The sequence below is a fragment of the Gracilinanus agilis genome, chromosome 5, assembly GCF_016433145.1.
Source record: "Gracilinanus agilis isolate LMUSP501 chromosome 5, AgileGrace, whole genome shotgun sequence".
Taxonomy (NCBI): Eukaryota; Metazoa; Chordata; class Mammalia; order Didelphimorphia; family Didelphidae; genus Gracilinanus; species Gracilinanus agilis.
This window is the reverse complement of record NC_058134.1, coordinates 63,233,325-63,354,813: the sequence shown is the minus strand read 5'-3', so window position 1 is coordinate 63,354,813 and position 121,489 is coordinate 63,233,325. Positions and strand designations below refer to the sequence as shown.

The window sequence follows — 121,489 nt, the reverse complement described above, 5'->3', positions numbered from 1 at the left end:
AAACTGTGGTATATGCTGGTGATGGAATATTATTGCACTGAAAGGAATAATAAACTGGAGGAATTCCATGTGAACTGGAAAGACCGCCAGGAATTGATGCAGAGCGAAAGGAGCAGAGCCAGAAGAACATTGTACACAGAGACTGATACACTGTGGTAAAATAGAACGTAATGGACTTCTGTACTAGCAGCAATGCAGTGACCCAGGACAAATCTGAGGGACTTATGGAAAAGAACACTACCCACATTCAGAGGAAGATCTACAGGAGAGGAAACACAGAAGAAAAGCAACTGCTTGAACACATGGGTTGAGGCAGACATGATTGGGGATGTAGACTTGAAACTATCACACCAATGCAACTATCAACAATTTGGAAATAAGTCTTGATCAATGACACATGTTAAAACTATTGGGGGGGGGAGGTTAGGGGGAGGGGAAAGTAAGAACATGAATCATGTAACCATGATAACTTTTCTAAAAAATAAAAATTATTTAAAATTTTAAAAAAAAGACCAAATAATAAAAAGTGATGGGAGAGAGCTAAAAGAAAAAAGTCAGGAGGAGTTTGAGCTGCCATCAAGCCAAAAAAGAGTGTGAACCCCTGTTGACACAGGGATCACAGCTGGAAGGGCTATGGAAGGGCTGAGGAGCAGCTTAGCTGCTGGGAAGGCAGGAATGCTTCCTCTGATTGGGTTTTGTTATGTTTCGGAATTAAAACCCAAGGATCCAGTGTCAGTCCTGCTGCGTTCAGGGGAATGCCTGCCCCAAAGCACTTCAGCCTTGGCAATGATGCTAAAACCAATGGACAGAGTCCCCTCCTCTAAGTCTGTTAAGCTGAAACTTTTTTTTTCTTTCTTCAACCTTACTGAGACAGGGCTGAGGATTTATAGATGTTTTTATTCTCTTTGATCTGTAAACAGATGAACAGGAAATGACTGGAGAATTGTGACATTTTAGGTGAATGAGTCAACCATGAGTGCGTCCACTGAGGTTAACCAGTCCAATGATCTGAATCAGCAACATTTTCCACTTCGACCAAATCACACAACATGTGCACCCAGTGAGGCTGGGGAGCAGGGATGGGGAGGGGAGAGAATGCCACAGGGGAAACCATGGATGTGTTTGTGTAACCAGTTCAATCTTCCCTTCAAAGCAAGCTCTGGGTGAACCCTGAGCTCCCAGGTTTCCCCCATTATGGATGGGATTCCAGACTTGTGGGGGAGGAGGTCTTCATGTGTTTATTCATATTCATATTATATTCATATTATATTATATATAACATTTATATTTATATATTTGATTGATTATTAGGTGGGGGTAGGGGGACAGGGTAGTATGGAAGGGGAGATGAGAATGATTCTATATACGTTTATATAGGTATATACAGGTCCTTCCCCAAGATATAAACTCCATAAGGGAAAGGTCTTTGTGTCTTCATGTTCTAGTACAATGACTACCACGTAGTAAGTGTTAAATGAATAATTGGTCAGGCCACTCAAGAGAATGCTGACCTAGAAAGAGAAACTAAGCATTTATTAACTGTTTCTATGTACCAAGAACTGTGCTAAGCCCTTTACAGAGATTTCATTGCCTCTCACCACAATCCTGTGAAATAAATGCTATTATGAATCCTATTTTTAAGGTTTGGGAAACTGAGGCAGGTAGAAGTTAAATAATTTGTTCAAGGTCACACAGCTGGGAAGTAAATAAAATTGTGTGTTAACTCAGGTCTTTCTAACTCCTGGTCCAGAGCTTTATCCACTGCACCACCTAAGTGCCTGAGAAGAAATGAGTTCTAGTTCTATACCTGTCATTAACTTGATAGAAGCTAGTTAGAACAGGTCCCTTTCCCTAGAACAGGGTTTCTTAACCTGAGTTCCTAGCCCTTTGGAGAGCCGCATATAGATTAGAGGACAGGAATGGGGGAGGAGAAGCATGAACTTGAACAAGAAAAAAATACATCTTTTATTCAATATAACTGGTTTCTTTTTAACCCTATATATTGTATATTGTGCATTTTAAAACTTTATTCTGAAAAGAGGTCCATAGACTTCATCAGACTGTCAAAGTGGTCTATGACTCAAAGGAAAGAAAAAGGAAAAAGAAGGAAGAAAGGAAGAAAAGGGAGGAAGGAAGGAAGGAAAGAAAAATGGAAGGAAGGAAAGAAGGGAAGAAGGAAGGAAGGGAAGGAAGGAAGGAGGGAGGGAGGAAGAGAAGGGAGGGAAGGAGGAAAGGAGGGAGGGAGGAAGGAAGGGAAGGAGGGAGGGAAGGAGGGAGGGAGAGGAAGGAAGGATTTATTAAGCATCTCTTATACACCATGCATTGTAATAAGTGCTTTACAAATATCTCTTTTGACACAGGACTTACTTTTAAATTGCTAAATCCAACTATTACACTTATATAGTATTAGAGGTCATAATACGTACCAAGAGGAGATAAAAGAGAAAGAAATGCCAAACACAAACCCCCAGTGGAAGGACAAAGGGAAACACAGGTGAACAAAAGCATTAGGCAGGACCGGGCAGGAAAATAGAGACAGCCATGATTCTAAAGGTTAATGGAATTTCTGTGAAGGGGGGATTTCAATGGAATGGCTTTGTTATGGCTTCAGAAAGCAGTGCCATGTTGTTGCTGTTTGTACTAGGCCTCCCTTCTTTATCCTAACCCAGTCTTCTCCTCTCAGCCCAAATGGAAGTGGTTCTGGGGAAAATTGAAATTGTTTCAGTGAGAGAGTGGATGGACTAAGAGAGTCAGTAGCCAACCTCTTCTGTTTTCTCAGGTTGACAGTGGACAATATAATGTTACCCCAAACCAGGTAAGAAGCCAAGTGTGAGGCAGCAATAAATGTAGGGAAATAGAGAGTCTCCTGACCCAATAGGGTGTCAGTAAAAGTTTTCTTCTTCTCCTCCATGGTTCTAGCATATGTTGAGTTTGCCTTGGGGAGCTAGAAAAAATGAAGCAGAATTATTGCTATAGTTATTTATTTATAGTCTGGGCCCACAATTTCACTGGTATTAAGAACTTAGAATATGGAAGTCCCCTATAATAATAATGAAAACTTGTTTTCTATGCTTTAGTGTTGAACTTGGTGTAGGAAGAAGACTTGAGTTTCCCAGCCTCAGACATGTACTGACTCTGTGACCCTAGGCAAGTCACTTAACTTGTTTGCCTTAGTTTCTTCATCTCTAAAATTGGGATAATAATAACACCTAACTGCCAGGTTGTGAAGATTAAAGGAAAGATCTGTAAAGTATTAAGCTCAGTGCCTGCACATAATTGGACCTCAATAAATGCTTATTTCCTTCTATTTTTCCTACTTCATAGGGGTTTAATAAGGATCAAATTAAATAATATTTGTACTGTTAAAGTGTATTTAGATGGCAGTTATTATTATTGTCATAGTGTACTGCCTGAGGTCACTAAAAGATCTGACCAAGGTATATAAAAGACAGAATTCAAGCCCAGGGTTCCTGATTCCAAAGTCATTCCTTTACCCACTAGGCTTTGCTGCCTCTTATTGTGAGAGAATGATAATAAACTTAAATTCCATGGAGAAATGAATTAAATCCTATTCCTTGTGTCCTCCACCATATTTTATATAGTGGCCACTGAAACTCTACATGAATGAATCAATGAATAATTAAATGAGCTTCAAAAAAATCCCAACTCTGTAGCTTAGCATTTTACTGTATTAGGCAATAGAATTTTAGCACTACAAATAAAGATAACAGAACGCTGGGAACCCATAAGTAACTTGGCAGCTCATCCACAGTGTTATTGGTTGGTACCATTCCAACAGGAAAGAGTAGGGCTGCTCTGGTGATCACATCTGTTTTCAGGGAAAATCTATCTCACTTTGGGGATGCTAGAGTAAGTGGCCCTGTCTAGGAGGATGTAAAGAAGCAACCAAAACAGTCAGGATGAGACAGCCTAGAGCTACTTACACAGCTAGATAAAAGAGACAGAGAGAGAAAGACAGAGAGACAGTGAAAGAGAGAAGGAGAGAGAGAGAGAGAGAGAGAGAGAGAGAGAGAGAGAGAAGAAAAGAGGAAAACAGAAGAAAAGGGGAGAGAGAGATTCAGAGAGGTCCATTGATAGTACTTTTAAAAAATACAAGCAAAATCCTGGCTAATAGACATCTTACTATTTAACAAAATAAAATAATATATTCATATCAATTATTACATATTAATATTGGCAATATTAATTTATTTCAAGTTGTTAATAATGCATATATTAATAAATAATAAGCTCAAGGCCATCTTACTATTTAATAAAACTATTTGAGTAACAGAACTTTGTAGTATCAATTACAGCAATACCTAACACTTATATAGCACTTTATGGTTTACATAAAATGCTTTCAAACGTTATCTCATACATTAGTAGCCAATATCTCCAAACCGATATTGAAAAATTAAACATAAGGTCTGGCAAAGAACTCTGTGGAAATCAAAGTCATTTTACATGTATTAGTTGGAAAAGTTAGACCAGGAGACTTGCTTTGGCATCCAATTGAGTGAAGGGAGCTCAAGATCCCGAGTTCATGACTTCTTTGTGTGTCATAGACCCATAGGACAGTCAGTCTGGTGAAGCCCATCCACCTTTTCTCAGATCCATGTTTTTAAATGAATGTACAAACTCCAGGTTTAAATTTATGTATAAATTACTTGGTGTAGTTTATACTGAAAAACAATGTTATTTTGATGAAATACAAGTTATATTGAAATACAATGAAGCCATGAGTTGTATTAAAATACAATCATCAAAATTTTTTTAAACTGAGTCATCAAGCCCAGGTTAAGAACCCTTGCTCTACAATTTGAAACTGAGCCCAAAAGTTATTCGGCTGAATATATAAATTGACCTGGTGGTACTACTCCTAGGTCTATATTTCCAAACTAATTTAAAAAAAAAAAAGAGGCAAGGGGTGTATATATGAAAAGCCAATTTACCAAGAACCAATTTGTTAAGTACCAGATGCTATACTCAGCCTGGGATAAAAAGAAAGGTGAAAATAGTTTCTGTGTTCCAGGAATTTACATTTGAATGGGATAAACTGCACATAAACGAAAATGTTCAAACAAAATAGAGAAGGTCCCATATCCTGGGGGATACATTCTAAGTCCTACCATGGATGGCTGAAACCAAGGATATAATCGAACACTTGCTGACCTCATAAACAAACATCCCTTCCACATCTTGGGGGTTAGGGGTGTGGCTGGTGCCCTTGCAATCTGGCAAAATCCGTGTCAAATTTTTGACCCTCCCTTCATACCAGAGAAGTAGTCTGAATTCTTTCTTTTTTTTTTTCCTTATGGGACATTTACGGTAAAAGAAATTGCATCTATTTATAGCATTAAAAGATAAAATGTGTTGATATTATACAATATTATCCATCTATTTTATGCAGTTCAGAGTTTCTAAACTTTTTCTGTGTCATTTGCTGGTCTTTACATGTCATCTGCAACTTTGGCAAAATTCTCCAAAAATTCCCATTTGTTTTCCTAGGCTAACCCATGATTAAGATATTAAAACCATGATGAGGACATGGATTCGTGCTCTCTTCCCCCACTTTTGCCCCTCAGCTAGGAGCTCCATGGCCTCCTAACCTTCCCCCCACCAAAAAAAAAATACGACCCCAAAAAGTGAAAGTGAAAGAAAGTTGCTACTATTGCTGAAGAGGTCCTGCAGTGCTTTGCAATCTGATTTCTTGCCACAGAAGAGAAATCCTGAATAAGGAGCCCTTGTTGCATGCATAAAACCATCTTAGAGGGAAAGTGCTAGCATGAAGGGATGGGAAAGGCTCCTTGTAGAAAGCAAGTTTTAGCTGAAACTTGAAGGAAGCCAGGAGGCAAAGATGAGGAGGGAGAGGGTTCTAGGCATGGAAGACAGCTAGGGAAAGCAGCAACAAAATTGGGGGGTTGTGTCCTATGAAAAGAACAGCAAGAAGACCAATGCTACTAGATCACTGGAGTTTGGGAGGTGGGGTAGAGGAGTAAGGTGTAAAAAGGCTAGAAAGGTAAAGGGCTTCAAAAACCAAAAGATTTTATGCTTGATAAAGAGCCATTGAAGTTTGTTGAGTGGGAAAGAATTAGGGGCAAGGCTGACTCCAGTATCTTGTTGGTTTGGGTTTGATATTGGGATGAAATGAAGACACTCATAAGTCATTAAACAGTTAATTAAAAACATTTTTTTACTTAGCCAGGGTATGAAATAAGGATACTTACCTTCTAGAGAATTGGTCTTTCTCATTTTTCCATTTCAAACTACTCACTCAAGACCACGTGGTTACTCTTTTTAAAAAAATTTTTAATTACATTTAGAAATAATTTTTGTCAATTGTTATCTGACATTTTGAGATTCAGATTCTCTCCCTCCCTGTCCTCCCTCCTTCCCAAGGCAATAAATAGTCCAATATAGGTTATAACAGTGCTGTCATGCAGTACATATTTCCATATTCCCCATGCCATGAAAGAATACACATACTGCACATACAATAAAGAAATCATGAAGAAAATAAAGTGGAAGGTGGCATGCTTTGATCTGCACTCAAACTCTTAATAGTTCCTTCTTAGGCTGAGGATAGCATTTTTCATTATGAGTCCCTTGGGGTTATCTTGGAACCTTGCTTTGTTGATAATAGTTTAGTTCTTCCCAGATGATCATCATACAACACTTCTGTTACTGTACACAGTGTTGTCTTGGTTCTACTTGCTTCACTTTGCATCAGTTCATATAAGTCTTTCCAGGTTTGTCTGAACTCATCCTGTTCATCATTTCTTATGGTACAATAGTATTCCTCTTTTACAACCATATACCTCTGTATGGCAATTCTTTTCTAGTTCAGACATCTACTAAGTTGGAGGGGCTCAATGCAGTTATGGGTGGGATATTTACGCTCAGGTGTTGAAGAAGCCAAGCACAGCCAGAGACTACCAGGAAGCTTCATCTAGGGAGAGATATTCCTTGTGTGTGTGCAATAGGGTGCTGTCATCCTCTCCTTCAACCAGAAATCTTTTACCTAGAGAGGAGATTTGCCTGAAAGCCTAATAATCCATATTCTGGAGTGAGCAAAGGTCTTCTCAGCTTCAGCATTTTGTTTTCTGTTTTCCAGAAATCTAGTAAAAAGACTGCTGGACTTGAAGACAAGAGATACCTAGGTTAAAATCCCACCTCTCAGAGGGAGGAGGGGAGGAAAGAACATGAATCATGTAACCATGGGAAAATATTCTAAATTAATTAAATTTTTAAAAATTAAAAATTTTTTAAATCCCACCTCTTTTTTCTCTGGCTGATACCTACCTCCCCGCCCTCCCCCAGCCTAGAACATTCTTCTTCCTCAACTCCATCAACTCACTTCCCTGGCTTCCTATAATATAGTCTCGGTGAAAATCTCATCTTTTACAAATAACTTTTACAAAAATGCCTCTTAATTTCAGTTATTATTTAGTTATAATTTAGTTATTATTTAGAAATGCCTTCTTTCTGTCAAATATTCCCCATTTGTCCTGTATGTAGCTTGTCTTGTATATATATTTGTTTGTGTGTTCTCTCTCCCATTAGGCTGTAAACTTCTTGAGGACAAAGATTGTCTTTTGCCTCTTTTTGTATCAGTAGCACTTAGAACAGTCGCTGGCACATAGTAAACACTTAAAATGTTTATTAATTTATTGTATATTTTTTAAAATCACAACTCTGAAATCTACTATTTGGATGGTAATAGAGAAGTCACTAAACCCTTCTGACCGTCAGTTTCCTAATCTATAGAATTTAGATGATAATATATTGTGGTACTGAGGCTACTGACTCATCTAGTTGTCCTGAGTCTTTAAATGAGAAAAGGCATGTTTGGAATTATTGCAAATCTTAAATTGCCATTGAAATGTTAGTCATTTTTATTATTATATATAATAATGAGAGAATATCTATACATTAGCAGAGCATTGCTAATGCATTTTCTTTTCTTTTTTTTTAAACCCCATCTTCCATCATTCTAAATAGCATGTATTAGTTCGAAGGCAGAAGAGTGGTAAGGGCTAGGCAATGGGAGTTAAATGACTTGCTCAGAGTCACACAGATAGGAAATGTCTGAGGCCAGATTTGAACCCAGGATCTCCCATCTCTAGGCCAAGCTCTCAATCCATTGAGCTACCTAGCTGCCCTCCACCCCATGCATTTTCAACTCAAGTATCCCGAGACAGTAGCCTGTGTTCACATTTTTCTTTCCTCTACTATCATACGCATCCAATCTATCAAAAAGGTCATCTATAATAAATGCCTCCACTTTCTCTCTCCCTTTCTTAGCTCCTTACAATCTGACTTTAGACCTTATTCCACTGAAACTGCTCTCTCCAAAGTTACTAATGATCTCCAAGTTGCTGTGTCCAATGGCCTTTTCTCTATCCTCATTCTCCTTGACCTCTCTTCAGCCTTTGAAGCCATTGATCACTCCTCCTTGATTCTCTTTTCTCTCTAGGTTTTCAAGACTCCACTCTCTCCTTGTTTTCTTTCTTTCTATCTATCTGACCCCTCCTTCTCAATCACCTTTGCTGGACTTTCCTCCAGGTCATATCCTCTAACAGTAATTGTCCTTCAGAATTCTGTCCTGGATCCTCTTCTCCTTCTATACAGGCATATTTCAGAGATATTGTAAGTTCAGTTCCAGACCACCATAATAAAACAAATATTTATAGGAGGAAGGAACTAGAATTTAGAGGAATCAGGGAAGACTTCCAATAAAAGTGCAATGAAATGAAGTACGATTAAATGAGGTAGACCTCTACTGCCTTTCCTGTCCCAAACTATTGATTTCCAATCTCAAATCCCCAACTGCCTTTTAGATATCTCAAACTGGATGTCCAATTAGTCAATTAACAAACACTTTTAAGTGCTTACAGCATGCCAGGCATTGTACTAAGAGCAGAGGATTCAAAGCAAGCTCACCTTCTAATGGATAGACAACATAAATAACTAGTTACATACAAATATAAATATGACAAATGGAAAGTAATCTAAGAAGAGAGGAGCAAAGAAGGCTGGGTATAGAGAAAGTCAAATATGAAACTATGGTGCCAGTGAAGTCAGGAGGCAAAGATGAGAAAGGAGAATGTTCCAAGCATAGAGAGAACATGCAGTAAAAAGACATGTATTCCAGAAATAGAGCGTCATACCCAAGAAACAGCAAGAAAACTAGCTTACCAAGTACATGGTGAGGAATAAAGTATAAGAATTCAAGAAAGATAAGAAAAGGCCAGATTAGTAGGTTTTAAAAGCCAAACAGAGGATTTTATATTTGATCCTGGTGGTAGCAGGCAGACACTGGGATTTATCATGAATGTGAGTGACATGGTTGGACATGAACTTTAGGAAATTCCTTTTGACCTGACCTGAGTAGGATGGATTAAATAGGAAGAGATCAGCCTGTTGCAATAGTCCTAGTGAGAGGTGATGAAGACCTGCACTAGAGTAGCAGATGTGCAGGTGGAGAAAGGGAACACACATAAATAATGCTGGAAAAGGAAGAAATTATAAGATTGCAAAATGAAATTCTACATCAGCCTGAAATATTGAATTCTCCAGATGAAACTATGGCAACCAAATATCTCCTCTCTTTTTAAAAGAGCAAAACCTACCACTGGAAAACACTACTATCCATCATGAAGGAACTGACTAACTGGTAAATAGACTTCTAATTAAATCTTAAACCATCTCTGATCATGTATATATTCCTTAACAATTAAAAAACTAACACTTCAAATACACATATTGCCAATTAGGTGGCCAAATCTATTTTGAAATTGCAGTCTTTCTTTTGACTGATAAGTTACATCACCAGTTACACATGGTTATGATTCTCATGTCATTTAATTCAGCAAAGAGACTGGCCACAAATAAATAATTTCCAAATAAGATTTGGTGACCTTTATAGGCAGTATAATCTATAGCCCTTAAGCCCCAATTTTTGCCTAAATTTGTCTTAATCAGTGTTGACCATTTGAAAGTAACACAGAAAAATCCTTCTTTCTTTCAAGGTTAGACTCTGAACTTGACATCTGAGATTGGAAATCGCCCTCACCTAGGAATTTAAGGTCAGAGCAATCAGGCAAAACATCAAACCCGCTTTATTTTTTTTTTCTTTTTAAATTTAATTCCATTCCTTCTTGTCCTGTTTATTTTTTTTAAAGGGAAGACATAGATGAGATTGTGGAGTGGAGTGCACTCAACTGACATAAGAAGCCCCCCCCAACTATGAGTGATAAGTTATTTAACCCTTAACTTGACTTAAATGAGTTAATTTTTATAGCCCCAAGTAACACAAAACAAATCCATGATAGTGTGACTTATTCCTGTGATTCATGTAGTTCCATATTGATGAAGTTGTACCTAGCACAAACAGCTACAGATCTTTTCTCCAAAACTGATTTCCTCTTTGCCTCCCTAAACTTTAAAAAACTTTATTAATGTCTTCTTTTACTTAATATCCATTTCCTAGCATGCTTCCCATTAATCCTTCCTTATAATAAGGTTAAGCAAAACCAACTAACAAAACAGCCAATTCTAATAATGTGTGCTTCATTCCATACCCACAGTCCCCAGCTTTTTCCTCATTTATTCTTTAGGACCAAGATTAGTTATCCCAAGTAATTTGAGTTTGACTTCCTTTTAGTATAGCTTCCTTACATTACAGTAATCAGCATATGTATTATTCTCCTCCTGCTGCTTATTTCAATCCCCATCTGTTTCTACAATGCTTGCCATGTGTCTGAATTTCCAATATTCCTCATTTCTAATGGCGCAATAAAATTCCATTATATTTATACACTGCACTTTAGTCTGTTCAACCAATCCAACCATGGGCTACTCTGTTTCCAGTGGTTTACTATCACAAAAAGAGCTACTAGGAACACCTTGGTGTAAACCTAACTCACTATGACCCTATCATGTATGGATAACAACTTCCCTTCATTACCTCCAATACAATATGAACCAGAAAGGGATGGCTCATGTAAGATCAGAAATTTGATTAAGATAATGATTCTTAAAAATATATTGCGCCGTCTACTAATGACTCTTCCTTGAAGCCAAGTCAACAGATGAAAGAGGAAGCTGGACGGGGAATGGATAGAGTACCTGATCCAGGACTCATCTTCCTGAGTTCAAATCTGGCTTCAGACACTAACTATGTGAACCTGAGCAAGTCACTAAATGCTATTTGCCTCAGTTTCCTGATCAATAGTTGGAAGAAGGAAATGACAAACCATTCTCTAGGAAGAGTCAGACAACTGAAAAATGACTCAATGACTCAATAACAACAAAATGAAACATTACAGTAGCAAATCCCGAGATAAGATGTAGGTTGTTGTTTGTTTGTTTGGGAGGGGGATTGGAGGGGGGGGGTGCTATCCAAAATAACAAAAAGTGAGGAAAAAGTCTTAAGTTGCCTTTGCAGAAAAAGTCAAAAGGGCCCTTTTTAAGTAAACAATGACTAATAACAAAAATGAGATTTAGTAAGTTGTTTAAATTTTTTAAATCTTACTCTGATATAGCTGTCACTTTCTGAAACATTTATTATGAGTGACTAAATATTCAGGAATAGGGAAGGATAGGGATAGTTCCTAGATCTGAGATTTCACTAGCATAGGAAATTCCCAAGTGAAGAAACTCACCAAAGGTCACCATTTCTACAACTTAAAAAGTCTTAGAGTTGCCTAGAGTACCAAGGCAATCAGAAGTAGCTGAATGTAGTAAATAGAGCATTAGTCTTAGAATCAGAAAGACCCGAGTTCAAAACCTGCCTTAGATACTGACCAGCTATGTGACCTTCCCCATTTGTAAAATTGGGGAGGTTGAGTAGACTCATTGAGTTCTAAGGTTATTTCTAGCTCTAACTTATGATCTTGTGGCCAGGTTTCTCTTGGAAACCAGTTCTCTCTCCATGATAATGAATTCTATTCACTTTGAATTAGCCTCTTATAGCTAAGTATTTAATGAGAAAAAGAATTGACCTAGGTTCTAATTCTACTTCAGATATTTCCTATCTGTCTGACTCTGGGTAGGTCATTTAACTTCCCTACATATGTTTCCTCATAAAATGAAAAAGTTGGACTTAAAGAACTGTAAGCCCCTTCTAAGTAAATCTATGATCCACGATATCTGTTAACAGATGGCAATTATCACAGATAGTAAGATGAGAAGAAAGAAAAGAGTTGAGGGAAGGGGATGAAAAAGAGACAAAGAGGAGGTGGGAGAAGAAACTAGGAAGATCTGGGCTTAAATTGAAAGATCCAAGAGCTGAAATGTCAGAGGCTTCATGAAAAAGACATTGAGGTTCCTCCTGCTTGCTTTCAACTGATGGTCAAGCTGAGGTATGGAAAAGTAGGGGAATAAAAGCAGCAAAAAATGAGGATAATTTCCAAAATCAGGATCAGGAAAGAAACTTGTGTTTTATCACCTTGAGACATCTCCCATTTAATCTGCCATTGCAATGTTCCTATTAGAATGTTAGGTTCCTTAAAAATGGGATGCATATAAGAACATGAATCATGTAACCATGATAACTTTTCTAAAAAATAAAAATTATTTTTAAAAAATGGGATGCATATTGTCTTATTGTGTTTGTATCTTTAATAACTGGTATATAATGATTAAAAATATTTTCTTTATCTGTCTTTCTATTTATCTATCTATCTATCTACTCTATCTGCTAGATAGTCACAATCTGGTTACACATTTCCTCTAATAATGTCTGTTTATGGGGGCAACCAAGTTGCTCAGTGGATTGAGAGCCAGGCCTAGAGACAGGAGTTCCTAGGTTCAAATCTGACCTCAGACACTTCCCAGCTGTGTGACCCTGGGCAAGTCATTTAATCCTATATTCTAGCTCTTACCACTCTTATACCTTGGAACCAATACATAGTACTGATTCTAAGATAAGGTAAGGATTTAAAAATAATGTCTGTTTGTTTGATACCTTATGCTTTATAGTCTTTTCCTCACAACCTCTCTGTAAAGGAGGAGTACAAGCATTATTAGCCATTTTACAAGTGAAAAAATTGGGCTTAGGGAGGTAACTCTTGGAGCATAGAGAAAGAAAGAAATGCAAGATTATTCTGTCAAGGTAGATGCAACAAGATTAAGCATCTTAAGGATAATGGAAGAACTGAGCATGATTCCTAGATTTTGAACCTGGGATGCTAAAGGATGGTGGTGCCCTCAAAAGAAATAGGGGATTTAGGAAGAGGAGGTTTAATGTTTTGGACATTTTGTATTTGAGATGACTATGTGACAATTTTTACCAAAATGATAGTTGGTGGTAGTAGTGAAAAGAGGAGATGATGGGTCACAAAAGACAGATTTCACACACACACACACACACACACACACACACACACACACTTAAAACCCTTACCTTCTTAGAATCGATACCATGTCAATTCCAAGACAGAAGAATTTTAAGAGCTAGGCAATTAAGTGACTTGCCCAGGATCACACAGCTTGGAAGTATCTAAGACCAGATTTGAACCTAGGATCTCCTGTCTCCATGCGTGGCTCTATCCACTTAGTCACCCAGCTGCCCCCTTATTCTTATCTTTAAAAAGTTCGTATTGGTATGTTCTGTCTTGACCACATCCATCATTTTCAATCCAACAATCATTTAATAAGTAGCTATTATGTGCAAGGCAGGCACTATGTACGCAGTCCCTACCCTCAAGGAGTTTAAATTCTACTGGAGGATACAGCATGGAAAACAGTAAACATGCACATGATCATTTGGGGGAGAAAAAGGATCCTTCCAGGGAGGGGGAAACTGGAAGGGCTTCCCATAGGAGGCAGCAGAATTCTAGCAGGCAGTGATGAGAAAGTGGTATATTCCAAGTATGGAGCATGCATCGCAAAGTTCTTTTGGCACATATTCTATTCCTAAACTGACTTCTTAAAATAAGTCCATTTTTACCCGAGTTAATTTTAGAATTTCACCAATATTTGTGAATCTCAGGTGAACAAGGAGATGGAGAAGGGGGTGGGGGTCCTAAGGGAAATTCAAGCCACTAGAGATAGGAATTGGATCTGTGATTTCCCTGGTTTGGGAACTTCCAGGTGGGGGAAATACCCTCCACAATAAATGTTGCCACCTTTGGCACACTTTAGAATCTTAGAGAGCTAATTGATTTGCCAGTAGTCACTCAAGCAAGAGGGCATCAGAGGCAGGACTTGAATCAAGGCCATCCCAAGTTCAAGGCCAGCTCTCTATCCACAATACTGTGCTGCAGTCTCTCGGAAGTGAAGATATATCAGAACATATTTACTTCCTATTATTTACTACCACCTAGAAATATTGTCTTGCTTCTGGACAAATTGAGTGGATTTTCTTCTTTAATTTTATTTGTTAGGTTTTTAAAATGTAAAATAAAATTCATTTCACTAAGTAGTTCATATCAAGTAGGGAGCTTCCATGCATATATTTTCCAAATCACAGATTCTCAACATAACAACACCCCTCCAGACACTAGGGAATAATTCATTACTTTCAGAAACACTTCTGCATAAAATTAATTTCTTGTTATTGGATGAAAGAATGGCGTGTGATATGAAAAATTTTGTAAACACAAAAGTGAGAGGGAATATATAACGGGAAATGAGCTAATTAACCTGCCTGTCTCCACAGTCTATAAAGTGGGTTGTCTTTTTCTTTTCTAATTTTCCTTCTCAGAGGGAAGCCCGGTATAAGAGACAGAGCTGGCCTCGGAGGAAGGAAAACCTAATTTTGGGTTCCACCTCTGACATCTCTAGTTGTGTCACCTAGGGCAAGTTAGGAAACCTCTGCCATCAGTCTGGCAAATCACTGCTGCCTAGACTATTGCAAGAGCCCTTTGGTGGTCTCCCTAACCACATATATCTCTCTAATCAAGTCCATTCTTTGTTCAGCAGCTGATGAGATAAAAAAAAAGGTCTAATTCTGTCACCTCCCTATTCAATAGACTCCAGTAGCTCCCTATTACCTCCAGGATCAACTATAAAATCCTCTGTTTGCCATTCAAAGCCCTCCATCACCTATCCTCCCATACACATCTTTTTCCAATCTTACACTCTTCTCCCTTCCAAGTTCTTTACAAACCAGTGACACTGGTCTCCTTATGGTTTCTCACACAAAACCCTCCTGAAATTATACTCCCTTCTATTCCATTACTAGAATGCTCTCCCTCCTTCCTCATCTTTGCCTCTGGACTTCCCGGACTTCCTTCAAGTCCCAACTAAAATCCCACCAAATATAAGAAACTCTTCCTCATACCCCCTTAATACTGATGCTTTCCCTTTGCTGATTACCTCTAATTTAGTCTTTAAATATCTTGTCTGGAGATAGTCTGCACGTCATTTCCATTTTACTGTTAGCTCCTTGAGATTGAGATCTATTTTTTTTTGCCTTTTATATCCCCGAGCCAGACTTAGCAGAGTTCCTGGCACATAACTGGAGCTTAATAAATTATTATGGACTGACTATTTCCACAGGTAACTAAGACAATATGTTACAGAGGTGGTGATCTGCATCGGTACAAGGAATTTCCTCACCTGGGAATTCCTCTACCAACAAAATTATTGGTCTGGACCAAAACAAATTTCCTTCTTTCTTCTAAGAATTTAAATATACTGGTTACATCATTACTAAGCCAATATCCAACAGAAAATGATTTGTCAAAAAGAGATCTCAAAGCAGGAGACTTGAACTAGGACACCTGGTCAGGAGTCTTAGTTCTGACACTTACTTTGGGAAGATAGACTAGCCACTGAACTTTTCCCAGACTTCAAGAGTCTTTCCATGAAAACAGACACACTATTAGAATTACCCATCTCCCACAACGTGGTGAAGGAAGCCCTTTGTAAAATGTCGGTCACTATATTTTTGCTGTTCAATCATTTCAGTTTTATCTGACTTTTCATGATCCCATTTGGGGTTTTCTTGGCAAAGAGAATAAAGTGCTTGCCATTTACTTCTCCAGTTCATTTTACAGATGAAGAAACTGAGGCAAACAAGATTAAGTGACTTGTCCAGGATTACATAGCTAGTAAGTGGCTGACGTCAAATCTGAACTCGGGTCTTCTTGATTCTAGGCTTGGCACTCTATCCACTGTACCACCACCTCGCTGCCTTCAATCACTCTGTAAATGGGAGTTATTCCAACAAATCATTGCCTTTATTTTTAAAAGATCAGACAGTTCTGAGCCAAACTGATGAAACATTCAGGCAAGACCTGTTTTTTTATTTTTAAACCCTTGTACTTCGGTGTATTGTCTCATAGGTGGAAGATTGGTAAGGGTGGGCAATGGGGGTCAAGTGACTTGCCCAGGGTCACACAAGGACCTGGTTTTATTTTACCGTCTCCATTACTTTAGAGCTTTCCTGTCAATGGCCCAAAGATGAAGGACAAGAGGTGCCCCAACGCTGGCCCAGCCAGCCGATTCTCCTCTAAGCAATGGGCCAGAGAATGGGAGGTTGCTCATGGGGAATGCCAAAGCAAGTTCAAGGAAGAGATGAACAATTTAAATGATATACTTGCTGTGTGGGGAAAGGAAGTGGGGATAACCACAAGTAAAGCAAACAAAAGAGACAGCTCAGAAGACACCCTGAGGCCCAGTTTCAAAAGACGCTGGAAAGGAAATTGCTGCTGCTGCTGAGAAGCCAGAAGGGCTGGTGACAAGGACAGAAAGACCAGGCTGAAAGCAAAGAAAATCACAGAATCCAAGTATCAGAAATGGAAATGGGTTCAGACCTGGTGGAGGACGCCAATCTATCTATCTTTGGGCTTCTGTGAAGGGCCAGCAAGTCACGTAGCCATCTATGAAGCCACAGTCCTTAGTGTCCCCTCTGAATACAAAATGAGACATCCATGTACATGTATACTGCCCACAGAACCACATCAATACACGAAGAAATACACCATCTTATCTAGCATCTCGTATAAACTGAAAAACTTTCAGCTCAACAAAGTTCCTCAGTGTCAGGGTCGTATCAAAGGACAGTGCACTGGTGTGGGGGCAAAGAGAGGGGAGGGAGAAAAGAAAGAAGGGGAGGGAATGACCGTTATAATCTTGTAGATGTATTAAATTATTTTACCAAGATTCTTTCCTGTAAAATCATTTCTTTCAAACTCTAAACACTCTCATAGATATATTAGCTGCCCACCCTGTAATGGGGAAAATAACCCAGGCTATAAGGCTACCACCTTCCTACGGGCAAATGAATCAATCAATAAATGCCTCTACTATTCCTTTTTTTTTTTTTATCAATATTGTGTATTGGTTCTAAGGCAGAAGAGTGGTAAGGGTGGGCAATGGAGGTTAAGTGACTTGCCCAGGATCACACAGCTAGAAAGTGTCTGAGGTCAGATTTGAACCCAAGACCTCCCATCTCTAGCCTGGCTCTCAATCCACTGAGCTACCCAACTGCCCCCAACTTCTACTGTTCTTTAATACTGCTGGACATGAATTTTCTTTCCTAATTATCGGTCAGCTGACTTTTTACCAGGAAATCCCAGCTTTAAAGTTTTTGTGAAACTTGTTTAGAGAACCCACATGTAAAGTATTATCTCTCCTTGATCATTCCTCTAAGAAAATTTTCCTCAACTGAGTGGCACAGAATGCATTGATTGGTGTTAGGGTATTTCTCCTTCATCAATAATCTATATCACTTTTTCTTTTTATCTCTTTAGGGATGTATAGAAAGGAGAAAGAAAAGAGATGGCTGAGGACACTAAACTAACTTTGGGCTTCTGTGGAAGGGACAACAAATCCCCCAGTCATCTAGGCAGCCACAGCTGATAGAGAAGATGATCATTAGTGTCCTCTCCGAATACAAAATATAACATCAATAAAGGGATTAAATTCATAGACTAAAAGGTGGTTGTAGAAAGATATTACTAATATTATTTTATTACTAACTCCTATCAACAAATAATGATAATAATAATAACATGGCTTCCTTTCTTGTCAGCTTGGGGCTTTTCTCATAGATAATTCTCGTGTCATAATATCGCATCTCTTCGGTTTCTTTGTAAATAAAACATACCTGGTGTGACATTTTGTCTCTGTAGGGAAAAAAATAATCATTGCACACTCGGCCCTCTCCATTGTCACCTTCCTTCTACCTTCCAACATAATTCTAGTATTTTGGGGGTTTTTTATTTTTATTTTTGGTTCTGTTTTCTTTTCCCTACATCCTTGGAAACCTAAATTTCTATAGCTTTGAAAAAGAAAAACTACCCACTGAAATTCTTAACAAATTTCAGTTGTCACAATCAGCAGATATATTTAAAATTAGTCATTTCCTGTCTCTTCCTTCTGCTGCCAGTCACAACTGCCTGTTTGCCATGCCTCTCACTCTGCTATGCTGCCAGTACAAGACTCCAGGTGAAAGCTGATCCAACAAATTAAGTCTATGCCCTACATCATGTAGGGCATTGTCCTGGTCACTGGAAGAGTTCTAAAGTTTAGGAATGATATGGACTTTGTCCTTGAGTCTCTCAGTCAGATCATATCCAGGGTCTTTGTACTCCTCTTCGGATACCATGTTTTAAGAGAGGCATTGATAAATTGGGATTCATCTTAAAGGTGACCAGGATGGTGGGGAACTCAAGAGGCACTGAGACTAACTTAAAGAAGCTAAAATCTCTTCTTCCACAGGAAGTCTTTCCCAATCCCCCTTATTCCTAGTGCCTTCCCTCTGAGATTATCCCCAATTTATCCTGTTATGTTTTGTTTATATGGGCAGTTTTGTATGTTGTCTCCTTCGTTAGACCCCGAGCTCCTTGAGAACAAGAATTTTCTTTTTTTGGTCTTCCTCTGTAACCCCTGTGCTTAGCACGTTGACTGGCAGGGATTAGGCATTTACTATTTATTGACTGAGAAGACTTGGAAAAAACCTTCAAGGTTCTCCACCATTATTTGAAAGGCTACTGTATGTAAGGGGAATTTAATTTTATCCTAATTAGTTACAGAGAATGAGAAGCAATGGATTGAAGGTACCAGGAGGTAGATTTCAGATGTGTGTGGGGAGGGTATACATACGTGCATATGTTCATATTGTTCAGTCATTCAGTCATATCCAACTCTGCATGACCCTGTGGACCATAGCATGCCAATACAGTCCATGGAGATACTGAAGTAGCTTGCCAGATACTTCACCAATGGGTTAAGATAAAACTTGAGATTAAGTGACTTGCCCAGGGTCACACGGCTAGTAAGTAGCCGAGGCCAATTTGTTTCTGAATGCATAAAATAAAATTTGTAGGATTACAAGCCAATCATTTTGAAATATAGCTATAAAACACTGAAATCAGATCACAAATACCTCAGGCACAGATATCGCAAATCATTGATATGATAATGGTTGTGGACTTTCCTAACTCCAGATTCAGCACTCGACCTACTGAGCTAGCTAGCTGCCCCAATATATGGGCATACCCACATATATATAAATGCAAATGCAAATATATGTACATATATATAAATACAAATAACTATATATGTACATGTACATATATATTCATGTATGTTTGCATACCTTCTTGCAACCAGTGTTATCAAAGAATGAAATGCACTGCCTTGGGGAATAATGAGTTCTCCTTTCCTCAAGCTATTCAAGAAGAGTCTAGAAGACTATTTCTTAGGACTTCTGTAGAAGGGACTTGCACATTAGGGAAAATGTTGGTCCAGATGGTCTCTGAGGCCATTTCCATGATGAGATTCTAGAGTTCTAAAATGTGTGTCTCCTTACCTACAGGGCTCAACAACCATGGCAGATTGAGAAGAAACAACAGAAAGCAAGGCAGCTAGGTGGCTCAGTGGAGAGAGCTCCAGGGTTGGAGGTATGAGGTCCTAGGTTCAAATCTGGCCTCGGACACTGTGTTTATCCTGGGAAAGTCATTTAACTCCCATTGACCTAGCCCTTACCTCTCTTCTGCCTTGGGTTCAATACTTTTTATTGACTCTAAGAGAGAAGGCAAAGGTTAAAAAAGAAGAAGATGTTGAAAGCTTCTGATCGTTGACACAATTTCCAATCTTGAATTCTCCTTCTCTACCCTTTCTTTCCCAGGAGTAGGGCAGGTACCTTAACACATCATAGGTGTCTAATAAACATTAGGGGAATGACTAGAGAGAAAAGAGGGAGTCAAATATGGCAGAGGAGATTACAGAAACCAGGAAATGTACGTTGTACTTGAAGATGTGTATACCATATCACTAAGGCAGCTCTACCTTTATGAAGCCAGCAACGAAATCCACTTTCAAGTGTGATTCTCAGATATGTCACCACTGATCATCATACCACCCCGGGGCTTTGAGAATAGATTTCTGACTGTCTATGAACAATATTAATGATTTGCGATATCTGTGATTGAGGCGTTTGTGATCTGATTTCAGTGTTTTTACAGCTATATTTCAAAGTGATTAGTTTCCTTTGTAATCCTCTGGATTTTATTTATGCATCCAAAAACATTATTCTGAGGAGTCCATCCATAAGTCTTCACCAGACTATTTCCAAAGGAATACAAAACATTTAAGAACCTGATCTTAAATCAAGATTAAAAACCTTGATTTTACATATAAGGAAATGGAAGCCTCAAGGGGTTGCTTAGTATATAGAGCTCTGGGACCTGGAGTCAGGAACCCTTGAGCTTAAATCCAGCCCCAGAAGCTAACTAGTAATATGACCCTGGGCAAGTCACTTAATTCTTGTTTCCTTCAATTTCTTCAACTACAAAATGAGGGAATTAATAGCATAATGTGAGAATCAAATTAGATAATATTTGTGTCAAGGGCCAGTTACAAAGCAGACACTATATAAATGCTTATTCACTTCTCTTCCCAAGTGTAGAAGATCATTTTACTTTACTCCTAGGAACTATAGTAATATGAAGGAGAAAAACAAAACACAAAAAGAGAGAAAATATTTTCTTATCCCTATGTTCTTTCGATATATATTTTCCCATAAATGTTTGCTTTTAATTCATTTGTTCCTTAGAATGTGCATTTTTCTCCTTTTTTTAACTTGATAAAAAAAATGATATTATCCCCACACATAGAAACAAACAAACAAACAAACAAAAAACCAAAAACCTTCTACCTCTACTTCTACCTCCAGGATTTTTAACCTCTCTCCACGTCACCTGGGAGAGTTTTGGGGGCAATCACTATATCTCTGCCCATAGTTTCTGAATCTGATACAATCACCAACCCAACAGCATGGCAGTTTTATTTTCATCTCAATATCAGTGGAAGCTTTGAGGCTTTCTTATGCCTATTTTATTTTGCACGAATCACGCACATATAAACAGACTTGAATTGTGTATCACATAGTAATTCCATTTTTAGCAGAATTCTATGACGCTAGAAAAACAAGAAAAAAATTAATCCTAGAGACTATAAATTTTAAATGAATTAACTGAGAATGTACTTGGTACAGTCATTTAACAAGCACTTTTAACATTTATCATCCATAAACGTTCTCCTGTAAGCATCAGTTATAGCAGTATGATCCTGCTTATACAAGAGGCTGATAGCTGTCCACTCTCTGCAAAAGTGTCTCTGAATATCCAGGGGAATAATACCTGAAAAAGAAAATTTCCTATTAGATTCTTATGAATACGTCTAATATGCTAGGTAAACAAAGATTCATCCAGGTGTATTTATCTGAAATGATTCCTTGAGTCAAACCTCAAATATACCCTGGAGAATTTTGCTTAATTATTCTTTGGTAACGTTTATGCATAACTTAAGAGAACATCAAAAAATAAAACACTATCTCAGGATAATGGCTGACTTGTGCCATATAAATGGCAAAATATTTTTTAAAAAATAAATCTCACAGCAAAGAGTAGATATTTATTTTCGAAGCAAGAGATTTTTGATCCAATGACAACATTTTATTATAGCATCTTATTTTTCCTATAACAAATGACAGATGTGACTTTATTTATTTTATCTAATGACTTTTTTTCATGAGACAGACAGCCCAATGTACAATTGATCACCAACTTGGCCATTCTCTTTGGCCCTAGAAATGATTCCCAAGCCATGTTTTAGTTAATCAGAGAGTAGCTCACCCTGAAAACCCAAATATTTCTGGGAATACACTTTACTTCTAAGAAGCTGCTTTTAAATAGCTCGAGTCACTTAAAATTTATCATTAATGAAAAATGGGCATTTGCAAAGGTCTTGAAATAAAAGGACAAGAATTAAAACACTAGTTTACAAAAAGTTCATCTCATAAACCCTAGAAAATATCCCATTTCTACAAGTTCTTAAACCTCTAGGGCCCTATGAATTTGTGCTTTTACAGGACAATTCTTACCATCAATACTTAGGTTTTTTTTAAGTTAATATATCAAGGAGCAACCTGATGTTTTATTTGTGATAAAAACGGATCCCTCTGACATAGGGGGAAAAATATACACAGAAAACAAAGGCAAATAAAATTTGGCAGGTTAACTAGAAGATAGATCTATGGTAGGAACGTTTTGTTTTGTTTTGTTTTGAACAAGCTTTTATTAAGTATCAGCTATGTGCCAGGCATTGTGCTAAGTTTAGCCTTACAGATATTATCCCATTTGTTCCTCACAACAACCTTTTGAAGTAGGTGCTATTATTATCCCTGTATTTCAGATAAGGAAAGTGAGTCAGATAAAAATCAAATGGCTTGCCCAGGATCACAGAGTTACTAAGGCAAGATTCTTTCTGATTCCAAGTCCTGAGCTCTATAAATTTCCACACCTCTCTGCATCCTAGAGTAAAGAAACTGAGGAACACAGAGTTTAAGTGATTTGATTGGGATCACGAAGCTAGTAAATGTCAGATGTTGGATTTGAACTCAGGTTTTCAAGCCTCCAAGCCTCTGCTCTGTCTACTGCTCCATCTCATTGTCTTATTCAAGATATGAGAGACTCAGAGGAACATAGTAAAGTGAGAAGTTGCAAAAAAAAGAGAGATTGGGGGCAGCTGGGTAGCTCAGTGGATTGAGAGCCAGGCCTAGAGACAGGAGGTCCTAGGTTCAAATCCGGATTCAGACACTTCCCAGCTGTGTGACCCTGGGCAAGTCACTTGACCTCCATTGCCCACTCTTCCACCAAGGAGCCAATACACAGAAGTTAAAGGTTTTAAAAAAAAGAGATTAACTCTCTTCAATATACTCTCAAAATAGCAACAATGCAAGAAAGGCAAATCTTATCAAATTATTTTGGTTAGACAAAACCTAAGGATCATGGATATATTTGGCTCTCTTTTATCTGCTTCTAGCCTCAGATGTATAACCCAATTTAAAAAAAGTCACATCATTTAAATTTGCCTACTATTTTCAGGTTTTTTTAATAATTTTTCAAGATAAGGTTAACAAAAACATCACTACATTTTCTCAACAGAATGCTTAAAGTCATCTATTGTAAAAAAGGTCTCCTTTGGGGGATGTATTCTTAAAACCTTTTCCTAGAAAAAAAGTTTCCTATAGCACTAGGCTCCTTTGAAGTATGTACTCTAAGAAATTTACAACTATCTGACTTCTCTCTCTTTATATGGGGCAAAGCATTTAAAATATACTCTCAGCTCCTAGACCCCATCTATCTATCAGGAATAAAAACAATAGAAAAATTCCAATAGTTTTTTTTTTAATGGGGAGGGGATGACATGGTCGGGGGGAGCAGGGAGGCCTCTTTAAAATAAAAGCTTTCCAATATGTAATCACAATCTATTGGTCAGGTTGGTAGCTTTGTCCCCGGACTGTCTGCCAATCACCTGCTCACGTGCCCCAGTGAGTCTCAAAAAATCCTAGTGAGAAGAGTGTGACTGGTACCCTTTCTTTCCACTTCTCAGGGTAGATTATAATGTCAACATTACTTCAGACCCCAAATCATTACCTCAAGAACTTTGAGAAAATCAAAATTAGCCCACCAGGAAAAAAAATGAGAGACGCATGCTTTAAAATTTTTTTAAAATCCAAATTTTTAAAAAGTTGTCTTTTCATAAAGTTTTTTAAAAGATAGATATTTTATATGAACAAATATGTATTAAAATTTTGAGGAATTTTGTCCCCAAAATAAAGCTAATGGGAAGACTATAAATGTTGAAGAGGTATCATTTGACTGTTCCACCACCATGATAGAGCCTTTAAATTTAATATTCTGATTGGTAGTTCCATTTCCATTGTTTTTATTTTAAAGCAATGATTTTGTCTCTGGATTGATATACCTTTCACCAAAACAGATTCAGAATTGACCTCTCACCACCTTAAGAAGTTGATCTTCATAAATTCCATCATTCCCTAAATGACCAGCCTCAGGGTAGTATGTTTCTCTGAATTTATCTAGGCTAGGTCTATTTAATGACAGATAAATTATCCTTTAGTCCAAATCTTTCTGGTTTGATAGCATCTGTCAAACTTCATACTCCACAGAAATAGACTTTGAGAAACTGAGATTACCTCCACATTATAACAAGTCATCTCAGCAGAACCTTAGTAAAGAATATTCCCACAGATATCAAATATTAATTATATTAACTAAAAGAAAAAAAGGGAAGGTATACAGGCAAAAAAAATTAAGCATTTTCTCCCTACCACCTGTTATCATTCTCTGTACTCCCAATCCAGATATATCCTTTCAAAATGTCAGGAAAATCAGAATGAATGAATGAAGAATTTGTGCAAAGGACTGTGCTAAATCCTAAAGATATAATATATAGAAAAGACCATGCTCTCAAGGAATTCATATTCTAATGAAAGAGACAACACACATGGAAAGTTTCAGTTTCAAGTCAGATGGAAAGGTCCCATGATTCCTAGAGTACAGCAGCTAAACAGATATCAATGTTTCTTATTTAAATGTTACCTCCACTAACATAATCATTACATTTTCTGATACGAAAACACTTGACACTGTAGACTAGAAGCAATACTATTCCAAAGCCACAAAGATTCTTGGATTCAGGGTTCTAGGCTCTCTCCATCAGAGTATAATGAGATGATGGTCAAGGTAGTGGTGTTGGCTTGATCTACCTGGCCTTCACTGCCTCCTATCTCTCCCTCAGGGTGCTTTGCTGGTTCAGCTGAACAGTTGTACCTGCCCTGTGAATGGCAGTTGGTGAAGATGGCTGTCATCTTCACTGGAGCTCCTTTCCCAGATGATGGCTATGAGGACTGAGTTAGAAGGAGGAAGAGTGATCTAGGGATACTGCCTCACTTTTAGCCTATCTGTCTGTTTGTGATTGTTCAATAGCAATTGTTACTGGTGAGACCCTTCTCCATAATGATTCCTCTGCTCAGTAATGGCTTCAGGTATGGGCTAGAAGTGGGTCTGGTGATTTAGGAGACATTGCTATTCCTAAGACTCTTGGATTCAGGATCCTGAGCTATTTCCACCAGAGTCTAAAGGGTGACAGTGGTCAAGGTGGTAGTGGTTCAACTTGCCTGGAGCTCCATCCTTTCATGCCAGGAGCAGAGCCAAACATTAACACAAAGTTCCAAATCAAGAAATAGGGTGGGAAAATTGGCAAACAATAAAAAAGAGAACATGATCATAAAAATATTCAAGGTGACAGAGAAGATCAAGACACAAACTCAGAAGACAGTGAAGTCAAAATATCTATAACAAAAGCCTCCAAGAAAAATGTAAATTAGCTGTAAGTCCAGTAAGAATTCCTGGAAGAGTTAAAAAATTATTTTCAAAATCAAATAAGAGTGGTAGAGGAAAAATAAGATAAAGAAATGAAAGACAAAGGAAAGAACTTGTGAAAAGACAACAACTTAGTAAAAGATGCATATAATAATACTGAAGGAAACAATACTCTATCAATGTTGGACAAATGAAAAAAGTACAGAATTTATTGATGAAAATAACTCCTTCAAAATCAGAATTGGCCAAATAGAAAATGTGGTACAAAAGCTCATTGAAGAAAATAATTTCTTAAAAATTAAAATTAAGCAAGTGGAAGCTAATGATACCATACAACATTAATAGAAAACTTGAGTTTCAACTACAAGACTCAAGAGAAGTATAAAAAGGTCAACAGGGAAGAGAATAAGGAATTCAACAAGGGTAGCTTGTATACCTTTCTATATGTTAAGATGATACTCGTATCTTCTAAAAACTTTCATAGACTAGAAAAAATAATAACAAGATTCATCTAGAAGAACAAAAGGTCAATAATATCAAGGGAACTAATAAAAAAAATCATGAAGGATGGTGGCCTAGCAGTACTAGATCTTAAACTGTACTATAAAGAGGATTGTCAAAACAATCTGATAGTGGCTAAGAAATAGAAGGGTGGTACAGTGGAATAGATTAGGGATAAATGACCTCAGCAATCTAGTGGCTGATAAACCCAAAGATCCTAGCTTTGGAGATAAGTACCCACTATTTGACAAAAACTTATGGGAAAACTGGAAAACAGGATAGCAAAAATTAGGTTTAGATCAATATCTCACACTCTATACCAAGATAAGGACAAAATGTATACATGATTTAAACATAAATTTAATAAACATAAAGTGATATTAGAAATAAATTAGGGGAACATAGAAAAGTTTAGCTGTCAGATCTATGGAGAATGGAAGAATTTGTGATCAAACAAGTGATAGAGAGCATTATAAGATGTAAAGTGAATAAGTTTGATTATATTAAATTTAAAAGCTTTTGTACAAACAAAATAAATGCACCCAAGATTAGAAGGGAAGCAACAAACTGGGGCAAGTAAAGATAGAAAGACTACACCAATCACATCATGAAAGAATGCCCCAAAGGAAAAGTCCCAGGCATGCCATAACTAGAATCTAAAGCTTCCACGTCAAAGAAAAAATATCGCAATCAGAAAAAAAAATCATTCAAACAAGGAAATACCATCAGGATGTCTCAAAAAACCTGGCAGCATCTTTTACAATTGTGAATAGATCTTGGGATATAATATTCCAAAAAATAAAGCCCAACAACTGAGAATAACTTACCCTACAATGTTCAGTATAATCTTTCAAGAAGAAAAAAAATGGACCTTTAAGCCTTCCTGACCAGAAAACGACTATAAAGTGAGTAGAGACTTTGAAATGTAAACATTAGGCAAAAGAAATTTAGAATGATAAATTTAGTTGAGCAATTTGAAGTGACTAAACAATGAGGAAATGCTAACATTCTAATATTAGAAGAAAAAATAAATAAATGTCTCTTCCAATCCATGTCTTCAAAAGGCATTGGAGGAATCATATAGGATTTGGTTCTTTTCTGATGGTTTTAAGAGAGGGGGGGAAATGAATGATAAAAGGAATGAACAAGAGCAGAAAGCATGAAGAAGGGAGTAGAACTTACTATTTCTCACAATTAAGGGATATAGGAAGCATATACAAGCTTGGAGGAAGGGGCAGAAAAGCAGGCATTAAATGAGCTTCATTCTCATCTGAAGCGTATAAAGATTAGAAAAGATGACAAAAATGGAAATTTACAATTTTGAAGAGTTTGAGCTATGAATTTGTTTAGCCATTCTGGAAAGCAATTTGAAATATCCAAAAAGTCATTAAATTGTGCATAGCCTTTGATATAACAATAGCATAACTATGCTTATACACCAATGAAATTAAAGAAAAAGGAAAGGTACCCATATGCACAAAAATATTTTAGAAATTTTTTTTTATTGTAGCAAAGAATTGGAGGCTGACTGTCCAATTGGGGAATGATTAAATGAAGTTTGGTACATGAACACAATACAAAACTTTTGCATTATGCTAGGATGATTTTCAAAATCTTAAGAAATGATGAAAGGAATAATTTCAGAGAATCATCAAAAGGTTTGCATGAATAGATGCACAGTAAAGTGAGTAGAAAAAGAACAACTTAATAGTCAGCATTTATACAACACTTTTAGGTTTACAAAGTACTTTATAAATGTTCTCTCGTTTTATCCTTGTAACAACTCTGAAAGGTAGGTGCTATTAACTATCTTCATTCTATAGATGAGGAAACTGAGGCAGGCAGAGGTTAAGTGACTTGCCCAATGTCTCACAGCTAGTAAAAATCTGACTGACCTTGAACTCAGGTCTTCCTGATTCTAGATCTTACAATCTATTCACCTAATTGCTTGGATAACAGCATTGGAAAGAAAAACAACTTTGAAAGACTTAAGAAATCTGATCAAAGAACAACCAGAGAGGATTGATGATAAAGGATTCTCTCTGCCACCTGATTGAGAAGCAATGGCCTCAAGATTCTGAATAAAACATACATTTTCTGAATATGACCACAGAATAGATTTGGTTTCCTTGACCATACATATTTGATACAAGAGTTTTCGTTTGTTTTATTTTTTAATGGGGGAAAATTGGTGCGGGGTGGGGTTGCATAGTAATGCCAAAAGAAAAAAAAGAAGGCTGTTGAAATTTCTTGTTTTAAACACACAAAAGAAAACAGAAGTTAAAAAGGAAGCAAAGACAACCATGACAGTTTTTTAATGTAACATGTTGAATTTTTTTTGTTTTTTCAAAAAAACAAGCTGTATGGAATAATCATGGTTTCATATGCAAATCTACTTTTTTATGTTCTAATTTGCATATGCTGGTTTTGGTGAAGTGTTCATTCATTCAAAAAAAAGAATGTAATAAAAACAAAAAGAAAACATTAGGGAATGAGCCCTAATAAGGGCCTTTGTTAGGGCTTTTTCATCAGTTTTTAGTCTTTTTGGACAAATGTGTGGAATGGAAAGAATTTTAGTTCGTCTCGGTTGGGGAAGTGCCTTTATCAACAACATGTCATGTAGAATATATGAAAATTCAGATCCGATTCCCAAGTTTGTTAGTTTAACAAATATAAACATTTAAATGTTTTAGTCTTTCATAATTATTTCTATTGCTAAATAATTTTTAAGCATCACATGATTGCACAATGCAAGAATGTTGAGCTTTTCTGATTTGGTTCATTAATTTTGGTTAATAATATAATTTTGTATATTGATAAATGGCATTTTATCAGTGTCAGTGTTTGGTTTCAGATATCTAAGAGTTAGATGATCATCAATTAGTTAACTGATAACAAATAAATAAATCGCCAAACGCTCTCCTTGCTCAGAGCATAGGAGACATTGATGATGAAAACAATGATCTACTGACAAAAAATCAATTCTACTATGCCAGTCAACTGTCATTTTTTAACTAAGGATGAGTTAAAAATATTTCTCCCTATATTAGTAGTATAAAACAAACTTTGCAGTTTACGTATTTCCCCCAAGATTATACTTATATAGGTAGCTAGGTGGCACAGTAGAATGCTGGTCAGGAAGACTCAACTTCAAATTATGCCTCAAACACTTCAGCTGAATGACCGTGGGCAAGTCACTTAACCTTTGCTTGCCTCAGTTTTCTCACCAGTAAAATGGGGAATAACAATACCTCTACTTCCCAGGGTTATTATGAGGATCAAATGAGAAAATAATTGCAAACCACTTAGCTTTTTGGCCTGGCATATGGTAGGAACTATATTAACATCAATTAATAAGTAGTAGTAATAGTAAGAAGAGGAGTAACAGCAGTGGAAGTAGTGGCTACTATAGTAGTAGCTTTAGTAGCAGTGGTAGTAATAGTGGCAGCAGCAGCAGCAGTAGTAGTAAATTGCACTGAAGGACAAATGGGATTTGGGGTCAAGTTGTTTTTGGTAGCAGCACTTCAGAGGGCTTCAGAAACACGCACAATTCTAGTTAGCTAAAATGATAACAATTTCTTGATTCTCCTCTGACAGATGTTTTCTATTTTACAACTTTTTCTTTTGACTTAAGTTCATTGATCTCAGTTTTACAGGCTTATACTCAGAAGATCGCCCAACGCTCATCACTTCTTCCTAAAGAATAAGATCCTTGCGGATCAATCTCTGTCCCCTGTGCAAAGAGTAGTGTCTTGGGAGCCAGAGAATGTTGGTTCTTAGACTGGTTCTATTATTTTACTATTTGTATGTCTTGGTGTGAATCACTAGATCTTTATCTGATTCCCTTATTAGAAAAAAAAGAGGAAACTGCATTAGATAGGCTTTAAGGTCCTCTCAGGTTCTCAATCTATGATCCTATGACAGTCTTAAAAAATGTTTGTGTTACTGAGAAGCAGTTTTTACCAGACCTGTGATTCCATTGGTTTAGAAAAGTGCTGATGAGGGAAATGTTCCTGCCAAAGCAGGTTCAAGCCTGTTCTTGAACTCTGAAAGAATTCAGGGCACTCCTTTATACACTTTCCAGCACTCTACTCAAAAGAAGCCTCAAAAACTCATAATCTGCTCTTCATTCACCATCATCGCATCATATCACATTAACAGATTGTGATGGCACAACAAATATATTAAGTCTTGGAGTAACTTGAACCCAGACCCTCCTGAATCTGAGGTCAGCTCCTATTTCATTATATTATTCTGGCTCTCCTCTTCCTCAAACATATGTCAGTTACTATTATTAGTCCCACTTTTGACACATATAAACTTGTGTGACTGGATACATCATTTAATTTCTTAATGCCCCGAGTACTCTAAGATTCTAAATTGTAGAACTGTTGCCAACATACAGTCGTAGAACAGAGTTTCTTCACCAAAGAGTTCTCTACACCAATGAAGTCACAGGTCTGGACTGAAAAGTCCTAGCAAATGTTTATTCCACGTGAATTTTGATGAAAGAAAATGTAGGAGGTAAATCTTGGAATTAAGAGGGCCTGTTTTCAAGTTAATCCATCAATAAATAAGCTCTCTTTAAATGTTTACTGCTCCAGAGAGCTCAGTTTTCCAGTGGCCCAGCAAATCCCTAAGAGAAATTACCAGTGTTTATTGATGAAGGGAGTTTCATAGAAAAAGTTCCTAGACAAATCAAATGGCCAGTTTAGAGTCAAAAAAAAAAAAAAGGTTTTTAGCACAGGATGCTTTTCGTGACCATAAATCCACAAATCTCTAGATTTTTGTTCTTATTTCATATTCATTGATTCTCCAGTTTCAGGACAGGAAAAAAAAAATCACTACTAACATTTGGCTTAATTCTCATCCATCAACTTCTTTTTCCTTATTTTTCTGTTGCCAATAAGTATTTTAAATTTTATTGCTCATTTACTCCTTTGGTCTGAGTTCAGAGCATTTCTTCACACACTTTGCAAGCCTCCAACTCAACAGAACCCTCCAAAATTCACATTTTGCTTTTGTGGAATGATGGGAAAAATGTAGAAATAAGAATATAAGAAATATAAGAATAAGATTCATATATCACATATATATTATAGATGTTTATAGATACATATTTTATATATGTGTTTATACAAAATATAAGAAATATAAAAATAAGAAAGTAACTTACAAATATTGAAGGTAATATAATTTTGGGTGCTATGAAAATCAATGTGATTCTAAGGTAACTGAAGATAATTATCACTAACAATAAATGGGAAGTGAGAATAATATTACATTACATTTGCATTCATCTGGAAACAACTTCCTGCTACAGCGCTCAAGGGGTCTTACATATAGTCAGCAGCATTATTTAATTTCTCAGTACCTAAATAGGTCTGCACTTTCCTACACTCAGACATCTCTTTTCTCTTTGCAAAGTCAATATGAACATTACACAGAAAAGAGATGTGCGGAGCAAAGAGGAAAATGAATTTTAAATACCCCAGACCTTTTGCAACCAGACAATCACAATTTAAGGCATTTTAAATTGACCCTACTATGTGTCCTTTATTCATTTAATTTTCATGATACGTTCAGGGTACTGTTTGTGGAACACATGCTAAACGAGCAAAGGTCTGTTTGAATAGACACGTGATCTCGTTGCCATATGAATGATTTTTAAAGAAAACATTTTTGACAAACAAAAGAAGGGGTAAGAAGAGGAAGGAGATTCATACATAGATCATACACAACGTATCAAATCCCCTAGTTGGAAGCAGTGAATAGAAAATATAAGTCTGAAAAGAACATAACTATGTTGCAATTGTAAATCACTAGAATTCCATCTTTCCCACCTCACTATTTCCTCTGGATAACAATTGTTAATATTGTTGATGTATTCTTGAAGAAGAGAACCAGGTTCTGCCTTTATCTCTTGAACCTTTTTAAGACCACCACTTGTAACAAAAAGTCTCCGTGCTTTGCTATCATGGGGCAGCACCTAAAAAAGGGAGGATAAAAATCAAATGCCAGCTCTTCTTTTTCAAAAACCTTAAGCACTAATAAATTATTACTATTCCCCGTGTTCACAATGAGGTAAAAGAAACTTAAAACCAATATTCCCGAGGCATAATGAGGCTAATCTTGCTGATAAGATTTTTTTTCTTTTTCAAAATATTATTTTATTTCATTAATTATTTTCCAATTCCAGCTTTTAACTTTTTTAACGTTAATTTTTTTCAACTTTGAGTTCCAAATTCTCTCCCTCCCTCCTGCCTCTATATCACCCCTTGGGAAGACAAGTAATATATTGATCATACATGTGTAGTCAGACAAAACATATTTCCATATTTGGCTGAGATTTAAAGAAGTTGCTCCTTTAAAAAAAAAAAAGAAAGGAAAGGAGCATTGCCTTTTTCAGGCCAATAATATATCACTAAGGTTACCCCCATCCCCATCAAAACAAATGTGATTTAACTCCAGTTATACAGGAAGAAACAAATGCAATATTTTTAAGTGTCTATTTGTAAGTTTTGTAAATTCTATTCTTGAATATATGCTTTTTGCTGAATGGAAATCTATCCCTAGGATAAAGAAGATGTCTGTTCCTATGAGGGAGAGGGCAATGCATGGCTATTGCAAGGCTATCCCTGCCCTTTCTCCCCCGGGGTCTCTTTAACAGAATGCTGCATCAGTGACTCATCGTTCAAAATCTTCCTTCCACAACCCTACCAAGCAAAAAACCACCAAGTCATTTTTGACTCAGCTTTGCCTTTACTCTGTACATCTCTATGCTATCGATACATTTGGCTGCTTTTTTATTCACGCCGCTTTAAGTCTCTACAACTAGTTGGATGGACAGCAGTGGTCTGTCTAAACAGCACCAATGATTAGGAACCTGCTTTCATTTCTACTGGGAAGCAGCTTCCTTACTCATATCCATTATTATCCTACTCTTCCTCTTATGTCACTCTCCCTAAAATGATATGGCTTGAACTTCCCAGTTAAAATATCAGTTTTGTATTCAATATGTCAATTCCTATGGAGTGGGGAGGTTTGAGAAGTCACAAGTATAAGAACAATGAGCACAGTGGAAGCCAACAAAGCCAAGGCTGCCATAGACTAAATGAGGAAATGAGAATGGCCAGAATATTGGGGACAATTGGGTCAGTATACTGTAACTATTGTATTGTTATCGGCTACTATGTTGAACTATTGGAAGGGCCATCATGTGCAACTGATAAATTAATAAGCAATTAAGCTCATTCTGGTTGATCTCAAGGGGCAAAAATGAGAACAAAGGATAGGAGTCAACAGAAATGCAAATTACAACTGGGTATGAGGGAAATTTTCCTAATCCTGAACTAGGTATCAAATTGACTCCTTTGTGAGGGTACTAAGTTCCCAAGTACTGAAGATCCTTCAAAAGGCAGGATGGGCGACTCTTCTGCATCTTTGTGACTCTTGGTTTTCTCTTCCTACCTATATCATTATTCTTTTCAAGATCTTTTTTGATGAAGTATTAAGCAAATCTCTTCTCCCAACTGTAAAATATACACTAAGACTCTATTGGGGGCCTTCTCTGTCTTTGCAGGCTCTCTATCTCTCTCTTTCTTGTTTCTGACTCTGTCTCTGTTTGTCTTCCTCCCTTCACCAGGTGGTTAAAAATAATCATGTCTATAAACTTAACTCTCATCTCTCTATCTAATCTACTATCTAAACTCCTAATCCATCTCTAAACTTAGTTTCTATTTTGAAATCCAGTATGTCTAGGACACTGACAGACCAAATCCTTACTGGGCTCCTTATTTCAAATTATATCAAATATATATTTTTATATCAAAATCAAAAAAATCCTTTAGACCTCTTTAATATGTCTTTTAAAAATTATCTTGCTCTCAAAATCCATCTCTCTTTTGAACTATTTTCTTTCGGTAAGTACCCCCCATCCTTCTTAGGGTACAGGTTCAAAACCTTAGAGTCATTCTCAACTCCTCATCCTCCTTCACCTAAAATATATAATCAGTCACCAAGTCTTGTCAATTCTCTATTCTTACAACTTCTCTCACAACCATCCCTTTTCCCCTACTCATATACCCATAACCCTCATCACCTGGACTATTCCTTTATATCCTTTAAGCCACAATACACTTTATGTCATGAAATAGATGAATGCTAGGTCTGGAGTCAGGACAATTTGTCATTCAAATTCAGCCTCAGACACTTACTAGCTGTGTGACCCTGGGCAAGTCACTTAATTAACCCTGTCTGCCTCAGTTTCCTCATCTGCAAAATGAGCTGGAGAAAGAAACAGTAAATCACTCCAGTATCTTTGCCAAGAAAATCCCAAATGGGGTCACAAAGAATCAGACATGACCAAAACAACTGAAAAACAACCACAAAAGAACCCCAGCATATAGAAAGTGCTTAATAATTTCTTGTTCCCTTCCTAGTTGTAGAAATTATTTCTAAAAGTATTTTTTTCTAATAGCTTCCTAATTTGGTCTTTTTTTGTTTCTTTCTAATCTATCCTCCCCACAGATGCTAAATTGCATTGCATTTTGTGTGTGTGTGATATAAAGCTACTTACTTTGTATATACACTCATATATATACGACTTGTCTCCCCTTATCCCCCCCCCAAAGACATGTAAATGCATTGAGGGAAGGAATTGTTTTCATTTGGGGCTCTCTATCCATAGCATCTAATACAGTACTTGGAACACAGATTTGGAAGTAAGTTTTATTCTATATGTATGTGTGCTCTATTTCCTGGGAGACGAACAAAAATGTTACAATAGCTCTGGTGAAAAGTAGAGTGATGGATAAAGATAAATTTGATGACTAGACATCAGTTTCACCTTTCTTTTCTACTCTTATGTCCCCTATTACACATATTTGACAGGTTAATGTTTTAAAAAATCCCTCAGTTTGTAAAAGTAAATATTAATGCAATTGAGGAAACAAGTCAACACACTGAATCCTTTTCCACTTCCAAGTGAAAGAAGAGACTTTAGTTACCTTACTGAACTGTCCGACAACGTGCTTCAAAATGTTCGGAGGAGCATCATACAAGAATGGTTCAAGGGCTGGCAGATAGGTGCATTTTTGGAGAATATTTTTAATAGCTTTTTTACTCTGTTGAGGGAGAAAAAAAAAACAGAGAGCGTAAGCAATCAATGAAATCTTGACAAGAATGCATGTCTTGGGGGCAGTTAGGTTGCCTCATTGGATTGAGAGTCAGGCCTAGAGATGAGAGGTCCTGAGTTCAAATCTAACCTCAGTCACTTCCGAGCTTGTGTAACCCTGCACAAGTTTACTTAACTCCCATTGCCTAGCTCTTACAACTCTTCTGCCTTAGAACCAATTTACAATATTGATTCTAAGATGGAAGGTAAGGATTTTAAAAAAAAAGAAGAAAAATGCATGTTTTTTTTTACTGGAATTTGAAAGTGAGATCAATTTCCTGATCTAATATGGAGTTGTGTTTCATTTTTTTAAAAAATAGATGTCAGAAAGAAGTATGAGTTATGTTAGTTTAATTTAACATGGAATTATCTGACCGATTTATTTCTCGTTAAATTGTAAACTTTATAACACAGTGAGCTCCTCCTAAGCTATTTACAAGAAAGAAGCCTATGAATTTTAAATGGCTTGCCCAAATTATCACTCCCCCTCAAATATTTCTAAATTAATAAAGATTTTTATGTTAAAAATAAAATAGGAAGTAATCAACCCTACCCCTGACAACTAAGGAAAATAAGAAAATATTAACTTTGAATTATGCAGAACTAGAATATTTTATGATTTTAAATTTTCACTTTTACATACTAGGCAAAGTTCCACTGTTTAGAACACATTGCAAATATGCAGACACATTTACATTACGAATCAAATACAAGAACCTGCCCAATTTAATTAGGCAATTCAACAAACATTCATTGAAAATACAAAAACCATGATAGATAGTGAGGAACAGTGTACACATGGCAAAGGAAAGAAAGAATTAGGAATCAGAAGATTGATTCCAATCTTCATTCTGCTATTGACTGACTGTGCAGCTCTAGGCAAGTGGTAATTTTCCACTGCTATACAATAAATGGGTTGGACTAGGTCAGTGATGGTGAACCTTTTAGATACTCAGTACTGTGCCCTGCCCACCCCAGAGACTGAGTGCCCCCTTGGCACCACCACCCCTTCCTTATCCCAGCAAGGAGAGGGAGGAAGTGCTCCCATTGGGCTGCTGAGCAGAGAGGCAGATGAAATGAAAAAAAAAATGTCCTCAGGCATAGTGGAGAGGGGGAAGAGAGCAGCAGCTTGCCCTGAATCCTTCTGGCTTTCTAGTAACAAACTTTGGTGCGTGATGGTGGGTGTGCCCTCTCTGACACATGTGACATAGGTTCACCACCACACACATCTCTAACATCCATTCCAACACTGTAGCCATGCTCTAAAATATCAAGGTGAAGCTCTCCCATCTGCCTATAGAAGCTTATATTCTACTGGGAAGAGATTCAGAATGTACATAAACTGTTGAAAGATATAAAACAGGCAATGACTGGGGGAAAGGAAAAAGAAGAAAAGATGAAAACAAAGAGCTCTAGGAAAACTTGAAGAGGAAGAGAACACTTGAAACGAGATGAGATCAGGGAAAATTGCATGAGAAATTCTGGTAGAGCTCATACTGAATTTCAAAGAAAGTGGGGGATTTCAACTGGTGGAGAGGAGACAGAAGCATATTCCAGGCATTAGTAATAATAATGATACTAGCAACTAGCATTTTTATGGAATTTACTGCATGCTAATACTGTGCTAAGGGGCTTTACAACTATTATCTAATTTGACCTTCACAACAACTCTTCAAGACAGATGCTATTATTATTCCCATTTTACAGGTGAGCAAATTGAGGCAGACAGCCAGTAAGTGACTTGTCCAGAGTTATAGAGCTAGTAAAAGTCTGAGACTAGTTGTGAACTCAGGTCTTCCTAACTCCAAACCTTGTACTCTATCTATTTTACCACCTAGCCAACTCTAAATGATGTCCCACCTGAGTCCTTAAAGATAATTGAGATTAGGATATGCAGACTAGGTAGCTGGACTGTGCCCAGACATGTAGAAAATCTTCACTTGGCACATAGACCTACAAAACAACTGAGGTACAAATAGGTTTTCTCACAGGAGCTAAAAAGCTGTTATATAGAGGCAGCAATAGCCATCTCTTATCTCACTCTGGGATGCTTTTCACTCATGTGTCTAGAAGTATGTCAGACACTTACTAGTAGTGTGAACCCTGGACACATCACTCCATCCTGTTTGCCTTATCCGTAAATGAGCTGGAGAAGGAAATGGCAAACCACTCTAGTATCTTTGCCAGAAAAACCCCAGATGGGGTCATCACAAAGAGTCAGACACACCTGAAAAACAACTGAACAACAAAAATGTCTAGAAACAGCCAATGTGTGATTATACATGGTAACTTTGTCAAAACTGCCCTTTGGCCCACAACCATAGCTATGGTTTTCAAGAATTAACATTGTATTTAGTTCGGTCTTCTGATACCATTTATATGCTTGTCCTCTTTTCGCTGAATAATGCCATCTGGTGATTGGCTTGCCACTGTTTTGTCTCCAAACTCCGGGTCTCCTTTTTATTGTTTGGTTAGGTGCTTCAGTGTATCCTTAATGTATTCTGACCCATCTGTTTATAGTCAGTCACTCGGTTTCAGCTCATAACACAAGCAGATCCTTGGCTACTTTTTCTCCAGTTGTACTCTCTGTACATCCTAGCTAATAATGATAGCTAATATTCATTTAAGGTTTGCAAACTTTATGGGCATGATATCGTTTTCTTTGTATAGTCTGGAAGATTTGTGCTGAACAAAGCACCAATTCGATGTGAGGAGTTTTCCCTCTGAGATCTCATTGGTGATGCTTTCACTTAACACTGAGTTTGACTTACAAGTGATAATAGACTGAATTTTGGGAAGATAAATGTGATAAATATAAGGATATCTATTAATTTTAAATTTTTCTAGAGGATTAGAGAAGTAAACACCATTTCTTGTATTTGTCCTCATGTACTACTCCCCCAAAACATACTGACTAAAATCTTAGTCATAATATATAGTTTCATTTCTCTTCGATAATGATAAAGTTGCATTGACAAGAAATTAACAATGCCAAAATAAGAGGCCATGCCATCATGAGAAACTTTTGGCATCTTAGAGATCCTAGAAGGTAAAAAACAAAACAAAACTAATTTAGCTATTCATTAATGGGAGAAGGGAAAAGGCATTTATTAAGCACCTACTTTGTGCCAAAGACTATGTTAAGCACTTTAAAATATCTGATTTGATTCTTACAACAATCCTGGGCGATCCCCATTTTACCAGTGTGAAATGTAAGGTGGGCAGAGATGAAATGATTTGCCCATCATTTTCTGAGGATAGATCTAAACTTAGATTTTCCTGATTCCAAGCCCTCTATTCTATTCATTACACTATCTAATTGAGACTCTATCTATTAATTACAAATCAAAGATCACACTTACTACTACTTCACCTCTACCCTTCACTGTAATTCTCATAGTGCAAAGCTGGTGATATTACATATCCTACCCAGTTGGTAAAGAATAGTGTGAGTAGAACCATGGTCTTTGCAGCAGAGTTGCTAAAAGGGCATAACCAATCAAGCTAGAATTATATCTTTTTGAAAACCTAGAAATACACTCAAAGGAAAAGCAAAGGGCTAAATCAGAATGTCCTGCACAAAAGGAATCCAGAGGACACAACTGAGGAACAAGAGCAGAAATGGAGATTAGAAGAACTAAAATCATACATAGCAGGAATAATATGGTTTCGAGCTCTATATTGCCAATGGCTCTGCTTGCCTGCTGTCCATGCTTAAATGTAGATATTGTTCCTTATCAATCCATCGATGCCTGTGCCAGTAGCCAGGAGGTCTCTCGGCAAGAGGAAAATGCCAGCCTCTTATCCAGAAATTTTATCTACATGATATCAGACATCCAGGTGGGTGTCTGGAAAGATTTCTTTATCTTACTTTTTTAAGATAATATATTAGGCATATATCTCTATAGATATTTACATAAATCTCAGCCAAAACAACCACCAACAGACTCCCATTTAGTGTAGGCATCAGAAAATAATCAAGTAATCAATTTATTATTTTTAATCCATTCCTATTGTAAAATTGAATCACATTGATCTTAAGATATTTTTCCATTATTTAAAGCAATTAGTAGCACTAAGCAAAATAAAATGCTTGAATTTCATAGCAGAATTATGAATTCAGCCAATACTATCATCTCCTAATACCTACAATTGAGGGAAACCTTCTACTGCACTAACAAATTGCTATAGTGAAAAGAACACTGGGATTTTTTTCTGTCAAAACTTAGAATAAGCAGATGCTATATATTTAGAAGCCCTGTTTTTACTTTTAAACAACCTACATGATAAGAGCAGCAATTAACAACTTCAGCAAGTATAAATGATCAACATTAAATTATCAACATTTAATTAGCACTTGTTACCACTTCAAATGTTTGGCTTTGGTGAGATTTTTTTTTCACCACAGGGGAGGGTGGGGATAACAAAGTTATTAATTGCTATTCTCATTAATTTCCTGTTAAATGCCTGAAAGTGAAAAAAATGTTGCAGTCAGAAAGTTTCTATTTGCTCTGAGGTCAACCTAGTCAGTCTAAGTAAGGCATGCTCTGGTCCCCCAAACAAGAGGAAAAATCCCTAAAGTCAATAGAGCTATGACAGACCAAAGAATTGTCTCAGAAGTTACACTTTGTAACTGAACTGGTAGTCTGAAGAATTGATGCTGGCTAAATAGGATGACCGTGATGTTCAAAATCCAGATAAAAAAGGATTTGCAGTCAGCTATCTGAGTTATTTCTAACAATGTAGATGTCTTAGATCACAAAGGTAAAATTTATGGATAATAATATTCTTCAGATTTCAATCAGGCATTTGATGTGAAATAAACACAAGCCAAGAGTAAACCTGCTTGAAAACACACAAATTCTAAGATGTTGCCTAATAACTTCTAGGATTAGAATCAATTAGAAAAGTTATGGAAGTTGACATGCCTTGGGGACAGAATGCAGCTTGGCCTTAAGATTTGAAGTCCCCCAATGATTAGCAAATGAGGAAAAGAGAATTCTCAACTCTCCTGGATAACAATTTTTCCCAGGCTGAAATGATGTCAAATCAAACAGATTTGAGTGGGCATTCTGATGTCTTTAAAACAACTTCTGAATTGTGTGTTGGCTAAACAGGGTTGGGGGGACTTTGGGGGAGAAGGAAAGAACATGAAATATGTAACTAGGGGAAAATATTCAAAATTAAAATTAAAAATAAATAAATGAAACAACTTCTAATGGAGCCCATGGGCTATTTTTTAAAAAGTCAATGATATAACAAAATATTTGTTTGGGCTTGTTGCCATGGGAAGACTACTAGCAGGATGAATGACTAATGAAGATGCTCCTTTTAGAAAATGGAAGTTCATATGCAGTATAGCACTTTCTTGGTGGGTTGTGCATGAGGGTTTGTTGAAGATAGAAGCTAAAGTTACTGTTGTCTCCTAAAAATGATGATCTAGCTAAGTGATTCCCAAAGTGGGGGCCACCGCCCCCTGGTGGGTGCTGCAGGGATCCAGGGAAGCAGTGATGGCCACAGGTGCATTTATCTTTCCTATTAATTGCTATTAAATTTTTAAAAAATTTAATTTCTAGGGGCACTAAGTAATATTTTTTCTGGAAAGGGGGCAGTAGGCCAAAAAAGTTTGGGAACCACTGATCTAGCTTAATCTTTTCCCCTCCCCTTCTCCATTCTTGTCATCATTTCATTTCTGAAAAAAAAAAATGAATGAAAAGCTATTGAAAGCCTACTTAAATCAATTCAGTTTAACAAATTAACATCCAATTTAACTTTGTATGAAGGGTCTGGTATATAACAGGCACTGTGCTTGGAGCTAGAGATAAAAGGCAAAACCTGTATGGTATACCGTCCTCTGCCTTCAAAAGGCTTACATTCTACTAGGGGCAACAACATGTACAAAGGTAGATTAATATGAACCAATTTGAGATCATCTAATTTGAGGATGTCTTAACAAGAAGAAAAAATGTGGCACTTGGATAATGAAGCAAACTAAGTATCTTAAGGAAATAAGACTAAGGAAAGGGACAATAGAATGACAAGGTAGATAGAGTATCAGGTCCAGAGTCAGGAAGATTCATCTTCCTGTGTTCACATCTGGATTCAGACACACAGAGCAAGTACTATGTGACCCAGAGCAAGTACTTAGCCCTGTTTGCCCCAGCTCCTCATCTGTAAAATGAGATGGAGAAAGAAATGGCAAGCCATTCTAGTATCTTTGCCAAGAAAACCCAAATGGAGTCATGAAGTAGAACTGGACTTAAAAATGACTGAGAAAAAAAAAAAAAGAAAGTGTAGTCTAGGCTTAAGGAGAATGATCCATATGAATACAATGAAATGGGAAATTTAAATGCTTTGGGGGGGGTCATGAAACAGAAGTAATAGTGTAGCTGCAACATGAATTGCATCAAAGAGACAGCATTAGGAAATATAGGTCCCAGAGAACAAATGATGAAACATACCTCCTCCTCTCCACAGTTCAGTGAGGGCCTATGACAGCAAACATTTCAGACATTGCCAGACATTGCTTAACTATTTTTCTTTGTTTCACAGAAGAGTCCAATCCAGGGGAAGTGAATTGTCTGTTCTGAGATGATGATGATTTAAAGATAAGAGACAAGAGAGAGAGAAAAAGAGAGAGACAGAGAGACAGACTGCAGAAAAACAGAGATGAAGACAGAGTGAGATAGAAAAACAAAGAGAGTCAGAGACAGAGAAAAATAGGGCTAGAAAGGTAGATTAGAGTCAGAATCAGTAGCAGAGGTACATATATTCAATACCCGGCTAGGTGTATATATTATCTCCTAAAGGCAATAGGAAACCACTGAAAGTTTTGTTAGCAGAAATGTGACATATGTCCTATGTCAATTATTTTGTCAAATACATGGGAAATGGATTGAACTAGAGTCAATATTCCAATTTTTCATAATTCTTGGAATGCCATAAAGCATCCTGGATTAAGAGTCTGAAGATCTGGATATTTGTCTATACTCTACCACTAACCAGTTATGTGAAATGGACAAGTCTTTTAAAACATCCCAAGTTTATTCTCATCTGTAAAATGAGAGGGAATCAGAGTATTTTGTACAATCACAAAATATCAGAGTTGGAAACTACAGAGGCCCTCTACATATGACATCACTAGAACATATTCATCCACCTTTCATGTAAAAACTTCCTGTGAAGGGCTTCCCTCTCCAATGGCAACCATTCTACTTTTTTTTCTTTTTCTTTTTTTTTAATTTAGAATATTTTTCCATGGTTACATGATTCATGATCCCCCATCATTCAGGATTTCCTCCCCCTCCTGAATCCGACCAAGCAGTTCCACTGGATTAAAAATATATCATTGTTCAAAACCTGTTTCTGTGTTATTGATATCTGCAGTAGTGTGATCCTTTAACATCAAAACCCCAACCACGTCCCTATCATTTTTCATGATCAATCACATATTTTTCTAATGCATTTCCATTTCCACAGTTCTTTCTCTCAACCATTCCACTCTCTAACATCCCGCCTAGCTCTGCCTTCTGAAACCAAGCAGAAACATAGCATATAACAGTCCTTCAACACTCAAAAAACATAGCTAGACTATCTCCTCCAACTTTCTCCTCCCCTGGATAATCACTCTTCATGTATCATGGTCTCAAAAACCTTCACAATTACAGCTGCCTTCTTCTGGATGCCTTTCAAAAACGAGGTGCCCCAAAAGATAGATAATGCTCTAGGTGTCATCTGAGCAACACAGAGAATATATGGATGATTACTCTAATGGTCCTAAATATTATCCTTCTTTTTTTAATATGGCATATAACCACATTCGTTTTATTTTGTTTTTTCTTTTTACTACACACTGTTGACATATTGAGTTTGCAGTCCACTAAAATCAACAAATTTCTTCTAAAATAGCTTTCTCTTCATGTCTTATACTTAAGATATTGATTTTTGAAACCGAATGTTGTTTTCACCATGTCTGACTTTTCATGGCCCCATTTTGGGGTTTCCTTGGCAAAAATACAGGAGTGGTTTGTCATTTCCTTTTCCAGTTCATTTTACAAATGAGCAAGCTGAAGCAAACAAGGTTCAGTGACTTGTCCAGGGTCACACAGCTAGTAAAAGTCTGAGACCAGATCTGACCTCAAGAAGATGAGTCTTCCTGACTCCCGGCCAGGCTCTTTATCCACTGTGCCACCTAGCTGCCCTAGGTCAGTTTATGTAAGCCATATGTAAGATTTTACTTTTTTGTCTATTAAATTCCATTTTAGAAAACTCAGTCCAGTATTCTAGCTTGCCAAGATAATTTTCATGCTTATTAGTGGAATCTAAGTTCCTTGAAGGTAGGAACCACATCATTTAAAGAAATGTCTCCTTGCTAAAAACAGCACATATTACACCTTTAATAAATATTCCTTGAGGGGAAAGAAGGTGATACAGTGGATAGAATGCCAGGCCTGGAGTCAGAAGGACCAAATGTGGCCTTAGACACTCTCTAGCTGTGTGGCCCTGGACAAGTCACCTAAACCCCAAATGTCTAGCCTTTGCCCTTCAGTGAAGATTTTAATAAATAAGTATTTATGAAATGTTGAGTGAATGGTCTATCCTGCAGGGAACTTTTAAAAATACTAAAACAAATACAAAAACAACCCTTATTCTTTTACATTCCCATTATAACAAATTTAATTTAACATTTTAGTAGAATATTATAATTTGCTTTTTAAATAGATAATCAACAGGTTTACTATATTTTAAATTAAGATTTATTACATCTCGTGGATAAAACTTTCTGAATGAATACATTCATTTTATAATGTAAGTTAACGGGAAAATATTAAGTATACAGTTTTGCAAGTGATTGTTCATTAATATATTAATCTGAGTTGTACATTCATTGAATTTTTCCACAAGTTTTTGTTGTTGTGGTTGTCATTTTAGATGCAGAAAGTAAGAGATTTTCTTTTTTTCTTTTTTAAACCCTTATCTTCCATCTTAGGATCAATACTGTATATTTGTTCTAAGGCAGAAGAGCGGTAAGGGCTAGGCAATGCAGGTTAAGTGACTTGCTCAGGGTCACAAACTAGGAAGTGTCTGAGGCCAGATTTGAACCTAGGACTTCCCATCTCTAGGCCTGAAGTAAGGATATTCAATGAGGGAATCAATTCTAAGCATACCTTTTTCCACTAAGCTAACAGCACAAATCTTTTGTCTTATAGAACAGACTGAAGTTTTACTTGGTCAGTCAAGCTTATGTTCATTAGGCCCCTTTACATTTTAGTTCCACATTGATTTCAAAAGAAAAACATTAGTTCTATTATGGTGATCTAGACCACGAGGATATATTACAAGAGTAATAATTGTTCATTTGTTTACCATGGATTCTGAATACCATGTATATGAATAATTTCATATAAATATAGGATGGACATGGCCTTAGTTTATATTAGAAAATTTCAATATGGGAACCAAGCAATGTTGAGTAAAGAATTCCCAATTTTTAACAATGTTATCAATATTTTGAATTTCTAACGAATTAGGCAGACTTGTTCTAGACAATTGATATTTTTGAAATATGGCATAATACAGGTAAAGGACCAGATTACATAATTTTAAAGATTAATATAGCATCATGAGTCTTTTAGGCTATTCTGGTAGTGTGGACAATAGCTAGTCCTTCTCCTTTCTTGAATAATCTTCAGAAAGTCTTTGCCAAGCCAGCTAATAATATTTTTTAAATTACATCAATTTAGCTTCTAACTCTAAATTAGAAATACTCAGGTATGTACACCAGATGGTAACTATTTATCAATTAGATATACTATTCATATCAAAAACATAAACATTTTAAAATTACCAACTTCGGTAACTATCACCTAGATGTAGTATTCCTATTAAAAATATAAACATTTTTAAATTACCAATTTCGGTAACTAGTTATCAACTAGATATCGTATTCCTATTTAAAATATAAACATTTTTAAATTACCAATTTCAGCAACTAGTTATCCCCTAGATGTAGTATTCCTATTAAAAACATAAACATTTTTAAATTACCAATTTTGTTAACTATTTATCAATTAGATATACCTTTCAACATTTTAAAATTACCAACTTAGGTAACTAGTTATCACCTAGATGTGGTATTCCTATTAAAAATATAAACATTTTTAAATTACCAATTTCGGTAACTAGTTATCAACTAGATATCGCATTCCTATTAAAAATATAAACATTTTTAAATTACCAATTTTGGTAACTATTTATCAATTAGATATACTATTCATATCAAAAATATAAACATTTTAAAATTACCAACTTAGTAACTAGTTATCACCTCAATGTGCTATTCCTATTAAAAATATAAACATTTTAAAATTACCAATTTCAGTAACTAGTTATCACCTAGACATCATATTCCTATTAAAAATGTTAACATTTTAAAATTACCAACTTTGGTAACTATCACCTAGATGTAGTACATTCCTATTAAAAATATAAACATTTTAAAATTACCAATTTCAGTAACTAGTTATCAACTAGACGTCGTATTCCTATTAAAAATATAAACATTTTAAAATTACCAATTTCAGTAACTAGTTATCAACTAAACGTTGTATTCCTATTAAAAATATAAACATTCAAAAGTACTAATTTCTAAGCGATTGAAGTTAACAAATTCTCCCCCTACCACGCTATCATGAGATGAATTGACCATTGCTTACTTTTATTTGAAGATCCTCTGAACTGTCTTGTGACATGTAGAGACTCAGTAGAATCGGCAAGGCATTTGTCACAGCCACAGCACGTGCGTGCTCAGGAGTGTGCCTTCCAATCTGTCCTAAGGCCCAAGCAGCAGCAGCCTTAATATGATCTTCTGATTCTTCTGACAAGCAGATTGCCAACTGGGGCACTCCCTGCAGTGTGGATCAAAAGAGCAAGGGTTATGAATCCCGAGCAGGATTAAAGAGCCTTCTTTGGCTCCGAAACATTAGAAGAAATCATTTTTGTCTTGATCTCTTTCCCACTAAACGGCTCAGTAGATGAGCATATCACAGGGGCTGTCATTTTTGGAGTCAATAAAATGACTAGAACTAATTTACTTTAATTATCTGTAACAATCCAACTAAATGGAGAATAACTCGGCTAGATTCTCCAAATCAGCCTTCATTTAATCAAACAACAGGCAGCACAGACCAGATTGTGGATGAATTGAAAAGCTTTCAGGGTGACAGAATCTGAAAATATTGAGGATTTGGAGATCTCTAGTTTTCCTTTGTTTTAAAGAACTACTTTGCTATCTTTAAGTAAGTTGTCATTTTTCACCAAATAAAATACAACTGAGATTGATCAATGATGTGGCTAATCATGTCAGCTAGAATCCTATAAGGTAATCCAAGTTGTACTATATTTAGAAATAATTATTCCAAAATAGTATGTCAGACATTTTTTCCCAGTAAAGACAAATTATTCTATGAATACAATCAATTTTTCAATATAATCTTGTACTATTTTAACTGTCATGTTAACTTTTAAAAATATAAATAATTATAATTATTTTATATGTGGTTAAGTGTTTAACTTGGAGCCCCCAATTAATCTTTATTTTTTTAACCCTTACCTTCCATCTTAGAATCAATACTGTGTACTGTTCCAAGGCAAAAGAGCAGTAAGGGCAAGGCAATGGGGGTTAAATGACTTTCCCAGAGTCACACAGCTAGGAGGTATCTGAGGTCAGATTTGAACCCAGGAACTCACAACTCCAGGCCTACCTCTCTATCTACTGAACCACCTACCTCTCCTCTCCAATTAATCTTTATATTCATAGCTGAAGGCAGGACGCCTAAATATATTTTAGTTTATACTCCTAGAAACAAACTGTCCTACTAGAATTTGTATGAACCTTATTTTCAAGCCATTTCATAGTCATAATTATGATTATCTTAAATTTATTACTGTAGGAACCCATCCCTATACATACATGCAACTGGAATAGAAGTGAACTCATTTTCTATTCCTTTTGGTCTCAGCCCTTTAAATCTTGCCCACTGGATTTAATTTTCTAAAAAAGACCTACCAAACCATATAATTGATTTCTTTTTTTAAAAATTAAAAGGGAAGGCAGAGAATTCAAGACTCAAAATTCTTTTTTAAAATGTTGGAAACTGTTTTTACGTATAATTAAGGAAAAAATTAAGTTGAAAATTTTTAATTAAAATATGGCTACCAGCATAAAAAGTCATACTAGTCCTCAGACTACGACCTCTCACATTTTGGGCATTAGTTCAGTGTTAAAGCAAACAAGAGGGGGAAAAGATAGCAATTCTTAGAAACTATTCCTAATCCTGGAGGAATTGCTCTGCCTCCCTTACAAAAATTTTAGTGAATTTTAAACAAGTTCAAATACATAAAAAGTGCTTTCCAAACTATTAAAAAATAGGATAAAAAATGTGAGACGTTGCTATTATAAGTTCATAGCATTGAGAAAGTGGTAGAAGAGATAGAGTGGTAAGTAAAGCATTGGCTTTGTTGCTGTGGTTGGCTTGCTCTCAGACCAACCTAGATATAGACTAGAAAAGGGTCAGGTCACCTTGTAAGTCTGAGAAGGAAAAAGTAGAGGTCATAGGTAATCCTTCCCTTTCCCACTCTTCCTATGTTTATTCCTTCTGGTTGTCTAGGAAACAGGCAAAGCCATGAAACATTAATCCTATTGGCCCAGACATAATCCCCACCACCATCACTACTACCATCAACAGAGGCATCACTATGACCAGAGGCTTAAACAAACTTTCTCAACTTCACATGACATCTTTCAGGTCCACCTCTGGGAAGTGGAATAGGACCGGAAAAGCATGTTTTTAGAAAAGTAATTAATAGGAGTAGTAAAAGAGAAAAGAAATGAGCAAAAAAGGGAAACAGAGCAAAAGAAAATTGTGAACTCCACAGCAGATGTGGATAGATGGCAGAGAGAGTGTTCTGAGGATTAGCAAGGGATTGAAAAATCCACATTTCTGCTCAAGCAGAGAAGCAGGTTTTCTACACTGATAAGAAGCCCACACCTTAGGGGTCCTCGTAGCAGCCATGACTATTTGACTAATATTTTCTTCCTTTAGAAGGTCAATGGTGACAATAGTGAACCCAGACAACACACACACACACACACACACACACACACACAAACAAAGCTGAAGGAGCAAAAATAAGTCTATTCCTTCTATTGAGTCAGTTTATTTGGAAAATGAAAGTAATGACAAGTGAAGGCTATACAAACAAATGAACTTCACTGCTATCCTTTTCCCCAACTCCTGACCAAAGTAGGAAGTTCCAAAACTTGAAAAAATGGAATTAGTTATGAAAATGACAATATAAGTTTTTCATGTAGAAAAATGTACTAATTTTTAAAAGCTTCCCCCCCACAAGAACCCATTAGTGAATCCATGTTAGCCAAAATAATGAAAGCAAAGGGCTTCAAACATCCTTCATATTTACAGACAGTTCATTTAAAAAGTGTTCAAATGAATGGAGATTTTATTGTAACTAAGCCCACTTTATTTAAGAGCTCATTGAAATGGAAGCCTTATCCTGGGTCACTGCACTAAGAAAGTTATCTAAATAAATGGCTAATAAAAATGTATGTTTAGGCATTCTTTTACTCTGATTAGTTCAAATACCATTTTACATACTTTATACTCTGAGGAACAACATCAGTCTAGAGATCTTTCTTGGAATTTCATTGTCATGATAATAGAGAACTAACCTTGGAGATGATCACGGCCATGGCTAGGTTCTCAGAATGAGCAGCTACATAGCCAAGCATCATAATGCCAGGAAGCCTTATATTTCCTTTGCAGGAACCAATACAATCAATCACAGCAGCAACTCCTCCTGCATTAACTATTAGTTGTGAAAGCTGCAAGAAAAGGAACAATCTAGAAATGTTAGGCAGAAGACAACAGATTCACTTTATCTGGATACATTCTTATGGTACTTCCAATCATTTTTTATTTAGGACCCAAAAATATGTCTCTTTAGTAAAATTTAAGATTTTCTATCATATTTTACTTCTTTAACAAGTAAAATGTAATGTATGGGGAAAGTATCTTATGACTTTTCTGCACATTTACAGGCAGAAGACAACAGGGTCACTTTATCTGGACACATTCTTATGGTACCTCCCATCATTTTTATTTAGGATCCAAAAAAATATGCCTCTTTAGTAAAATTTAAGATTTCTTTTATCATGGTTTACTTCTCTAAGAAGTAAAATGTAATATATGGAAAAGCATTTTATGAATTTCCTGCACATTTACTGAAAAAATACTTAAGTGTAGCATTTCATTCCTGCTGCTTCAAAGCATCAGTATATATACACACACACTGTGTGGCTTATTCTGCGGTTTAATTTTTCATACATTGATGGCACAACTTTTATCCCTATTATAATGGGTGTCAAAATTCCTCACCTAGACTCTGAGCCTAGGGCTAGTTCATAACTAGCTAGCTATTGAAACTAACAGTCCTAATGTGTGGGTATAAGGATGATTAATCATTGAGTAGAAAATACATTTTCGCATTGGAAATATTCTAATCTAATTATTCTTCCTTTGCTAGTATTGATTCTAAGTGATTTTATTTCAATCATGAAGACTCTAGGTCTAGTTAAGATGAAAAAATATATACCTTAAAGGAATGAACAGTGATTAGTCCATGTGTCTATCACTAAAAATAAACATAAAGAAAAATAGAAACTACTTCATTCTGTTCAGTCTCTGTATCTTATTAGTTCATATTTTCTATTCATATAAAAGGTATCAGGGAGGAAATAGTGTTGCTCTGTGTAACCTTTATACAACTACAGTGTCAATTATGCAAGAATCTCAAGTAATTCTGAAAAACTCTGCATACCTGCCTAAAAATAAAAGGACAAAAAAATGTGATAATGACTAGCACTCTCCCACTCTGGAAATGGAGAAACTAAGGACAAGAGAATTCAAATGACTTGCCCAAAAGTCATTCTACTAGAGAGTTTGTGAAGGGGAGAAGTTGGGGCTTCTGACTCCAGCTCCATCAATCTAACCAGCCAAGTGGGCAATGGATGCCAAAATCTTGTGCCCTATAAATAAACTGATGTTTTGTTCAGAAGCAAAAGTGTCGTTAATGTCTACTTTTTTTACAAGGGATTTGTGGAGATTTTTTTTATTTGCTTTTTTACCTCAGGTGTATGTTTTGCTATTTCTCTAATTAGAGTTGAAGCATTTTTCTTGACGTATTCATCCTTGTCCTTTAGGCACGTAAGAACCACAGGGAAAATTTCTGCTTCAACAACCATTTCTGCCAGGTCCACCGAATGCTTTGCTATCTGACTAAGAGCAGAAAGCACTTGACGCTATCGAACAAGAATAATTATTTAGACTCTGTTAGAGAGGCTTTGTAAACAATTTTCTTCATAGACGCATGACTTCATAGACTTTTCTACATAGACTTTCACAAGTCTGTGATATAAAGGAAAACAAGCATATATTCATGCTATTCTTATGACTTGAGTTTCATTCATATCCATGTGTTTTAATTAAAGATGCTCAGTGGTCTCTAAAGGCCAAGGTTTCTTTTCTATTTACTAAAGTTTCATACAATAGCAAATGATCAAATATTACCAAAAATTACCTTCAATTTAATAAAATTCCATAATTATACAGCATCCAAAATAGAAAATGATGCTGTATTTAGGTTACTGCTGCTGAAACTGACATTACAGGCCCAAGATTTTAATTTTGCCATAATAACGTCAATACTGTCTCAAAGAATTCTACTTTTCCTTTCATATAAACATTAGGATTTTTAAACATTGCAAAATATGCAGATGTTCCAAAAGTCTTAATGTGATTTTAGCACTAAGATTGTGGGGGGCATCGTATAAAGTACAATATCCATATTAATGTTTTTAAACCTCATTCAAAGCAATAACTGTAAACAAAAGATAATCATATTGCACGGCATTAGGATTTTTCTATATAAAACAGCAATTTGCATTAGTAGGAATATTTGAATTAGTAATATACTCCCAACATGGATGCATTCATGCTCCTTTTATAATATTTTATTTTATCACAAAGTGATTTTCCCTAATTGTCATTCTATTTCTAAAAATATATTTTAATGGCTTATTTTTTACACAACAGAAGACCTATGCAAGGTAACATCTGTTCTCAATGGAAATTAAGTGGCTATCTTTAGAAACTGTCATTGAACAATTCAATTCATATGCATTTTTGTTTCCTAATATTATTCATGGATATCTTCTGATTAAAAAAAACACACAACAAATGCCTTATTTCTAAAGTACCTTCAGTTTAGCATCAAGGTTCAGGATCATCTGTGCTAGGTGAGCAATAGCTCCTGCATCCACCACTGTCTGGGCTAATTCTGGAGAATGCTTGGAAATATCGCTGAGAGCTGAGGCAGCAATCCTTTTCAAAGCAATTTCTGGCTCCTGGATACAGAGTACTAAAAGGGGAACTGCTCCTGCATCCACCACAGCTTGCGACAGTTCTGTGGGTCCAAGAAAAGTAATTAAGTGAGTATGGGTGACTGACCCTTGTGCAAGCCATTTTTCACCCTGACAGATACAGCAAAGAAAAAAAGGGGAGGGTGAACTGCACTGTCTCGACATCTGCATTTCAAATCAGCCCTCCTGGTTTTCATAAACCATGTGGACCAATCCTGAGCTGAAAAGAATACAGGTCAATCGATGGACCTCCATTTACATGCACACATTTGAGGTAGATTAGGCTGAAATGGCTTGTTATTCTGGTTTTTTTTTTTTAAGAGAGAAAGAGAGAGTAAGCAGATGTCAGCTGTTTAAGCCCTGACTATTTTGCGTTTATCAATAGGCAAGCATTTTATGCACGGTTTACAATAACAGAGAAAATTGAAGTACTAAAATTTGACCAACCATCCTAATTAGGCAGTATTTGTCTGATTTATGTAAGCAAACATTAGCATGGATCATGTGTCAATGCAGTAAGAAAGGATTTTTAAAAATTCCGTTTCTTTTAAATCATTTATCAAAAATGATTTTTATTTTGTAAGGCAACACAAATGTCTATGCTACATATTTAAGAATTTTTAAAACATGGTCTGTTAATAAAAAAAATATGTTCTCTGATATACCTACATGCAAAACTTATTTTTTATTATTATTTATTTTTATTATAAAGTATAATTATTATTATAATTATTATTAATTAACATTAATGTTTAATCAGTTAATCTTTGCCATGTGAAAGACCAGGGATCGGGCCAATGTTTTAAGTAAATCAAAAGTTTTTCACTATATGATATATCAATTCATGTACATAATTCAGTGATATCAGTTACAGATGTCATTAATTTTTAAATGTTACATAACTGGAGAAAGGCTGACATCATTCATGCAAAGACTTTGAAAAGTACCACAGATTTAAACTTTCTTTGGAACAGTATTCATATCTATACTGATACATAACTAATTTTTAATGTCCCTTTTAAAAAAAAAAAAAAGTATTGCAAACCTTCCTTCCAAAATGGCCTCTCCCATGTCCCCTGTTTTCTAATGACACACCAACTTAAAACTGTTATATCTCAGTCGCTTAGATTTTCATTGAGCATCTTATTCAATGTCTTTCATTTAAGAAAATGTGTTTAATTCTCTTACTCAAAAAAAAAAGAGAAGAATGTGCCGTTAGTGAAACTTTACTTTCTCAAAAAATGTAGAGATTACTGACGATAATGCTAGAAAAGACAGCTGTTGTTTGCCCCAACTTTGTGTTTTTCTTTAAATTATTTTAAGAGCACAGATGCACTTAGATTCTATCACGTGATATTTACAATTTAGATAGGCTGTAGGGGCTGTTATGGCTTATACATTACCTACGAAACAAATGAAGAATTCAACCATTTTTTAAAAATTGTCTCACTTAGAAATGCATCTGGTTATTGAACATGAAGCGATGTTAGTATGTAATTTTCTCCAAAACTAAAAGCAAGTAAAAGAAAAATGAAGACAGAAGACAAAAGAGACAACAGACTACTGGAGTATCAAGTTAACAATCTAACAGATCCCTCTGAGGCAGCTTCAAAGCTGCTATAGCAAGCGTCTGAAGACTGAGGAGCAGGCAAGCGATACTATCTATCACTAGGCTGGAAATACAGCTCATATCCTTTCCCAATATTCACCTTTCATAAAGAATGAAAGCAGGAACTACATAGAAAGTTGAACTTTATATGCTTCTGATCCTCTATCGATTGATAATGTGATGTTTCTACTATATATACAATTTAAAGCATATAGACTATTCAAGAGTCCAGATAGTCTTTTATTGGAAATAGATGGTTTTTGGGCTAGGTCATGTTAAAACTTAACAGAGTATATATAATAAAATGGACTGAACCCATTTGCTTCAAAGGGGCCACCAAATTACTCCATCAGCTCATGTTTCTCCTTTTACATTATATTTAAGTTTAACTGAACATTTTCACAATCTCCACATGTACTTTTTCTTCCATTGTGAAATCATTAGGCTTGCATTTACTCCTTCGCCAAATACTACAAAGCTCAAATCAAACTTTGTTACATGACTTTAAATCCCATAAAGGCAGAGATTGTGTCTTATATTATCTTCCTATCTGTCCCAATATACATTAAGTAGATAATGATATTAAATTGAATTCCTCTGGTTGTTTTTAAGCACTCCATTCACTGACATCCCCTGGAGCACACAGAATGAGGCTAAACATGAGGCAGGTAGAATCTTCAAGTTGTCTTCAAATGTTTAAAGAGCTCTCCTTCAGTAGCAGGATTAGACTTTGGAGAGTCGTAGAGGACAGAAGTAAGAATGAAGGGTAGACATTAGGAGTACGCATTTAATTTAATATCAGAAATGATATGGGAGAAAATAGAAAATATTGCACTTATATACATATATACCTTTTATAGACCAACTTAATTTCTGGTTGTTTAAACTCAGTTTCACTGGTTGAAAAAAATCCTTCCCCTGATGAAGATGAGCATCTCATCTCAAACTTATAGCCCTACAGAATTTGTCCAAGGCACTATGGGTTAACAGATTTGCTCCATCACAAAGCCAGTGTAGTGTAAGTCAGAGGTAGAACTTGATACCAAGATAATCTTCTATCCATTCTTTTAGCAGTTTTCAAACTTCACTTTTGTCTCAGGATTTTCTCATACTCTTAAAAATTATTAAGGATTCCCCCCAAGAGAGCTTTTGTTTATGTGTGTTGTCTCTATTGATATTAAAACATATTACATTTTTGCGAAAATAGTTTTGACCTTTTTGACCCCTTAATAGAGTCTCAGAGTTCCCTAGGGGTCCCTGGACCACACTGTGAGATTCTACACTCTGTCGTTCTGTTTCTTATTATGTGTGTAGATGTTTCTGTGTATGTATATCATTTAGTGGTAGAGGCAGAATGGCATCATAGAAAAGCGGCCAGCTTTGGAAACAGGAAGACCCAGATCCAAATCCTGTACCTATTACATAGTAGCTTTGGGACCACAATTCCCACTTTCACTCCCTTCCCATGTCTAATCAGTTGCCAGATCTTGTCATCACCACTTCATGGCTCTCACGCCATCCCCTTTGATCACTCATAGAACTATTACCCTACCTCAGGCCCTCATCACTTCTTACCTGGATTATTAAATAGCCTCTTAGTTGATCTTCCTCTCTCAAGTCCCTTCTAATTTTTCCTCTACAAAGTGCATGGAATTTCATCTTATTCTCCTACTTAATAAACTCCAGTGGTTGACATGTAAAGCCTTTCACAATCATCCCAAGGTAAGATCTCCAGCCTTATTTCACATGCCTTCCCTGCATTTACACAATAGTCTAGGCAAATTGGCTGCTGAAGCAAGCACCTGTTCCTCATACCAAAAGCCCCTCCTTCTTCCACCTCTGTGCCTTGGGATTCCATACTTTATGCCTGGCTCCTTTCATCCACTTCTTAGAATCCTGTAGACCTCAGCTAAAGAATTACTTTCTACAAAAAATCTTTCTTGCCCTCTTGAACTGCCAGTGCCTTCTTCCCCAAAGTCTCTCTATTGGGTGTTTATGCATATACCTATGTGTACATGTCCTTTCTTCCAGCTGGCCTCAGGAGCAGGGACTCTGATTTTTGTGTCTCTAGTACAATATCTGGCACCTAGTAGGTACTTATTAAAGGTTTGTTAATTGATTGACCACAAGAAAATAATTTAGCCTTTCAGTTCCCCAAGTAACTCTCTAAAACTGTAGGTTATAGAAAAGTGACCCGTTCATATTGCAGAAAGGATTTTCCAAACTGAGAATTCCCTAAATTGGTCAAATCAGAGGTCTGGTACCAAAAAGTACATATTGTTATTATATTTCAATGAATCCTAGCAGGAAGAATCCTGAACTTGGAATCAACATGACTCGAGTTTAAGTCTAGGCTCTGACATACATATGCATGGGATTAGATGTCTTTGGGCAAGTCACTTCATTTACTCTCAAGCAGCCTCAGTTCCCTTTCTTTAAAATGATGATGATAATTCTGGAACAGTCTATACCTTTTATGTCAATGGGAAAAACACTTTGAGAGCAATATATTATATAAATGTGTAATTATTCCTAACAACTAAAGTGGTCTAAAAGTGGAAAGGGTTGCCTTGTGAGGTAAGGAGTTCACCTTATAGGAGGGGATCAAGTGGAAGCTAGACAGCTACGTAATATTTCATCAACTTCCTTATCTGACTCAGATTTTTAAAAGGAAAGAATGCATAAGCATTTTTTTAGCTTGGATGTCTTGGGCAAAAAAAAGTAGTGAATGGTGAGCTTGTGATTAATGTTGATAAAGATGTTGGGTATTTACTATTTTAAATTATAGTCAGACTGACAAATTATTTTCTTTCAAAATGTGACTTTTCTTCAAAATGAGAAGCAGAAAAACAAAGTGGAAAGACCCTGGATTTGTCATCAGAGCACCCAGATTCAGATCCCTGTACTGCCACTGGGGGCATTTTGGGGTTCCATTCATTTACTGAAACCACTTAACCTTTGAACTTCAGTTACTTTTCATGTAAAGGAGCTTAAATAAAATTCATTCTACCTTTACAGGGTCGCTTCAAGGTTCAAACAAGTTAATATTTGTAAAGCACTTTGTAAATCATAAAGAAGTCTATAAATATAAAATGTTATGATAGACCTAAAGATAATTTTGACACAAAAGAAACAAGAGTGTAAAGGTTTATTATGCCAAGAAAATGAAACATTTTCATGGCATATAAGGTCATCGGCAATTGAAGTAGGGTTTGTTTTTTTTAACAGTCGCAGCAATTGCATCTCATGGACAAAATAGCAGAGAAGGCATAGTCATTTTCAACTAATCAATTTCTCGATATCAAGCAAAAGTAGTCCTTCTTTACTTGTTCATCCTTTCCCAAATTCCCTTAAACCACATCCTTACTGTATTACTGTTATTTTTTAAATCTATTTTTAGAAGTATTATGTCTTGAAAAATAAACTATTAACCTATTTTAATAACTGTACATGATCAGAAATAAAGGCAAATTATTTGAATGGCATCTTATTTACCCAGAAAGGATGGGAAACATGAAAGCTGTTCATTGCATGCCCTCAGATAAGAGAACATACAGTGTTCAGATTTGATACTAGACCATGTCAGTAAAGGAATAACTGGTGCCTTTCTGTCCCATGAATGGCTCATTGTTGAGCAGTGAAACTGAGCCAGCCTCCTCTATGAGAATGTGACATCAGAAACAAAGATCAGCTAATCACATTCCTCTTTTGTTTCCCTCACCTTGTATTTTTTAATCCCTCTGATAATATCTATAATTCCTCTAGAAAATGTATGATGGAACGTATACAGATATGGCTCTTTGAATATGTATGATGGGAGAAAATTATGTGTAGTATTCTCCCTTCCTTAGGTTCTAATATAGCTGCTGTTTAAAACTTTTCTTTTTTTTACAGCATTTTTTTAAATGCTGTCTTTATCTTTTATCTTTTATTACATGTGGGGAGTTTATTGGAGCTCTATAGAGTAACTTTTTTGTTCAAGTTCAAAAACTCAATAGAATATAAACTCCTTGTTGTTTGTTGTTGTTCAGTTGTTTCCAGTTGCATCCAACTCTTTATGACACCATTTGGGATTTTCTTGCCAAAGATACTGGAATGGTTTGCTATTTCCATCTTCTGCTCATTTTATAGATGAGGAAATTGACGTGCATAAGGTTATATGACTTGCCCAGAGTCACACAGCTAGTAAATGCCTGAGGTAAGATTTGAACTCAAGAAGATGAATCTTCATGACTTCAGTCCTGGTGCTCTATCTACTGTGCTACCTAGTTATACAGACTCCTTCAGAGCAATTTAATTCATTTTTGCCTTTGTAATCATTCTCCTCTTCCTACTCCTTCTCCAGATTGCAGTAGAATGTCTTGCACTTATCTTTAGTTGATTGTAATTTGAACTATAAATTAAAAAGTTAAAGGGAGCCTGTTCTGGCTCAGGTTCAGATTCCAAATATTTCTTTACTAACAGAAAAATGACTCACAATACCCTCATGACGGAGAAGGAAATGGAAAGCCATTCCAGTATCCTTGCCAAAAAAAAAAAAAAAAAACATGGATAGCTTTGGTCCATGAGGTCACAGGGAGTCGGACAAGTCTAAACAACACACCCTCGTGATAAAGGGAAGGGAAGACTAAAGACGACACACAAACCAGAGATGAGAAAATGACATTTATAATGATTGGAGGCATAAATACTAACCAGCCAACCATACATTCTAACAAATTGCTTGTTAGGGTCAGTGGAAAGAGATTGACCCTACGTTGAATGAAAAGGAAGAAGTAATGCCTTGAAAGGGTATAATTGAGGAAACAAAGCAATTCTGGCAAAAAAAAAAAATGGCTTTGCCTTCACTATCCTCATAATGACCTCAACCTTCTCCTTCAATCCTGGCTGTGATGACTTGGTCTAGAATCCTATGCTGCACCTCCAGTCTTTGGCACTGTGTTTCTGCAGCATCAGGTCAGTTAAAGTTAAAAACCTAGACCCAGTAAACAAGAGCAGACTATATGAATGGGAGGATAACAAAAATTAAAGGGAGGCTCCAAAAGGACTTTTGTATTTTAAGAACACTTATGGACACCTAAAAATTGACCTGAGAAAGGGTGAGCAGGCTTAATTTGCTTAAATCATGTGCCTGTAGAACCTTAAGAAAGGGACTGGGGGAAAGAGACAGATAAGTGATCCACAGAAAGGATTCATTCTAAAGATAAAAAGTTCTAATGTAAGACTCCATATGCTTTTATAAAAAATGAGAAAATTATGTATTGTATCATAAGTGCATATAATTTAAAAATAATGGTTACTGACAGATTTGTTTAAGTTTATTGTTTTCATTGCTTTTTAATGTTAATTCAAAATGTAATTAGCTTGGTTTTTTTAATACTCCCTATTTCTAAATCCTATAAAAGTTATGTTTCATTCTGGTGTTTTGCCATTCATGAGTCAAGCTTTTCTTTGTACTCAAGTAGCTTCCATCCGCCAGTTAAAAGATGGGCCAGTTTTTGCATATGGCCTTAACATGTATAGACTTCTAAAAATCTGGTCACCACTTAGAACAGGAAACTTAAGTCAGTGTTCCATCTGATGCTTTCTATGATGGGCAAAATGTATTTATGATTTTCTTAAAAGACATAGCCCAGATAATTATAATTACTAAAGAAAAACAAATATAATTATTTTCTATCATTTCAAAATTGAAAGAAATATTGTGATCTGATAACACATAATGACAATCACTAAATCAAAATTTACATAATTCATTGTGGCCTGAACATACCAGTCTCTTGTTTGTTATTTAGATACAACTGAGACTATAAATAAATTTGCTTTGTATTTGTTTAAACTTTCTCTTTCAGGATTTAACTTTAAGTTACTTGGTTTGAAGACAAGATACCCCAGCTCCTTTAAAATTGGTCAATAAAATGCTGGATAAATCACACTAAGTGATAAATTATAATCATTTAGCACAAATGCAACAACACTATAAACTGCCCCTCAACACACACACACACACACACACACACACACACACACACACACACACACACACACACACACACCACCCCTTCCGATAATCAGCCTAGAATTGCTCAAAAGAGATGGGAGAGCTCATGCCTACTCTGGTTCTTAAGGTAGGATAACTTAAAAGCAAATAAAAAGAAATGTCCATTTGGTATTTAGCTTTGGACTCTATTTTAACAGCCCTAAACAAGCTGATTCAGAAAGTTAAATGCCCCTCAATCCCAACTCTCCAAAAAATCTGACAAAAGTAAAGATCTGAGAAATATCTGAGAAATAGAAAGTGGATACCTACTCGTAGTCAGGGATGCCTCTGACATACCTAATTTGCCAGCATAAACTATATAAAAATCTTTAAGATCTCATTTTAGTTAGATAATAAAGATCTCTATTTGACACAAAAGAGCATTTTTTCCTCTGGGTATAATTAAGTCTCTATGGAATTTTCCCAAAGTGAGGCCCACAGAGAGACTAGACCTTTTCCTTCATATTAGTCTTATTAGGAATTATCTAAGTGGGCATTAGCTAGCCAAATATGCTCAACTAAAAAAATTGAGAAGAATTTTCAAATAAAATGTGTATGCATGGAAATAATCAGTTCAAGTAGTATATATTTCCTATGGAGGTGAAGGATCTCTTATCCTAGACTAACTCCTATTGAAGATCAAGCTGTGTTTGATTTAATTCTGTTCACTCATTGCTATATTTGCCCTATTCAATGGCCATAACTTTGGCCAATGGTAAGAGAATGAAATAGCATAAAAATTGGTGCTTCCCAAAGCATCCCTCAGAACACTGGGAGTTTCCCCAAGCTGGGCTGGGGGGATGCCCAAAGAAAAAGTGCTAAAGGCAGGCAAGCACACACCACAAACCTGCTCGTTTCACTGTCTATCCACTCTGGACAATGTTCATCTTCTGCTGCTGAAGCTGACCAGCAGATACTGGTTGAAATTGCTCACCTATCGAAAACTTAGCTAATTAGATCAATCACTAGACATGGTCAGTTGGGTCATTCTGGGTATAGTAAAGACATTTTCATGCCCCAAAGCATTCATTTAAGTGCCTGCTATGTGTTAAGCAGAGGATTACAAAGAAAGACAAAAAAAAAAAAGTTCCTGCTTCTAAGAAGTTTAGTCTAATGGAGAAAAATACAAACATTTATGTATAAATATGAATACAGGATAAACTTTAGGTGATCCATAGAGGGGAAACACAGGGTTTTAATAAGGGGGAATAAAGAAAGACTTCTGGAAGACTGTAGAATTTTAGCTTGGAAAAGGAGCCCAGGAAACAGGAAGTGGAAGAAAATCCCAAGCATGGGGGACAGCCAGTGAAAATGCAAGGAGTCAGAAGATGAAGTGTCTTGTTCAAGGAATAGCTCAGTGTCACTGGATTGAAGATGAATTACAAAGAGTGAGTGGGTGGAGGGCAGTGAGTAATGTATAAGAAGCCTGGAAAGGTAGGAGGGGGTCAAGTTATGAAGGGCTTTGAATGCTGGAGAGAGGATTTTATATTTGATCCTGGAGATATGAGAAAACCAAGGTCAGACCTGGGAATTAGATCAATTTGTCATCATACGCACGTTTTCATCCTTTTACATTTTACTTTCTTTTACAAACACTATACGTAGGTTCCCCAGGTTCTTTTTATAAGGTAATATAACATGGGGCAGCTAGGTGGCACAGGCTTGGAGTTGGGGAGACCTGGATTCAAATCTGTCCTCAAACACTTCCTAGCTATGTGACCCTAGGTAAGTCACTTAACCCCATTTGCCTATCCTTTGCCTTTTGTTCTTAGTGTTGTTACTAAGACAGAAAATAAGGAGGGTTGTTGGGTTTTTGGTTTTTGTTTTTTTTTTGGTGGGGAGGTATAATATATAGTGATACTACTGGCTAGAAAATTCATGTCTCATATGCTTATCATTTACTATTTATTAATGACTGTAAAAGAATCAAAGTAACACATAAACTGAAAAGGAAAACTATTGAACTAATAATTCAATTAACCCAATAAGTCTCGTATTGAGTGCCTACTAAGTGCAAAACAACTAGCATCCCCTTGTCCTCTAGAAGCTTCCATTTCACTGGGAAAATGCAAGATATAAACAAGTAGATCCTACTAAAAGCAATCTGAGAGAATATTAAATAATTAGGGGAACCATGAAGGACTTCTCATAGTAGGCAGCATGTGAATGGAAATTCCAATGAGGCTTGGAATTCAAAAAGTCAAAGAAGGGAAGGAATATATTCCAGGACAGAGGAAGAGCTTGTGCTAAGGCATGAAGGTAGGAAATGGAATGCCAAGTTTAAGGAACAGCAAGGTAGTCAGTTTGACTAATGTAAAATAAGACTTTAGAAAAAATAGGCTAGAGAGAGTTTGGGAAAGGCTTTAGTACTTTATCTTGGGAGCCAAAGGGAACCACTCTCTGTTCTTGAAGGAGAAAAAGACATGATTATACTTATGCTTTAGGAAGATCATTTTGATAGTTTCGTGGAAAAAAAATGAGAAAAGGAAGAGACTGGAAAGTGGCAGCCCAATTAGGAGATTGGCTAGAAGCAATCAGGCTCAGAACTACAGTGATTATACACAAGTGGAGAAAAGGGGATGGATGAGGACTATTGAGCAGATGCAGAATCAGAAATATGTGAAATATAATAGCATATTGGAGGTGGATTGAAAGAAGGTAACTTTGAACCTGGGTACATAAAAGGATGATGATGGCATCAATAAAAAAAAGGGAAGTTTGGAGAGGGATTGGGTTTTGAAGTATGATAATGGATTCGCTTTTAGACATAACTGACTTAGAAAGGACTTTAGAGATCATCAAATCCAACCCCTCATCTTTTAGAAGTGGAAATTAATGACTAGAGACATCAAGTCCAAGTCACACAATTAAACAAGTAGCAGGGCCACAATTCTTACTCCAAATCCAAGTCTTTCCACTATCATCAAGTTACCTTTTTCATTTGGGAAGAACTAATGTACCTTTCTCATTGCCCTGCTCACTACTCCAACCACAGGCAACTCACTGTTTGCCTAAATTCCCTTAACTATAAAATGGGGCTAATAAAAGCCACATCCCAGGGTTGTTGTGAGGCTCAAATGAGAACATATTTGTAACACACTTAACACAGTTTCTGGCACATAGCAGGCACTATATAAATATTGTTGTGGGTTCTTGTTCCTCTTCTACCAACATAGTCCAATTCCTGCCCAGACTTTTACTTCTATGTCCCTCTGAGAAAAAATACTAACTCTAAGACTTGAAAAAAATTCCATCCTTTCTTCTCATCATTTTCCTCTTCAATATGATGCTAGCCCTTGCTTTTTGAATGTGTGTGGAATAAAAAGTGTTTGTAAATATTTTGAGTGCTATCATTCTTCTCCTTTGAGCATCATTCTAGGAGATGGTGAAAGATTCCAGTTTTCTTCCTTTACAACTATTCTATTGTACTTCATCTGCGATGATTATAGAATTTCAGAGCTATTAAAATCCTTATACAGATTGGCTAAAATGATAGCAGGGGAGAGTAATGAATGTTGGAGGGGATGTGGCAAAACTGGGACATTGATGCACTGCTGGTGGAGTTGTGAACTGATCCAACCATTCTGGATGGCAATTTGGAACTATGCCCAAAGAGCAATAAAAGAATGCCTGCCCTTTGATCCAGCCATACCATTGCTGGGATTGTACCCCAAAGAGACCATAGATAAACAGACTTGCACAAAAATATTTATAGCCGCGCTCTTTGTGGTGGCAAAAAACTGGAAAACAAGAGTATGCCCTTCAATTGGGGAATGGCTGAACAAATTGTGGTATATGTTGGTGATGGAATACTATTGTAATCAGAATAATAAACTGGAGGAATTCCATGTGAACTGGAAAGACCTCCAGGAATTGATGCAGAGTGAAAGGAGCAGAGCCAGAAGAACATTGTACACAGAGACTGATACACTGTGGTAAAATTGAATGTAATGGACTTCTGTACTAACCGCAATGCAATGACCCAGGACTATTCTGAGGGATTTATAGAAAAGAACACTATCCACATTCAGAGGAAGAACTACAGGAGTGGAAACACAGAAGAAAAACAACTGCCTGAACACATGGGTTGATGAGGACATGATTAGGGATGTAGACCCGAAAAGACCACACCAATGTAACTATCAATAATATGTAAATAAGTCTTGACTGACCACACATGTTAAAACCAGTGGAAATGCAAGTTAGTTATGGTGGGGGCGGGGGAAGGGGGAGATTTGAGGGGGTGAAGGGTAAAGTAAAAACATGATTATGTAAAAAAAAATTATGTAACCATGGAAAATTTTCTAAAAATAAATTATAAAAAATTTTTAAAATCCTTATAGATAAACTAATCTAACTTTATATCATAAACAAAGAATGCAATGTTCAGAAAGGGGAAGTTAATTGCCCAAGGTCACTAAGGAAACAGAAAGAGGCTTTAAACCCAGATCCTCTGATACCAAACTCAGTACTCTCATAATACCATCCTGATCTGTTGATTTCCTCTGGGTAGCCATGAGGTAGAGGTAGTTCCTTCCTTAACCACCCCAATCTAAGGGCACAGAATGTAGTCAATGAGAAATATTCGAAATATTCCACTACCATTCCTCAGTAAATACCAACATTATCTCCCAAATTTATTGGCTCCTATTTGGCTGACATAGTAATTTTCCACTTAATCTCTAATACTTTATGGGACTTAGTGTGTTTTGAAATCTGTCTGTAGGATGAAGAGTGTTCTCACATGTGGAAACCAAACGTCAGGAATTAGAAACAGCATTACTCAGCAGGATTTTCAGACATTCAGAGAACAATTTTGTTTGTTTTTTTGTTTTTTAAAGAAGAATGACACTTACAAAAATGAATAATATGGAAATGTGTTTTGCATGATAATACAAAAATAACCCAGATTGAATTACTTGTCAGCTCTGGGAGCTCTGGGAAGGAAGAAGGGAGGGAGACAATACGAATCATATGACCTTGGAAAACTTACGTGAAAATCTGTTATTAAAATAAGTTGTTTAAAGAAAACTTAAGAAAAAAGAATGAGAAAATAGTACACATGGTCCTTTTTATACTAGAAACACAGAATCTCTTAGAAGGCTGGAAAACCTGCCAAAGAGTTTTCTTATAAATTGTCATGTGACATCATTTTATTTCAGTTTTTTTCCTCTATAATGGCAATGACATCCATTAGCAAAAACAGACCTAGAATACATAAATATTATATAAATATAATCCGTGAGTTGACTACCACAACTTCAGCTTTCCTCTGCGGCTCAGGCTTGGGGAGAACTCAACTTTTGACCTCAGGAGTTTCAGACAACCTCTTTGATATAAATATTTTAGATCTATCTTTCAAAGTAAACGCTGGAAAAACATTCACATGGAAGTTTTTTGGTCGTCCTACATCTTTTCACACACCTCTGGCCGAGCTCTTCTTCACCTCTGTTTCTAATTCCATAACTAGCCATTGCCAGAGTCTACAAAGGAACATGGGAAGTGCTCCATGTAGTTTGCCTCCTCCTCAAAAGCTGCTGTGCCTATAAATAATACCCAGATATTGGGGAACTTGTCAATACAGAAGCATCAGAACAGCCAAAGGAGTTTCATAATGTAGTCCCTATGATGCTCCCCTCCCCAAAATGACTGGAGCAGATAGAACTAGATTTATATAAAGATAAAACTTATTTATTTCTTATATGTCTCACACCCCACTCCATCCCGTGTCCATTTCTGACCAACAGAGTCCACTCACTCTTGCCTAAAGCAAGAGCACTGATAGAAATCAGAGGGAGTTTGGACATTGTTTAAAAGAATAAAAGGAGATTGGAAAACTATATTGAATTGTGGAAGTGGGTAGCACATGGGTGGAAGAAGCACCCACTCTGCTGAGCTATACTTACTGCCACCTTTGTTATCTTTTCCCTAGGGAGTTGGTGTAAGATGAAAAAGAATGGTTCATTAATCTTCAGAATACCCTTTACAAAGCACATATTATTATGTCATTTGACAGTTGCTGACTCAGTTCCAGAAATTTAGTGACTTGCTTGTATTATATAATGCTGGAAATAAAATACAGAATTTCTGGTTTTCTATTTCTTACTACCTTTCATTATTTGCAAAAAGAAGTCCTTGTAAAAATATTTGTTTTTCAAACATTAAGGGAAAGACATTCAGATAATATTTATTATTCCCTTTTCTGCTCAGCATCTCCCTATTCTGTTATCGTTTCCTATGCCTTTCCTCTCAATTCAGTTTGACAAACATGAATTCTTTTTGTTTTCTGTAGGTAGGAGTTTTAGTTTGGTCAGCACTACCCTTCCATATCTGTGGTGTTTGACAACTACGTTTCCAACCATCTACTTGCTATTATTAATAAGTGGAAAGATCTTCATAAAATATCCTGCCATAGACCAACATACACACACTCCTGCTTTTTGAGAAACCATTAAGAAGGAAATCAGATTATTTGGAGGCAAATCCTCTATCCATGCTGGGGTGAATGTGAATGATGTCCTCTTTTTTATCTTACTGAATAACAATTTCCTTTCCTTCTGAAAAATCTATGCAGTAATCTCTTCTGGGAGCTTCTGGGTCCCAGACCCCTAACTACTGTGAAATATTGAAATTACAGTGGGAATTCCATGTGGGCGCCAGATTATAGCAGGAAATTGGAATGGGATCTCTAAGACAGAGTCTATTTATGAGCTGTAATCATTTAGCCCCAGACCTCAACAGAGGGAGAGGTGGAAGAAGGGTTCTATTGGTGGGTGCCTGCCTAAAGATGCATCTGTGTGTTTTGACTGCACTACGGAGATTGCCTTCCCTCAAAGCTCTCTGGCACAACGCTTTGAAATACTTAATACTACTCTCTGCTTTCTAAGATCCGTAGACATACAAAATACAAAACACGCCACAGAATCTTCCATGTTTTTTGAGCTACCATAATCACAACCCTAACATGCAAGCTCTATAGAGACACTTCAGTTTATTTGCTCTTAAACAACAAGTGGTCATGCAGGCTATGCTTGAAACTATACAGTAGCGGGAAATTCACTCTGTGAAAGCAACATTTCATTTTGGGAAGGCCAAATAAATTTGGGATGCTTCACTGTGTATTGAGCAAAAATTAATCTCCTTAATATCTTCTACTCATCAGCCTTAGTTCTACCTTCTGAGGTCAAACTGAATAAGTCTAATCACTTGTCAAATACAGAACCTATTTTTTTTTCATTTTTCATTTTCTTAAAAATATTTTTTTCCATGTTTACATGATTCATTTTCTTTCTCTGCCCTCTTTCCTCCCCCTCCCAGAGCCAACAAATAATTCTACTGGGTTATACAAAAGTTTTCCCTTGATACCTATTACCATATTATTTATTTTTGCAATAGAATACTCTTTTAAAACCAAAATCCCAAATCGTATACTCATATATACAAGTGATAAGTCATATGTATTTCTTCTGCATTTCTACTCCCACAGTTCTTTCTCTGGATATGAATAGCATTCTTTCTCCCTGGGGATTGTCCTGGATCATTGCATTTGCTACTAGTAGTAAAGTCCATTCCATTGGATTATTCCACAATGTTTCACTTTCTGTGTACCATGTTCTCTTGGTTCTGCTCATTTCACTCTGCATCAGCTCATGGAAAGAATCTATATATTTTAGATATTAATTTAAAATATCTTTTATGTCCCTTATCCCCAAACCCCGAGTCTTTTCTCTAGTTCCTTCAAACAATCTTCACTTGCACTTTTTAGTTCCCGTTTTCTCCGTCACCTTCCTCTGAACCTGGCAATATCCTTCCTAAAATGTGGCATTTAGAAATAGGTAAAATACTCCTGGTTTATTATGATCAGGTCAGAGTACAATGGAACTCTTACCTCCTTTCTGGGACTATTCTTATACTAATCCAACCTATGCTCGTATTTATCTTCCTTTTTTGATTTATTTATTGGGGGAAGGGGTGCTACCATATCAAACTGCTAGTTCAGTTTGAGTTTACGGTCCACTAGGACTCCTAAGAATGCTCTCTAACCTTTACCTCTCTTTCTGGATCTATGTTAGTGCCTGGCACAAAGTCTGTGCTTTTAATAAATGCTTATTGGTTATTGATTAATACAGCTAAGATCACAGTTGCTTTTGGAGCTTCCAATCAAACTGCTGGCTTCATTTGAACTTACAATCCATTAAGACTCCTATCCATACCCTCCTCATCTTGTACTTGAACATTTGGTTTACTATATACAAAATGCAGGCATTTACATTTCACCTATCAGATTCAGCCTTATTGTTCTGGCCATCAAAATCCTTCTGCTTGGCATTCTAGATTGTCATTCAGTACATTGTACCTTTCGATATATCATTCAGAACTCCACATCCTTCGTCCAGCATTGTCCAGTTCTGGGCCCACAATCTGCCCCTTCCAATTCCAATAGCAAGATCAGTAAGAATTTGGATATTGTGGGGAAGAGCAGACAATGGCTGTCCTCTGTAGGGAAATGAGGAAGGAGCTCCTCTTCTATCCCCCAAAAGCACCTTCGCTGGCATAAAGACTAGAATATATGGTGAAACTAAATGATGCTTTATTATGTGTAAATAAATAATAAAATAGTGTAAACATTAATGTATAAATAAGATTTGAATTTTTTTAATTTTAAACATGTAATAAATAAAATATTATTATCACTGGTTGACTGAAAAATGGCCAAACCAATTCTAGTTGCACCACTAATCATCTTTTTTTTTTTTTTAAGTATTTTTAAAAGTATTTCATTACCTCCATTATGTCTTGCAATGTACCCAAGGGCCCAAGCTGATGCTTCCTTTACTCCTGGGTCAAAATCTTCTAAGCATACAACCAGCGTATCCAATGCTCCACAATCAACTATTGCTTGAGCTAACTGAGGGGAATGTTTGCCAACAGCTCTTAGCACAAATGCCGCTGCTTTCTTGTAGAAACGCTAAGGGAATGGAAATAAATAAACATGTATATTTTATTAGGATCTCACATTGAGACAAATAAAAATAAAATCATGAATTTATGCTCCAATCCTACCAATAGAAGTAGCATAATTTTAATACTATAGTTTTCCAGCTAAAGCTAGCCTTAGTCCAAAACCAAACTAAGAAAAATGTAAGTTTTTCTTATTGGGTTTTATTGTTTTAATATTTTTAATATTAATATGTTAATAATATTATTATCTTATAAGTTTGTGTTTTATTCTTTGCAAATTAATTGTGACATAAGATGTATTTCCAATATTTTAATAAAAAAGATTACATTTATCAGAAGAATATAAGAAGAAACAAAGAGACTGCTTACATGTACAGATAAACTATTTTCACTGATGTTATTGGGTTCAATTTACTTGGCCTCAGTCTCCCTAGATATAATAAGCCTTTCACTGGTATCACACTAATCTTCCTGGTGCTCTCACATGACTTGAAAAAAAATAATCATCTTTCAGGTATTCATGTCAACATGAACAACCAAATAAATGTAAGACAAAACACAGTGCAATACAGTGAAACACACCCTGGGTTTGGATTCAGAGAACCTACTTTCAGGTCTTAGTTCTTGTAATTTACAACCTATGTAACCTTGGGCGAGGCACTTAAGTTCTTCCAGCCTCAGTTTACTTTTCTGTAAAGTCAGGGGGTTTGGTTCAATAACCTCTAAGTCTCCTCACAGCAATCAATTAATCCTCTGAAGTTTACAGCCCCACTTTAAACCTTTAAAACTATTTTGAACCTTTTACAATCAAATTGCTTAAAGAATGAGATTCAACTATTATTTTCCTTTGCTAATAATGGTAGGGGGAAGGGGTTTACAAAGAAAGAAAAAGATATCCAAATGATTTAAATTAAGCTTTTTTTAAAAAATAGTCCTGCCTTTTCTTTTATGACTTGGTATCTATTGCTATTTTCTTTTCTTGATTAAAGTATCCTTCAACTGAGAAAATACAAAATAGAACAAGCCAGAAAAACACTTAAACATTTCATTAAAAAGTAAAAACTCAGAGAAAATAATATTTAATTAGAAAATAATACTTGGTATCATAAAAAATAGTGACAATAATGATGTTTTAATTATTTCTTATGAAGATGAATTACAACCTTATTTTAAATTCAAAATTTCTATAATTTGTATAATGGCTAAATGTTTTTAAGATGTCTAAAAATACTCCCATTTTCCTAGGTAAGAATGCTAAAATTGAATTTACCTAAAAACTATAGATATGAAATTTAAAATTTTAAATGTGGATATTACAAATATCTTGATACACATTGGTAACCAAAAAAAAAATTAACCAAAATATTTTGATATGTTTTAGAGAGTGATGGCATTAATAATTGGATTTTGCATATCAATTCCCTACATGATTATGTTTAATGATATTAATTTATAATAATAACAAATAGCAAAATAAATTAAATTTGAGGTGTACTTGGTATAGGTAGGAGAAATCTTACTGATTTATTAGTAGAAAACATACTCAGGGCATTATTTTTTTAAGCTTTAAATAGAACATTGCTCAGTTTCTACCGACTTGCAAAGTGAGAATTGAAGATACATTTCATAGTATGAGAATAAGTTCATTTGATTGCAGTGCTCATATCCTGCAGCTAACAGTTTTTTTGAACAGAGGAGCACATGATTATACTTGAAATGCCCATATGGCTGCTGATTCTCCTTTTCATTTCTTTTTCCTTCCCGACATTCTCAATTTTCATTTTAGCCCCTTTTACACTGAATTTCCCTCTGAAATAGAACCAGGGGACACCAAACCTTAGAAAGAGTCCCTCAGCCCATTTAAGAAATGCTATAGGGTCTGAACAAAATGTAAGATGGTATTTGCGTTTTTCATTTCTTTCTGACCTTTCTCCCCTTTCTTCTGGCCTTGGCAAATTTTGAGGATACGAGAACCAATATAGTAAGCAAAACCTCCTTAGTCCTTTCTCTCCCCTCTATGGGGAAATTAAGAGAGGTGAAGCAACCTTTAGGGATCTTCTCATCTGTGTTGAGAAGGCATGTTTCATTGAAACCATTTCAGATAAATGAAGACCAACTCTTTAAAATAACTGGAGAAAAAGATTCCTTGGCTTCTATAATCTTGCTTGAGAGTACTATAACAAGCAGAGCCTTGGGAAAGCTCTCCACTGCTATTTGAACCAAGCTAGGAATTCACAGTGATCCAGAGATGCAAAGAAGGAAGATAGATAGGATAAAGAGGTGGTACTGTTATCTAATCCTCTATTTTAAGCCTGGGACTCTCTTCTAAACTATCAGCAACTAAACCTACATTGTTACCAGTGAAGGATGGGCTAGAAGAAGGCTGCCTGTTTATGTATGACAGACACCCTCTTTCCCTCACTTTGTGCACATGTGACCACCATTCTGTGATATCTTCTCCTTTCTGGCTGCCTCTTTCCCCCTACACTTTGATGACCCTGATGGTCACTTATCCCAGGCTGAACATTCACCAGGCACACCACGTGATCACTCCAGGACTTCTAATGCCCTCGGAAGAGTCAAAATAATTTTTTCCCTGCTTACACTCAGGAAGTCCTACTTCACTAACTTCCTACAGCAATTTAAAACCATTTCCTCACAACACTCAATGGTAATGGAGAAAAAGGACTCCCCCCCCCTCCAGCTGATGACCCTTCCTATGCTTAAAGACAATTACTAACAGTATAGAGAAGAGAAGGCTAAGTGGTGGTGACCTAAGAATGAGAATACCCTACAACTTTCATCAATTCATTTTCCATATGCACTTGGGTCCTCACCCTCTGTGAAGAGGACCTGGATAATCCAATACCCAGTGACCTTAACATATGTAGACATTGCTTATTTTAACAGTAACAGTCCTTACATTCTGTTCAGCCAACGAATAAACGAGCTGTGGAAGAATGTCTCCCTTTACGACAGCTTCTGCCAAGTCATCGTTATAATTAGCCAGTCTCCCAAGGGCCAGGGCAGCAGTCTGCTGAATAGTTGGGACAACATCCAAGAGAAGCGGCCTCAGCAATGACATTACACCTGAGTAACATTGGGAAGGGAGGGAATGAAAGTTCACGTCAGCAAAAAATTCATCTTTTTTATGTGTCATCTAGAAATATGAAAATACACCTCTTGTTGGCAGAAAGAAGGAGGGGAGAATTCCCAAGTATCTACTTGGGGGGGGGGGGGGGAAATGGCTGTTTTCAAACTTCTAGTTAGCCATATCTTAGTAAAATTATAACCTCGGTATAAAAAACTGAAACAAAGCTTCCTGCCCATCCTTTCCAAGCCCTAACTGTCTCTCAGAGCCCAGACCAAATCCTGCCTCACTGTCCCTCCCCAACCCACCAAACTTTAAAGGTCCACTATAGTAGACTTCATGCTATCTGTATGATCATGGTAAAGTCATTTCCTCCCTGAGTCTCAGTATCCTTATCTGTAAAAATAGTGAGAATAGCATTTGTTCTACCTACTTCACATGTTGTTATGAGAGAAATGCCTTGAAAACTTAGATGGTTGTATAAATAGAAGTCACTACTCCAACTCACACTGATCAGTATCTGCCCTGATTTTCTACAACACTCATGGTCTATACCACACAATTAGATCCTAATTATATACTTACTGATATTTGTACTCTAATTGTCTTGTCTGTTAGCATAATTTTTTTTCAAACAGATTTTAATATCCTTCTGGGGGGAAAAAAGGTCTTATTTTGTATTCCACATAGCACCTAGGATAATGCTGGGGACATACTATGCATTCAATAAATATTTAATTAATTGGTGTAAACCAATGTATGCTGCTTTGGGGAAGAAAGGAACCTGGGAAATTATTAATTAACATTTTGTCATTACAGTATTTTTCAGCTACATATATTAGCTTGTCTTCTCAACATTTTTGCAAATAGGTTGTAATTATCTTTGTTCATGAAGAATTCTATTTCCATTGATTACACCGGCATCCTCTCAACTTCAATTCATTACACTCTGATGCAAATATTACATATGAAACCTGCTGTGTTGCAAGGTACTATTCCTAGGTCCTAAGAAATAAAAATGAAATATGACATAAATTCTCCCTTGAGGAATACACAATTGGATGTGGGATGAGGATTAGGCACATTCAGGAATAATCACAGCACAATGCAGATGTAAGAAGTTCAAAATGATGTCCAAACAAAAGGCTATGGGAAAAATTTGAAGAGAGGTCACAGCCTCCTAAACAGACCAGAAAAAGGTCAATGGAGAACATGACTCCTAACTTAGGTCTTAAGTGAGGGAGAAGTTTTAAAAAGAGGAAATGATGGCAAGACTATTCCATGTGTGTCCAAGCAAAAAGAGAACTACTGCTCAGATTCATGTTTGTATGTGATGAGACACTTCCCTTGTCTACTATTCTCATGATTTCTATTTATTTCACTATTTTATGAAATTAATCCTTCACGTGGTTTTTTTTTTTTTTTGTCTTGTTCCTCTTACTTATATCCCGGTGCGAAAGTGGTCGCCATTTTCAGAATGACCTCTCTGTTCCAAAATCATGACTGTCTCCACAGTCACAAGGAAATCACAGTAGCAAGATGTCAATGCTTTGGAGTAAATCTGTCACCTCTTCTAGAATATCAGCTCAAAATGTATGCCATACTTCCATTTCATTTTCATACATGAAGGGTTACGTATTTGTTGCATAACACAATTCACAATAACTAGAACATAACTTTAGATCTCATTGTATGTCATATGTAGGTGAAGTCTTCCTACTAACATAGGAATAAACTTTAGAAGCCAATTCGTTCAGTTTTCAAATAAGGAAATTAAGGCCAAGAGTAAGAGAATGACGGGCTCATGACAAGACAGCTAACGGTAGAGTAGGAATGCAAACCCAGGTCTAAGTTCAAGTATGAATTCACTATTATATGTCTGCCTTATATTGTAAATTTAAATTCTCCAAAGTTGAAAAATCTGAAGTCAATTACAAAAACAATATTAATTTGCTTTGATTAAAATATAATAAATAGATAATCACATATAATTAGATTATGTTAATAAAATACAAATTTAGTAATCATAATCATAAGAACCTTAATTCTACTGCACAACACATAAGAACTTTAGGAGAGTATACCAAAGTTCATGAAATCTAATCCAAAAAATTAAAATACTGTTAACTGTTTAGCATATTTTGACACACCACAAATAACAACTAGCTAGTGTCCATCAAACTGTTTCAGCTAAGAAAACCATAAAACTATTATAAGACAGTATATATATATATATATATATGACAGTAACAATATGAAATCAATGTTAATTCTTATAATATTCTCCTGACTGTCCTAATACTTGCAATATAGATTTTTTTGATATATACATAGTCAAAAGATATACATCTCTCTATCTACATACATGACGAGATAGAGATAGATATATTTAGGGTCCTTTGGAACTTTTTATAATTATGGCAGGGCCTGTGATCTAATTGATAAAAAGAACTTTGAGTGAGAAAACATATCAGCAGGTTAGGAGAGGTCAACTATTTCTACCCTCAGAGATCTATGGGGTAACCCTGACAAGTTTTCTAATACTATCATACCCATCTGGGTTCTCTTCTGTGATTATTAATTAGCTATTCAGGGTTAATTAGTTCCTAGAAGCTTGCATATGTTAAAGTGGTGTAATGAAAAACAACTGATACAAAAACAATCTCCTCAAAGGTCTGGACACTGACAATTACACATGGGTGAGAAAGTAGACTCTAGCTTAGATAGCACTTTTTTCCAAGGGGGCAGTTACGTGCCAGTGAGTTCATCTTTGTGAATTCAAATTTGGCCTCAAATACTTCCTAGCTGTGTGACCATGGGCAAGTCATTTAACCCTGTTTGCCTCAGTTTGCTTCATCTATAAAAGGAGCTGGAGAAGGAAACGGCAAACCACTCTAGTATCTTTGCCAAGAAAGCCTCAGATAGGATCACAAAGAGCAAGACATGACTGAAAAAAATGACTGAACAGCAAATGTCCAAAGGGATAACAGCTCCTGTTTATTAGAAATCCTTTTCTCTCCTTGAAGAGCCCTCATTTTCTACTCAGATGTAGCACTCTGCTGGGCTCTGAGGGTCGGTGCCTTTGTAGAGTCCTAAGGCTGACTCTCCTTGATGGATTTACTCTGTCCTCCGTGTGTTTCTCAGTTCATGAACTACTTACCACCATTAGTTGCTAAAGGTACACTGATTCCAGTGGAAAGTTCAGATTTTCTGGCCTTTCTTCTAAATGTCTAAAATTGTTCTTTGAATAGACAGAAGGCAAGGAGATAGAGGGAAAGAGAACACAATCCTTTCCTTTTCCAAAGCACTTCCTTTCACTATCACTCAACCCATGCCTTGGAAGAATACTGAAATAATCAGACCCAGAAGTATATCTTGTTTTGTTTTATTTTTCAATGAAGTCCCAAATCCCCTGTGTCATGTCATCTCTTTTATCCGCTGATCAAGTTCCTTCCTCCTTTACACCAATTGATAGATGGAACCAGTAAGGAAGTCTAGTCCCTCTGAATCCTAAGTAAGGGTTTTCATCTCTCCCCTTATACATATACAGATTTTTCCAAAAGTCTTGGTTATTAAAACTTTTAAAATGCCCTTAAACTTTTGGAACATTATATTGTGTTAATGCCCTATTTATTTTGGATACCAGACTTTTTTCAGATATATTCAATGAAAATTATTCTCTCAGCTGAAAATTTCCCTTTATACTTGCTGCATTAAATGTGTTCACACAAAAGCTTCTCAATTTTGTATATTCAAAATTGCTCCTATTGTTTTATGATCACCTCTACTGTTTGGCTAAGAATTGCGGAACAATTCTCCTAATGATCTTCTCATTGATTTTATAACATTTCTTGTTTAGATTGTTTTTCCATTTGGAGCTTATCATATATGGTACATGGTGTAATATGCTGGTCTAACCCTATTTTTTGCAATATCAGTTCCAATTCTTATCAAATCTTATCAAATAATTAATGCTTTCTGCCAGTAGTTAATACTTTTGGATTTATTGAAAACTGTGGTCATTGATTTACATTATATCTAATTCCAGGGTAAGAAATTCCCAGCTGTTGAGGGAAGTTCTAGGGTAAGACTACACCTGATGAGGCACAATCTAGAAAGCCAAAAACCATAGGAGAAAATAAAAATCATGGAACAATTTGTATACCAAAGTTTCTTAATGTCAACTGAATAAATCCCACTTTTTCCTAATTCATATTCCAGAGATGCCTTAAAAACATTTAGAATCAGATGACTTTCAATTCTATTGATATTTATAATCATGCCCATTAATATTTAATAACTAATCATACAGAGGATTAAACTATTGTTTAATAACTAGGAGTAATCTCCATCTATTTCTATATTATAACACAACTTCTAAATAAATAAACTTCCAGATTTTTCCATCAAATGCTTTATAATAATGTATGTTTTTCTTAATGGGAATACTGCTCAAAGAAAGCTGAACCCCAAATAATTGAAAAGCCCGAGAAAGTCCTAGAGATGAGGCAAGGAAACAAGGAAACACACCTCTTTCCTCACAGTAGAGAAGTGAGGGATTAGTAGGACAGAATATTGCATTTGTTGTCACCTAAGATTTTTGCATCAGATAGTTTTGTTTACTATCTTTATCTTGCTGGAGGATACAATGGGTGTGGGTGAAAAGGGGAAGAATGACAATGATTTAAAGAAAAAAAGACAATAAAAGGATTTTTTTAAAACCCTCACCTTCCCTCTTGGAGTCAATACTTTGTATTGGCTCCTAGGCAGAAGAGTAGTAAGGCCTAGGCAATGGGGGTTAAGTGACTTGCCCAGGGTCACACAACTGGGAAATGTCTAAGGCCAGATTTGAACCTAGGACCTCTCATCTCTAGGCCTGGCTCTCAATCAGCTACCCAGCTGTCCCCATAAAAGGATTTTTTAAAGAAAAAATTTGAAGATTTAAAAATGAAACCATATTTATTTCTTAAAAAAAAAAAAAAACCGAAAGAAAAAAAACTTACCTTCTGTCTTAGAATCAATACCAAGAATAGGTTCCAAAGCAGAACAATGCTAAGGGCTAGGCAACTGGACTTGCCCCAAGGTCACATGGCTAGTGATATTTGAAATCAGATTTGAACCCAGGACTTCTCATCTCTATATCTGGCTCTCAATCCACTGAGCCACCTAGCTGCCCCTATTTGTCTATTCCTGTAGCCAGGGGACCCTTTGCATCAGCAGCAGCCTCTGCTCAAAAATCTCTTATTTCTATACCTTTCCATAAGCTATTATCTTTTCAAATCCAATAGCGTATCCTCTCCTGTTCAAAATTGTGGTACAATAGAAAGAGCATTGAATGAGGAATCAATAGACCTGAATTCTAATCCTATCTCTGCTACTTACTACTTATACAATTTCGGTGAGTCACTTAAAGAAGACCTAGATTTCCTAATGAGTTAATTGGGAATTAAAATCATAGCACTTCAGAGTTGCTACAGATCTCAATGGACCATCTAGTCTCATACCTGAAAATGAATTCCCTCACCAAAGCATTTAACAAATGTTCATCTAGACTTTGCTCAAAGATTTCCAATAAAGGAGAATCTACTCCCTAATGAGGGAATCCATTATTCTTTGAAATCACTTGTTATGAGTTGTTTCAAGCCTAAATTTATGTCAATGAAATTTCTACTCATTGCTTCTAGTTTTGCTCTCTGAGCCCAAACAGAAGAGCTTTAGTTTTTCTTCTAGACAACAACCCTTCAAATACTAGAAGAAAGCCATTATGCCTCCCTCCCCCATAAAATGACTATTCTCCAGGCTTAATATTCCCATTTCTTTCAAGTGATCCTCACATAGCATAAGACCCTGCTCATTCGGATTATCTTTTTCTGGACACTCTAGCTCATTTTCCTTCAAGGAACTGGTACTTCAAATTGACCATTGTTCAGAATTGTGATATGCATGAAAGGAGGAGTCAGTAGACCTGAATTCTAATCCTGCCTCTGCCACAAGTAGTAAATAACAGAATGAGGATTCAAATTCAGACACTGATGTCAAATGCACCCACCATGCTGCCTAGCTAACAGGGCCAAGCAGAGATTCCTGGGAAATGGTACTTCATTGGAGATTTTATTCCATGTTGATCTTGAACAATTATGATTACTCGTGGAGTCCAATAGCATAACTAACACTAAATCCACTATCCCAAGTAGCTGTGCTCTCATTTGGGCCACCTCTCACCATCCTTTAGATAAGAAGAGAATGAAAGATTTTATCAAATAAATGCTCAGTTAAAATCTATGCAAATTGCATGGCAGTATTCCCCTGAGCAGCTCTAACTTATGTCTGTTATCATTTTCCTATTCACCCGAGTTGCGATTGGATCCTTTTTTTGATTCTCCTCTTTTCTGTAAAATAGTTAAAGAAAATTCTTTGTCATTCTTAGCTTTCTTTTCCAGGCTTACCTCCTTCTGAGACTGAGCACTCCAGACACTATCCTGACAAGACCGTAATCATATGCCTAGCCCATGGAGTCCTTGTGAAGATCAAATGAGATAATGCAAGTGAAAGTGCATTGTAAACTGAAAGTCCCATATAGAAGGCAGATAGCATTATTCTTTTTTCCTGATTAATCAACACAAACAGCCTGAGGCTTCAACTTTCACTGGATTCCACAGCTCCACTTCCCACAGTGAATAAGAATGTATTACACAAGAAAAGAGAACAAATAAATTGAAGACAGGTGGGTAATTCAACAATATAAAATCCCTTCCATTATCCTTTTGGTCAATTAGCTATTTTTTTCTCATTCAAAAACATTGTTAACTTCTCTGAGGGCAAGAACTCTGCCTAGTATCTTGATGAAGATGTGAAATGAAAAATAATTCTATCAAGCAAAAACAATTCTATGAGTATTTTTATACTTTGAATATAGTATATTTTTATATTTTGAGAATAGTATCCTTATACTATACTCAAAAAATGATGGCAATGAATAGATTTGATCAGAGTCAAATGCTCTTGAAAATGTTGCTGTTTTCATGGAAATAGATTTTGAACAATGATACGTGCATAACCCAGTGGAATTGCTTGTCAACTCCTGGAGAGGGGAGGGAAAAAGGGAGGGGGAAATGATGAATCATGTAACCATGGAAAACTATTCTAAATAAATAAAAATATGAAAATATACAATATTTTAAGAAAGAAAATGTTGCTGTTTTCAAGTGCATTGATCACATTATCACATATTTTTCAAAGTAAAATGACAACAGAGAGCCTCGGTAATAAATAATAATAATAGCCAACATTTATGAAGCACTTTGAGACTTTTATATAGATCTAACTGTATATTTATATACAGATCATAACAACTCTATAAAGTAACTCCAGGTATTATTATCCCCATTATATAGAAGAGAAAACTGAAGGTCAAAGAGATTAAGTGGACTGCACATAATTGTATGGCTATTGTCAGAGGTATGATCCAACTCCAGCTACTTCCTGACTCCTTATGTAATACTCTTTCCACTATCCCACAATGCCTCCCATAGATGCACCTATTTATCTTAAGTTGGACTTAATTCTACTTTTAAAATGAAGGTTTTTTTTTTATTATTATTATTCCCAAGTTCTCATTACAGGGATACACAATGAGCACACCAAGATAGTTTGGTTGGTAGCTTGTAGGCAATTCCTTGACGTGTGAGAGAAAAAAGCACATTCATGAGCTTCTTGAGAGTAGTGAATGTGTGTGTCTTTGCACATGCATACACAAGCTTACCTTTCCTTGAATTCTCAGCACTTAGTAGAGGGCCTGACATATGGTAGGGTGCTTAATTAAGGTTTATTGACTGATTTGTCTATCCACATCCAATAGATTTTTTTCCTCCTTAGTTTCTGAAACCCCTCCCACACCCCACTGCATCCAGAGAGACCTTACTTGTTCACCCTTATTCTCTCTCACAAGTGTCTTCAATTTCTCCTTCTCTGTTACTTTTAAGTCTGCTTATTGCTCTTACCTTCAAAAACAACAAATCTTTCTATAACCTCATTTTGCTATTTAGCTCCCCTCCTAAAGCCTCCCAGCTTTCACTCTCAAACTCCTTAATCAGATGTCTATAATATTCCTCACCATTCACTTTTTTTCTCTTTAACCTACTGCAAAATATTACACTTCTGCCTCCAATAGTCCTATGATCTTTTAAGATCACAAATTCAAATCACACACACACACACACACACACACACACACACACACACACACACACACGCCTACTGGTGCTCATGCTTCTTACTTTGGTGTTTTGTATTTCTGATTCTTCTCCCTGAAACTCTTTTAACCTGTCTTCTGATACTTCCTCTTCTTGACTTCTTAATTTGAGGGCTTGTTCTTAAACCTGTTGTCTTTCCTCTCTAATAGCCTCGTCCTAATTGAGCTCATTCACTCAATTAATTTCTTTTATACTGATGACTCACCTAAACTCGAATTCTCTTTCTAATTCTTTTTGCAAGATACAGAGCTGATTATATCTAAGGTTCCAACTATTGTTGTTCAAAGATACTAGAGTGGTTTGACATTTTTTTCTCCAGTTGAGGAAACTAAGGCAAACTGAGTTAAGTGACTTGCCCAGAGTCACACAACATGTAAGTGATTGACTAGTTTTGAACTTGGGTCTTCCTGAATCAGTACTTTATTCACTGTACTACCTAGTTATTTAGGGGTATATGAGTGTTCAAGGAAGACTAGCACCTCTGGAATAAAGGCTTATTGAGCTTATCTACCTTTAGAGGTGCTTATCCACCTTTAGAGGAACTCAGTTCTCACCCACAAACCCATCGGTGAGTTTAGAGGGTAGCTCCCCCAAGCATGTGAAGATTTCCCTCAGCTGAATGGGTGGATGAGAACAATTTGTTCCAATGACCATGAAGGCAATTGAAGTAGGCACTATGGAGTGCTTAGAGCTTGATTAGACATTGAAGAAGCCAAATTGTCCACTTTATCCCAGAACATCACCAGCCATCCTGATTTGTCTTGCCACTGGACTGTAATGACTCTGCCCCACTTATATCCAATTCATGAATATGTTGACACTAATGAACTCTTTGAAAATGAAGGATAGCAACAGTTCTCCGTTTCCAACTGTCTACATGACATCTCTACTTAGTTGACCTATTGTGAGACATTCTGTTCTGTTCAATGGGTCTAAAACTGGATAGATTTTGAACTGGAAAGGACTCTAAAGACTACAAAGTCTAACCCCATCAGATAGAAGTGCAGAGATGAAGGGATTTGTGGAAAGGAGAAGACTGTATAACCAGTGTCTGAGGTGATATCTGAACCCAAGTTCTGACTCCAAGTCCTGTACCTTCTCTACTAAATCATCCTGCCTCTTTCTAATCATTTCAATAGCATTACAATTTTTCTAATCTCAGTCTTAAAAGCTTAATCCTCATTTATCTCTTATTACAAACAATTCATAGCCACCTCAAGTGTTGGTTCCTTTATACCTGTTCCCTCAAACAGAAATTAATGTCTTTCTATGCTCTTTTATGGCTGGTCAAGGTCTCCTCCATTCTCTTGCCCTATGCTCTTCTTTGAAATCCTTCTGCATTTATAATACGTGTCACTCAGTTCAGAATTTGGAGTATGTGCTGTAGTTCCATCAATCTTTGGTAAGTAAAGTGCACAGTCTAAATTATAAAATGGGGGGGGGAGGTTTTCTTCCATATTTTCCCTCCTCTCTTATCAAGGCCTCTCCCCTTTCTTCCCTTCCTGATGAAATCTATCCCTTTCGCTTTCCATATTCTACTTATCCTACTCCCTCTGCCAGTCCCAAATCTTCTAGGCTGTATTTTGTTCTCAGTCAGCTATCTATTAATCTCTTCCAAGGTGTGTTTGCTAATAACATGTTTGTGGAAAAAGATTGCCAAGGTGTTGTTTACTAATAATGTGTTAGCTGATAAGGGCTTCATTCAGCCATTTTTTCCAAGAGCTTTTTTTTTCCCTAGTTTTTTTTTCAAGGTTTATTTATTTTCTGATTATTATGTATCACGCAGTTGGTAAAACTCGGCCCTGGTACCTAATTCCATCCTAAAAGCATTAACACATCATTTTTGCCTTTTACTGAATCAGAGTGGCAATTATGGAATAGTGGGAAGAGCTTCGGGATGCACTAGATAGCTAGGCTAGAATCCTCACTCTGCCACCTATGTGACTTTGGGAAAGTCACTTTATCTATATAAAGGGCAGCTTTTCCTCACTGAGAAAACTGTAATAATCCTACTTCTGCCTCTTGCCTTAGAAATTCCTTACGAGAAGCAAATGAAATAACGTATATGAAGCACTTTCTAAATGTCATTTGTTAGTAGTATCATTATCATGTGTCAGGTGGTAGACAGAGATTTGGCATATATTAATGAAACACTCATACTTCTTGGGGAATAGGTCAGGAGGGTACTATTAGCTCTTGCAGAGAGTGGTCAAATGTTCTTACAAACAGAAGAACGAGAAACTTGAGGGCAGCCAACTTCCTGCTTGCCAATGAAAATTAGCTTAACATGTTTAACATTAGTGCCAAAAGTTTCTGGCACCTACTATATTCTACTGTGTTACACATTGCTGAATCTATTAATATAGTTATTCAATATCATTTTAAATTATCTTTGTAGTAAATTAAACATTTTTAAACCCCGTACTCCTCTCTCCATCTCTTGAACAGGTCAGTCTAACCACATGATCTTTATAACTGGTAGCCTTTTGTAACTGCATAAAATATTTCAGTAGCTATAAGACTTAAATCCTAAATAGTTACATTTTTCAACATTCAAGTTATGTTTTGCTCCAGAACTGGCTACAAATTGTGTTTGTAATTATTATGTAGGAAAATATAAAAACAGGTTTGAATGGAAATAATTTCCATATGGTGCTATTTCTTTAAGTTGAATAAAGCAAAATTTTAAAAAAGATTAATGTGTTAATAATTTGCTTTCCCTTTTAATCTGAGTTTTTAGTTGATAAAATGAACATCTGGAGTGCTTTTACATATATATACATATGTATGTATATATATACCTCTTGTTATTTTCCTGGAGCCAATAAGATAGACAGATTATTAGTTCTTTTCATTGTCTATGGGCAAAAACACAACTGAATGGCACAAATGGCTGATAATCTATTTTATTTTTAAAGTATTTGAGACAATGCCTAGTCCCAGCTGATTTCCCTTAGTTTTCTCCATATATAAATCACCAATGGTTTTTTATAGCTCCCATGTATCCCTAGGTCAGCGGCAGCATTTTGAAGGGGACCAGTGATATTACAAAGTGATGTCTTGACTTGCATGCAAATCAGATTTAAGTGAGGCAGAGTCTCACAGAGTCATCTGTCTCATTCTCTCTGAAGTCCAGTGGCAAGACAAAAGTCAAGATGACTGGCGATGGCCTGGGATACAATGGATGACCATGGCATCTTCCATGTCTGACCAAGCTCTAAGGGCTCTAAGGGCTGCTTCAGCCACCTTCATGGTCATTGGAACAAATTCTTCTCATCTGCCCATTCCAGAGAGAGCACTGGGCTTTGTGTCTGAAAGATCTGGATTTTTTTTTTTTTTTGACTCAGATACTAGCTATGTGATAAAGACAAGGCACAAAATCCTACTTACCTTCACTTTCCTCACTGAGAGGAAGTCAGGTGTGAAAGTGCATAGATCTATATCTATGGACTTGGAATTTTGATGACCTGAGTTTGAATCCTGCCTTGGACACTTATTAGCTGTGTGTCCCTGAACAAGTCATGTAATTCTCCATTTCCTAATTTCCTCATCAGCACAATTGGGATAATAACAACACCTATCTCACAGCATTGTTGTAAGGAACAAAATAAGTTAACGTGCCTATTTTGAAAACTTTAAAGAACTACATTAAAATGTACCTATCATGATTGTTTTTATAATGATCATCATTATTAATAGCACTTCCCTTACAGGACTGCTACAAAATAGTTTAGGCTCAGTAAAATTTTGCATAAAATCGAATAATATTTGTAAATTGCTTAGCAAACTTCAAATAATTATATAAATATTAGTTATAATTAATTAGGCGAGTACTTATATAGTAGTTCCTACATTTATAATTTGAACCCCTGGATTACGTCCCTTAGGAAGTGACTACCCTAGGCTTTTATGTATTCTATAGATTTATACTCCAAAAACTTTGTTCCATAAACCCTTACCAACGGACTCACTTCAGCCATCAATCAGTCAATAAACTGGCAGATAGTTACAAAAATGGCAAGGCATAGATCAATTATAAAATATTCTCCTCAAAAACTAAGAGTATTCTCTCCCCAAAACACACATCAAAGCACAAAGTGGACAACCCACAGGATATTCTGTGGCAGAGGCAGAAAGTTGGGGGAACCATGGTACCAAACTTAAATCACCGCTCCCTTCAGGGCTTCCGAGTCTCAGTATTCTTTCTCTTCCCGTGGTATTCTCTTGCTTCTTCCTCCTATGTGAATCATCTCTACTGGGCAAATTGCTCAACTGGGCTACTACTCATCACAACTCAATCCTTAATTGCTAGGGCTAACTCTCAACCCCAGATCAAGTCTCAACTGGATTCTCTGATGGGCAGATCACTTCCTATCAAACAGTTAACTCCATTATAAGACATCCCTGCAGATGAGGATAAAGAGATAACCCTCCTTCTTCTAGGTTCTGGAGTTGATGTAAGAAAAAAAATTACAAGAGTTGTCAAATGTCAGGAATATAGATTTGGATGGAGAGGTTCTCAAGAGTTGTCAAATGTCAGGAATATAGATTTGGATGGAGAGGTTCTCTGCAGCTAAACTAAAAATACTTCTTCCCGCCCACCAAAGGGATGCTGATCTAAACTCTTAAGATGGTCCTCAGATACCCCAGAATACACAAAACAATTAAATAATCCTTCCTGTAGGTTAGTATTTACAAGTCACCCTAATTTTGGCATAAGGGATGATTCTCTCCTGGAAAATTTTTAATAAAAAAGACAACTCCCATTATAGGATGGCTTTGTACTCTGGCCAGGAACTATTGCCTTAAATCCAACACATCTAAAACTAAGCAAGGTTTTGCCCTACAAAAATGATTCCTCTACTTAACTATCCTATTTTTTGCCAATAATATAATCATTCTCCCAAGTCTCACAAATTTGAAACCTCTGAGTTAACTGGGACTGCTATCATTTTTCTGTTATATGGTGGCAATACTTTACATTCCTCTTAAGGCACAGTTCTATATTGATAATGTCATTTAGGGGAGCAGCGGGGAGGGTCAGTGGATAGAGAGCTGGACCTGGAGTCAGGAAGGTATCTCCCAGAGTTCAAGTATGGCCCCAGATACTTACCGACTATGTGAACCTGGACAAGTCACTTAACCCTGTCTGCCTCAGTTTCCTCATCTTCAAAAATGAGCCAGAGAAGGAAATGGAAAACCACTACAGTATCTTTGCCAAGAAAACCTCAAATGGGGTCACAAAGAGGCAGACACAAGCGAAAAATGACTCAACAACAATGTCATTTGATCTATTTTTGCCCGTGTTATGCCTTTCCATAGACCTGGTTGATCTTCAACTTTAATGTTTTGTAAATAATGGCATTTGGTGATTTTCAGCCATGTAGCATCACCATAAATTATTTTTATCAAAAATATATGCCCTTGTTTTGCAAAGGAAAGCTAGGAGGTCATTAAAGGTTCCATATACAATGACCAATTTGGAAGTGTGCTTTGCATGATAAGACATGTATGACCCAGTCCAGAATGCTTACCATCTCTGAATTGAGGGAAGGAAGGGAGGACTAGAGATAATTTTGGAAAACATATGCTGGAAACTATTATTACATGTAAATGGGAAAATTAAAAAATCTTTGAATTAGAAAAAAAAGTTTTATATAATTCCCCAAAGACAATTTTCCCCAACCTACAATTCTGGGCCCCAGGATATGGTCTATTTACAATGTATGCCAAATATGTATGAACTAATAGGCCAGCTCTATAGGTGATTATCCATCCAACTACAATTCATAATAAGCCTTTTCTTGTTTGTTTTTTTTGAGGGTTTTTCTTTCTGTGCAGATAGGCCAAATTCTTTTAAGCAATTATGAGTCTCTTTTAGGAAGTTCTGCAATATCCTTGGATTAGATGCAAATAATATGTCATCCATAAACAAGAACATTTTAGACCCTTCATTTGATCAGGCTGACATCATCCAGAAAAAGAAGCATCTGGAAGACCTTATGAATTCCTTCTTCTGATGGCAACCTGCACAAGACCCCCTTCAAGAGGGCTGCAAAAACCTTTGGTAACCATCTATTTCCCTATTTTATATATTACTTTATATTGCTAAGAATAGGGTCAGTGAAAATATTATCTCCATCACTGTATCTTTGGAGGAATGTTGTATAATTTTTGACAGATTGTGGATGATACCCAGGTTTAGAAGAGCATATTAGATGGTGCTCTACTGGATCTACTGCTTTTTGATGGTCAATTAAAAATGAGCACAAAATATTTGTACATTCTTTTTAGTTAACTGTGTGACTATAAAGACGTGTGCCACCTCCTATATGTGGTCTGTCCTAATCCACCCCAATCCCAGCTTCCTCTATACAAAATAATCTGGTATTTAACTTCGCATATTTTTTGGCATTAACGTATTCTTTCATATAGTTTGGTACCTGTAGACTTTAAGCTCCTTGAGGAAAGGGACTATTTAATTTTATCTTTCCAGGCCCAGCCTGAGCCTTAATAATCTCATAATAAATCAATATAGATTGATCGGCTTGCTACAAAAAAACTTTTTGGAAAGCCTGCTTGTTCCCTTCTCGTATTTTCACTGTTTTTTGAACAAAATTAGAGAAAGGGGAGTGTAAGTATATAGGTCTGTAATTATTGAAATTTTTTCAGAAACCTTTTCTCCACAATAATGAGGTCTGAGATTTTTTTCCAAACCTTTGATATTCTTTCCACTGTCATGTACTTTGAAAAACAGGGCCTCAACACATTCAAAATTCTGTTGTCTCTATGTATATAACTGATCCAGTCCAGCTGCTCTTCCCATCTCTGTTTTCCTTCATGAAATTTTATAAGTGATCTCTGATGTTAGAACCTAAATGTGGTGATTTACAAGCATTAATGGACAAAATCTTGTGATAGAAATCTTTTTTTTAATCTTTAAAGTTTTTTCTACTCTAATCTAAGTTTGGGACTTAGGCCTTCTTGTTTTATGTTGTATTCTATTTGAACATAGATGATATATTTTCAGCAAAATTACAGAAAGCACTGAGTTCCAAAATCTGCACGTAATATTTGAACACTTTTCAATGTATTTTGTTGCATAGTGTCAAATATTAATTATCTTTTATATTCCATCTTCACATTTGTAACAGCTATAGTAAGACATGATATTTAATGCATTATAAAACTTTATTCTTTATGCAATTACATACAATACAATATGTCAAAAAATTTCCTTGAGATTATTTAATAAAAACAAAGCCATTACAGCTAAGCCTACAATTTTCTGTCCTTCCTCATCTACTTACAAAATTCTATCAACTTATACATCTGTCTGATTGGCCTTTTCCAACATTTTTTAAAGATTATAAATAGAATGATCAAGATTATTTCCTTGTGTAAAAGCTTTAAAATATTTTCAAAACTTCTTCCAAATTAAGAAAAATTGCTGTACAAAAATAATCAACCTTTTGCTGGATAGGAGAAAGAGCATACATTGTTAAAATAAACAGGGTTGGACAAGAATTATATGTATGTATGTATATATGTGTATGTATGTGTGTATATATATATATATATTACATAAGTGTGATCATTTTTTCAAGAACCATTTCAATGCTTGAAGTTTGAAAAGCAAAAGATCTCTAGGTATATGTCAAGTTTAGTTTAAACCCCAGGCAAGACTAGTCTGATTAAAATAAACCTCTAAAAACTCACCAAAAAAGAGATCAAATGAAAAAGTCAGAAACTTTTGTGATATTTCTGTCACTAAGAATAGAATGCTAAACTGGAGAAATGAGATTCAAGAATTAAAATGCTATTTGTTGACTTGAATAATCCTGACTTAGATAAAGAATAATAATAGTCTCCTCTTATACATTTTTATAGCTTTGTAGATTCCGTGGGCAATCTGGATGACTATCAAACTGCATTATCTTTGACAAAGCAAACAACATTTTCCTGGCACCAATGAATACTTCAGAGACCAACACAATAAAATCCTTTCAAGTTAAGTGAATTTGGTCCAGAAAATTAAGAAAATGTAATATACTGGCATGTTTTCACAAAATGAGTGTCATCCACTTGGTTTTTTGGTGTTTTTTTCTCCAGATATTATGGATTTGAGAACTCTACTACTGAGTATAAGAAAGTGTTTCAGTTATCTTCAAATTGCAGAACTGGTATAAATTTCAAAACTTAAATGATATTATTTGGATAGATTTTATTGGAGTTGCTTTATTAACATACGTATTTTTTTAAAGTTTCATTGTCCTTGAGAGTAACTAATACCATCAAGACACACCGGTATGTCTGAAAAGCATTCTATAGTGCTTACTGGAGGGAGGGCAGGGTTTGTGAGAGAAGATGGCTGGGGGAAATGTCTTTGTAGTTCTAGCATCAGAATATTCTTAATCACACAGTTTTTTCTCTGTTGTTTTTTAGCCAAAAGTAATCACTTTAAAGTCAATCGATAGAGGAGAATGATGTCCTACTTCCAGTGATCATCACTTTAAACAAAATAACTGGTCAAATTAAGTAACCAATTTTAGGATCTTCATAAAATTCTTTAGTATTTGAGTTATTTGGAGTCAAAATTTTGAGTTCTGATACTGATTGTGGTGCTACTTATTGTCTTTGTGACCAATATGTGACAAGCTCCTTGTTCTCTCTAAGAATCAGTTTCCTTACCTATAAAATGAGGGTAATATACTCTATATTACAGGGCTGTTGTGAGAAAAGGACTATATATATATATATATATGTATATATATAGATAGATAGATATATGAGAGCTATTTAGAAATTATTATGCAAAATGCAATGAATAATCATGATATTTCTTTACTGCTATCCCCATGGTATCTAGAATACAGAACAGACATTCAATAAATATTTGCTAATTTGGTTTTATTTATTTGGATAACCTAGACAATTAATCTTATAAATTAAGGCTGGAGAAGGGGTATTACTTTGTCCTAAAGGCAAATTTGATTTTGTTTTATTTTGTTTTGCAAAATTACTTAAAGTAATTATACCTCAATGTGCCCTTTTACCTTTTAAAAATTTTTTTTAATTTACCTTTAGGTTGATGCAGCTTAAAAAGTCATAACAATATTTCCTTATTCCATCCTTTGATACAAAATGTGTACATCTTATTTTTCAATACACTTTATCATTTTATTACATTAAGTTTGATGTAAAATGTGTAGTCCCATTTTAAAAGATATTCCCTGCTTTCCTTCTACCAGTACCATAATAACTTTGCAAACTTTTATTCCTTATAAGTAAATGGCTTTAAAAGAATTCTCCTGCAGTCTTTATTAGTTTAATTTAGAAAGACCACCAAATATTCATGACCATTGCCTTGTATGCCAATAGGGTTAGGAAACATGTGGCTTATTTTTCATTTTTCTGTATGTGATAACTTCCTCTCCCAGTTTCAGAAATTCCACAACTAGTAAACCTGACAATATGCTATCTATACTGTTCTGGTCATCTGTTACTGATTATTTAGAGAGGAGCAGTATTAGGATTAGATGAAAAATGAAAAAAATTCAAAGAGAGCTATATGTAGAGAAATATCAGGGGCTGATACTGCACAAAAATGTAAAATAAAGTAGGTTTGTGTTCATGTGATAATGAAAGAATAAAACTTTGCAAACATAAGTAATGACACTAGAATTATTGTTGTCCAAATATTGTTAAATGCAGGTTTTCAGAGTTTCCATATTTATTATAATTATATGCACAAAGCCAGGTCACAAAAAGACAAAAATTCCAATTTCTTATCAAATGAAAGATTTCAATTAAATTATAAGAATAGAGACTGGAAATGTGATTTCATTGATAGAGGAAACTCCCAGTTTGAGGAAATGTTCTCTTCCAATATATATTAGTACCCTACCAACTTCTAGACTGGAAAAATTACCTACTGCAATGAGAGCTTAAGAAATTTGCCTAGGGTTAAACAGCCAGTGTGCACAAGAAATAGGACTTGAATTTAGGTCTTCCTAGTACCCAGGCTATCACTCTTTCCAATATGCCACAGTGCTTCTCAATTAAAGTATACTTATTACTAATAGCAATTTATATTTATATAATGATGAGTTACAAAATTCTCAGAGCAACCACACAAGGGAGGGCATGAAAACAACACTGTTCCCATCTTATAAAGGAGAAATAACAATAAGTAAGTTTTGGAATTGGTCTAATTGGTATAATTGGTCTATATCCCATTGCCTCTCACAGAAGGTTTACTTTTCTTTATGCATTTCCAATCAAGAGTTGCCATGTTGAAAAATTTCTAAAGTAGGAATAAATAGTTCTATCATGAAAACAATTATAATTACTTAACACCTATTTTCCTTATTTAGATTTTTTTAATTATGTTGATTTTATTGTCAAACTGCAATAGAGCTGCAAATCCATTTAGTCAAGATAATTAAAATTATTCCATGAGTTTTAAGTGAATTGTATTAGTCCCTCTAAAAAATGTATTAGTGAGGCACCATGCCTGTCCTGTAGGTACCAACTCCAAGACACAAGTTAGCATTTGAAAACTGTTTAAAGCCCTGCTACTTTTATAAAAAGACTGTTATATGTTCAATAATATTGTCAACTAATCATGATAAAAATTTGCATGGCAAGAGCTTGGAATTAAAAAAAAACAAATTAAACAAATAAAAATAAAATTTTTCTTTACCAAATTTAAATGTATATATTAAATTTAGCACTTGTGGACCATCTACAGAAAATAAACACCTCAGAAAAACCTAAGTACATTCTAAGAATACAAGAAAAATGTTAATATAATTTCATTTCTAAAAAATACTTTTTTAAATTAATTTTATTATTTTCAGTGATAAAGTAGCTGAAACATCTTGAATAAGTGAATAAGTAACAATTGACTTAGTTATTTGGTGCCATAGTTGTCACACAAACACTATAAATTCCTTGGCCTGATCATCTGGATTCATTAAACTCTGTAATAACCTATCAGACAGCCTATCTTATATGTTTTTGAGCCTGTAATAGTTAAAGGCAATCTAACTCTACTACATAAAAAGCATTTAAAGCCAGTTACATCATTCCTCAAATGGTGTTTATCTATTTATTATTACCAATCTTGTTTAAAATCAATCATTTCCTTCTTCAGCCACCAGATACCATCTTGTTGTTTACAAAATAAGATTAGACTAAGTTTAAGTGAATATTACATTTTCCTAAATTAGTTTTCATTAGTGATTATCCCCAAAAGTTTTTGGGGTGACATTGAATAAAATAACTGGAATCAAAATTATATTCAAATAAGGCAACATATGCTTGTAAAAACTTAAATCCATCAGGTCAATAAGCATTTCTTGCACAACCTTCTTCAGCCTGGCACTGTGAGAGATACAAAAGCATTAGAAGTTACTCCCCACTCACCCCAACCCTCAGCAGAAACTTACAATCGGGATAGAGAGCCAAAGCTAAAGAGGCAGAGAACAAAAGATTTTAATGCAGGACTCTCCAAATCTTGCCTTCAGGTATCTCCATTGAGAACTAAAACAAAAGTCTGGGGGACTGAAGAAAGTTATCTGAGAGGGGGTAGGGAAGGAGGGTAACTACTCCAATCCCCGAGCTCCCCTCCCCACCCCACTCCACAAAATTTTTTTTTTTTTTAGAAACACAGTGAACAGAAAACTTTCAAAATTTCTCATACTATCCATTTTTCTTCAACTTCTTTTCAGGGGAAAAAAGAATGTCTTAAACTGGAAATGTCACTAAAAGAAATACACTTTTTTTTTTTTTAATGTAGAAGAGCCGTCACTTCAGAAAAACAAAGTGACAGCCAATAAGATTATCTTTAGTTTTTGTTGTTGTTTAGTCATTTAATCATGTCCCCGACTCTTTGGGGTTTTCTTGGCAAAGATGCTGGAGTGGTTTGCCATATCCTTCTCCAGGTCATTTTACAGATGTATAAACTGAGGTCAACTGGGTTAAGTGACTTCCCCAAAGTTATTACAGCTGAAGAAAACGAAGACAAATTTGTCTAACTTCTCACGGAATTTCAATACCCAATAGCCAAAAATTTTAAGAGAAGTCTATAGATTCTATCATAGTCTCTATAGTATAGTAAGCACATGAGTTTCAGAGTGAGGCTATTTTGGAAAAGGAAAGAAAAGATGAAATACTACCAAGAGCTAATTAGGCTTCTTCCTTTTATACTTGGAATTGTTTGGAGTTAATATCTGCTTGCCTTTACCTTTTTTGCTTACCTTTCTTTTTTGATAGAACAGGAAGATTTTGGTATTTCTTTTCTGTGAAAAGCCTTAGATGGTCAAAGGCTAAAAGACTCCAAAGACTCATACCTATATATTCTAAGTACCTAGTCTGGATAATAGTGATTCCTTGAAACTGACTTCAATCCAGTTCTTATGGCCTTGATTCAACCTGAAGAATTATCTATTGCACCAAGGCTGAGTGAGATAAGCAAGATAGGCGATCTTTAAAGTCTCACTGGTAATTCTACCTTTCTACTTTTACCCATCCTAACGATTTTTAAAATCAATAAAGTTCTTTTTGTGTGTACAAACTTTTAGACTTGGAGTTTTTTAAGCCTAGTAGGGCAGAAGTGGGAAATGTTAGAGGTTACTTTCCCCCTACAAAGGTGAAAAAAAGGGTGAGACAGAGAGACAGAGATAGAAAGAGGGACAGAGAGATAGAAAGAGGGACAGAGAGAGAGAGAGAGAGAGAGAGAGACAGACAGACAGACAGACAGACAGACAGACAGACAGAGAAATACTCAGCATTAAATGAAAAGAGCAAGTAGGACAGGTAAATGGGGCCTGATCCAGACTCAAGATAAAAATCAGAGAAAGCTCCAGGACTGGAATGATACATTCGGCAACTCACCAGCATTTTGTAGCGTCTCAATGTTTTGGGGTCTGGTCGCCAACTCTGCCACCATCTGCACGAACTGAGTCCGAGCCTTCTGGTACTGTTCGAACACTGCCAGAGAGTGAGAGAAGAGATGAATGAGGTGCTAGAGATGCGGAGTTATGCCAGTCCCTCACTGTGAGACTCCTAGCCCTCACTTTTCCCTCATCACAAACTTTTTCTTGTCCGTTCTCCCATCTCCCCTCAATTAATTTTTCCTGTCCTTTTCCAGACCCCTCCAATTTTTCCCTTATCTTTCATGGCACCTCCCCCAACTTTTTCCCATCCCTTTCCAAACTTTTTCCCTGTCTCCAGACCATCCCCTCAATTTTTTCCTATCCCTGCCCCAATTCCATTCCCCCAATTTTTCCTATTGCCATCTCCAGCGTCTCTCTCAACTTTCCCCCAATCCTATAAAGTCTCTCCCTTCACCTTTCCTGCCCCTCCTAGCAAAAAAACTTTTTCCTACCCTCGACCGGTAAACTTTCCTACTCTCTTTCTTTCGCCCCTCCTTTATCCCTACTTCTTTCCTGCACGCGATGCACAGGCTACGAATGTCAGGAAAGCCCCTGATCTTGTTACATCCCTCATCAACCCTCTCCCCAACTGGCACACTCCCCTCAGGGAGGGACATACCTTGGAGCACCTGCCTCTGGCTCATGGTGCCTTTTGGTTCCCTGGAATTTCAGGAGTAAAGACTGCCAAGCTCTTCTCTTCCAGGACCCCAGGCTCTGCCCACTTAGCTCCGGACTGTGTGGGCGAGTTTGTGTACCCCAGTCTCCCGGGCAACCGGCCGGAAACGGAATGAGCTGGGCCTTGGGGCAACTCGGAGCCAGCGTGAGCTCTGACGTCACAGAGGAGACCTTCTCTGGTCCCACCACCACCACTCCTTCAGTAAATCACTGGTGAAGAGCCCGTCCACCTGCTTCGGAGTGGAGCTTCTGCCCATTCCGGTATCCTAGGAGTTTATTCTCACCCCGCCCTGGGCATTAGGAAGAAAATCAGCTTCATTCAAGGGGGAAATCCATTCTTTACGCTGTACCTAGGAAGTCACGACTGAAGAGACGAGGATTTCCCCCCAAATCTAGTAGAATAAGTTAAGCAAAAGAGAGGCCGAAGGTAATCAGTTGCCAAGGAATGTCCCTCCCTGCCCAAAAGGACGTGGATCTACCAGTGTATGCTAGCGGAGGGTTTCCTGTAGAATAGAACCAAGCTTAGCGGGGATTTCCTGAAACACGCATCTACCTTAAATCAACCTTTAGGGGAAAAGCCCCCTGTGCCTCCCAAAATACTTATGAAGTTAGGTGACAAATGAACTGCAGCAACTATGTTCAGTGTAAGAATGAGAGAAAGTACAATGATCCTTCCTGTCTGAGATTCTCACTACTAAGTTATTTGACGATTTCTTTTTAAGATTTTGGAATTCCATCTACCTTGCAAGTTGGCACCTATTCTGCAATTTATAGGGCTAGAAAGTTGGCTGGACATGCTGCGAATTTAAATGACTTGTCCCTAAATCATAGTCAATATGTCACAGACAGTACTTGAACACAGGTCATCCTGACTCTGAGGCGAACTTCTCAAGCCATAAGCCAAGTTCTCTCTCCTAACGACTTAGTACTTCTAATTCAAATATCAAGATCCCTTTCAAAATAGCAACTTCTATAAGCCCGGCTACAAGATTCCTTGAAGGTCAAAGTAATCCGTCTATATTCTTTATATGAATTATGGGAAAGGGTTTTTTTTTAATGTTTGAGGGTTCCAAGAGAAAATGAAGACAAGGAATTCAATAAATGCATGAATTTCCATGACTTGCTCCTACTAACCTTTAAATTTGCTGTTTCCTCATTTTAAATATTTCTTTAAAATCCTACCTTTGCAAGCTTTTTGTAAAAGAAAAAGTTAGAAAGTTTGGTGAAGAAGAAAAAGGTCTAAATCTTTTCCCTAAAGGAATGTCTTTATTCAGTTCTTTTTGCCAACTTATTCTTATGTAAGACTTCTTTAGTTCATATAACCTCAACTCTTAAATCCATTTTTTTAGAAGAAAAAAGTCTTAATCCAACCACCTGTAGGTTGCCTTGACTCTCAAAACAACCTAGCATATATTTTATTGAAAAAGTGAATTCTTAAAGCAAATAGTTTGTAGTTACCATGTATTTCCAGTGAAAATTCTACCTGCGATGAAGTCTGTCTTGTAGCCTCAGCTGTCCTTAAATAATAGGGTATAGGAAGTCTCTTGATAGTACTCCTGCTAGAAAAAAGGGAGTGATTCTTTTTTTTCTCCCCACTCTTTATATTTGGGATAAGTCTGTCATAAAGATCTTTGATATCTCTCTTCTCTAACCTGGTGAAACACTGACATTTCATGGAGCCCTCAAGGGAGTATAGTAAGTGGACTGGCAATAGAAAACAGGGAAGGGGGTAAATGTGTTCAGTTGTGCACCTGCCACCCTCAGAGCAGGTGCACTCCTCTCCTCTTTAGCTTTCCCAGTTTAGAATAGAGTGGTACACTGCATAACTAGTTTATATAGCTCCCAGGCTTATGTTTCACAATGAACCTCTTAACATCCATCCCTAAGGGAACAGGCCCCTAAAATAAAATCAAATTGTTCCCTGGTCCAAATAGATATGTGGGTAGGAAAAAAAAAAACCCTCAGCAATGAATATACTAAGGTTGCAAAACTATCATTGTAATCCTATTTTCAGTTCCTCATATTCTGAAAGAGAAAAAAAATCCCCTTTAAAACTAAAATTTTTCATATTTGGTTTCAGACCTTAAATAAATATTATGCTAGCTTAGTCTATCATTTTGTTTTTAATACTTGTTTGGGAAAATATATACATCTACTTAAAAAAAAAACCAAAACATCTGAGGTTATTTAAAACTCAAGGAATGAAAATTCTTTCTCTTACAATCATACCTGCAGCAAATAGGCTACATTAAGTGGAAAAGTTCTATAAAGTTGAGACTTCAAGTTCAAAACAGTAAAGCTTATTAGTATTTTCAAATTTTATACTATAGATTATAAAGATGACACTCTGAAAAATGTTTGTATAACTGTATTGCATCTAGGGAAATTGCATTATCCTATTAATGGGCTATCTACTTAATTTAGAAATACAGAAACACTTAAAATTTTGTGTTTATTTTTACTTTTACTTTAAAAACAAAAGAGATGAAGTTAAATACAAAAACTTTATGTATTAGTCTCCACCTGTTTAAAAGTTAAAATACTGGTAAATTCAAATGTAAAACACCAAGATATTTCATATATAGAACTTCTATGATCAGGAAAAAGAGTATATTCAACAGACAATTAACTCTGCTAAAAGTTATATGTACTCTTCCTTTCCAATTGACCATTTTCCTCTAGCCTTAACTGTATAAGAATATACATTGTGTATATCCTTAAATATATATGTCACCTGACAATTTAATCAATGATGAAGGGAAAATAATTACAGGAATAGTTAAATGCCAAAGAAAAAAAGATTTGACAATGAAATTCGAAGTTTACAAATTTGATCACCTTCATGAGATTTAGGGAAAATTGCAACACAGCACTTAGGACTGTGCCTAGCCAAGAGCTGATGCTGAATAAATGTTTGTGGATCAGTTGATTCTTGTTATAGTTGAGTTAATCCACATGTAGAGTATCATATGTGTGTATCACATGTGAAATAAACTGATTTTACATATGCAAAATGTAAATTGAATAAATTATTAATGAAATATACAAAATAACCAATTTCCCCCCAAAAGGAATATTTTCATGGAAACCTGATTTTGATTTTTATTGCAATTTGCTAGTCATTCTTGATTTTAAAAAAAGTAAATTCCATCTAATTCATTTGCCTTTATTTAAAAAAAGAATGGGAATAAAAGCATAAAACTTTGTCCACCTAATTAGTAAGCAAATATAAAGCATTGCTCTCAAATCAAAGGATGATGAATTTTTTTAAAGTCTATTATATAAGGTCCCTAAATTCTGCATATACTCAGTACAAGTTTGTAGTAGCTTTTATATTGAAGTTTCCTCCCCCTCAAATTTTTCAAGAAAGACTAAGACCATGACACACTAAAAATTTCCATTTTTAAAACACAATTGTTTGGATATTGCTTTGTACATATTTTAAATTACATTTTGCATAGTGTGTACTTTTTTTTGCAGTGATATTTCTCAAAATAGATTAAAAGACAACCAAACTTTTTTAAAAAATCAATTGAATTGAAATCAACTCTGTGAAGATTTTAATCCATAGGGTTAAGTTATCAAATAGGTAAAGCTAGGTAAAAAACATTATTTTAGCCTTTAGATAGCTATGCAACTGATACTTGTGTGTAAATATTTAAAATCATGGTAATTAAATATTTGGTTTGCCCCCCAAAAGGTAAAAACATTTTTAGGAAAGATCCACATAAGTTATAGCAGAGTTTATTAACTAAACTTGAGAACAGACATTTAATAGCCAAATTAATGATCCCAAATAATATCTACGTGAAGCCACAATGAGTGATGAATGATCAGGTGATTCAAACAGGACTCAGACTGGATATACTAGAAGATATGGAGTTGCCCAGACATTTCATTTGAAAAGATTTCAGACGCCCAAATTGTGGATTTGCCGATGACTCTTTAAATTGGGTAGTCCTGTGTCATTCAAAAATCCTTACATAGAAGCAGACACTTGTAACGCTTAATTTATTTTATTAGGTCTAATAATCCCATTAGTAGAGCTCTAGAAGGGGACAGATGGGACTAACTGAGGGTGAAGACATAGGAATGTACTGTACAGGGTTTTCTTTCTAGGGACTCGGGATTGATGTAATTCTTTTCAACTTCCAGGAAAGTCCATATTTATGTTGATCTAATTTCGCTTCCAAAAATCATCTTGTGCTAAGAACTGGGGGAAATGTATAGAGGCTGTACTTGAAGTATATGTGTTCATAGACGGTAACATGAAATGTGATGACGCCTAAAGGGAACAGAAACTATTGCTTTAGCCTCTTCAAAGGTGAACACTGCTAAAATTCACACGTTTCATTTTTTCCAAAGTCTGTTCCGAAATGTGAATGTGTTTATGTGAGTTTTTTTTTTTTTTTAATGTTTTAACGTCTTGTTAAAACTTAAAGCCAAACCTGGCAACACCAGGTCGGAAAACATTGAACACTGAAGTCATATGAAACTTCTTCCAAAAGAGGTCCCTTGTCCACCACTCCATCCCGCCCTAACTCCGCCCCTCCACGACTCCAGCTTTCTTCCTAACACACACACACACACACACACACACACACACACACACACACACACACGCACGAACGCAGAGGTAGAGGGATGCGTCAAAGACACTCTATGTGTGTGTGAGAGAGAAAGGGTTGGGGGAATGAAGGAGGAGAAAGGGAGGAAGAGGTGGGGTGAAGGGAGCTAGACAGACAGTGACAGCGACAGAAACAGAAAAGAAGAGCAGCTAGCTTTAAAACCCGGGGGCTGTTGGAAATGTTTCAGAAAAGTTACAATATGTCTTCCCTTCCATGTACTTTCCTTTTCCACCTGTTTATTTGTAAGAGGCAAAAAGCCATAGCTCAAAATTACCAGATTAGAAAATCTCTCAGGCTATAGAGACAGCTCTAGCCAACCAAGACCTCATTGTTCTGAAGTCCTGAGCAAGTTCCCTACGTCTAAAGAGGGCCTAAATGTGGGCCTCTTTCCCCGTCCTACTCCACTCCACACCCCGCCTGAAGCACCTCAGTCTATGCCTCGAGTTAAATGAGGATTGTGTACTCCACCCCAATCCACACTCCACGCCCCCACTTCCAGCCTCCAGTCTCCGGGCTTCAGTAAGTGAATGCCTAGCTGGAGGCCAGAGCGGGTCTCTATTCGGAACAAGTTGGGTCCTGGGGCTGGTGCGCTGGTGACTGGGGATGGACTTTCCGCACCAGAGCAAGAGGGTGGATCTAGGGGAATACGTGTGCGTCTGGCCTGGAGGGGAGCCTTATAGGATGGCGGCGCTGTGAGCCTGGGGGCAGTTAGCTGGGATAGCTACTGCTGCTTTTGCAGGAAGGCAGCTTCCCAGCGCGACTTTTCCTTATCTCTGAATTCTGGGCCCCATAGGTTCTTGGATTAACGGGAGAAGAGGAGGAAGACCTTATTTCCCCTCTATGCGCCTTCCTTAACAGTCCCTGAAGTCAAAAGTTTTCTCGGGGACTGGGAAGGGAGAAGACGGAGCTGGAGGGAGGGCGAGGAGCAGGAAGAGCCGGGATTAAGTTATTGGAAACTGACTTTAGCTCCTTCAGGAAGGGCAGCAAAGTGGGGTCCAGGTAGTGTGGGTGGTGTGGGTGAGGAAGAGAAGGATCCATTCCCCAGCGCTAGGTTTTCTCTCTCTGAGGCTCGCGGTCATACGAGGGGAAAACTGCGTGGATTAGACGGCCTGGGGAAAATCCAACCTGGCTGGGCCCGGGCCGCGGCCGCCAAGCAGCCAGTCCGTGCCAGCTCCCGCTTGGTTTGCCCTGGCCGCTGTCAGCTGGGCGGCCTTCAGGCTCCGAGCGGCAGCAGCTTCCCCAGCTTTGAGGGGTTCGTGCTGGGGAGGAAATGCGACTTTCCTCCTTCCTCCCAACCCTGCAGGTCTAGCGGGGCCCAGGGAACTGGGGGCGGGGTGGAGAAGGGGGAGTGGGGCCTGGCCCGAGGAGGAAAGAGAAGCAAAAGAGCAATGGGGAGTCCGTCCCGGTATATGGGGGTCTTTTGGAACCCCTGCCCTCCGGCTGTGCTGTCTTTTCTTTCGAACCTGGGGGGGCGGGGGTGAGGGGGAGCGCGGGTGAGTCACAGAAAACAGCTCTGCCCAGGGCCCAGCTTCCCCACCCCGGGCCTCCGGCTCAGGCTCAGGCCGCCCTCCTGGGGCGGAGAAAGACCTTGAGCGTGGCACTTCCGAAGGCGGCCGCTGGAAAGCCCCGGGCTGCTGGGGGGCAGGGGATAGAGGGAGGAGTGGAGGCTCCCCTAGGGGCAGGTGCCTCCCCGGACTCGCGGAAACTCCGGGTTAAAAACCCATGGGTGTTCCAGGCGTGGCTGGGCGAACGGAAGCCGCGGCCCCGGGGGAACCGGCCCAGGAGAAGGTGCCGCTGCCTGCTACCCCAGAGACAGAATGAGTTGCCAGCTTGAGCGGCCCTTCAACTGGCGGGTTTCCCTTCACCTCGCCACCATAACCCCTCCTCCCCAAAAACACTTTGTCCCAAGAATTGAAGAAACTTTGGATTGGGGCCAGGGAGGGGGTCAGAGAGAGGTGGGGGGGGGGGGGTTGCTGCGAAGTCTCTTGCTCTTCGGGAAAGCAAGATGTGCACTTGTTTAAAACAGTCTGTTCTATTAGAGGAGTCAAATTCCTTTTCCAAGGGACGTAACCCACAGACTTTGAGCTTGCGGGCGAGAAAGCAAGGAAGGTGAGCCCAGGATTCAGTTTGTAAAGGAAAGGAAAAAAAAGAAAGAAAGAGAAAAGAGGAGAGAGCAGTAGTCCGATGCTGTTCAGTGCGCATGTGCGGATCTTAAATATTTAATTTTTTATTTTTTTTGGACGTGAGTTGCTACGTTGAGCCCCAAGTGAAAACGTACTGTGGCTGATTTATTACCCGGTGTAGAATAATCGATTACCTTCTCTTTCTCCTGGTGAACTTATCTTCAATGTGCAAAGGGAAAGCTTCTGAGCTTTCTACTTACCTTATCCTCAAAAATGTCAAAAGAACATTAGGTACCAATGATTCCCTGCATTTGCCTCCATCCCTGAAAGCCTCCTCACCCCTACCTCAGCGAAATAGGAAGGGTTCAAGTGTTTCTAAAGGTGAACCATGGTCTACTGGAACACCCATGTCTCTTTTTCTGTGGGTGGAAATAATGCTTGTACCTAACTTGTGAGTTGATTTTAATATCTCCAAAACGTGGACTCCTTCCCACACTATCCTCATTTCCAGCTCCTACGGGGGAAATAGTTAAGGAAATTATGTATGGATTGCTTACTGCTTCCCACCTCCCAAACCCTTTAACTGGAATTCCATTTTAACTTCTTTCTAAAGCCAACTTATACTGGTATTAAAAAGAATGAAGCTGTGCAATTTCTCTTTGGGACAATATATAAGGAAAGACTGATAACTATATGACAGAGAGGCTTTCAGAGATCAATGTGATGAATGACTTCACAGATTTGGGCTTGCTCTTGTGGAAGGAAAGGACTATGGTTGTAGAAATTGTTGTTTATCAAAGGAATGGATTGCTCTGGTTAGGTATTACATAGTAGTTTAAAATCAGAATCCAAGGTTAAAGGTCTTTAGTTATGTTTTGATATTGAAGTCCCTGAATACATTTTCTTAATAGCAAGAAACATTTCTTTTTTTATTAATTCTAAACAAATTGACTAATAAATACATACTTGTGCTTAAGGAGTATAACACAGATACATAAAGATACATACTAGCAGTCTGCAAAATTGACCATTTTTCAGTTCAAGGAACTTCCCTGCATTTCATTTGACTTAATATTTACTAAGCATAATATGAATTATGGAAAGACAGCTTAAGAGAGATAGCACCAGTCTATTGAAATTAAGAGTAAAACCTTTGGTTTTACTAGAGGACATGCTACAAATTTATCATAGAACAGCATTAAAGTAATAATTCTGTATTGCTTGCATCAGGCTTCAGTGAAATAGGTAATATCAGCTGCTCAAACAACTTTAAAGTTCATTTAAGTGTCCTTCAATCATCATTTTCAAAGTTTGGCTAAATTTAATTAATTTTCATAAGTTTAACATGTACCTACAGTAACCCTTCTCTCATTAGTAAGACAGACCCCATTAAAGGTTGAACATCTCTCAGTCAACTATTTAAATAAATGAATGCTAAATCAAGGAGGGGAGATGTTTAAGCTGCTGACATCTCTTTTAAAAGTCATGGGAGTAATCAAACTAGATTGAGAAGGGGAACCCTTGTTAAAGAAAAATATTTTGGGAAAATTGTCAAGATGCTAGTTACCACCTAGAAACAGCTGGTAAACACATTTTCCCAAGCTTACTCTAAGTCCTTCAGTTACCTTAGAAAACATACTATGATGAATCATGTTAAAAGAAAAACATACTTCATCAACTAATTACTCACAACATAAGTTAGTCTGGCTCATTAATGGCCAAAACACCTTCTCAACATCACCAAGCCTGACTGGAAAAATTCGTTTGTGTATATTTTTAGAATCTTTTGCCTGAATCTAGTGTAGGTTTTACTTGAGGGAGAGGTGTGATGGGATGAGATTTGAGAGGAGGGAGATGGGAAAAATAATCATGATATGGATCTAGAGAAATTTAATTTATTCTGATAAAAGTTGAGGAAATAAAAATTCTCCAATGGATATGAAATAGTTGTCAGACCCAGTTCATTGCCTTTTGACTTCATAAAACAGAATAGAAAATCTGCACACTTGGAGTTGTAGATTAAAAAACTGTAGAAATTAAAATAAAACAATGAAACCAACCATCATTCAAGTCAACAGTAATAACTCACATGAATATGAGTACACTTTGATCTTATTCTTCAATTCATTAAAAGACAGTCAGATAATCCTTTAAACTCAGTCCCAAGAAAGTTGCTGGAGACTTCTTTTGCTTAATCTCTTTCTCCCTCTTTCTTTCTTCCTTTCTTTCTCAAAAGGGAGAGAACTTCTTTTGTTTTAGCTTTGCTTATATTATGTCCCTAGGAGATACAATGCAACAAGGTGTTAATATCATTCTAACTGAAAACTAATCAAAGTAATACCTTTCTTCTTTTAGATAAATTGTGTCCTACTACATGAGCATGACTTTTTATACCAATGGACCATTTAAAGAATCATTATTGCTTTGTTGACACAGTGTCCATTCTCAATCTGTTTTTTAAATTCTTTATACTTTTAAAAATATGTTTAAGGTGTATCATTGCACTCCTAAGTGTTGGATTTGCAACAACCTGCACTGGAGGTTAATTGTTGCTGCTGTTAATTGAACTTCATGCCAGTTTAAGTCATAGAAATCTAAAAATAATAGAAATGGAAATCTTAAAATCTCAAATCACTGTCCAAGGTAAATTAACTCTTTGTTCACTTATTGTGTGGAAAGGCAAAGTAACTCTGCTAAATTTCTTTCTGTAACATTAACTCTTCTACTTAGGATTCTGAAAGCATCTGTCATCTGTCAGATACGCTTCAGTTACATCTAACATAGACACTGAGTTTAAATGTAAACTTATGGAAATTATGTAGGGAGGAAGATACTTGTGATATATGGTACTGAGGGGGGAAGAATTTAGCACAGGTCACAGCCGACTATGTAGATCTCAAAGCACCATACTGCTTGATTTTTAAAAATCATTTTATCAGATAGTACTAAATGCTGTTTTGTAATATTTGCACAAACAGCATAGAAAGAATGCTGGGATTGGAGTGAGAAGCAAACTGAGTTCTAATCCTCCCGTTGGCAATTAATGTGGGACCTTGTATCAGCCTCAATTTCTTCATTCTATAAAATTAGGATAGCAATACCTGAGTGCCTACCTCAGAATGGTTGTGAGGGACAAATGATATAATGTATATAAAATGCTTTGGAAACCTCCAATCACTATAGGAATGTCTATTATCATTGGCCATTCTTCTGAAACGACCAGAAAACATTCCATAAGAGGGCATTAGTCATGTGTATGTGTCATTGATGGAACATTCTATTATTTCTTAAGAAGCACATTCACAATGATTGTTAAACCATGTAGAATTATTTAGAGTGAACGTCATCTAGCAATGCAGTTGTACTTCCTCTGACATCCTAATAGCCAATTCCAATGATTTGCAGGTAGCAGGAGTGTCATAATCAATCATTTCTAAAAACCCACTGAATTTAGGTGTAATTGTAGCTTAAATTAGTCTTAATAATGCCAAGGGCATCTGACACAAGAATCAAGATGGAGTTCTTGTCCTTTAAATGACTGAAAGCATCGTAGGGTATAGAAAAGGCAGAAAAAGCTCCCATCACTCGGTCTGGGGGGAGGGGAGGGGGTAAGTCTGGATGAAATTTGTCGAAATAAGTTTTCCTGAGACAAAAACAAGTATTTGCTGATAACACTGGCAGTTGGGTCCCCTTTTGACTTCAGGTAAAATGTTTGGGAAAGAGAGAGGTGTATAGGAGGAGGAGAGGGAGAGGGGAGAGCAATACGTGTGCTGCCAAACCAAGAGAAAGCCCCAGTTCTCCAGTGCAGGCGAAGACATAGCACTCTGCCTTTGTGTCTATGCTTCATGAAAAGGGAGTTGGCGTTTTGACTTGACTCATTTCCTCGCCATACTCCTTATGTCGAATGTCCAAACCAAACACTCTCTATAGTAGATAATTAAAAAGGCAATTCGGTTGTTAGAGTAACATGGACCAGGGCTCTTGGGGGTGACAATGACTAAGTTCGCCCTCTCTCCAGGAGCCTGCAGCCTCTTCGCCTAGCGCAAACAACGCCGCAGCTATACCAGCTCGCCCGCTCCTTTGTCTGCCTTTTTGCTTTGCCGAAGTAGATGGGGCTGGATTTTGCGCAAAACTGAGGGTGCCAGGGGCTGGAGGTGGGCGAAGAAGGGGAAAAGGAGGAGATGCCTATCCCCAAAAGCATCAGATTCTTCGACCCCTGAGGTGTTGCCAAGAGGAGGCGGCAGTCGCTACAGCCCTGGCTACAAATCGCCATCGCATGGTTGCTATTGGCAACAAATCAGCAGAAGAGCCTGCAACCGTGCAGCACCTAGCGTGAAGGTGGCTGCGCCGAGAGCTAGCGAGGAAGCCGGAGAGCTCTGAGCCTCTGCAGCTTCAGCCTCCTTTGCCACTTTGCGGGCTCTGGGAGGGTAGCAGCTACCCACCTCCCAGGCTCACTCTTCCATAGGGTCTCTCAGCAACAGAGGCAGGACAATGGCCTAGTTTTGGAGTGTGGAATGCTTCTTGGGCGTCAAATGATGGGTGTTGGCGGCCTCTGCAACATGGCCGCTTTGCGCGCTGCGGGAGCGGTCTGATGCCGCCGGGTTCTCAAGCTTTATTCTAGCTTCTCCCGCCCAAAAAACAACCAACCTGAAGAATCTTCCCGGTTTTGCTGCTTCAACCCCCTGAACGGAGCTTCTGCCAAGCTCATACTTCTCTCCAGTGGCCTTTGTGAAAACACAAGTTCTACCTACCCACATCCAGCCCAGCCTCTAGATTCTGCACCGCCCCCGACTCCACCCTCTTTGTTTAGGGATTTTGATGGAAATCTCCTAGAAGACTTTTAGAGAAGGAAGGCTAAGTAGTCGCGAATAGACCAGCAGAGCCCCAGGGCTCGACTGTGAAGAAAGGGGTCTCTCTGGGTTTTCAGAATCTTGGTTGCATCTGGGCAGAAAGGAAAGCCTTCAAACCATCATGCTCGCATTGTGCGTGCTTCTTCCCTTAGGGCTAGCTAGGTCTTTGGGATTCACTGGTGCTATTGTTCTTTTCACGAATTTGGGTTAGAATCGCGAAGGGGAGACCTACAACGCCTAGGCTGGGGGTGGACTAGAAGATACAGTAAAAGTAGGAGTAATAAGTAGAGGGAGGCAAGGAAATATTTCCTGGAAAGGTAACAAGACTCTCCTAAGGAAATTAAGGGTTCGAAGCTACCAGGAAAGAGGTAAATTTTGGTGTTTTCCCGCAGAAGAAAAGCAAAAGAGAACATAGCTCTATAGTAGCTTGTGATTCCAAATATGACCCAAAGTTGGCACTTCCATCTACTCCTGGGGAATTGTGGGGAGAGAAAGGGAGTAGATAGGGTCTTCCCCCTTCTCCCAAGCCCTTCCTTTGAGATACAGTTTGGTTCCTTGGTTTCACAATCGGAGCTATGGAATCCTGCTGACCCTGGAGCAAATAGGTAGACTACAAAAGGGAGATTGGAACTGGGAGCAAAAGGAACACCCAAGCAGCTGAATATTAATTATGGGGAACATCAGAGATCATCGAAGAGGGAAGTAAAAGGAAAGGCTGTGTTTTATTTTGTTTTGTTTTTAAACAGCATTAAAAAAAATCACCTCGGTGTTGGTGTGGGAGGTGTAACATTCAGCAACGCGGTGCCGACCTGCGGCACGATCATCCAGCCACCAAATGGCAGCTTCTGTAGCTTGCGCCAAGGAAAAAGAAATGTACAGCCTTTGGGCGTTTGCCTACTCTAGGCCACTTTCCCTCTCCCTTTGTCTTCTGTTTCCCTCCCGTCTTTCTTCTCCCGCTTTCCAGATACGTATATGTGGGGTTGATGATTTGCTGCTCTTGGGAATCTGGTAATCCTAAAGGCCCTACGATCTTGTCTACTCGCCTAGTCTGGATTGAATTTGGCTACGTTAATTCCGGAGATGGCTCTGTCTCCCTTGACTTATCTACATCTCTACCCATTCCCAAATCTGTCTGCATCTCGGGACTTCCCATTCCGGTTAAGAGAAGATTAAAAGAAAACTGTGAGGCTGAAAGAAGCTAGATAGAAAGCTAGATAGAAAGAGAAAGAAATATACTGCATCCTCTTATTCCAGGTTCCAGTTAGTGCCAGCCCAGTCTACGAAGCCAGGATTTGTCTTCCTCAAATTTAAGATTCCAACTGTTTAAATATCCTCCCGGCTCCACAACCTCCTCACACCCTTCAACACCACGGGAATACTTCTATTGTCCTCCATCTCTTTATCAATGTCCTACTAAGCCAATTTCCAAGAAGGTAGCTTTGGCTAAATGAAACCTGCCCGCCGTCAGGTTGTTTCTTCCACCACTTCGAGTCTCAGTCCGACAATAGAACAAGTGAGGCAGTTGCATTTAAAACAAAACAAAGCGTTAAGAACGATCCCACATTTACACCGCCAATAACTAAAGAGAAGCTAAACTCCAAACACCCGGCTATTGAGGCAAAAAAGGGGAGCTTATGCAAGACCAAGAACTGGTGGGTGTTATTAGTGGTGATGAGAATTCCAGAGCAGCGAGAAAGGGGCGGGAAGAGGATGAATTGTGGCAATTGTCCAGATTAATCATTCTACACGGTTTAACTTCCCCAGAAAATCGTCTGACTGACTCTGTTCTGCCCTAGGAAAAATCTGCTTTTCAGGGAGGGGGCAAGATTCTTTTCCTGAAGTTCTCCGACGTTCTGTATTGGGGGCTGTGGGTACCTGCGAAGGGAACAAGCACTGCGGGTATCAAATCAGACCTCCTTTGCACCTTTCGAGATCTATAACGCTAGACTTTTCTTCTCCGCAAGTAGCCTAACTATCCCGACCTCCAGCAGCCCACCGTACTCTTTAGGGGTTAGGAAGAGGGAGATCCGCTAGCCCCTTGGACTCACTGACACGACCCTTTTTTGACATCACGGCCAGCAAATCTTAGCAGGGAAACCCAGAACCCGGCAGCAGAAACAGGTAAGAGAGAGAGTTTTTGTAAGGTGAGCCCTTCTTGTCTGTTTCTTCTTTGTCTTTCCCTTGAAGTGGCTGGCGCTCTCGGGCAGGGAGGAAGAGCAGGTGAGCTCCCCGTCGACGCCCTCCACTTTAGGGAACCCCGACTCCCTCTTCTCTGGCCGCCTCAAGGGCGGGTTTCTGCCAGGCGTCTTCGATTTCCCATCTTCCAGCTGCAGATGCAGCCTTGTAAATTCCCGTTCAAATTTGGCGGGACCCGAATCGGAAGTTCCGAAGGCTACCAGGGAGTAGAGCAGCGCACGCGCAAAATGGCCTCTCCTCCTGCCTCCTCCTGCGCCTCCTCCGTTCTGTGCAGTCTCAGCCTGCAGCCTTGAACGCTGGGCAGTGAGAACTGGGCAAAGCTGAAGCCGCGCGCATTGTCCGAACGAGCCTCTATCTCCACTCTTGTAGAGAATCTCTAGTTTGCAAAGGAAGGGGAAGACAGGAAGGACAAAAGCAAAGAGGGGCTGCTTTCGCTACAAAGGGCCCTTGATAGCCGAGGAGCCCTCAGCCAGAAGGCGGGCACTGCAGCTTTCCTGACTTTTTACGCGCACATGCACCCCAGCCACACTCCCCTCTCCCCGCCACCCCGTTCCATCCTTAAATCTCCCAGGAGATAGGAACCTTTCCTCCGCACCCGGGGCTCTTCCCATCCCCCCAGACTCTCGACCCTCCCAAGCAGACGTTGGCTTTCTTCTCCACATAGGCTTTGGGGAATTAAATTCTCTCCACACTCCTTAAATCCTTCTCTGCCCCCAAGAGTCGGGGCTGAGGAGTTTTCCAACTTTTGAAAGCAGTCGGGCGTCTGAGTAACTCTCCCAGGCTTGCTTCTTTGGTGATCTGTCAAGTACTGAGAGAGACCCTGGTTCCAATTTGCTTTTGGTTCCCTAAGCACCATAGGCTCAGCCCTCAGCAGGTATTTCCTCTCTCTCTCTCTCTCTCTCTCTCTCTCTCTCTCTCTCTCTCTCTCTCTCTCTCTCTCTCTCTCTCTCTCTCTCTCTCTCTGTGTATTTGTTTTGGTGGGGAGGAACTGGATTTTCAGTTACTATTAACATTTTACTACATAATTTAGGCTCTTAGGCCTATCCTAATTTACATGGAAGCTTTGGTTCTAGATTGTGGAAGAAGAATCTGACTGAAAGAAAAATGAAATGGTTTCCCCAAAAGGGGCCATCACTGACAGAGATGAAAATAGAATCTACATTCTGAATTTCCTTATATAGTGCTCTGCTCCTTGTCTTTTGAGTATCTTTTAATTTTTATTTAAACTTTATCTATTCAATGAAACCTGTGGTAATTTCTTCTTGCATTTGATCCAACTCTATCCACTATCCACCATCCCCAACTTAGTGGGATGTAGTAGNTCTCTCTCTCTCTCTCTCTCTCTCTCTCTCTCTCTCTCTCTCTCTCTCTCTCTCGGGCTCAAGGCTTCTTCCGCCAGACTGTGGCTCAACTTTACAAGGAAGGATGGTATTTGGACTATCTTTGAAATTACTTTTAACAAAAGATTGAATCTTTATGGTCTTCCTGGAGTTAATATTATCAAGTAGACACTTGAGGCTTTGGAATTTATTGCCGAGATCGATTCTTCTTTGGAGCAGACGGAAAAGAAGTTTGCTAGAAGAGAAATTAAAGGAAAAAGGAAAGGACCAGTGGGAGTACTTGGAGACGGTGGGGAGAGGGATACAAATCTCTAATTGTATTTCAACGTCTTCATAAAATTCCCAAGTACTGTATGGGTTTTCTTGACATTCAGCGATTGATGGTGACACAAGGGAAGCAGAAAATGAGAGGGAAATCACTCATGGAAACTCTTGAAAATGCACACGAAAGAAAGGAAAATTGGTACAAATAAAATGAAAATTTCAAGGGCCAAAACTAAATGAAAAACTTTAAAATATTAGCAACGGAAACAGGAAACACTCAAATGAGTGAAGCTTTTCTGAGAATCTCTTCGTCAAAGAGGGCGATGTTAAGTATTTTCGTGGGGCACTCACTAGTCAATGTCCGCTTAAATGCTCCTTTGCATCTTCCCAGGATGTCATTTACCAGGAGAAAATGAAGATAACCTGCATTCTTTGTAAAGAACCCTGTCTTTCTGACCACCTCAGAATTATTAGTGTTATCTATTGTGGCAAAGTTCTGAACTGCAGTAGTTTATTTTATCAGAATTCCTCTAAGTTTTAGAATGGAAAGAGATGGTAGAGATTATCAAACTCCTGAGAGGAGACTGAGGCAGAGAGATGTATAAAAGTCTTATTTAAGGTGACAACTAGTTAGAGGAAAAGCCTAAACCAGAATCTGAGGCTCAGGTCTCTTGTGGCAAGTGTTCTTTCCATTTTGCCTCGATGCATGTCCTACAAGATTGTTTTTCAAGGGAGCAATTAGTGAAATGCTGGAAAAGGAATATCCTAAAAATTTCAGGAAATTGAAAGTCTTTGACAGAAAATTCTCTTTTAATAGTATTTTTTCCCCTCAAACAATGTAGTTCCTTGTAGTTAATGAACCAAAGTAACTCCTGCCTCTCATTTCAGATTCATTGGAAGGAGATGCAATGTTGATTGTTCATTCTTTAAATGTATAGAGAAAATCTGTCCTCTAATAAAGTCCAATACATTTTCCATTTTAAATTTCAACAACACAAAGGTTGTTGACCATATATTGAGATAAGATCTAAAAATAAAAACATTTTCTCAAATGGTTGTGGTAATCCAATTTAAAGCTCAAACTTTTTCAGATCCCCAGGATGCTAGTGGTAACTTCCATAGACACTTTCATGCAGAAAAGGTTCCACGCCTTCAAAATGCTTTTCCTGGCCTACACCAAAAACAAAACAAACAAACAAACAAAAATTAGAAATGCTGGTATGTACTGAAAGTTATGGTAGAGTAACTCAAACTCCAAGAATGGGGAAAGAAGGTTCAATACTTCATTGAATCTAGGTTTGCCATTTCCTTTGTTCTGTGTTTTTTTAATCCAGTCTTACTTTCTCAAGCAATCCAATCTCAAGCAAACCTACCAATCCAAAGAATCAAAGGTCTGATAAATTAATGGATTTTCCCCACACACCGAGTTCAATTTATGTAGTGGGATACGCTATATTAAAAGATACTTCCACAGTCCTATGAAGTGTAAAACAGAATAGATTTCTGATTGTTTATAGAACTTGTTTCTTCATTTTATCCTTTCCTGTGAGGTAAACATAAATAGACATTTTCTATCCAGTATTTTATTCAACATTTTGCTTTATATTATGGAATTCCAAGGATATTTTTCAGAAGGAAAACTCTCAAGCCTTTCAACTAACTTTTCAGGGACCTTCTATTTTGTCTGCAATGATTACCATATAAAATTAGCATCATCTTTGATGTGGAACTCCATGGGGCTTTTTTGTTTTGTTTTTGTTTTGTTATCAAAAGTTTTACATTACAATAGTCATAACCTGAATCCAGGGGCTCTGGGGGAGGACCATCAGGATATTATCCCCATTTTAATAATAACTTTGTGAATGTGGAGGGTTTAGCTGAAATATCCCTTGAAAATTTCTGCACATTTCACAATTCACTGACAACTTAGAATCTATTTCAGAGGGGGAAGAATAAAATTTACGCACAAATATTAATAATGGTAAGGTAGATTTTATATTTATAAGCTGACTTCAGAATTACTAAATCTATATTAAATAATAGATTAATGTTTAATTTATAGTTTTGGGTCCCATTTTACCCTTATATTACTTCAGATTTGTATACACCAAATGAAGTTGTGTCAAGATATGTAATTCACTAGCACTACTTAGACTTTTGAAAGACACTTTTTTTGATAATACAAATATCCAAAACAAAAAATCCACATTAATCTGTTTTTTTTTCCTTAGCTGTTAAGGTTAACATAGAAAGTTTGGAGGGGGAGACAAGAAAAATAATTGCTCTAACCAGAATGGAAGAAAAATGTTAATTTTAACTCAAGAATTATTTGTGGAATAGACACATACCTGATGTGGACTAAGTTTAAAAAGACAAATATATTCTCTTTTGTTTTTATCACTTCTCATCCCTTGCAAAGTTTCTAGAAAGGAAATCAGTCAAAGGGTTTTTTTCTGTATTATTAAGTGCTTCGTGTTAGTGTTTCAATGAATAATCTGTTTATTGGCTTCTTTTTGCCAATCAATTATAAATGAAAGTTATTTCTATTTCTACAACCAAAAACTCAATTGTTATCTGTAATACTATATAAAGTTAGAACAAAATAAATTTATATATTTTGTAACTTTATGGAAGTTTTATAGTCAGTGGAACTTCAAAGAAGGCAGAAAAAAATAACTACTTATATGCAAAAGTAATGATTTAATGACTATAAGCAAGACAAAGCAATAGAATTGTGCTTCTTTTGCAGACTGGAGACAATGAAATGTTTAGCTACAATTTTCCCATACAAACATGAAACAATATTCATATAGAATAAACACCCTCACAAATGTATAACTGATGGGTGATGAACACACACAAAGTTCGACCAAAGCAAAGCACAAACTGAAAAACAATTGGGGCTGTTCATATTTTAAATTTAACATGCTCTTTCTACTTAAAATTAATACCTTTAGGAGCTTATAAATTGCTCCTATTTACAGACACTTAAAGAGAGGCATTTTTCTTTGTTTGGAAATAATGAAGTACCTGTTAAATTTGAAATTACTACTGTACCATATATTAAAGTGAATTTAGATCTAATGTCTTCATCCAGCAATTTGTCCGTTTCTTAAAATTTCTACCACATGTTTTATGTCTATAGTGATTCAACGTGTTTTTTAAAACACAATAATTTCAACACATCCAATAATAAAATTGAAATAAAATGAACAAATCACTTCCCTATTCCTTGGTTACAGAGTTTTTTCCTTTGCTGCAACACAATTTGAAAAATAAAAACATATATGTTACTGAAAAAAAAGACAAACATCATAATAGTTTGCCAATTGTTTTCAAATAGCTGAATTTGGAATTTGATATCCACACTAAAAATGTTCTCTGCTGATAAGCAAGGTTCAAACATAGGATATCTGCAAGGGTCGAACCAGTTTGGAGAATTTAACAACCGTATTTGAGTGCATGAAACACAATATTTTCTTTATAGTATTTATAAATATATCATACAATACTGTTTCCTGTTATGTCATATACCAATATGGCATTGTACAACAAGCATAATGCCATCTGATTCTTACAAAAGCGAATCATTTAAACAAGTCAGTAAAAGAAACGGTAGTACCCGCTTTAGGCATACAGATTGTAAAACTGAAGTTTACTTTCCTTTGATCGATTCTGCACAGCAATGGAAAAGTAAAAATGAAACATAAGAATCAAAATGGCTAATATGTAAGAAATTGTTATTCACAGTGACATGGCTACATAGAATGCATTATTCTATGCATATTCTTTCCGTTTTGTTGATTTTCAAGATGAAAAGCACTTGTTTTCTACAGATTCACAAAACAGCATAACAAGAACAATTGAAGAGAATGTGATGTAGGCATTAGTTGAGATTAACAAATTATGTTCCAATCCTTACATCCACTGCAGAAGATTCCCAAGTCCCAACAATGGCTCCAAAAACCATTTCACATCTTTCCTAGTACAGAGAAAAAAAAATCTTGCCTGCCTCCTCAGAAATCATTTCTTTACAGGAACAATCTTTCATTGCAATTAACGTCCATATGAATGCCACTTCTAGTCCCTCTTTTATAGCCAAATTCGATGTCACTACAAAAGAAAGCAAATTGGACGATAGTCACATGTATTAGCATCTATAAAGCTGTAATGGCATAAAGATATCTATATAAATCAGGGTTTGTGGTTTTTTTTTTTTTGGACAGTCTGAGGGGTCAACCAGATGAAGTTGCTGAAGAGCCATTTACTGATGCTTTCCGAGGTCTGTTGGCAAAGGAAGATTGGTGGTTACTGCTAGGACTGCCGCTCGTTCCGTTCATAGTACTGGAGATATGTGGAAACTGAGGATGAGGAGACTGAACTGGGGTACTGGGACTAGGCAAACACGAAGAGGTGGAGGGAATACCTCCTGCTGGGCTGTTGGCCTTATCACTCCCAGAGTCACTTTCCAATTCTCCACTATTATTTAAACCATCTCTCTGGTGGCTGATCTTCATTCTTTTACAAGTAGGGCGAACTCTGTATTTCAAAGGAAGAGGTCCATTCTACAAAGCAAATACACCGAAACGGTCATAAGCCTTTTAAATGCTATTGCCAACCATAACCTCTTATTATTAGATCAGATATTTACCCTTCTCCAGGTGTAAATGTAGGCAATATCCATTAGTGTATAATAATCCTTTAAAGGTTCCTCTTCATACATCACATCAATCTAAGATATAAAATATTCAATTAATAATTATAAACAATAAAGTTAAAATATAGTTTTTTCTTCAACTTCATAATATGAGAAAATATTTATTGAAAAAGAAGAATAAGACTTTTTATGAGGTAAAACAGTATTTCATGCTAAAGGATTTCAGGCTAGGCAATGTTAGCATCTTTGATTTTGTATGATAAAGAATCTCAGTAATCAAAAATCCAAAGCATTATGAATGCTTCGCTGTTTCTACTCTTGATTCAGAATCCAATAAGCAAAAAAAGGGCAGCAACAAACTTGAATTAACAGAAAATATATAACACACATGAAAGTTGCAAAGAAAATCAGTACCTGGAAAGTATTAGGTATGTCCATTTTACTTCTGAGAAACTTTCTTAGATGCATCACTGTCATTGCTGCTGGGCAGCGTAAATATCTTTTATCATTCACCTGAGAGCATATTTAGAAAAGTTATTTTTTTTTCAATTCTAGGACCATAACCTTTCAAAAAGGATTAATTTGAAATATGTAGACAGGCTAAGGTTGTAACAAGATTATATAATTCAAATTTTTAAGAATTCCTTGTTAACCTTGTGTGAAGTATTTCAATACTCAGGATGTCAGGGCAACTCAGATTATATAGTTATTTGATCATGCATGTATCAAATGAGTTAAAGTATTTTGTAAGACTATTGAAGGTAGATTAGAATTCTTGATTATCAACCTCAAGTAATTAATGACAATTAGTAATAAATTGCTATCTATTTGATATTATGTGTTACTGATATTTCCTAAAGGACAGAATAAGGAGACTCATATGAAAACTTTAAAAAGCTCCAAATTTTTCTTCCGCGTAAGTTTCATATGACATAGACTATACCTCCTCCTTGGATTTCTCTTTGTCCTTGTTTATTTTCCGATCCAATCTAAGGAAAGGAAATAGATAAGGATAATTAAAATAATATACCTAATAAGAACCTAGTGTAAAAAAATAGATTTTTTCCCCCCACAAATGAAACTTGCCTGTTCTGGTCAAAGAATTCAATGGATAAGCTTATTATCTCATCATCAGTGATAATTCTTTTATCTTCATCTGCAACTTCTCCCCTGTCTTCATTAGAGCCATTGGCAGCTAGATGGAAATTTTCATATATTTAATTTTAAAATTGTGCACAAAAGACAACAGAAGAATGGAAGGTGTCATGCAGTTTCAATCTGGGGTGGTTTTGTTTTACTTTCAAGTTTTTAGCATACAGTAAGTGAAGGCAAAAATATTGGAAACAATTTTGTTTTGTTTCTTTTTAATCACATAACTGAGGTTGTTTTATTTTTTAAGTAAAAGCTAGAAGGACTTGCCATCAGCTGAAGGATGAGCAGCATAAAAATCCCTTCTTCTTTTCATTTCATCTGAAAGGCAAAAATATAAATAATGTTTTTAACCTGGTATCTTACTTAAAAATCATGAGATAGTCTAGTAAAATCATCTTTACATTTTGTTACTCACTTTTAAAAAGGCCTGGAACTAATTTGTATACAATATCTTGAAGAGTTTTATCTGACCTGAAAAAAAAACACCAGAAAAGTAAACTACTAAGTAGGTACAAAGTATTATTTTCCTCTTCATTCCTTTGACTTAAAGTTTTAATTGTATTGTGACATTTTTTAGAATAAGGCTAGTATAAGAAGATAAAAATTTCTACTTATAAGACACTGCACTAGAACTCCAAAAATAGCACAATACTTTCTTCTATAAAATGCATGACAAACTATTTCATATTTATAAATGACCTCTAGTTTCTATTACATTTTGCACATGCAAAAAATAGACTTTTAAATTTACTAATAACTTCCCTGAATGAACAGAGAAAGTACAAAAAGGAAATGTGGAACCATCTACATTTTTATAACTTAAAATTGTCTTTCAAGGTTATATTCACGCTATAACAAAAAAATATAATAGGTCAAAATTCAGTGTTAAAAAGATACTATGTGAAGTTAACATCTTTCTTAATATTACATTTTAAAAATTAATACTTTTTGTCTTAAATCTGAAGCTATCAAATAGCTTTAATGACTTTTTATATACCATTAATAAAAAGTTTTCTATCAAGAAAGAGGACAATCAAAAGATTATAACTTGCTACAAAGCAAACCTACGAAGAATTTTAACTTTCTCATACCTTATATTCAGAAGTGGCCTGGTTTTGTGAACTTGGACATCGCAGATAGGACAATACTTGCTGGTCTCCAGGTAACGTACAATACATGTTTTACAGACTGGCAGTAAAAAGAGAAAGATTTTTGGTTAGTTTAGAAGTTTGAGAATGAAACAGTGAAAGGAGGGGTAAACTACAGCCTAGGTAAAGGTTAAAATAAACATTCGAAGCCAAAGTGAATAATATTTAAATGGCCTAAAGGAACATCAATGAATATTTTCAGAAGACTTGCATAATTGCATGCTTCTCTTAATGTGTAAGAAAGAGCTCCCATTGCTCTTGATGACCACCTTTTACCAAACTTTGAAAGCATTATTCTTTAACTTCTACCCAAAACAGTGTGGGAGGGTAGAAGGCAAATACAGCCCTCACAAATGCCCACAATAGGCTGAAGCTGTGTACTTACAGGAATGTAGACATTCTATTATCGTTGTGGCATCAATGAAGTATCCTCCACAAAGCACGCACATTAAATGAGGGTTTAGCTCTGTGATTTTGATTCTGGTTGTTCGATGCATTTTCGCTTAAAAAGAGGAGGTCCTGAAAAAGACAAATAATGGCTATAATTCGCAGCGGGATTTTCTCTAGTATCGGACCACTATGAAAATGCTGCGTACACACACACACACACACACACACACACACACACACACACACACACACACACACACACACACACACTTCAGAGTTAATGAGATCCGAAAACGCATCAGGAAAACTGGAATAACTGTAAAGAAGAAGGACTTTGCTCATCAACCCAAGTCCGTTCCACTACAGTGATGAATCCAGACCCAACTCAAGTTTCTTCTAGCCGTGTGAGGTCATGCCGGGAAGCCGAAAAGGAGCCTGAATGGGACCAAGAGTCGATCTTCTAATTGCATCTGAAGCCCACTAGCAGACCCCGCATTGGCCCAGCATTGGCCCCGCACACGTTTCTCAAAGACATGGTTTTGTTCCAAGCCTTCCGGCCAAACGCGGGAAAGGGATCCCTTAATTGATTAAAGGCACTTCGGCTGGAGCTGCTCGTCCCAAAGTCAACTGTCGCCCCCGAGACTAGGGAGAGGGGCGGAGGCCGACGGTTCTGCTCCGTTCACCTCCTCCACTCCTCCAAGGTTGTTGATTTAGTCAGTTCGAGGAGCCACAACTTGCACATTTCTATGCAACACAAAAGGGAAAACAAATCCGGCTCTCTCCGCATCACTGGCATTTCCGGAGCCTGGTCGCCTCCCTAGCAGCTCCGGCTTCGAGGCACACCTCAAGCCGAAATCCTGGGCTGGGGCCTGAGTTCGGGCGGGCCGGGGAGCAAAGCCTTCCCCGAGTCCTCCTCTACTCCCGAAGCAGACACAGGGGGTAGGGGATGTGGAAGAGGCGGATCCCGGCGCCTCTGTCTCTGTCTCGCTCCGGATTCGGAACTAGCCTCTATCGGGGTTTCCATAGCAACTTACACTTACACTTGGCATCCGGCCACCGCTGCAACACACAGCCCAAGCCCCAGAGAAGAGCCGGGTGTGCGGGGAAGCCCGGGCTGGGCTGCTGGGGGAGGGGAGCAAGCCGCGAAGACCGGGGGGAGGGGCTCCAACGGGAGTTGGGAGGGGGTGCGAGGCTCGGAGCCTAGTGCGGGCGGGGGAGGAAGGTTCCGAGTTAGTGCTGGGAGGCAGTGCCGGGTTTGGGGCGCGGGGTAGAGGCTAAAGAAGGCTTATTTGGAGCTTTGGGGAGCGTCTGAGCGAACGGCAGAGACTGGGCAAGGGAAAAGCAAGCCATTGCCACTCCCGGCCATTTCGGACACTCTCGGGGGCCTCTTTCCACGTCGACTCGATGCAAGAAGCTTATTTCAGATCTAGGCTCTCTGAGTTTCTCTTGTTAGCTATTCTCCAGGGCAAAATTTTCACGAAGGATTTTTTTCCCCAGGAATTGCCAACTGTGCACTTATCCCCAAACCTTCTGAGCTCAAATTGCAGAGATGTTTATTGAGCGGAATCTCTTTAAAGCTCCCCTTTCTAGAATTAAAATCTCCTGAAGATTTAGACGAACTTTAAAAAGTTGGGAAAGACTGCAAACTGAAATCGGCTTGGGGGAGGTGGGGGTGGCGGTGGGAAATCCGCTGGGTTATTTGAACAAACTGAGTATGAAAGCAAGAGAAACAACTTTAAACAGTAGGATTGTGACAATATGCAAAGAACCATGTGACCAGCCCATTCCCAACGTTAAATCAACACCTTGTCAACACAGAGTAGCGACTGGAGTGAAAAACAAATGTCATTTTCTTAGCCTGCAGTTCATAGCAAACTCTAGAAGATGAAATGGCATTACCAACAGATAGATTACAGGGAAGGACTGTTGGATACGAAACACCAACTGGCAATCTAGTAAATCAAATTGCTACAAGTCCTCCCAAAATACCTTTCTTATCCTCACTCCTCTTTTTATTTGAGACCTCAAACGGGGCACACAGGCTAAGTGTCCTGACCTTTCTGACATACATTCTGAAAGTTTTCTTAATAGAAACGTGTGAATTTGTGGAACCCACGACATGATGTAACAGTTATTCTAATTTTCTTCAGATTTGGATACATAATAGAGAAACACAATACAACACACCTCGACACCTAATGGCTTTGACTACTGGTCAACCTACTAAGAAAGGGCTTAAAAAGGCTTTTGTTGAAGAGATCACAATTCCATGGAATGACAAATAAGAATGCTTCATCTACTGCTAGACAATTACCTTTGAAACAAAAAAATCAACCTCTTAACATATTGAAAAGACAGAATATACATTTACGTTAAATCTCAAAGAATCTCATGGAAAAGCAAGGTATACAATTCACTATATTTTGAGTACAAAGATCACTTCAATGACCTCCAAAACAAAATTCCCTTTATCTATATGACATGTTCATCTCCAGAAAGTTAAGTCCAGAAGGCAGTATTTCACTTTGTAAAAGTGTATCAAAGTGATTCCATCAAACATTCAGTTTATGAAGTGATTCTAATTCGAAAAGAAGGCTACAGTTCACAGATAGTTTATGGGACAGTCAACTTCTCTTGAATCCCAAACATTCATAAACTGAACAAACAGCTGTGGAGGGTCATTTCTGTTGGTTGCCTTAAGAAGCATTCCAAGTGTGAAGTTCTAGACCAAAATCTTTGGGAAAATACTAAATCTGACTTAAAACTCATATAATCTCTACATATTTGCCAAGAGGTTGGCCTCAATCAGATAAGAGTTGTTATAATGCTCCACATCACCTTGTTATCTATCTAAAATATCAGCTCCTTCTTCCTACTCTCCCTTTCGAAAGTGCAGGAAAACTAATGAAGACCTTAAGTATGGTCCTTTTACAACTTAAACATGATTTGAGGAATAGCCTCTCTGCCTACAGAGGTTGATAACATCTGTGAATAACTCAGAGTTCCAACATAGAAACTGTCAATTAAGCAAGGAAAAGTGCACCACAATTACAATAGTAAAAATACACAATGGCAAAACTTGACATTATAAGACACTCAGGCTAGGGCTGTCAGTTTTGTTAGAGGCCTGACACCAGTTATGTCAAAATGAAAGAAAACAGAAGCAAGTTCTTACGTTAACAATCAGCTTTGGCTATTTGCAATCTAAGAAATGCAAATGAACTCCATCACTGAAGTAAGCAATTCTAAATGAGTAAGTGCAAAGTAGAGGTTAACTTGAATCCTAGGACAGTTTGGCCAGTTTGGTAGTTTAACATACAACCAAGAAGTTGGCTATAATAATTCATCTGCCACATTCAGCTGAATTTGTAAATTCCATTCAACAATGGAGTATTTTATTCAGCTTTAAATAAACTTTTAATAAGTGCAAAATTTGACAAAACACGATCACACTGCAGTAAAGATAGAAGTGAAGAATGACAAAAAGTTTATAATTATGTTCATAAAATTAAGTGCTTGGACAATGCAATCAGTCATTCTGTCTGAAATAAACTCAATTGTTAATGCACTGTGGACCTAGTATAAGTAAAATATTAGAACCCTAAAGTGACTGAAACTATAATCTATCTACTCTGGTATAGAAGAGTACCTTTGCAGAACTTCTTTGGTCTTAAGAGTCCTATAGGTAAAATACTGAGTCAACTGCTCCCACAATTCTATAACTCTATATGTCCACACTTGGAAGTGTATGAATATTCTTGGAGTTTTCCAAACTTTGTGGAGTTAGATGCTTAATTTCCCAATTCTGAGCCATTCCATTAGAGTCACTGAAATCCTCTATGACTATCAGAATCATTAGGGTCTCTTAATTGTTTTTCTTCTAATTTTTAATCATAAATTGCTGGGAAAAGCATCTCACTATATGGTTGTCAAGGCCAAATGATTCTGTACACATGCCACATCAACTTTCTAACACTCTTTTCCTACACACACCTATGACCTAGACAAGCATCAAATAAGTACTGTAATACTTACTTGGCTTTGGCAAGTCAAAATTCTAAGCATACCCCCATACTGGAGCTTAGAAAGAAAAAGTAGCTGTAGGGGGGATTTGAGGGAGGGAAAAAACAGAAACCCACATGCTAACATCCAGTCACCATCTTCGCTCCAAAATAGCTCCAAATCTGAAAATGTCTATTTCTCAAAGATCACAATCCAACTGATTTTTAAAGAGAACTTCTTTTAAAACTGACCCCCAGCTAGTTCCAGTGTAAAAACTTTACAATTTTAAGCATAAATGTAAGAGACATTGGAAACAACTGGGAACCGCCATCTTAACAAGCCATCCAATTTCATACAAGTGTTTGTCCAACTTAAGTTAATAACATTTTTGTTTCAGCTCTTTCCAGCTTAACACCCACCTTGGCGGGATCGCTGCCCCCCACATACTTCATCCCTATAATATGGGGATGTTCTGTAGATGTTTAAATACCTCAAAATACAGTTCTTTGGGACAGGAGGGAAACCACTTGACCCAGACAGCTCCCGATTTCAGGAACCGGTCCCCGTTTAATCAAAATCTGTCTCTCAACAAAGGGCGCTGCGTCCAGGGGAGCTGCATAGACTGGAAATAGAAATATTCTCTTCGGGGGCCATGTGCATCGGGAGGTTTTAGAGGGGAGCTCCGGGGAGAAAGGAACTAAAATGTGAGGATGTTCGTGCGTCTCTGAACTGGAGTAGGTGGAGGCGACTGAGGTAGAGAGCCTAGTGCTGGTGGTGGTTGTGGGTTGTGAGTCTGGGTCTCGGGCGGTGTGTGTCTCTGCGTGTGTGTGTATGTGTGTGGGTCTCGGTGTGCGTGTGTGTGTATGTGTGGTCGGAGCCCAGACTGTCAGAGCTTTCTCCATACGGAGCTGGGGAAGGGAGAGGGAGCGAGAGAGAGGGAGCGAGAGAGGAGCGAGAGGGAGCGAGAGCGAGAAAGGGAGAAGGGGGGGCACCTCGGCTCCCCTTCCAGGCACCCAAACCGGCCCCAAACCCCAGAGCAGCCCCCTCCGCCACCCGCCTACGGTCCACTAGGCGCCTCCCTGGGTACATACCCGGAAAAAGGATCCGGCGAGGGACGATCAGAGCGGCCGAAAAAGACAATGAAAGTTAAAAGTCGTTCAGCAGAAAATGAATGTGAGCCAAGCGGCCATCTTGAAGCGAGCTGCAGACGCTGCTGTCAATGGGCAACGAGCGGAGGAGAGAGGAGCTGCTGCTGCTGCTGCTGCTGCCGCCGCCGCCGCCCAGATTTGCAGCTTCTTCTCGGGGACCAGCCGCACCTCCACCGGCACCAAACCTTTCAATAAACAA

The 121,489-nt window shown here is 37.1% G+C and overlaps 2 protein-coding genes across 2 annotated transcripts; both read right to left on the bottom strand.

The window, feature by feature from the left end:
- Positions 1-21,535: 21,535 nt before the first annotated feature.
- On the bottom strand, positions 21,536-93,361 carry SPAG6 (sperm associated antigen 6). Its single transcript, XM_044678544.1, has 11 exons — positions 93,337-93,361; positions 92,677-92,772; positions 71,357-71,523; positions 68,257-68,440; positions 51,662-51,867; positions 50,531-50,704; positions 49,076-49,228; positions 46,044-46,235; positions 35,162-35,278; positions 31,997-32,142; positions 21,536-21,602 (listed from the first exon to the last, which is right to left on the bottom strand). The coding sequence occupies exons 1-11, from the start codon at positions 93,359-93,361 to the stop codon at positions 21,536-21,538; spliced, it is 1,527 nt and encodes a 508-aa protein (XP_044534479.1).
- An 18,123-nt stretch (positions 93,362-111,484) lies between these two features.
- LOC123248750 (polycomb complex protein BMI-1) lies at positions 111,485-121,336 on the bottom strand. Its single transcript, XM_044677610.1, has 10 exons — positions 121,234-121,336; positions 116,136-116,269; positions 115,694-115,790; positions 115,018-115,073; positions 114,870-114,920; positions 114,537-114,645; positions 114,394-114,439; positions 113,865-113,963; positions 113,445-113,525; positions 111,485-113,358 (listed from the first exon to the last, which is right to left on the bottom strand). The coding sequence occupies exons 2-10, from the start codon at positions 116,245-116,247 to the stop codon at positions 113,029-113,031; spliced, it is 981 nt and encodes a 326-aa protein (XP_044533545.1). The 5' UTR covers positions 116,248-116,269; positions 121,234-121,336; the 3' UTR covers positions 111,485-113,028.
- Between the last annotated feature and the right edge of the window lie 153 nt (positions 121,337-121,489).

Coding starts and splice junctions, on each gene's coding strand:
- SPAG6 (XM_044678544.1), bottom strand. CDS start 93,361: ATGAGCCAGAGGCAGGTGCTCCAAG. Junction 51,868..68,256: donor CATTGCAAGACATAATGGAG/GTAATGAAATAC, acceptor TTGGACCCACAG/AACTGTCGCAAGCTGTGGTG. Junction 35,279..46,043: donor CAGAGGATCTTCAAATAAAA/GTAAGCAATGGT, acceptor CTCCCTCAACAG/AGTAAAAAAGCTATTAAAAA.
- LOC123248750 (XM_044677610.1), bottom strand. CDS start 116,247: ATGCATCGAACAACCAGAATCAAAATCACAGAGCTAAACCCTCATTTA. Junction 114,440..114,536: donor GAATTCTTTGACCAGAACAG/GCAAGTTTCATT, acceptor TCCTTTCCTTAG/ATTGGATCGGAAAATAAACA. Junction 113,526..113,864: donor ACATACCTAATACTTTCCAG/GTACTGATTTTC, acceptor TTTATATCTTAG/ATTGATGTGATGTATGAAGA.